At 37.8% G+C, this 144,179-nt stretch overlaps 6 protein-coding genes and 1 pseudogene across 15 annotated transcripts in view; 5 read left to right on the top strand and 2 right to left on the bottom strand.

The window, feature by feature from the left end:
- The window catches only part of LOC143411971 (prostaglandin-E(2) 9-reductase-like), a 15,031-nt gene extending 14,811 nt beyond the window's left edge, over positions 1-220 (top strand). For both annotated transcript variants that reach the window (XM_076872776.1, XM_076872775.1), the window contains one exon: positions 1-220. This exon is cut by the window's left edge and continues 37 nt beyond it. In XM_076872776.1, coding sequence (XP_076728891.1) covers positions 1-6 — 6 coding nt within the window. In that variant the 3' untranslated portion in view covers positions 7-220.
- A 28,253-nt stretch (positions 221-28,473) lies between these two features.
- On the top strand, positions 28,474-40,738 carry LOC143379595 (aldo-keto reductase family 1 member C1-like). The gene is made up of 9 exons (XM_076832196.1): positions 28,474-28,772; positions 33,272-33,439; positions 34,247-34,363; positions 35,203-35,280; positions 35,666-35,788; positions 38,010-38,119; positions 38,581-38,746; positions 39,738-39,820; positions 40,473-40,738. The coding sequence occupies exons 1-9, from the start codon at positions 28,689-28,691 to the stop codon at positions 40,513-40,515; spliced, it is 972 nt and encodes a 323-aa protein (XP_076688311.1). The 5' UTR covers positions 28,474-28,688; the 3' UTR covers positions 40,516-40,738.
- Positions 40,739-48,501: 7,763 nt separating this feature from the next.
- On the top strand, positions 48,502-61,555 carry LOC143412180 (aldo-keto reductase family 1 member C4-like). Of its 3 annotated transcripts, XM_076872977.1 has the most exons (9): positions 48,502-48,585; positions 52,225-52,392; positions 53,233-53,349; positions 54,204-54,281; positions 54,841-54,963; positions 57,021-57,130; positions 57,612-57,777; positions 60,145-60,227; positions 61,513-61,555. In XM_076872977.1, exons 1-9 carry the CDS (start codon positions 48,502-48,504, stop codon positions 61,553-61,555), a joined length of 972 nt encoding a protein of 323 aa, XP_076729092.1. The 3 variants fall into 3 exon arrangements, with proteins under 3 accessions (XP_076729092.1, XP_076729094.1, XP_076729093.1); XM_076872979.1 differs by lacking the exon at positions 52,225-52,392; XM_076872978.1 differs by lacking the exon at positions 54,204-54,281.
- Positions 61,556-68,810: 7,255 nt separating this feature from the next.
- On the top strand, positions 68,811-86,624 carry LOC143412168 (estradiol 17 beta-dehydrogenase 5-like). 3 transcript variants are annotated; one of them, XM_076872959.1, is made up of 9 exons: positions 68,811-68,894; positions 74,685-74,852; positions 75,629-75,745; positions 79,406-79,483; positions 79,902-80,024; positions 82,085-82,194; positions 82,675-82,840; positions 85,214-85,296; positions 86,582-86,624. In XM_076872959.1, exons 1-9 carry the CDS (start codon positions 68,811-68,813, stop codon positions 86,622-86,624), a joined length of 972 nt encoding a protein of 323 aa, XP_076729074.1. The 3 variants fall into 3 exon arrangements, with proteins under 3 accessions (XP_076729074.1, XP_076729076.1, XP_076729075.1); XM_076872961.1 differs by lacking the exon at positions 74,685-74,852; XM_076872960.1 differs by lacking the exon at positions 79,406-79,483.
- LOC143379482 (SIN3-HDAC complex-associated factor pseudogene) lies at positions 78,242-79,347 on the bottom strand (annotated as a pseudogene).
- A 7,543-nt stretch (positions 86,625-94,167) lies between the features above and the next one.
- On the top strand, positions 94,168-110,881 carry LOC143379597 (estradiol 17 beta-dehydrogenase 5-like). 3 transcript variants are annotated; one of them, XM_076832199.1, is made up of 9 exons: positions 94,168-94,251; positions 100,022-100,189; positions 100,966-101,082; positions 102,886-102,963; positions 103,382-103,504; positions 105,607-105,716; positions 106,130-106,295; positions 109,613-109,695; positions 110,839-110,881. In XM_076832199.1, the coding sequence occupies exons 1-9, from the start codon at positions 94,168-94,170 to the stop codon at positions 110,879-110,881; spliced, it is 972 nt and encodes a 323-aa protein (XP_076688314.1). The 3 variants fall into 3 exon arrangements, with proteins under 3 accessions (XP_076688314.1, XP_076688316.1, XP_076688315.1); XM_076832201.1 differs by lacking the exon at positions 100,022-100,189; XM_076832200.1 differs by lacking the exon at positions 102,886-102,963.
- Positions 110,882-113,721: 2,840 nt separating this feature from the next.
- Akr1e2 (aldo-keto reductase family 1 member E2) lies at positions 113,722-143,934 on the bottom strand. 3 transcript variants are annotated; one of them, XR_013088486.1, is made up of 11 exons: positions 143,805-143,934; positions 141,588-141,755; positions 138,908-139,024; positions 138,045-138,122; positions 136,057-136,179; positions 133,853-133,950; positions 131,919-131,991; positions 131,269-131,352; positions 128,897-128,979; positions 128,465-128,628; positions 113,722-115,464 (listed from the first exon to the last, which is right to left on the bottom strand). XR_013088486.1 is itself a non-coding variant. In XM_076832197.1 (10 exons), exons 1-10 carry the CDS (start codon positions 143,868-143,870, stop codon positions 128,586-128,588), a joined length of 933 nt encoding a protein of 310 aa, XP_076688312.1. In that variant the 5' UTR covers positions 143,871-143,934; the 3' UTR covers positions 121,360-128,585. The 3 variants fall into 3 exon arrangements, 1 of the variants encoding a protein (XP_076688312.1); XR_013088487.1 differs by having other exon boundaries at positions 113,722-115,344; XM_076832197.1 differs by lacking the exon at positions 113,722-115,464 and having other exon boundaries at positions 121,360-128,628.
- Positions 143,935-144,179: the final 245 nt, after the last annotated feature.

The following is a 144,179-nucleotide window of genomic DNA, read 5'->3' as shown; positions in this document are numbered from 1 at the left end:
TATTAAAGTGGACACCTTTGTCATGACTTCTACTGGTATCCTGCATGTGGATTGTGATGCAGGAGACAACTCAGGTGCTACTGATTGGACACATCACTTGTGTTGTTAACCCATGTATCTTAGCAACTCACATTCTGCTGGAGCAACCTTCATCAGTCCAGTACGGAAGACACTAAATTTTCATCAATTTTTGTTAAAAATAAAGTTGTTTATCTCAAGATTCTATATTCACTCTATTATGTTTATGATTATTTTCTTTTTGAGTGATTATGAACAAACCCAATTTGGCTACTAGCCTGTAAGCAGGGGTTTTTGATGTTTCTGAGGTAGGAGAATATAGGAGTTCTCAGGATTTAAGGAAGTAGCAATTGATATTTATTTTTCAGTGTTTCTCTAGCCCCGGGCATAATCAGAAAACAGAATACATTTCGATTATGGTTCATGGTCTGCAAGATGAAGCACACAGGGCCAGGATAAGCATCAGGTCAAGGGCTCCTTTCCTGCAGCTTGAGGACCAGAGCTCCTGTATACTAGGGAATAAGATGGTTGTCAGATGGTTGTCAAGGAGGTGAGAGGAAAACCATCCTGTAAAAAGTGTGAGGGGTCAGATGTGCCAAGGCTGAAGTGAGCAGAGTTGAACACTTCTCTGCTTGAGGACTATGATAAGAATTCTTTATTTCTGGCACATTATAATTATTCATAATAGTGAGATTCACGATGCCAATTCACATATACACCTAACATTTGATCAATCTCATACCTCAATAACTTCCCTTCTTGTCCTCCTCCTCCCCATGATCTGCTTGCTCTACTCTCCTGGTCTTCCTACTATTATTGTAATTTACTTAATGTGATGTACATGTACTTGTATATATTAGATGATTTGATTTTATTCATATACTGTGGTATATGCATACCCGGAAATAGCATAATAGGGTAGATTTCATCCCCCAGGTACTTTCCTATGCCTTTTCCCACCTCACTCATTTCTATTGATTTCTTTCCTCTCCTCTGTTGTTTTCCTTCCACCAAATGTTCTTTTGATGATAATACTCTAGAGATAAAAAAACATTTTGTGTATTATCAAATACCATAGCTGGATTTGTGATTAGCATTAGAAGAAGAGCTGAAACAACCTTAATTACAACTTACTTGAAAATACTTATGTCAAATTGGATGCATTCATAGAAAGGAATCTCATAAATCACTTGAAAATCTAGAATATAGAGTGATGTGAGAAAATGTTGGACTAGTAAAGCTCCAGTTTCTCCCCTGGAAACATCAAGAAACCATTAGATTCTGGGGAATGAACAGTATACACGTTTGTAAACAGTCAGTTGTCTAAAGCACCAAAAAAGCAGGCAATAAAGGAAAAGGAGATTCACAATGGCAGACAATTAAGTGTGGTTTTGCCTGCCTGCCTGCCATTACCAAAGCTGTGTCACACAGAATGGTCTTGGTCTTTCGGTAGTGTCAACAGGGCTATCAACTTTTTTCCTCAAAGCAAATTAACTCTACTACAAGTCACTGCATCTTATCTGGTCACAAACTTTGGAAGATACCAGTTTTAATGCCAAGGTCGCGGGTTCGTTCCCTGTATGGGCCACCAAATGCCGCAGTCTGGCTGTGCACAATTCAGGAGCCACTTGTCAAAAGAAACGAACTTTATTTTTAGAACCACACACGCCAAACAAAACAGCTCCTCAGGAAAAACCTTCAGAGCCCAACTGCCACCACCGGCTTCCCACAAGCCTTTCTACCTCCCCCACTCCTCCTGCTCTTGAGGCTGATTGACTGGGTCACATGGGCAGAGCCTAAAAAGTCCCCCAATGAGCAGCTCTGTGGTCTGAAAGGGTAGGGAAACAGCCCAATGAGCATCACCACAGAGGAGCCAATCAGTTGGCAGCTAGAAGTTGCTGGGGCTGCTCTGAGCCAATCATCAGCTGGCAGCTGGAAGTTTGCTGGCAGCTGGAAGTTTGCTGGGGCCCTTTTGGCTGTGGCTCTCAACAGCCATGAAATTATTAGTTATCATTATAGACATGTTTCTCTGAGATAGTTGGTACAAGGACAGATCAATAGGTGAACAGGACAGGCCTCACCCAGCAGTAGGTCTCTTTTAGGAGAAATGTAAGAGTGTGAGAGGAGTTTTCCGAACTTTCATTTACTCTATTATTTTGTTTTCTAAATTTTTAAATTTATTTTAATGAGTTATAAATGATAGTAGAATGCATTTATGCACTTTGATGTATCATACATAGATGGAATATAATTTCTTATTTTTCTGAGTATACATGTTGCAGAATCATATTGGTCATGTAGTCACATATATACATACAGTAATGATGTATATACATACAGTAATGATGTCTGTTACATTCTTCTAACTTTCATTTCCTCACATCCCCTAACCTCCCCTCCCATCACTCCCCCTACCTAATCTAAGATAATGCTATTCTTCCCTAGTGCTCCTGGCTTTATTGTGAATTAGAATCCGCATATTAGATAAAACATTCGGCCTTTTGTTTTGTGGGATTGGCTTATTTCGCTCAGCATGATATTCTCCAGCTCCAATCATTTACTGGAAAATGCCATCATTTCACTCTTCTTTAAAGCAGAGTAATATTCCATTGAGTATATATGCAACATTTTCTTACCGCAATCAATAAATAGGCTAAGGAACTGAACAGACACTTTACAGAAGAAGAAATTTGTGTTTCTAGACCTCATGATATAGATATTGAAGGTCTCTATGAAAAAAACAGAACGATCTTCAATATATGACCTAGTACTACACTTTCCCATAATGCCTATATATTTTATCAATATTCCTAATAGAATCATTAGGAAACCAATTGTTTATTGCCCCCAAATTAGCGATCTGCATCAAATCTGTCAACAAATATATGAAAAAGTGCTCAACATCTTAGCAATTAGAGAAATGCAAATGCAAAACAAAACTACTCTAAGATTTTATTTCATTCCTGTCAGAATAGCAATTATCAAGGATACAGGCAACAATAAATGTTGTCAAAGATGTGGTGAAAAAGGTACACTCATACTTTGCTAGCGGGACAGCAAATTGATGCAATCACTATGGAAAGCAGTATAGAGACTCCTCAGAAAACTGGGAATGGAACCACCATATGACCCAGCTATCTCACTCTTTGGTTTATACCCAAAGGACTTAAAAATCAGCATACTATAGTGACACAGCCACATCAATGTTTATTAGCAGCTCAAATCACAATAGCTAGACCATGGAGCCAACCTAGGTGTCCTTCAATAGATGAATATTTTTTAACACAATGTTAACACTTCAGATTGTATGGGTACTTCTCAGAGGAAAGAAGAGAGACCCAATGACTGTTGTAATTCAGATGGATCACAAATTGATGCACTGAAACATAGTAGAAGCTACAGAGCAAGCAACCTGCTTAACATGGCATGGTTACAGTTAAGATTTTACCTAGGTTACCTCAAGTATACTCTAGGCATGAGTAGAAATTTTTAGGAAAAAGTCAAACAACTGGGGAGCTTCTGGTGTCTGCATGAAGAAGGACAGGTGATGTCACATATCTAGGGCAGAAATTTAAACTAAGAGAATGAAAGGAGTGTACCAAGAAGTGGGTAAAGTAACAGAGTCAAGTTCATGGCAGCCAGAGAGGATTGCAGTTTTACAGACGTGGTTTCCACTTGGAGTCTGACATGGAAGATTTGTGTTTCTAGACCTCATGATATAGATATTGAGGGTCTCTATGAAAAAGCAAAAAGATCTTCAATAAATGACCTAGTCCTACACTTTCCTATAATACCTATATATTATATCAATATTCCTAATAGAATCATTAGGAAACCAATTGTTTATTGCCCCCAAATTAGCGATCTGCATCAATTTCCTCAAACTTTCAAACAAGTTGAGTTAAATTTTCTATTGCTTACAACTGAACTGAAAACATCAGAGCTCAGCAATTTTCAATATTACACTCTTCAACACCTTACACAACAAAAATAAAAGCAGCTTGTGCCTTTTTGATTATTGATCTGTGTAATGTAAACCAAGGTTCTCACTTGGAGTTATTAGCTTTCATAAAGTTAATATTTTCTTTTTGTTGGGTATTTACAGACACAATACTTCCATAGTATGGAGAATAATTTTAAAAAAGCCTGCTACTTCCAGATTTTTCTGTGGCATAGTTACAACATGACACTTCTCCTACCATTTCAGACAAATTGTGATAAGCCTGAGTTAATAATTTGTTTTTGTATATTCCCATTTAGACGTTGAAATCCCAAGGTAGGAGTCATCTGTTTTCCCCTTGGAGCCCTTGTTAAGCATCTGGGCTGATCATCATGGATGTGCACAGCAGACCAACCTCAATGGATCAGAGAATTTGGGAAGAGTGGTATCTGGGACTGGTGACCAGAGAGACCACCCAAGGTGTTAGCTATCAACTGTGAGATTTCTGATTCTTCTTTTCATATCTGCCAAACCTTATCAAAGATACCATGATCTCAATATAATTACTTATAAAAAAAGAAAGAGCTGGGCACACTTCTCACCTGATTTATGGATGCAAATATATGCATATAATATAGAAACGAATTTTTTAGTTTTCAGGTTTAATAACACAGAGGTTTGTTCCAGGATAGAGTAAAATATCTCTCAATGCAGGAATGGCCTGATATTTTAGACATAGAAGAGCTCTTTAGAATTTTTCATTTGAAGATCCAAGAATTGTTTATGACTGTTATAAACTCCTTATATAACAGATATTTACATATGGCGATAACTTTTTATTTCTGTATTCTTGTCATTTCATTTTTTTCTGTGATTTAAATTTGCCTTCAATTTCTCAAAAACAAAAATGAAAAAACCCCCTGGATTCTATAAAGAAACAGAGTTGACCACAGATGTTGATGGGTCATTGACTAGCGAGGTATGGTGGATGTGAGCATAGATATTGTGGTTCTATGTCCAGGACATCCAGATAGAGTCTTGGGCACATGGTACCATGTCCACGTAGATCAGCTATAGACTAGGATCAGTGCCAAAGAACATTCTGATCTCAGAGAGAAGAGTGCTTGTGACAATGTCCAGGGATTGCAAGCCAGGTAAAGTCAGGAGAGACCATATTCCAAATGTGCAAGGCAGAATTTTAATAATAAATGAAATCATAACAGACAAGACTGGGGGCTCTCAGTGAGGTTTGTGGTACTGAGCAGAAGCACTTTGAGTGAGGACTGGTTTTCTGTCAGGAAATTCCTTTCTCTTCAATTTTCAGGGTCAGAGCTTCTTACCTTCTATAAGTAAATACTTTTCTTAGAATACAAAAGTGAAATGTTAATTGTAGTGAACTGAAAAACAAACTGAATATTTAGCAATCACTCAGAACCCTCTTTTCAGAAAGACCTTACGTCTTCTGTTGCATTTTGCAAAATAATGTCCTAGAGCTCTCAGTTAATTTTCCTTCACTAAGCAACATGAATTGGCACCATTTTCGTGCCCACTTTTCAGGATTGCACATTCATCAACAATGGACATTTTTATTAGAAAGCAAAATAAGAAGATTCAGAATATATTTTGCAAATGAGAATGCTATTTTTTTTCAATTTTCACCTTTGATGCTTTCTGTGAGGATCAAAATTTGATAGATGCTCAACTGTCCTTTTAAATTCTGCGTAGAGTTAGTTCATTTTTTCAAATAATGGGTGATTGAGAAAGGGCTTATCTTAATAAAATCAAAACCACAAGAAAATAGGATCTGTGTTACAGGCAGAACTTTTATATATATACAATAAATCACTGTTTCCAAATTATGATCGTGACGAAAAAGTCAGGTGATTAAAATGCATGTAGGAGATCCAGTCTATTCTCACTATTCAAAGAGAATGAGTACTTATAGTTTGTAGTCTTTCCATTTGTATCATGCATAATTTATACACTTATTATGTTGCTGATTATAATATATTCCCTGCTCTTTTAACTTAATTTAAAACCCTTATTCCTATATTTGATAATTTATATTAATAAACATTTATTTTAGATTTTTTAATTTCTTCAAATATTCCACCTTATCAGTGCATCAGTATTTATACAGCTATTCCAAAATTTATATTAATTTATGATTTTTCCATTTTTTTTCTTTTTGGATAATGTTGAACAAGGTCATAAATCATATAAAGTGTCTATGTTTGCATCATGCATATTAATGTTTTTCTCAAATTCACCTAACAGGTTAAAGCTATATAATGAACTTTAGTCTCTGGTTAACTAGTGCATACTGACTTCCTGTGACTGTAATCATTTGTCTTCCACTGAGCAGAATGTCCACAGAGAGTGCAGACGTTACTGCACACTTGTCAGTACTGCATCCTCTTGGGACTTGGTAGAAAAAATATGGGAAACATTTTACCAGTTAGAAAATTAAAGAGGCTACATCTTTTTCCTTTTAACGTTTGGTAAGTTTAATAATTGTTCCATAATCCTTTTCTAAAAATTCTTTGTGTGCATGGTGAATGAGTCATTCATCATTTCTCATAATTATGGTCAAGAAGGGGCTTAATTATGAAAAAAAATTCCCAAAGCAGAACCAATCAAAATAAAAAAGAGGAGGGATGAGAGGCTTCCAGACTAATAAATGGTAAATATGGTTCCATCTCTTATCATAATGCATGATAATATTGTAAGAAGAATTTTATTAAAAACAAACTTGCTTTTATTACTGTGTAGTAGATCATTTAATTTTTTTCCATATGAAATAAGAGAATTAGTTCCAATTCTCTTCTCCCATATGGAATATTCTTTTAATCTCAATCCTCCTATACAATATTGGATACATATTAGACAGCAAATAGAATTGGATAATCATTAGACAGGCATTTGGGGATGTGAATCCCATTATTTATTGCCCTGTGAAGGCAGAAGAAGAAGCAGAACTTAGGCTGAGGAGTCACAGGCAATGAATTCCAAATATCAGTATGTGGAGCCCAGTGATGGTCACTTCATTCCTGGATGGGGCTTTGGCACCTAAAAACCTCAAGAGGTAACAGTAGGTTATTGGTTTGAGGGTTCTAAAGAAAGTAGACACAGGATGAATGGAATCCAATCTGGGTTGTCAAGGTACTTGCTTCCTATGTGACTCGGAGGGGGGGGGGTTATGTGGTTCTCTGTTTCTCAAGGCTAGAGCTATTCCATGTGTGGGGGAGACAATGGTCAGACATTGCTCTACATCACTGTCTGATGGTGTACTCCCCTACTGAGTATTTACCAATCTGCTAGAATGATGGATTTTAGCAATTGGTTTTCACTGGGACTGGTTTCTCTATTTCTATACTTTGCAAATTTATTTTCCTTCCAAGAAAGCAAGATCCACAAAAATCTGTGTAGCAAAAGGTACTTGAGATGAGAAGCACAGAATAAATGATGGGGATAACTTCCTTTCCACTGTGAGGAAGTCTTCAGCATTTCACAGAAAATGCAGCACCTTGTCTGAATAGATTTTTTCATGTGCTCTCAACTGCAGGAAATTTAGCTGAATGTATAATATAACATCCTGAGAAATCAAGTGGCACATAAGAAAGATATTTTCAATTATTGGTCATTGTTTATGTGTGCTGTATTGACAATCTGAAAAGGAGTGAGCTAAGTTCACTAGAGGGGAACTAATTTTGTACTCTGGATACTTAATTATGTGATAAGCGGTTAGTACCCTGAACTTTGGATATAGCATTTTTCTTCTGCATGACACAAGGAAAAATCCAGAGAGCAATTGTAAGAGAAGTTAGAGGACATTTTTACATTGTAGGGCAAAGTGGCATAAAGTGGACCACTAGGGCTTCAGCTGTACTTCACGTGTCCTTACACCTAGGAAATTCAGGACTGGTATCAGCAGAGGGTGGTGGGACCCAGGATCACATTCAATCTGATTTCATGGAAAAAGAAATCTTCTGAAAAATTTAAGAAGAGAAAAGAATGTGTTTAATTTACCTTTTTATTCTTTAACAAATGAACTTTCAAATCATTATCCAACCATTGTAGACCATGAAATAATTATCATTTTCACTCTTATTATATCTTCCACAAAGAATGTGAATTAACTTTTAAGGGCTCACACTAATGTGAATAATCCTTTACCACATGAGTACATTTTCTTATTTGTAAATCTATATCCTCACACTATACATATTTTTGAAACCAGTGTTTAGATTTGTCATATATAGATACGGGTGTGGGCCAGAGGTTACACAGCACATTGCTCTTTGTTCAAGAGTCTGTTATCAATCTGGCCCCTGGATGGCAACTGAGACCTTTGATTTTTCAGTTTTTAATAACACACAAAGATGATGAAGATCCCTAAATGGCATGAACATTGCAGTTTATCTATGCATTCTTTAGTCATGTTCATAGTCCTGTTGTGCCAGGGCAGTAGTATAGGTTACAAAAAGACCAGAGAAAATACCTGGAGACTCCATATAGGCAAAAGTCCTTATTGAGAAATGCTTATGGGGAGGGTCCAGCAGTGACAGGCTGAACAGACTGCACCTGCCTCTCTCACATTGGTCCATGACAATAGAAGCAGAGTGATTACTTCCCGTTATAGGCATGTTTGTCCTAGAGAGTTGGTAAAGGAGTGAAAAGCAATGAATTCCAAACATCAGTATGTGGAGCTCAATGATGGTCACTTCATTCCCATGCTGGGTTTTGGCACCTATAAACCCCAAGAGGTAATAGTAAGGGGTTGGTTGAAGGCTCATAAGAAAGTAGAGACAAGATAAATGGAATCCAATCAAGACTGTCAAGTTACTTGTTCCTTATGTGACTCTGAAGGATTCACATGTACTCACTTTCTTCAGGCAAGAACTATTCCATGCACAGGAGAGACAATGGTCAGACATTGCTCTACATCATTGTCTGATTTCAATCTATTCAACCAATTTAGGAAAAGATGAATGTCAACACTTGTTTTGCACTAGTACAGATTTCTGTTTATTTCCATACTTCAGAAAATTTTTTTCCTTCCAAAAAAGGCAAAATCCAGAGATGTCTGTGTAGCAAAAGGTACAGAAGATGAGAAGCACAGGTAAATGATGAGGATTACTTTCTTTCTGCTCTGAGGTAGCCTTTAGCATCTCACAGAAAATGGTGGACCTGAGCTGAGTAGAATTTTCCATGTGCTCTCAATTGTGGGAAATTTACATGAATGTATAATATAACATCCTGATAAGTCAAACTGGGACCTAACAAGGGTATTTGTGAATTATTGGTCATCATTCATGTGTGTTATATTGACAGATGACCCTCTGAAGTGGAGTGAGCTAAGTTAACTAGACTAGAAAGAATTTTGTATTCAAATATCACCCTGTGACCACTCAATTATTTGACTGGGGTCAAGTTCTCTGAAGTTTGAATTTGAACTTTTTGCTTCTGCAAGAGTTAAGGAAACATCCAGAGAGCAATTGTGAAGACCCATGCCAGGACTTGGTAGATTGTAGGGCAAAGTCTCCTGAAGGGTGCAAGTGTTACTCCAAGTGGCCTTATACCTGAGAAATTCAGGGGTAGAATCAGCAGAGGGCAACAGGAACAGAATCACATTCATTTTGATTTCCTGGAAAAAGAAATTTCTGATAATTTTAAATCAGAAAAGAGCCATTTGATTTGCCTTTTTAATATTCAACAAATAAACTTTCAAATCATCTTCCAAATTTTGTAGACTATGCAGTAATTGCCATTTCCACTCAATATATTTTGCACAAAAGAGACTGATTTAGCTTTAAGGGCTGATGCTTATGTGAAGAATCCCTTACAAGAAGAATATAATTTCTTATATGTAAGTCTATATCCTTTGAATATATATAAACATATGTGTGTGTGTGTGTGTGTGTGTGTGTGTATCCAGCAAGTGTTTAGTTCTGTTGTGTAGACATACAGTCAGAGAGCCAAAGGTCACATAGCACATTGCTCTTTGTTCAAGAGCCTATTGTTAATCCTACCCTTGACTGACATCTGGAAACTTTGATTTTTTACATTATTATAATGCACAAGGATACTAAAAGTCCCTAAAGGGTACAGACAGTGGAGTTTATTTGTGTATTCTGTAGCCATATTCATAGTCCACTTGTGTCAGGGCAGTGGCATAGGTTTCCAAAAGACCAAAAGAATACCTGGAGAGTGCATACGAGAAAAATGTCCTTATTGAGAAATGTCTATGGGGAGGGTCCAGCAGTGACAGGCTGAACCACAGCACCTCCCTCCCTCACACTGCTTTGCCAAGCAGGGCTTCTTCCTTCTCAGGAGATTTTGTCTGTGAACCTTGGTGGGATGAGTGACACTTATTCTTTCCACAGTGCCTTCAGTTCTATACCTGTCACCAAGAAGAGAGAGGTTTTAATCTGATTTTTTAAATTGTTCTTTTTAGTTAGTTATACAGGACAGCAGATTCTATTTTGACATGTTTATACAAACATAGAGTGTATCTTTTCCTAATTAGGATCCCAGACTTGTGGATGTACGTGATGTAGAGGTTCATTTTGATGTATTCACATATGAATATAGTAAAGTTAAGTCAGATTCATTCCACTGATTTTCCCAATCCCTTTCCCCTTCCCTTTTCTTCATTCCCCATTGTCTAATCCTCTGAAGTTTTATTCTTCCTTTCCTTTCCCCCCTGTATGTGTTAGCATCCAAATATCAGAACACTTGACCTTTGGTTTATTGGAACTGCTTATTTTACTTAGCATGATAGTTTCCAGATCCATCCATTTACTGACATATGTCATAAATTCATTCCTTTTTATGTCTGAGTAATATTTCTTTGTGCAGATATACCTCATTTTCTTTATCCATTCATCTGTGAAGGGCACCTAGTTTGGTTCCATAGTTTAGCTATTGTTAATTTAGCTAGTATAAACACTGATGTAGTTGCGACATTGCAGTATGCTAATTTGAGCTCCTTTGTAAGGGTTGTGTGTTTGGGATTGGGGTCTCTGATGACTTCATGGCTGTAGCATGCTTGGTGTCTAGGAAAGTTTCTGTACAAAAGTACAGGATGCCTAGCAGCTGGGAAATTTTCTCTGCAAAGGCACACAATGTCTAGCTGCTAGGAAAATTTCAGTGCAAAGACAGGGATGCCTAGCTTTTGTAGCAATGCCCTTAATGAGGAGTTCTGTTCTAGAGTTTATTCAGCCTAGACCTTGATCTCAGGTACAAAGAAACTCTCTTGTTAGACAACCACAATATTTTACCAAGCTCTGCTGTGCCAGAATCTGTCCACAGAACAGTAACCATGGACTTTCGTGAGAGCTACACAAAGCCCCTAACATTGCACATTAAAACTACAGCATGTAATTGACTAATAAGCTGCATAATGTTGCTAACTCTGTAACCTGCCTAGTGACACATGGACAATAATGTACTATTGTTGCCAGGGACCCAATGTAACCTATTGATATAAATAAAACTGGCAGCTGGGACAAGGAGCCTTTCTGCCTTTCTGCCTCTGCACCTTGCTTCTGTCTTCTTTTGTTTTATTTACACTCATTTGCATATATACCAAGAAGCCAAATATCAGTGTCAAATGATGGTTCCATTCTGATGTTTTTGAGGAACGTCCATACTGCTTTCCAGAATGGATGCATGGGTTTGAAGGTCCACTAGTACTGTGTTTTGCATCATACTGGAAAGGCACCAGACATGTTGCTCAGAGCAGCAGACATGGGGTGATTAGAAAGCAAAAAGGTGAAACTCCCAAAAAAGAGAGCGAATCTTCACAGAGAGGAGAGGCATGGCATGCCCATCTTGCTTTCCAGTCTTGTTGGGTGTACCATGGAAGTTTTAAGAGCTCTGCCCAGGTTCACCTCTTCAGTGTTGAGTGACACTAAGGTTTTTCTTTATATTTTTCGAGTCTACACTCTGCATGTTACTGCCCTGCAGAGGGGAGATTCTCAGGTCAGGTCCCTTTGTCCCACATTGACTGGTTCAAATTGGGACTTGTTAATAGAGATTATGGTGGGGGGAATTATTCTAAGCTCCTTGAGTTCTGGAATCTGTTTTTTTTTTCTTCTTTTTATGAATAAATTTACCCAAATGTCACCTGCAGAATATTGAGCAAATGTCTGTCAAACTTGTTCTGTGAGTCTTTGATCAAATCTTGATTTATGGCACAATGTAATGTCCAAATTGAATTTTTAAAAAATTTAGTTTCTTTTATTTGCAATTTTGTTTTCACATTAACATAGAACCAGATACCTTCTACCTTGTCCACTGCAGGTAGAATGTCATGTTTATCTCAACCAGAGGAAACTTCTGGACTTCTGCAAATCCAAAGACATTGCTCTGGTTGCCTATGGTGCTCTTGGAACTCAAGGATACAAAGAATGGTAATGAGAACCTCAGAGAATTACCTCAAATGCCATTGAGGATGGATTATCTATAGTCCTACAAGACTCAGAGTTCAAAAGGTCACTCTCAACTGACCCTGGAAGAGCCGAGAATTTACCTTTCTGGGAAGATCCCATAAGACACTGATGGTGCTGGTACAGGGACTGCATTTGAGGATCCCTGTTTAGAGTGGTCCAGAGAGACCTGAGTCTGTTTTGTGGGTGGGTGCAGTGGTGCTTGCTGTCATCCCAGTGAATTGGAAGGCTGAGGCAGGAAGACTTCAAAACTTGAGGCTAGTGTCAGAAACTCAGTGACAATCTATCTCAAAATAAAAAGGACTAGGCTGAAGGCTCTGTGGTAGAAAGTCTTTTGATTCAACCCACAGTAAACTACATCCCCCCACAAAGGGAAATTTATGAAAGCCTCCTAACCAACTTGGCCTCAGGGCTTCAGCATCTCTGTGTTTCCTTCCAGGGTTGACCAGAGCACCCCAGTTCTCTTGGATGATCCTGTTCTTGGTGCCTTGGCAAAAAAGCACAAACGATAACCAGCCCTGATTGCCCTCTGCTACCAGCTGTAGCGAGGGGTTGTGGTTCTGGCCCAGAGTTTAAAGGAGAATGAAATAGAAGAGAACATTCAGGTAGAGCGGAGGGCTGTGGGAATGTGGGTTCTTACACAGTGTCCTTCATGTGTGTGCTTCTTTCAAACCTCTAAGAATGTTATTGGGCCAAGTCAATATCCCCAGCATGTCTTTCAGGTGCGTTCAGAAGTGAGTTTCCTTCAAAATGGGACATTTAAAATTAGGATTGTATAAAGCACAGAGATTTTTTTTTTCATCGTATCTAGCTATGTTTTATATAACCTTGTGCATGACAGATTTATAGTTTTTTCTGTTTTTCAGAAATGAGAATTTGGATTGGGTGATTTTTATTCTATGAATTATGATTTCATTTTACACTTCCCCAAATCCTCAATATATATTAATATTTATCCATTTTGAGTTGTTTCACTTGTCCACTCTCAGTTTATGAATTGCCATTTAAATGGTTTGTTGATCTTTTCATTTTCTAGTAGGAGAATTTTATTGAACCATTACTTAGAGCAGTTGTAAAACAAACCTACTCCATATTGAGATTAATGCAAAGAACCTTTGTTTAATCTCTTGATTCTATGTTTTGACTCTTTGCTGTGGCTTGACCTTAACCCATTGAATGTCTTCCAGTTACACTAACTGCTCATGTTTTGTAATCAACTCTTGTGGGCCTCTGCAGGACAGTGTGCTTTCTCTGCATCAGTCCTGCTTGCTCTGTTGTCGGGGGTGTCTGAGCTCCCCTTCCTTTCCCACCAGCTGATGACCCAGGCTTCACCACATAACATAGCACTGTCCCAAGTCAGTGAATGGATTCTTGCAGATCCTCTCATGCATAGGTCAAGAATGGGCACATCACTGCTTCTGCCAACACAATGTTACCATCTCTTAGGAAAGAGCTTGGAGACGGGGAGATAATAATTATTGGGAGGAACATTTTTGCAAACAATTGGCCACATTTATATATTCTGGATTTTGTTTTTCAGATACAGATGTACTTGTAGAAATATGGTCTCCCACATTCTACTTGTGCTTTTATTCTCCTTTTGTGTATTTTCATGAGCAAAGTTCCTTCTCTTCATTCCTTGACTTTATGGTTGATGAGTCTCATATTTTAATTTATATTGGGAACTCTACAGTATTTTATTACATTTCTTTCCAAATGTGTTACAGTACTTAATTCCACATATAATTCAAATGCAGTTTTTGTAATCATCATATGAAACAAAAATGCAAACACACACATAATGTTTAAATGACTAGCTTAACTTCCAGCAACATGAATTCCATTTCTATCTACTTTTCTATTATGAAGACTGTAGAATTACTTTATTGATCTCTATGAAGATTTTCTTTGTTTGCTTAATATTGCATTGGAACTCTTTTTGAATTATTAAATATTCTAATACTTTTTGAATTATTAAATATTCTAATACATGATATGATATGAGTTTCCAATATGTATATAGTTTTTACACATATTGCAGTAAACTCATCTTTGAAGGCATTTGTATGAATTCTGTTATGTTTTTTCATACAGTTGTTACAATTTTGATAATCTTTAAGTATCATATCTATTTTGAGACTTTCCAAATGTACAGAAAATTTCAAAGAAGAATTCAGAGAATGCTATTTTTCTAATTCCTCAATTGTTAAATGATCAACATTTTACTCTCTTGCCATTTCTTAAGGAAATTACAAAGGTTTATATATCCACTTTTTAGTATGTTAGTAATTCATGAAATTTGTTTCAATGCTTAAAATATCTCATAGTTAAAGAAAGTGATCCTTGGAGCTAGCTCTTTTGTTTTTTGAACAGGACATAATTAGTACTTTACCAATTTCTGACTTTAAAATATTGATCAAAATCACTGTTAGAGTTTTAATTAACTGTACATTGTTGGGATTTATAAATCATACTGTATCCTTGAAAATTATTGAATTATCGTACATATTTCATAATGTTACTACTAGATTTCTCGAGGTCTGTTGCATAAACACGACACTGAAATCTTAGAATAACATTATTTTGCTACAGCTCCTTTTTGAGATCACTTTTTGTCTGTAGCTGGTGCAGTTTCCATATATGACATATGAAATGTGATTTCTTTTAAATTTTCACCTGATATTTATTGACCTTGTGAGTGTTGTGTTTGATGTCTTTAATAACTTTTGGAAAAATCTCAGATATTTCAAATATTTCTGCAACACTCTGATTTCATCTGATTTCCAGGATTGGCAATATGCAGTCTACATAGGCTAAAACTTCCTACTTGTGTGATAGGTTTTTGATTTCAAGTTGCCTGAAGATGATATGAATGTACAGAAAATTGGCCTGAACAGATATTTTCGATATATTGTCATGCAGCTGTAAATAACTTTGGTAGACATGTCCCTTTGTTTACTTTCAAGTCTTTCCCTCTTTTAGGTGCAGTTTTGATCAGAACCCAAACACTTCAGTTGTTTGTCAAAAGGCTTCCATTGATGCTGTTGGGAGAACATTTGATTTTGAGTTTTAAAATGTAGACATCTCCATGCAGAGGATAAAGTAGTTTTTGAGTAGAGAGATTCAAACGCATGAGAAGGGTGTAGGGAAAAAGTTGTTGAAGAGAATTGATAGTCATGAAAAAAAAATTTACTTTTTTGAAAAGCTTTATAGTTATGGAGTATGGCATTAGACATATATTATAAGTGAGGATAAACAAGGAATATATGTCCCTTCTCCATATCAGAAATTTACTTTATAATAGAAATGAATGTGGTGATGTTTGAAAGTCGATTAAAACAATCCTTGTTGACCTGAGGTTTTAAATATTGGCAGATATATTGCAATCATTACTAATATTTTTGTTAATATAGATAGAAATGAATAAGTAGGAACATATGTCAAGATGCAGTAACAAGCAATCAGCAATTCTTGTTATATTATATATCAAGAAGTAATGATTTTATGTTATATTATTTCTAAATTATAGAGATCTAAATAATGTATGGTGAGCTCTGGGGATTTGCAAATATATCTTATAAACAACATTCTTTCCTTATCTGAATCTAACATCATATTGTGTGTGATGAGCAGTAGCAAATAATTAATGAATTAGTTAAATGTGAGATTGCTAAAAATAAACTGTACACGAAAATAGCTTTTGTATTGGCCAATATGTGAATTTATCCATATACTAAACATGGCATAAATGGATGTGTTTTCCCCCACAAAGTAAGTGAATAAACGTGTTTCTGCTTTCACTGAGAATTTAAAATAAGAAAAGAGTTTTTTGATTTGGTAGATTGGGAGCTAAGGAGGAGCTGAGTGAATTCTTCTCTCTGTCAGTTCTTTGTGTTCTGTTCTTGGCAGGTGAGTGGAATGTGAATAATTTAGTTATACCTACAAAACCATCTCCTATAAAACTATGTTCATACACATAGAAATGGCAGATTCTACAACCACTCTGTAAATATAATGGAGCTCCTAGGTAACATTTCTTTACCCCTGTAGAAATGGAGTCACTGAGTCTATGTTACATATTTTTCTTTCTAATTTTAGTATTTCTGACCACACAAATTATCCATTTTCTGATGAATATTAAAATGGACACTTTTGAAATGACTTCTACTTGTATCCCCTGTATGGATAGTGATGTAGGAGTCAGCTACTAATTGGATACATCACTTCTGTTGTTATTTCATTCTTCTTAGCAATTGACATTCTGCTACAGCAAAGTTGACCCAGTCCAGTAAACATGGAACTCAATTTTCATCAATTTTTGAAAAAAAAAGTTTATTTTCTCAAGATTCTGCATTCACTCTTTTATGTTTATGATTATTATTTTTTTGACTCATTTTGAACAAAGACTAATTTGGTACCAGCTTGTAAGCTTGGGTTTGGTGATGCTAAAACATTCCTGGGGATGGAAAAGATAAGATTTCTAAGGCTTTAGGGAAATAGCAATTGATATTTATTAGTCAATGCTTCTGTAGCCCATGGAATAATCAGAAAACACATTGCATTTAGATGATGGTTCTTAGTCTGTAAGGTGAAGCACACATGGCAGAGAGGAGCAGCAGGCCAAGGGCTCCTTTCCTGCAGCTCAAGGACCAGAGCTCCTGGAAACTGGGAGATGAGGTTTTCCTTTCACGTGGTTATGAAGAAGGCAGGGGATCCAACCTGGAAGGAGCATGAGGAGTCAGATTGAAGAGGATGAGTTGGGCACTTCTCTGCTTGGGACATACAAAGTTTTTTTTTGTGTGTGTTTATGTGTGTGTGTGTGTGAGTGAATATGATTATACATAATATTGGGATTCATGATGCCAAATTTATATATGCACATAACATTTGATCAATCTCATTCCTAAATACTTTTCTCAACCTTTCTCTTCTCCTTCCCCCATCTGTTTGATCTATTGTCCTGACCTTCTTTCTATTGTTGTTATTTTAATTCAGATAGTCTATTTGTACATGAATATATGAGGATGATTTGATGTGTTGATTTACTGTCATATATGTGTACATGGAAATAGCATAATAGAGTAGATTTTATTTCCTAGTTACTTCCCCATGCCTTCTTTTTCCCCTTCTCTGCTTCCTCTTGATTCCCTTTCTCTACTCTGCTGTTCTTCCTTCCACCAAATGTTCATTTGATAATTATTTGCTGTAGACAAAAAGAAATGTTTGAGTACTTTATTTAATGCCATAGCTAGAGTCATAATTAGCATTTAGAAAAAAAGCTGAAACAACCCTAATTACAATACATTTGTAAATATTTATGTCAATGAAGATGCATCCATAGAAAAGAATCACACAAGTCACTTGGAAATTTAGAATATAGAGTGATGTGAGAAAATGTTGGATTAGAAAATCTCTAGTTTTTCTCATGGAAACATCAAAAAAATCATTGAATTTTGGTGAAATATCACTATACAAGTTCTATAAAAAGTCAATTGCCTAAAGCACCAGTGAAAGCATGCAATGAAGAAAACCAAGATTAAAAATTGTAGACAATTTCAGTGTGTTTTTGCCCGCCATTTCCACATTCCACACAATGTGGTCTTGGACCATGTGTAGTATACAAGAACTATCAATTTCTTTCTCCAAATCAAAGTAACTATACTAAAAGTTACATAAAAAAAAACCCAAATAACTCAATCAGTAAGTGGGCTAAGGAACTGAACAGACACTTCACAGAAGAAGAAATGCAATCGGTCAACAAATATATTAAAAAAAGTCAACATCTCTAGCAATTAAAGAAATTCACATCAATATTACACTAAGATTTCATCTCATTCCATTGAGAATGACAATAATTAAAAATATAAGCAACAATAATTGTTGGCCAGGATGTGGTGAAAAAGGTACTTTTTCCATAGTGGATGCTTGTGGGACTGCATCCACTATGGAAAGTTGTAAGGAGATTCCTCAGAAAACTTGGAATGGAAGACCTAGCTATCCCACTCTTCAGTTTAAACCAAAAGAACCTAAACATCAATGTTTATAGCAGCTAATGTCATAGTAGCTAAATTATGGAATCAACCTAGGTGTCCCTCAATAGATGAATGGATAAAGAAAATGTGGTTTATATATTAAATGAAATATTAGTCAGCTTTAAAGAAGAATGAAATTATGGCATTTGCCATTAAATGAATGGAGCTGGAGAATATCATGCTAAGCAAAATAAGCCAATCCCCAATAATCAAAGGCAGATTGTTTTCTCTAATATGTGGATGCTAATTCAAAATTGGGGGGTGGGGCTCTAGAAAAGAATAAAGATACCTTAGATTAGGTAGAGGGGAGTGAAGAGAGGGGAGGGGATGTGGGGATAGGAAGAATAGTAGAATGAAACAGATATTATTACTATATATATATATATATATATATATATATATATATATATATATCTGTATGACCAATGTGATTTAGCAACATGTACACTCTGAAAAATGAGAAATTATACCCCATCAATATATGATATACCAAAGTGCATAAATAAATTCTACTGTCATATATAACTAACTAAAACAAATAAAAAATTAAAAAAAAAACATCACTGAGTCTTATCTGATCACAACCCTTAGAAGATATCAGGTAACAAGTATGTGATTATCATCTCTAAGACACCTTGTTCATCCTCCCAGCCAGGCAGGCAGCTAAACTTCTTAGATAATTGCTGAAATTAGATGACAGCCCTCAGCATATCAGAGAGGCAGCTTGATACTCAAGTCCAGCAAACCCCAGATTTCATGGCACATGAATAGGCAGAAAATAAATTCTAGGGTACATAAAAATGATGCCATTTTGGTTAGGTGACACTTTTATGTTCCTTAGAAAATGGAATGAAATCTTTCCTTGCAATAGAAAATAGAAGTATATATATTTTTCTTTTCATTTTTTAAGAAAGTAGTTGAACACCAGTAGTCTTTCCTAAATCATGGAAAATTGACCATGGCTCTGGAAGAGTAGAGGAGGAAATTGAGTCTCTTTGTGACATTGCTGCTACTTCTGTGCATACCATGGCCAACCCTTATAAACCAAGGGGGCTTCCTTATGCTGTACAGGGGAAATCAGCCGTTTTCAAAGATTTTGAATGATCTTATATGGGGGCAAAATGTAGTTAGTTCAGAGGTTTCAGGGAGAAACTTGTTATCTTCAGTGGTTGCTGTCATTTGGCTACAATGGGTCATAAAATCTTTAAAAAATATCATATTGTCTGAACCTACACAGACAGGTTTACTCCTCAAACTCAAAGCTCAGAGAAAGAATGAGCTCCTGGTATAGTCCATGTGAGTCTAGAAATTATCCCGTCTGCTCCTGGCTCTTCTCTCCTCTGTGTTTTGACATCATTTGCGGCTCGGAGCAGACAGTCCAGCACAGCAGCACAATATCCAGATTAGGATGAGGAGTCAACTCTGTTAAAATAATCTTTTTAGAAAAGAGGGATACTTACACAGAATCCCCCTGCAGTAACATTCTCTTTGGTATTGGCTAAGACTAGACCACAGCTCCTTTTTCCCAGTGACCACACACTAATTTCAGTGAAATTAACATGAATGATTACTGACTGTGACCAGTGTGGGCAGCTGAACTAAGATCGCTCATGTGAATTTGCAGGGACACAAAATAAAACACAGACACAATTTACCTTTACATAAGTTTCAGGACAGCTTTCCTGGCTATCAGCCTCAGGCTCAAGCTGCCCAAAAGGGAGAGCAAGAGAAAGTCATGAGAGGCTGACAAGAGAGAGGGAACACATTCAGAAGTGAGCTTTTATTGGGGGGACTCTTATTCTTAGAAAGCTCTATCTAAAAAGGTCAGAAGGGGCAGGACTACAAAGGAACAGGTGAGTGTAACTCAATCCTAGGGGCATGCCCCACAAAGAGAACCTTCTTATTATCTGAGCAGCGGAAAAGACAGAGTCATGAGTTATGACACTACTGGGCCAGACTACAGTGACCGTTCAGATCCCTGTGGTGCATCAGGGCTAGTAGGTGTGGTTACTCAATGTGGCTCCCCACATATTCCCCCTTCTTTCTTTGAAAAAGCAGGTGAGGAATCACTATCTTGAGTCACCGAATTCTTGTTCAGAAGGCACGACATCCTACAATCACAACACAAGAGAGAGTTAGTAGCAATGAGAACAATACAAGGATATACCATGCAGAATGTTCAAGAATGTTACAGGGGTTAAAGCCATTTAACTCTTAAAGTATTTGATCAGCAAAAGAAGTAGAATCTGAAAAATCAATCTTACTTTTTTTTGTATATCTTGGAAATGATGATGTAACTCCAAAAGATCCAAGCTGTTATCATTATTCTGACAAATACCTAACAAATGGTTTTTAACCTTCTCTCAATCCCATTGGGAAGCATTGTATTTGGCAGCAGTAACACATACATATTTATAATCAGCATGACACTTAAGTCTTTCTTTGAATTTCAAAGCTGAAAGTTCATCACCAATATTTATGACAGTAGCTTCTAAGGCATTTAGCTTAGCCTCAATCCTTCCATCAATATTTATTTGATTATGAAGAGCGATGGAAGTGTTCTTAGCCAAATTATTAGGAAAATCTGCATGTTGAATATTTTGAGATATGGTCACAGAAGCTGTGACTGTGGAAGCAATAAATGAAACTAAGTTAACTACTCCCAATACTACGAGTCCAAGAGCATGATAGGTCTCACTAACTGGGCATGTATTTGTTATGAGGGTTGAAAACCAGCATCAGCATACCATGGCTCTGAAATACTAGCTGGCAGTAAGAAAAAAGAGGGCTGATGAAGTACTAGTGTTGCTTTCCCTCTATTATATCTGGTGATACAATTAGTAAAATTACATTTATTACATGGTACAAGATATCTGTCATATTTTCTTATAACTTTTACATTACTGGTAATTAAAATGTAAGGAGATTAAACACAGACCTGTAGGCCATAATAGGAAGCCACCTTACAGTTTTTGCCTACAAAGTCTAGTAAAGACTTGTCAATAAAATGTAAGAATTATGAGGCATCAATTAAGCACCAGACATCTTTCTGAATGCCATCTTCACTGAGGGTCAAGAGGTTGCTAACAAATCCTCCAGGGGTCATGGCAGCACCCTTGCATAATTGTTTTTTGTCAGTTCTTGGAGACCAGTCCAAAAAGTACCCACTTTTTCTATATACCTTATGCTGTACTGGAAAAGTATTTATATAATCCATCCACTTAGGAAAGGTGCCAATTTCTATCACAGAATGGTTAGGACAATGAGGTATTAGTGGATGTTCTGCTGAAATGACTGGCTTGTTATGAGAAAGTCTCATTCTAATAATTAATCTGCTATAAGGTTTGGTCTCCAGGAACAGTACTATTAGCTGGTCTAGGTCTCCCAATGGTTGTCTTTTCCTCAAAGGACATTTTTAGACATCCAGCATGTTTATCGTTGGAACCAACACAAAGGTAATTGAGCACTATGGCCAGAATTATTAACTCCAACCACATAATGTGAGTAATATGGATGTCTGTAAATCCTCCCATCATATATGAGTCATTAGTAAATACTGGATAGATTTCCCAGTCCACACTGCTGGGTGTACTAAAAGTGGATCTGGAAAATATGTCCAATAGGTTTCTCCCTGATTCCCCTTTACCTTACAGCTCAATAGAGCTAGTATCACCACAAACATCATTGTTGGAGATTTAATTTTTCCTTGCTGTCAAATCATTTGTTCAGCCTGTAGCATCAGATTCTTCAGCTGCTTCCATGAGAGTAGCTTCACCAGTGGGTCTCTCTGCACCATCTTCTTTCACCTCTTCCTTTGAGAGTTCTTCTTGACAGTGGGAGTCAGATCTGGCATCTCTGGATCAATCCTCAGTCATTTAATCTTGGTTTTAGGTTCCCCATGTCTGGTGGCATGTTCAGGTTACCCAAACAGGATAAAAAGCACCTTCTGGGAAAATACAAGCATGACCTCTGCCCCATATAATCAATGGATCTGGTCCTCTCCATTGGCCAGTCTGAAAATCTTTCCACCAAACTTGACCTAAAGTGCCTGTTGCTGTGGAAGAAATTTGTTGCTCAGCTACAGGGTGACCTTCTGAGTCACAGTTTAGAAAATTTAAAATGAACAGAGAATGATTGAGGTTTTTGGAGGATCCTATATCCCCTTTTGTGTTTTTATAATTGTAGCTTAATAGATAAGTGAGCTCGTTCAACATTAACTTGACCTGAGGGTTGTAAAGAATACCTGTTTTATGGTCAATACAAAACTCTTTGCATAATTGCTGAAAAGAAGAGCTAACATAAGCTAATGCATTATCAGTTTTAATCTGTAAAGGACATCCTAATACCACAAAGGCAGCTAAGTATATGAGAAATAACATGTTGACTGTTTATTTTTTTTGTATGGAATGTAGCAAAGATAAATCTAGAATAAGTATCTACAATTACATGTACATAACATTTTTTTTACCAAATTGAGGAATGTGAGTTGCATCTATTTGCCATAATTGATTTGGTATTAATCCATGGGAATTTACCCCATATGGTAAAAATTGAGTGTGTATAACACACTGGGGGCAGTGACATAAAATTTGACGAGCTTGCTCTCTAGTAATATTAAATTTTTATGCAAACTAGAAGCATTTTGATGATGCGAAGAATGTGAACCATGTGCACAGTCATATAAGACATTTGCTGACAAACAGCAACCAATTTATCAATCTTATCATTACCTGATGTTAAAGGCCCTTGAAGATTAGTGTGGGCCAGTATGTGGCCAATAAATCATGGGTGTTGTTGCATTTGCACCTTTTTTGCAGGATATGAAATAAATTGAATAACTCTTGTGATGATGTATACCCAATAGTTTCAGTATTCTTAGTAACCCCAACTGCATATATGCTGTCGAAATAAATATTAATGTTCTCATTTGCAAAATGACTTAAAGCACTAATGAGAGCTTGAATTTCTGCTCATTAAGCAGAAGTATATGAGGTTTGTAATACCTCTGTATGAGTGTGAGTATAAAAACCTGCTTTACCTGAGCTTGAGCCATCAGTGAATACCATTAGTGCTCTACTTATTGGCTGTGCAAGTACAATTTTGGAAAAATAAAAGCAGTTACCAAGGCAAATTGACTAATTCTATCACGAGGATAATGACTTTCTATCTGACCAGGAAAATTAGCAAAAGCTATTTGCCAAATATTAGAAGTTTGGAAAAGCCAATCATATTATTGAACAGACAATTGGGTTGATTGTAATATGAGGTTCTGATCCAAACAGCTGTAAAACTCGTGTTCTGCCCTTGATAACTAATTGAGCAACAAAATTATGAAAAGGAGTTAATGAATTTTGAGGAGAGTGGGCTAAATGAATCTACTCTATAACTCCAAATTCTTGCCATATTGTAGGAGCATAATCAGTGGGGAATATCAATAAATATATAGATTCTTGTGGATTAATTCTAGTAAGTTGAGCATTTATAATAGCAATTTCATCTTTTCTCAAAGCTATTCTCACTTCTATTGTGAACTGATGAGAAGAAGTTGGATAAGGATCTCCCTGTAGTATTTGAAATAAAAAACTTAAATCTGTGACTCAGTACTTAGCTATAAAGACGGCATCAGACAATTTATATCACTAATAGTTTTTGAAAATCATTAAGGGTGTATAATTCCTTGACTCTTATTTGTAAATTTTGTGGACAGATTGTGCGTCCTTCAATTACATGAACCTAGATATAGAAAAGGAGATGTTCTCTGCACCTTTTCAGGTGCAATGCATAAACCCATTGCTGAGTGAAGTTTGTAATAGGGCAAAGATTTTTAAGAGTATGTCTGGATTAGCATGAACTAAAAGTATATCATCCATCAAATGAATAATATATGCATGAGGGTATTTTGCCCTCACAGGCATGATGGCCTATGCCACAAAATTTTGACATAAGGTAGGACTTTTACCCATTCCCTGAGGCAGCACTTTCCAGGAATATCTTTTACCTGGTTCTTTAAAATTTATTGCCAGGACACTAAAGGCAAACTTTTTGCAGTCGTCTGGCTTCAAAGGTATAGAAAAGAAACAATCTTTTAAAGCTATTACTATTAAATAGTAATCCAAGGGGATAGCTATAGGAGAAAGACACCCTGGTTGTAAGGCTTCCATGGGCTCCATAACACGATTACCTGCCCTGAGATCTTGTAATGATCTCCAGTTGCCAGATTTTTTTTCTTGATTACAAAGATGGGTGTGTTCCAAGGACTGAGCGTCGGTTGTAAATGGCCAGGCTGAAGTTGTTCTTGAACTAGCATGTGGGATATTTTAAGTTTTTTCCCTGTTAAGAGCCTCTGACTAACCCAGATTGGCTCTTCTGTGAGCCAATTAATTTTTTCTTGCTGTTCCATGGGCTGGGATAAAGTCAGGCCCCTTACCAACAATTTTGGCTGGATGTATTAATAAATCTCTGTTGGGAAGATTGGATTATAGGCAAATACCCTTCTAGTAAATTTCCCTCAATTTCTCTAGGAATACATTTTTTATTAAGTCCCTCAGATGACATGATAGAATTTGGAGTTATTAATAAAAAACTTAGGCATTTAGAATATTTCAGCCCCACAAATTTCCTGGCAAAGTGTCTAAGACATAAGTCTTGAAAATCCTAGAGTTACTATCTTTATCTTCCCAGCGAAGATACTGAGCACTTTGTGCAGGCTGAGGGATCTGACCTATCCCCTCCAAGTTGGCAGGTGCAATATAGATAGATAGAACACATATCTATCAGCCCCAGTATCTATGATACCCCGAAAGTTATGATTGATTTTAAGATCCAGTAGAGGGCGCTCCTGCTGAGCTAATTGAGGCCAGGACACTTGGTCTGGAGACCAGGAAGTTGAGCTCTCACCTGGGCATCCTGGAGCCACAAGGCAGGAGTACCAGTTGTGCCTATACATCTCTTGAAAGAGAGCTGAGTGGCGTGGTCAGACTGAACAATAATCTCAATTTCATCTCTAAAATTTGAATCAATCACTCCTAGCAGCATCTGAATTCCCTTTTTAAAATTGTTTTGCCCCCAAGTTAGACCTATGGTATTTGGTGGTAAAGGCCCACAAACCCCAGTAGGGATCTGTCATGGCCACATTAGACATTAGGTTACTCCCAAGGTTGGCTGTAAGTGTACTTACTCAGTTTGTTTATATTGAGATGGTAGATTCTTCACCTAATATTTGTCAAACATTATCCAAGTTGCAATAGTCTCAATATAATTGCTTGTAACAAAATAAAGAGGTGGGATTACATCTTACCTGAATTTATGGATGTAAATTTATATATAGAATATAGGAAAAATTGAACTTCACCATGTTTATTCCAGCATATGGTTAAATTACTCTCAGTGGAGGCCTTGTTGGATATATTTTAGATACAGAAGTTTTCTTTAGAATTCATCATTTGAGAATACATGAGATTTTCATGGATTAATACAATCTCTTTATATGATATGAATATTTATATATGGCCATAAGATTTTTTTCCTGTTGTAAACTAATCATTTCTCTGTTTCTGTGATAATTTTTTTTTATTTCTCAACAAACCCTAGGACTCTATAGATAAGTATAGTATAGCTCACTCTAGAAGATGGGTGAGGTTGTTGACTAGTGAGGTGTGGTGGATGTGGGGCAAAGGTATTCTTCTCCATGTCCATGATATTCAGCTGGAGCCTTGGGCACACGCTGCCATGTCTAAGTAGACCATCTTGAGGCCAGGATCAGTGCAGAGAAATATTCTGTTATTTGTCTGTGAAAGAAGAGAGATGGAGACAATGTTCAGGAATTGAAACTCAGGTAAACTCAGAGATACTATAATCCAAGTTTGTATTTCATGGGTTGGGATTGGCAGAATTTTGACATAAATGGGACAACAACAGTGAAGAATGAGTACCTTCAGTGAGGTTTGTAGCAATGAGGAACACAGTTTGAGAGAGAGTTTACAGGACTTGTTTTCTGTCAGGAAATTCCTTCCTATTTAATTTTCAGGGTTAGACGTTTTCATGTTGTATAAGTAAACACTTTTTTTTTTAGATTATAAAATTGAACCATTAATTGTAGAGTTCTGAACAACATGCAGAAGATTTAGAAATCTCTCAGAATCCCACTTTTCAGAAAGACTTCCATTGTATCTTGTGAAGTAATGTTTCCAGACCTGTCAGTCAATCACCCTTCACTAAGCAGCATGATATAGCATCTTTTATAGTTCACATTTCTGAGGATTGCACACCCTTCAACAATGAACATTTGATTAAAAGTCAAATGCGACACTTATAAAATATATTGCCAATGAGAATGGTATAAAGGCTATTTTTTTATTTTTCTAATTTATTGTAGTGTGACTCTATCATATACAACTAGTGAAAGGAGATTTTCTTTTCAGTTTTAACCTTTGATGTTTATTGTGAGGGTCAAAATTTAAAATATGCTCAACAATCCTCTTAAATACTCTGGTGTGCTTGCTTGTGGGGTAAGATAAATCATTTTATCAAAGACTGTGTGAAAGAAAGGGCTTGATCTCACAAAATCTAAACCACAAGTAAATAGAATTGTGTATAAGGCAGAGCTTTTCAATTTATATAAGAAACACTTTTTCAAATTCTAAAAGTGGCAAAAAAGTGTAGGTGATTAAAAAGCATGTAGGAGATCAATGATAGTCCCACTATGCGGAAAGAATAACTACTTACAGTTTGTAGTTGTCCTTTTTTTAAATCACGCATCCTTTATGAACATATTATGTTGTGATTATAATATATTAGAACTCTTATATCTCTCTGTAATAATTTTTATTGGCATATATTTGACTCTTAATTGCTTCAAATATTCTATTTCATCAGTGTATTAAAGTTTATATAAGGATTCCAAAACTTATAATCATTTAAGATTCTTGTGGTATTTATCCTTTATGGATAATTTTGAAGAAGTAAATAAATAACACAAAGTATCTTAATTTTCATCTTATATATGGATTATTTTCTGATAGTAATCTAACAGGTGAGAGCTATCCTAAACTTCAGCCTCTGGTTGCCAAGGGTAAAAAGACTTCCCAAAGCTGTAGTCATCTGTCTTCCACTGGACAGAATGTCACAGTGAGTGCAGATGTTACTGCACACTTGTTAGGATTGCATTCTCTTGGGACTTGGTAGTCAAATTATAGAAAATATTTTACCAAGGAGAAAATTAAGAAGGCTAACTTTTTTATTTCAAACATTTATTTTTCTGAGACTCAAAAAAATGTTCCATAATCATTTTAAAAAATTCTTTTGTGTTTGTGTATGATCCATCCATCATTCTAATTTTGTATGAAAAAAAGATGTTTTATTATGACAAAAAAAAACAAAACCAACAAAGAACAACACAATACCCCAGTACAAAAACCAAAGAACATGCAAAACAACAATAAATTAATTAAAAAAAAACCCCAGGGATGTTAGGTTTCCAGCTTAACAAATGGACAATAAGAATTCAATCTCTTATAATAACTCATGATAATATTGTAAGGGGAAAATTTATTAAAACGAACCCATTTTTATGACTATGTGGTAATGTCCTTGAAATTTTATTCCCAGATGAAAAATGAGACCTGGTTCCAGTCCTCCTCTCACATGTAGAATGTTACTTTAACCTCACTCTGCCTGAATAATATTGGCTAAATATGAGACAGCAAGTACATTTGTGTGGGAGTAATTCTGGGTTTGGAGCCAGCAGCCACAAGCCTTCAGAGAAACCACATTCTCAGTGGCTGAGGTCAGCATTGCCAGGGAACCAAGAGACAAGGGCCTCAGGGCATGATTCCCCCAATTCATAAGGCTCCTTTTCATCAGAACAATGATCCTTCAAGTCTGCCTTCCGCTGGGTAACAATATTTAGAACTTCCTCATAGTGTGGTTACATTAAGATGATTGGCTTCTAGATGTTATATAACATGTTTGCTTATTAATGATTGGAGAACTGTGCCCTCCATCAACTGTAACCACTTCCGCATTAATGAGCTTGCTGAGGTCTGCCAGCTGCCTGCTCTCACCAGCTCCTGGTGTCTGTGTTTTGACTCCACGTGACCCACACCCGCTGGGCCTGAGATAGCTGAGTGACCCACAGCAACAGGTTTGGTTAATCATTAGACAAGCAGTTGGGACTGTGAATTCCATCTACTAACTTCTAAAGGCAGAAGGAGAAGCAGAACCTGCTTAGGCTGAGGAGTGACAGCAATGAATTCCAAACATCAGTTTGTGCAGCTCAGTGATGGTCACTTCATTCCTGGACTGGGCTTTGGCACCTATAAACCTCAAGAGGTAACAGTAGGAGGTTGGGTTGAGGGTTCAAACAAACTAGACATATGATGAATGGAATCCAATCTGAGTGGTTAAGTTACTTGCTTCCTGTGTGACTGTGGGGGGCTCATGTGCTACTGTTTCTCCAGGCTAGAGCTACACCATGGACAGGAGAGAAAATGGTCAGACATTGCTCTGCATCATTGTCTGATGGTGTGGTCACCTATTGAGTATTCTGGGTACTGCTCCACCACATTTTAGTCTATTTACCAACTTGGTAAAATGAGAATGTCAGCAATTGGCTTGCACTGGGATTATTTTCTCTCTTCATTTGTATACTTTGGGAACTTTTTGTGTTGCTAAAAGTACTTGAGAAGCATAAGAATTAATAATGGGAAACACTTCCTTTTCACTATGAGGAAGGTTTCAGTATCTCACAGAAAATTTTGGCTCTTGGCTAAGTAGAGTTTTCATGTGCTCTCAACTGCAGGAAATTTAGCTGAATGTATAATATAACATCTTGAGAAATCGAACTGGAACATAGGAAGTGTATTTGTCATTTTGGGGTCATTGTTCATGTGTGTTGTATTGACAAATTACAATCTAAGGTGGAGCAAGCCAAGTTCACTAGATTGGAACTAATTTTGTACTCTGGACACTTAATTGTGTGATATGAGATTAGTTTCTGAACTTTGAATATAGCATTTTTTCTTCTGCACGACTTAAGGAAAAATCTAGAGAGCAATTGTAATAGACGTGAAAGGACCTGGTTACATTGTAAGGTAAAGTGGCAGGAAGGAGACCACTAGGACTTGTGCCCTTACACCTGAGAAATAATGGCTAGTATTAGCAGCAAGTAGTAGGACTGAGTATTGCATTCAGTTTGATTTCATGGAAAAACAAAGCTTCTGAAAATTGTCAAATAGGAAACAGCATGTTTGATTTGCCTTTTACTCTTGAACAAATCAACTTTCAAAACATCATCCAAATTTTGTAGATGATGCAAAAATTTTCCATTTCACTCTTATTTTATCTTCCACAGAGAGTGAGCTTCAAGGGCTAATGCTTATGTGAATAACTCCTTACAAGATGAGTATAATTTCTTCTCTGTGAGTCTATATCCTTAGAACATATATTTTTTTTCTGGCCAGTGTTTAGTTCTGTCATACAGAGATACAGATGTGGACCAGAGGTGACACAGCACATTGCTGTTTGTTCAAGAGCCTATTATCAATCTGGTCCCTGGTTACCTCTGGAAACTTTGATTCTTCACTTTTTTTATAACACACAAGGATTCCTGCTGTCCCTAAGTAATCTAAACAGTGGTGCTTATTTATATATTCTGCAGTCATGTTTATAGTCCTGATGTTCCAGGGCAGTGGCATAGGTTGCCAAAAGACCAGAGAAAATACCTGGAGACTGCGTACAAGGCACTAGTGCTTATTGAGGAGTTTTTATGGGGAGGGTCCAGTAGTGACCGGCTGAACCACAGCACCTGTCTTCATACTGCTTTGCTAAGCAGGGCTTCCTCCTCCTCATGACATTTTGTTCTGTGAACCCTGTTTGGATGAGTGACACTTATCTTCTCCACAGTACCCTCAGTTCTATCCTAGTTACCACAAACAGAGGGCTTTTAACCCAAATTTTTTATTTGTTCTTCTTAATTATACATGACACTAGAGTGGATTTTGAGATATTAATAAAAACATGGAGTATGTCTTATTCTAATTAGAATCCCAGTCTTTTAAATGTACATGATGTGGACATTCTCTACGGTATATTCATATATGAACATATGAAAGTTTTTGTGTGTGTGTAAGTGTGGTGCTGGTGATAGAACCCAGGGCCTTGTGCATGTGAAGCAAGCACTCTACCAACTGAGCTATATCCCCAGCCTGAACATGTGAGAGTTATGTCAGATTTATTCCACTGTATTTCCTATTCCCATTCCTACCTCCTTCTGTCATTCTTCTTTTTCTATAACTCCAAACTTCTGTTCTTCCCTTCCCTCCCCACTTGCTGTGTGTTAGCATGCACTTATCAGAGAGAGATGATTCAAACTTTGGTTTTTGTGGGACTGCCTTATTTCACTTATCATGATAGTTTCCAGATCCATTCATTGAACTAGTAGATGTCATAAAGTCATTTTGCTTAATGACTGAGTTATATTCCATTGTGTATGTCTTTCACATTTTCGTTAACCATTTATTTGTTGAAGTGTACCTAGCTTAGCTATTGTGAATTCCACTGCTCTAAACATTGATGTGGATGCTTCACTGTAGTACACTGATTTTAACTCCTTCAGATACATACAGAGAAATAGGATAACCCAGTCGAATTGTGGTTCCATTCCTATCATTTTGGAAAATTTCCATACTGTGCTCCAGAATGGTTACATCAATTTGCAATCACCAGCATTGTACAGTGTACCATCTTCTTTACATTCCCCTCACCAACATTTATTGTCATTCTTTTTCTTTTTCTTTTTTGGTACCAGGAATTGAACTCATGAGTACTCAACCAATTGAGCCCAATTCCCACCCCTATTTTTTTGTATGTTATTTACAGACAGGGTCTCCCTGAATTGCTTAGTGCCTTTCCATCACTGAGGCTGGCTTTGAACTTGCCATCCTCCTGTCTCAACCTCCTGAAGCTAGGATAATAGTTGCAAGTCACTGCCCCAGCTGTTACTGTATTCTTTTTTAAAAATATTTTTAGTTGTAGATGGACACAATATCTTTATTTATTTATTTTTATGTGGTGCTGAGGATCCAACCCAGTGCCTCACATGTGGGAGGGAAGCGCTCTACCACTGAGCTACAGCCCCCACACTGTTACTGTATTCTTTTTTTAAAAGCTTTTAAATCAGCTTTATTGAGATATAATTCACAGTTTTCCCATTTGAAGTATATTCTTGATAGTTGCCTTTCTGAATGGAGTCAGTTGAAATCTCAGTGTAGTTTTAATTTGAATTTCTTTAATTTCTAGAGATGTTGAATGTTTTTTCATATACTTGTTGACTGTTCCTCCTGTTTGAGAGGTGTCTGTTTAATTCCTTTGCTCATTAATTTGTTGGGTTTTACTTACTTTCTTTTCTTGGTGTAAGGTTTTTGATTTCTTTATATATTCTGGAAATTAACGCCTTTTCTACACTGTGGATGGCAAAGGTGATCCCTAGTTCTGTAGAATCAAGAGAGGGGTTTTATATGTTAGGCTGCAGAGGCAGTGACATCATCAACATTCACTTCCTTAATTTGCTTCTTTCACCAACATGCCAAGGAGCAACTGTCCTGGCATACAAGAAAAAAAGCATGTTTCCACAGGTAGCCTTACCTTGCCCTCATTTCCAATGTGCAGAAGAAAAAGTCAAAGTTCTTAGAGATAATAAATATCTGGGAGAAGAAGTCCAGTCTTGCTCTCATTATTTCATAATTTGGCTAGGATTTTGGGAACAGAAACAGATATTCAGGGAAATAGTGTTTTACCCTTTTCTTTAGGACCATATATATGTATATGGATGAACCATATATATGTATACACACACACACACACACCACACACACACACACACACACACACACACACATCTATCTTTCTTTGAGAGAGTGGAATTGTGTTGTGTCCTAGCATAGAGCGTCAATTTAACCAGAAAAATACATCTCTTGATTCTACAGAATTGGAGATAATCTTTACCACCCACAGTGTAGATAAGACATTAATTTCAAGAATATAAAAAAAAATAAAAAAACTTAATGCCAAGAAAAGAAAGTAAGTAAAACCCAATAAATTAGTGGGAAAAGGAATTAAGCAGACACTTCTCAAACAGGAGGAACAAACAGTCAACAAGTATATGAAAATCTTAGAAAATTAACTCAACATATTTTCTTGTAGGAAATATTTTCCAAGTGGTTCAAAATTCACATTATTAGGAATTTAATATAATTTGTGTATATTTATTTGGAGATGATTCATAGAACCTTGCATCATATTTTTTCTATAATCAATCTCATGTATCCTTTTCCTGTGTTAATTTTACTTAGTGATTTATCAAATAAATGATAACATGTCTATACCTGTATGCTGGGTTCTGTGAATTCTCCCAGAAACTTAAGGAACTTGAGTCCCTCCTAGGGTCCTCTTATGTGAGTGTACTAGGATTTCTGTGTCTGAAGGGGCGTATGGGATGCCAGATTCTTGTATTAACTAGAAAATACCCAAAGTGATTCAGGGACATTACCCCAAATACAGAACTAACACAAGACATGGGCAAAAGTTGAGTTTCAGCAGGTCACTGTTTTGGCCCAAGATATTCAATTTTGTACTTTGGCTATTTCCTTAAGTATTATATAAGGAAAAATGGGCATTCAAATTTCAAGGTACTAGCACCTTATCACATAATTAGGTAGTCTGAAGAAAACATTGGGATATAAAATTCCTTCCAGTCTAGCAACCTGTCCTCTTTGCTCACTATGAGTTAACCTGTCATAATATAACTCAAATACTTTTGGTTGTTACTCTAGGTTCCTAATAGTAAGACATTAGAGGCCACCAAAATAGCTATAGAAGCTGGTTTCCGCCATATTGATTGTGCTTATGCATACGAAGTAGAAGAGGAGGTAGGACTGGCCATTAGAAGCAAGATTGAAGATGGCACTGTGAAGAGAGAAGACATATTTTGTACTTCAAAGGTATTGTGTATACAGTGTAAGAGGCTTATAGGATGCCATATTCTTGTATTGACTAGTGTAAAAATTATTTTAATGTGATATAAAGATATGAAAATTATGTAGGGTTACCAGTTGTATAAAGTGATTATTTGTACAATGTGTATTTGCATAAAAAATACAGTATCAAAACCAGAAAGATTATGAATTACTATTCACAGTCTATAAATTTATGACTTTAAAGTTCTTAACTTTTCTGATTCTCCAATCAATGGTATGATTTTGTATTTGTAGTGTAATCAGATAGAATTAGGACCAGATTATGGATTCATTATCTTCTGATTGACTTTTTAAATTTTCCTGTTATGCTGAATATCAACTTTACATTCATTATTATCAAAGAACAATTTGTAGTAAATTGTTAGCTAAATTGTCTTGGTTATTAAAATGTTAAAATGTGTTTGCCTTCAGATCTTTAAATAAAAAAATGCTAATTCTTATGTGTTGAATAGATGAGATAGTCTAGTTATGACTTTGTAATCTCTATGAGCCCAATTTTTATCAAATGATGTTATTGTTTGATAAAAATTATATGTCTTCTGTAGTTCCTTCCATAGTTCAATTGATTGACTAATAATAACCAAAAATATAATCCAGTTTACATGAATAGGTCATATCAGTAGAAATCCAAGACCTGAAGAGAATATCTTCCCTGTGATCAACAGTTTCCAATGAATAGACAAATAAATGTCTCAATATGAAGTTAAACAAATGTTTCAAATACTCATGATATTTTAATCCAGTATAATTTCCTTTCTTTAACATCTGTAGCTTTGGTCCACTTTTGTTCGACCAGAACTTGTCCAATCTTGTTTGGAAAGATCACTGAAAAAACTTCATCTTGATTATGTTGACCTCTACCTTATTCATTTCCCAGTAGCACTGAAGGTAGGCAATTTGCATCATCAAACCTATTTAATTTCAGCCATGACCATCATTATCATTGATGTTTGAATTGAACTTCTGTGATAAATTAATATAAACAATTTATAAACAATTTATACAAATTATAGAAGTTCTGACTATGGCTAGGTTTATGATTAGAAGGGAATCCTCAGAAACGTCTGTGTTTGATAATTCATTATGTCTGCATTGCTAGAGGTTTGCTTCGTTTTTGTCCTAGCCTTTCCCCTGGTGGTACATATAACTTTGAGGTGGTTCAAGTTTCATGGTCATTAGTATATGATAGGGATTCTTCATCTTCTTGCATCAATTCAAACTTGAATTGAAACTTCGATAACCATCTTTGCTACATATACACAACCTTATATCCACATGTGTCCAGGTATAAAGAGACCACTCTTTAGCCTGTATCATCACTGAAATCCATCATTGCTGGAGATCAAGCCCATGCAACCAGTGACTTACACAGTGAACGAGAGACATTTCCCTAGGGGAATATATAGGGACAGGAAAAATAACATAAGCCAACTAGAAGACCCAATCCGGAGACCTGAGATTACCTTATTTAATTATATATGTGTATATATGTATGTGTGTATAAATATGTATGTAAATGTAGAGATAATTTGGTATAAGAGAATACACAAAAATAAGCACCTAAATGTACTTCTTACTCGGTCACATGTAAACACGTTTTAAATAGATGAATATAGAACAATACTCCCTTTATTTCATGAAGGTTTAGTGTCTCATCTCTTAGATATACATTTTAATCCATAAGCATGAATTCTGCAAGATTGTTGTGATGATCACTTCTATTGCAGCCAGGGGAAGAGCTTTATCCACTAGATGAAAATGGAAAAATTATATGTGATTCAGTGGATCTCTGTGCCACATGGGAGGTAAGTGCCTGAAGGAGTGACCTCACAGGAGGCCCACAGGGTGATCATCACGTCATGCTTTCTCCTGAAATTGTGGGTCTAGAAATCATTTTAAACGAGGTTTAATGTTAGGGTGGTGGGGAGGAATGCATTCCATCAGAGAAGGACTGAGGACACCAGCTCCTGCCTCCACGTGCAGGGGTGTCTGATTTCCCAAGGACACAGGAATTCTTTCTCTGGCTCTCAATACCTTGCCCTATTATCTTTACCATTTTTCTATTGTTAATAGCCAATTTGTAAGCTTTGTTGTCATTTCTTGACAGTGCTCCTCTTAACAGTTCTATCTTGCCTTTATATTGACATAGTCCATTGTACAAATGCCTCTTCCCAACCCCTTCCTCCCAAGGTCATGGAGAAGTGCAAGGACGCAGGGTTGGCCAAGTCCATCGGGGTGTCCAACTTTAACCGCAGGCAGCTGGAGATGATCCTGAATAAACCAGGCCTCAAGTATAAGCCTGTCTGCAACCAGGTGAGAGCCCTGAGCCTCTTCACCATCTCTTATTCACTTCCTTGTTTCTGAACTGGTGCCAGGGGTTCATTGGTTCTGTCCCCCAGTTCATTTGCCTTTGTGGAACAGAAGAGTGTAAAATCAATGCCACTGTCTTGGAAGCTGTGGAGGATTCTCAATTGTATCTCTGCTGGGTGAAAATGAGGGAAAGATCTTAGTGTTCAGTTTATGGAGACATCAGGTGATGTACAGGTGACCAAGGAGGAGGGTGGTTGTTTATCTGACTTCAGGGGCAAGGTGAACTTCTTGAGCAATGAAGGATGACCAGAGCCTGGATGGGTGAATGTGCTGTGGTGGGAATTGTGTGTAGGAAAGAAGGCCAGTACATAGAAATGGGCAGTGAGCAAGAAAAGACTGAAAATCAGAGAAGATCAGTGGTCAGGTTTTGTGTGGAGATTGGGTGCCCTTGTTATCTCCCATTTCAGCTTTCTGGACCCACAGGAACACTTAACAGGAAGAGTAAAGTAGAGCTTGTGAAAGTTAATGGACTAGAGGAAGGTACCTGTATATGGTGATACTGATGGTAGATGAAATCCACATTCAGGAACTATTAGCTTCTTATACAGTTGGCCTTGTGCCTGAGCCCCTCTAAATTTCTTTCTTCCATGCTTTCAGATATCAAATCAACTGAGTAATCACAGGTACCCTGTGCGTGGTTCTGTGCTCTAATTTAATTTTGAAGACTTTCAGTCATAAAGTAATGGGTCTCTGATTGGAACACAGCTCATAAAATTTATAAATACACACACACACACACATATATATATATATATATATATATATATATATATATATATATGTATGTATTATATATATGTAGAATACTCTCTATGTATATGAATGTACACAAATGTATATGAATGTATATTTAGAGAAAGAGCAGTATAAATTTCTAATATAAATCATGAAAATTGAATGTATTTTAGAATTATTGTTACCCAAGTTTTTTAATCAGGAAAATTTTCAAACATACAAAAAAATTGAGAGCATAATACCAGACATCCATATTTTTCACCCTGTATCTAAGATTGTTCACTTTGGGATCACTGTGAAATGTTGATTTATGTGGGTATATCTGCATACTTCTCTTTAATATTTTGCTGAATCTCTTCAAAGTGCATTGTAGACTGGATATTCACTTTTAGAGAGCTCAGAGAACATCTCCTAGGAACCAAGATGATCTCTCATATACCTTATTTCGAATACTATATCCAATACTAAGTTTCTCACATGATCTAAACCCAGTCTATGTTCAAGTTTCTCATTGCTTTTCTGAAATAGCTTTTATAGCTTTTCCCATTTTCCCAGATGTGACTTGGATTCACATGTTACTTTCTGTCATATTTGTTAAACTCTTTTAACACAGAATATTTGCCCAGTGCTTTTCCACATGACAATTTCCAGGGCTTTATTTTTTTTTCCCAAACTGTCTTATTATGTCAGCTAACTTGCTATACATTCCCATTTTCAGTCAGTTAGGATGTAGAGTTGAGTTCTTTATTATAGATCAAGGGCCTGCTGAGGAGCCAAGGCAGCCAGAGTGGTCCTCAGTTACTGGGTTTTGCATCACACTAGAACAGCACCCGACATGTTACTCAGACCAGCAGGCATGGGATGATTAGGAAGCAAAAAGGTGAGACTCCCAAGATGTGCATGCCATCCCTCTCCTCTCTGTGAAGAGCAAATCTTCACAGAGAGGAGGGGCATGGCATGCCCATCTTGCTTTCCAGTTTTGTTGGGTGTACCATGGAAGTTTTTAGAGTTATGCCCAGGTTCACCTCTGACAGTAGGGTTTCATCAGATTTACAAGTCTCCATTGTCACTGCCCTGTATAGGGGAGATGTTCAAGTCAGAGTCACCTTGTCCCACATTGACTGGTTCAAATTGGAACTTGTTATTACAGATTATGTTAGGGGGAATTATTCTAAGCTCCCTGAGTTCTAGAATCTTGTTTTATTGCTTTTGATGAACAAATTCACCAAAATACCACTTATAAAATACCCACAAATGTCTTTCAAAACTGTCCTCATCTGTCTTTGTACAAATTCTTGATTGATGACACAATTTGAAATCCAAGTTTCATTTTTTTTAAAAAATTCAGCTTCTTTTTTATTGACATTTTGTTTTCATAGTAGCATTAGCATTGAGTAGAATGAAATGCCTTCTATCTTGTCCACTGCAGGTAGAATGTCATGTTTATCACAACCAGAGGAAAATGCTGGACTTCTGCAAATCCAAAGACATTGTTCTGATTGCTTATAGTGCTCTGGGAACTCAACGAGAAAAAAGATGGTAATGAGAACATCAGGGAGTTTACCTCAAATGCCATTGTTGATGAACTATTTATAGTCATAAGTCTCAGATTTCAAAAGGTCACTCTCACTGACATTGGGAGAGGGGAGAATTTACATTTCTGGGAAGATCCCATAAGACACTGATGGTGCTGGTACAGGGATTGCTTTTGAGGATCCCTGTTTAGAGTGGTCCAGAGACCTGAGTGTGTTTTGCAAGTAGGTGCAGTGGTGCTTGGTGTAATCCCAGTGACTTGGAATACTGAGGCAGGAAGACTGCAACCTTGAAGTTAGCCTCAGAAACTCAGTGAGACGCTACTTCAAAATAAAAATAAAAAAGGAATAGGCTTATGGCTCTGTGGTAGAAAGCCTTTGGGTTGCATCCCCAGTAAACACATCATCCCCTAAAGAGAAATACATGACTTGGCCTCAGGGCTTCAGCATCTCTGTGTTTCCTTCCAGGGTTGACCAGAGCTCCCCAGTTCTCTTGGATGATCCCGTTCTTGGTGCCTTGGCAAAAAAGCACAAGCGATCCCCAGCCCTGATTGCCCTCCGCTACCAGCTGCAGCGTGGGGTTGTGGTTCTGGCCCAGAGTTTGAAGGAAAATGAAATAAAAGAGAACATTCAGGTAGAGAGGAGGGCTGGGAGAATGTGGTTTCTTACACAGTATCCTTCACATGTGTGCTTCTTTGAAATTTGTAAGGATGTTATTGGGACCAGTCAATAAATATTAATAAATATTAAAGATTATACTCCATGATTGTGATATGAGTTTCCCAGTATTTAGCTAGTCTTTAAATATATTGCAGTAAACTGATCCATGAAGATATTTATATAAATTCTGATAGGTTTATTCATACAGGAATGACAATTTTGATGATATTTAAATAACATCCATTTTCATTTTGAGACTTTCCAAATGTACAGAAAAGTTCAAAGAAGGATGCAGAGAATGCTATTTATCTAATTCCTCAATTGTTAAACAATCAACATTTTACTCTCTTACCATTTCTTAAGGCAATTACCAAGATTTAAGTACCCATATGTTTAAGTTTGTTAGCAATTCATGAAAACTGTTTCTATATTTTAAATGCCTCAAATTTAGACAAGGTGATCATTGGAACTAGATTCTTTGCATTTTGAAGAGGATATAATTAATACTTTAACAATTCCTGACTTAAAAATGTTGAAGAAAATCATTATCAGAGTTTTCAATCTCCACTTATAGGACATAGAAATCAGACTGTATCCTTGAAAATTATCAAATTATCTTATATATTTCAAATTGTTGCCTCTAGATTTCTCTGGGTCTTTTCAGTGCATGACACTGTAATCTTGGAGTAACATTAGTTTATTTTTCTATACCTTCTTTTTGAGGTTTGTATTTGTCTGTAGTTGTATTTGTCTGTAGTTCCCACACAATATATGTCAGAAGTGATTTTTTTTTAAATTTCACCAGATGTTTATTCATCATAACTATGTTTTTCTTGATGTATTTAATAACTTTTGGAAACTTCTCACATATTTTAAATATTTCAGCAACAATCTGATTTCATTGAATTTCCAGGATTGGAAATATGCAGTCTACATAGGCTAAAAATTCTCTACTTGTGTGATAGGTTTTTGATTTTGCGTTGACTGAAGAAGACATGAAAGTCCTAGATGGCCTGAACAGAAATTTTCGATATGTTACCTTTCATCTGTAAGTAACTTTGATAGACATGTGGCCTTGGTTTGTTTATTTTCAAGTCTTTCCCTCCTTTTCAGTGCAGTTTCGATCAACCCAGACAGTGCAGTTGTTTGTCCAAAGGCTTCCTTTGAGCCTGCTGGGAGGACATTTGGTTTTGAATTAAAAACTGTAGATGTCTCAATGCAGAGGATAAAGTAGTTTTTGAGAAGAGAGAATCAAAAGAAGGGAAGAGTGTGCAGAAAAATACCCTGTTGAAGAGAATTGATAATCACCAGAAATCTTTACTCTTTATGGATGCTTTATGGGATTAGAATCTGGCATTGGACATACATTAAAATTGAGGATAAACAAGTAATATATGTCCCTTCTGTCAGAATTTTACTTCATAATAGTAATAAATGAGATGATGTTTGAAAGGGGATTAGACAATCCATGATTACATGTGCTTAAACACTGGCAGGTATAATATTATCATTACTAATATTTTTGGTAATATTGATATAACTAAAATACCATTTCCTATATGGCAATGTTTACCACGGTAGAAAGGGCAAATTCTACAATCACTCAGGAAATATAATGGAGCTCAGTAGGTATCACTTCTTTACTCCTGTAGAAATGGAGTCACTGAGTTTATGTTATATATTTTTCTTTCTCATTTTAGTATGGTGGACGATCCGAATTATCCATTTGCTGATGAATATTAACATGGACACTTTTGTCATAACTTCGACTAGTAACCTCACTTTGATTGTGAGGCAGGAGTTAGCTCAGATGGTCCTGATTGACACATCACTTCCGTTGTTAATCCATAATTCTTAGCAACTCATATTCTGCCAAAGCAAAGTTCACCAGTCCAATAAAGAAAGCACTAATTTTCCAGCAATTTTTGAAATAAAAAAAATAAAGTTGTTTACCTTAAGACTCTTATTACCTTCCACTGTCTCTATTACATTTATGTTTTGTTTCAATTTGACTCATGAACAAAAACTAACGTGGCTACCAGACTGTAAGCACAGGTTGGTTGTGCTAATATATTTCTGGGTGAGAATAGGGGTTCTCAGGCTCTAGGGAAGTAGCAATTAATGTTTATTAGTCAATGATTCTCTAGCCCATGGAGTAACAAGAAAATATTTTGCATATAGATTATGGTTTTTAGTTAACAAGATGAAGCACACATGGCAAGGACGAGCAGCAGGCCAAGGGCTCCCTTCCTGCAGCTCAAGGACCAGAGCTCCTGGAATCTGAGGAATGAGGTTTTCCTTCCAGGTGGTTGTCAAAGAGATGAGAGGAGATCTGGCCTTTACTGAGCACAAGGGGTCAGATGTGTGAGGTTTGAAAAGGGGAGAGTTGAGTACTTCTCTGCTTGGGAAATATGTTTGGAAGAAAAAAATTCTTTTTGGTGCATTATAATGAGACATGACAGCAGGATTCATAATGCCAAATTTATGCATGCTCATAACATGGATCAAGCTCATTCCTGAATAGCTTCCTTGTCCTCCTCCTACTCATCTACTTGCTCTACATTCCTGATCTTTCTTCTATTATTGTCATTTTAATGAATGTGATATATGTACATGTAATCTATGAGAATGATTTGATTTATTGATTTACTGTGGTATGTTTGTACATGAAAATAGCATAATAAGTAGATTTTATTCCACAGTTACCTCCCCATGTCTTTCTTTTTCTTTCCCTTCTTCCTCTTTATTCCCTTCCTCTACTCTGCCAGGCTTCCTTCTACCAAATATTCTTTTCGTAATTTTATTCTGCAGACAAAAAGGAACTTTTGGCATGTTTTTATCCAATGCTATAGCTGGAGTCATGATTAGTATTAAAAAGAAAAAAACTGAAACAACCTTAATTACAGTATGTTTGAAAATATTCATGTCAATTAGGATGCATTTATAGAAAGGAAATCTGTAAATTACTTGGAAATTTAGAATATAGAGTGATGTCAGAAAATGTTGGACTAGAAAAGCTCCAGTTTCTCCCATAGAAACTTCAAGAAACTATTGGAGTGTGGTGAATTAACACAATATAAGATTTGTAAACAATCAGTTGTCTAAAGCACCAATTAAAGCATGCAGTGAAGAAAAATGGGATTCCACGTAGACAATTTCAGGGTGTTTTTACCCACCATTGCCAAAGCTGCCTTGCACAGTGTGGTCTTGTGCTGTGGGTGGTGTCAGCAGAGCTATCAATTTCCTTCCTCAAAGCAAGGTAAGTGCACTGTGTGCATCTTATCTGGTCACAACATTTGGAAGATACCTGGTAACAAGGCTGTGTTTATCATCTCTAGAACACCTTGCTTCATCCTCCTGGCCAGGCAGGCAGTTTGCCCTCTTAGATAGTTGCTGAAATTAGATGACAGGCCTCAGCAGGTCAGTGAGGCAGCTTGATACTCTTAGTCCAGCAAACACCAGAATTCCTAGCACGTAACAAGCAAAAAATAAATTCTAAGGTACATAAAAATGGCATCACTTTTGTTAGGTGTCATTTTTATGTACCTTAGAAAATGTTTGCCAGATAATTTTAGTGTATCATAGAAAGTAGAAGAAATTTTATTTCTTTTTTATTCACTTTTAATTGAAAATAATTAAAATAACCACCAGCAGTGTTTTCCAGTGCATGGAGAACCAACCATGACTCAGGAAGAGTGGAGGAGAAAACTGACGCCCTTTGTGACATTGCAGCACATTCTGCACATATCATGCTTAGCCCTTAGAAACCACAGGGACTTGTGCTCTCCAGGGTGATTGCATGTAGGCAAAATGCATTGAGGGCAGGGTTTACAGGGAAAAACTTTTATCTTCAGTGGTTGCTTTTGTTTGGCTACAATAAGGCCAAAAAAAAAAAAACCTCATAAAAATATCAAATTGACTTAATCCCATAGAGATGTTTATTTCCATAACAGAAACAGAGAATGAATGAACTCTGGATATTGTCCACATGAATCTAGAAATTCTCCATCTACTCCTGGCTCTTGCCTCTTCTTGTGTTGACATTACCTAAATAGCACAATATCCTGTTTAGGATGAGCAGTCAACTCACAAAACAAAGGGATACTTGTAGAGCAGCTCCCAGCAGGATTCTTCTCATGTGGCATTTATTAGGACTGGGTACAGTCTTTTTTCATGACCTCACGCCAATGAGTGACCCAAGGAAATAATCTGGAAGAAAAGGGATATTGGGAGACAACCATCTCAGTCATTGAAATCATAATGAATATTCAATGATTTCTTTACATTCAGTACATTCAGTGATTCCTGTTTTGCCTAGACTTTGACCTGCTGGGCAAACTTAAAACCCTATAATATTGAAAGTATCATTTTACACCAAATGAGTATGAGTCTTTGGTGTCAAGACTCAGTTTTAAGAAATGGGTCATTGTAAATAGAAGAAGAGCAATAAGTTCTCAGTATAGACATGTTTCTCCTAGATAGTGGGTACAAGGACAGACAAAGAGGTGAAAATGACAGGCCTCACCCAGCATCTCACCCAGGTCTGTTAGAGGAGAAATGGGGAGACAATAAGAGGAGTGTGGCCAACTCTCACTTCCTCTTTCATTTAATGCAATGTGAATACATCAGCTTGTATGCAAACTTAACTGAGAAAAGAAGAGAGATCCAGTGACTGCAGCTCTGGTGGATCAGGAATTTGATGCATAGAGATGTAGTAGAAGCCACAGAGCAAGAGGCCTGCTTATGGAATAGTTAAAGTTAAGATTTCATCTTAGGTACCTCAAGTATAGTCTAGATATCTGTAGAAATTCTGTTGAGCTGAAAATGCCAAAAAACCTGAGAGCTTCTGTTATTACTTCTGCATGAAGAATAACAGGTGATGATGGCAACATCACTTTGGCAAAAATTAAACTAAGGCAATGAAAAGAGTGTACCAAGAAATGGTACCAAGGTCTTTGCTCTAATCTTTATAATTGCTTATAAGAAAATAAAGGAGTGGTTAAGATAACAGAGTCAATATTATAGCAGCCTTAAAGGACCAACTTTGAGATGTGATATTGCCCCTTGGTATCTGAGATGGAAGTTTGGAGTTTCTGGGCTTTGTGATATAGTTATTCAAGGTCTCAAAAAGCAGAAACGTCTCAAATAAATGACGTAGTACTACATTTTTCTAAAATACATATATATCATAACAATATTCCTAATAGAATGTTTGGGAAAGTAAGTATTAGATTCCTCAAAGTAGTGACGAGCACCAATTTCCTCAAATTTTAACACAAGTTGAGTTGAATTTTCTTTTTTCTTACAACTGAAAGGATCCTAACCTGGCATTTTTCAGTACTACAGTGTTCAGAACTCTATGTAACAGTAAAAGCAGCTTGTGCCTTTTTTGTTATTGATCTGTGTAACATTGGCACATGGTTCTCACCTAGATTAATAAGCCTTCATAAATTCAATATTTTTATTGTTGGATTTATATGTTTATGATAGAAAATTTCCAGAGTTAGGAGAATAAGGGCCTGCTGATCATCAGACTTTTCTGCAGCATAATTAAAACATGACAGTTGTAATTATGTTCTTACCATTGTAAACATGTCCTTACCATTTCAGGCATATTGTAATAAACCTCTTCTGATATTTTTTTCTATATTCCCAATAAGACATTGAAATCCCAAGGTAGGAGCCATGCGTTTCCCACTTGGTACCTTTGTTAAACAACTGGGCTGATCTTCATGGATATGCACAGAAGGCCAATCTCAATGTATCAGACAATTTGGGAAGATTATGTCTCAGTGAAATGGACTGGTGACCAGAGAGACCACCCAAGATGTTAGCTCTAATCTTTGAGATGGTAGATTCTTCTCCTAATATTTGCTAAACATTATCAAAGTTGCAATAGTCTCAATAAAATTGCTTATAACAAAATAAAGAGCTGGGCTTCCATCTTACCTAAATTTATGGTTGCTAATATATGAATATAATATGGAAATAACTCTTTTAGCTCTCAGATTTAATATCACATGGTTCTTTCCAGAATATCCTTAAATTTCTCTCAGTGGAGAATTGGTTGGATATATTTTAGACACAGAAGTTCTCTTTAAGTTTTTTCATTTCAGGAGCTGGGGCCGGGGCTCAGTGGTAGAGGGCTTGCCTAGCATGTTTGAGTCACTGGGTCCAATTCCCAGCACCACTTCTAAATAAATGAATAAAACAAAGGTCTATCAACATCTAAAAATTTTTTTAAAAAATTGTCATTTGAGAATCTGATATTTTATCGATACAAACTGCTTATATGATATGAAAGTTTATATATGGTCAGAAAATTTTATTCCCATTGTAATCTGATCATTTCACTTTTTTCTGTGATTTATATTGGATTTTTATTTCTAAATAAACCCCAAGATTCATAGAGAAGCAGAGTTCACCATGGAAGGTGGGTGAGGTTGTTGTCTACTGAGATGTGGTGGATGTGGGGCAAAGATATTCTGGCTCTGTGTCCAGGACACTTATTCAGGTAGAGTCTTGTGTACATTGTACTGTGTCCAAACAGACCACTTGGAGACCAGGATCAGTGCAGACAAATATTCTGATCTCAGAGAGAAGAGAGATGGAGACAGTGTCCAGGAATTGCAGCTCAGGTAAACTCAGGAGATACCATAATCCAAGTTTGTATTTCACAGGAGGAGTAGGCAGAATTTTAATAGTAATGGAGAAACAGCAGAGAAAACTGAGGGCTCTCAGTGACCTTTGTGGCACTGAGCAAAAGTAGTTTGAAAGGGAGTTTACAGGGTTACTGCCAGGAAATTCCTTCTATTTAATTTTTAAGGTCAGTGCTTTTCACCTTTTACAAGTGAACACATTTCTTAGAAAAGTAAAACTTCAATTGTCGGGGAATGAACAATGGAAGATTTAGCAACCACTTAGAATCCCACTTTTCAGAAAAACCCTAAGTGTTTAGTTTTATCTTTAGAAATACAGTCCTTAGCTCTCATTTAGCCTTTACTAGAGGAGCATGACATAGCACTTGTGTTAGTTCACAATTTTCAAGATTGTACACTCATGAGCAATGAACATTTTTATTACAAAGCAAAATAAGAACATTCAGAAAATATATTGCCAATGAGAAAGTCATCAAGGATATATTTTTTTTTCAATTTTAATCTTTGATGTGTTTCTTGAGTATAAAAATTTGAAAGGAACTCAACAGTCCTCTTAAATTCTCTGTGTGTGTTTGTGTGTGGGGGGGGCCTAAGAGAGTTCATTGTTTCAAATAATGTGTGATTGGGGAAGGGCTTGATCTCATAAAATCTAAACCACAAGTAAATAGGATCTGTGTAAAAGACAGAGATTTTCACTTTATACAAGTAAACACTTTTTTTAAAAAAATAACAATTAGATTTGAGCTTAATACCAATGAGATTTTTAAAAAGAACAGCAAAGACAGAACAGTCTCTACAAAGGAAAGAATTTTTGTCTGGCCTACAGCTATGTCTAAAATGCTGGGGGCCAAAGATGAGGGCTCTGTAGGATGAGTAAATATCCCACTGACATCGGAGGTATTCAAATAAGTTACAAGCATTATGAAAGCAAATGTTTTGGACACAAGCTTGAAACATTCCTATTTGAGGGTGCTCAAGATGGCATGCAGGCGGGCTTTCCACTATCTAATGCCACCTCCTTTGTGACCCTCGACCTGCATTTCAAAGGTCATGAAAAGACCATTTAAAAATTAAGCATGTGTACAGCCAATAGATTGTGGACTGTATTTCCTATACAGCTTGTGTTAGTGACAGCCTCTACACAATCTCAGAACACTAGTCCTTTTCTCAACTTCTGAATAACTTTGGAATTTACAACTACCTCACCTCACCTAGTTACACACCACATTATGTGACTGAGTTAAACCCAGACCAACCCTTACAACAAACAGTAAAGACATTACTGTATTCTCCGTGAATATGCTAAGCTTTGAAGTACAAATTTTACTTCTACACCAGCCCCTATAAAGACATTAGGTGTTTGAAAAAAAGTTTAAAGGTGAAACACTGCATTTAGTTTTAGGAACTTGGCTATGAATGAGATCACTATTCATTTAGTAGTTCCCCAAAGGAGTTAGAAGAATATGTAAAAAGAAAGGAAGGTCCCTTGGAGACTTGAAATTCTGCAGTAGCACAATCCCATCTTCTTTGTTCAAGAAGACTGTAGTTCATTTTCAGAATTCACTCCGGAATCCAGTGATCTTGGGATGTCAGCAAACCCATCAGGGCAAAAGGTACACGAAGAGGAACAGCACCAAGTCCAGGAGCACGAAGAGCCAGAGGTCCAGGCAGTACAAGTGCTTCAGTGCTTCCGCAGCCCGTTGTTCCTGGCCTGCGGGGCCCCTTGTTGGCGCCATCCCGGGCCATTCTCTGTGCGCCTCCATCCTGCCAGGAGCTCCAGGACCACTCCATCCTGCCTCTCGCGACCACTCAGGAAGCCCGACAGGGGCGGAACGCAGCACCACGCCTCAGCTCAGGGCTGCGAACCAGTACACTTTTTCAAATTATAAAAGAGACCAAAAATCTAGGTGATTAAAAAAACATGTAGGAGACCAATGCTAGTTCACTATGCAGAAAGAATGACTACTTACAGTTTGTAGTCTTTCCTTTTTGATCATGAATCACTTATGAACATAGGACATTGTTGATTAATATAGTTCTCTTTCAATTCAACTAAAACCTCTTATTCCTTTATGTAATAATTTTTTTATTAATAAGTATCCATGTTTGACTCTTAATGGCTTCAAATATTCCATTAGTGTATCAAAAGTTTATACAACTATTCCAAAATACAAAAAGATTTTTCCAGTATTTCTTTTATGGATAATTTTGGACATTCTAATAAATAATGTAAAATGTCTTAATTTTGCATCTTACATATTGATTATTTTCTGGTAGTTACCTAATAGGTAAAAGCTATAATAAACTTTAGCCTCTGGTAGCCTGTTGTAAAAGGATTTTGCACAGTTGTAATCATTTGTCTTCCACTGAGCAGAATGTCACAGTGAGTGCAGATTTTACTACATACTTGTCAAGACTGCATCCTCTTGGGACTGCGTAGTCAAATGATGGAAGTTTGACATTTTACCAATGAGTAAACTAAAAAGGCTAACTTTTGTTCATTTTAACATTTGATTATTTTTCCAAGACTCCAAAATATAGTCCATAATCCTTTTTTAAAAATTCTTTGTGTTTTTGTGCATGGTGTGTAATAGTTCATCATTTCTAATAATGTATGATCAAGAAGAGGCTTCATCATGACCAACAAACAGAACAAACAAACAAACAACAACAACAAAAACCCAGTACAAAAATAAAAGAAAATCCATAAAAACAGGGATGTGAGGTTTCCACTTTAACAAATGGCCAATAACAGTTCAATCTCTCATAATAACTCATGACAATAATCTAAGGGGAAATTTATTAAAAACTAACACATTTTTTATGACTATGTAGTAATTTACTTGAAATGTTTTTCCATATGAAAAAAGTGATCTGGTTCCAATTCTCTTCTCACATGTGGAATATTGCTTTAACCTCACTCCATCTGTATAATTTTAGCTAATTATGAGACAGCACGTAGAATTGCTTAGTCATTAGATAAGCAGTTGGGACTGTGAATTCCAGTTATTTATTAACTTCTAAAGGCATAAAGAGAAGCAAAACCTGCTTAGGCTGAAGAGTAACAGCAATGAATTCCGAACATCAGTATGGGCAGCTCAGTGATGGCCACTTCATTCCTAGGCTGGGCTTTGGAACCTATAAACTGGAAGAGGTAACAGCAGGGTGATGGGTAGAGGCTTCAAAAGAAAGTAGACACAGGATGACTGGAATCCAATATGGGTTGTCAAATACTTGCTTGTATATGACTGTGGGTGGCTCACATGTTTCTGTTTGTCCAGGCTAGACCTATTCCATGGACAGGAGAGACAATGGTCAGAATTTGCTCTATATTATTGTCTAATAGCATGGTCACCTATTGACTAATCTCAGCACCCTTCCCAACCCCACATTTTTGTCTATTTACCAACTTGGTAGAACGATAAATGTCATTAATTGGTTTGCACTGGGACTTGTTTCTCTCTTTATTTCTATACTTCAGGAATTTTTTTTCCTTCTAAGAAGGCAAGATCCAGAGACATCTGTGTTGCTAAAGGTACTTGAGAAGTACCTTTAGCAAGAAGTCATGGCTAGCATTAGCAGAAACGGGTAGGATCCAGGATTGCATTCAGCCTGATTTCATGGGAGAAGAAAGCTTCTGAAAACTATAAAATAGAAAAAAGCATGTTTGATTTGCCTTTTTGCTCTTTATCAAATGAATTTTCAAAACATCGTCCAAATTTGTAAACCATGAAATAATGTTCAATTTGTCTCATTTTATATCTTCCACAAAAGAGAGTGAGTTAGCTTTAAGGGCTGACACTTATGCTAATAATCCCTTACAAGATGAGCACATTTTCTTATTTGTAAGTCTATATCTTTAGTACAGAAATTTTTTAACAAGCCAGTGTTCAAGTCTGTCATAGAGATTCAGCTGTGGGCCAGAGGAGACATAGCCTATTGCTCTTCACTCAGGAGGCTATTATCACTCTGGCCCCTGATTGGCATCAGGAAACTTTGATTTTTCACTTTTTTATAATTCACAAAGAGGGTGATGTTCCCTAACTGGTAAAATAGTGGAGTTTATTTATGTATTCTCCAGTGATGTTCATAGTCCACTTGTTCCAGGGCAGTGGGATAGTTTGCCAAAAGACCAGTGAAAATACCTGGAGACTGCATACAAGACGGAAGTCCTTATTGAGAAATGTCTATGGGGAGGGTCCAGCAGTGACAGGCTGAACCACAGCACCTGCCTCCCTCACACTGCTTTGCCAAGCAGGGCTCCCTCCTCCTCAGGACATTTTGTCCTGTGAATCGTGGCCGAATGAATGACACTTATCCTTTCCACGGTGCCCTCAGTTCTATCCAAGTCATCACGAAAAAAGGGGTTTTAACCTGAAAATTTTATTTGTTCTTTGTAGTTATATATGACAGTAGAGTCTATTTTGACGTATCAATATAAACACAGAGTATATCTTATTCTAATTAGAAAGCCAATTTGTGGGTGTACATGATGTGGAGATACACTATGGTATATTTATATATGTTAGACTTATCCCACTGTCTTTCTATTCCTATTTCCCCTCCCTTTTTCTAATCCTCTGACTGTTCTTCTATTCTTCCCTTCCCTTCCACCTTGTTCTGTGTTAGCATCCATATATCAGAGAGAACATTCGACCTTTGGTTTCTTGGGATGGGCTTATTTCACTTATGATAGTTTCCAGATCCAGCCATTTTTTTGGCAAATATCATAAAGTCATTTTGCTTTATGGCTGAGTTATATTCCATTGTGTATGTATTTCACATTTTTGTTAACCATTTATCCTTTGTTGTGCACCTATGTTGGTTCTCTAGCTTAGCTATTATGAATTCTGCTCCTATAAACATTGATGTGGATAATTCTCTGTAGTAGGTTAATTTTAACTCCTTTGGATATATACTGAGAACTGGTATAACCCAGTCCAATAGTGATTCCATTCCTATTTTTTTTTTGAAAAATCGTCATACTGCTTTTCAGAATGTTCTATCAATTTGCAGTTCCCCCAGCAATATATTGTATATCTTTTACTTTACATCCTTGCCAACATTTATTGCTATATTATTATTATTAATACTAGTAGTAGTAGTACTGGGGATTAAACTCAGGAGCACTCAAACTCCAAGCCACATTTTCAGTCCTATTTTTTTGTTCTCACTGAGTTGCTTAGAGTGCCTCTCTGTTGCTGAGACTGGCTTTCTCCCCATTCTCCTGTCTCAGGCTGCACTGTAGACCACTGGAATTAAAGTTGGGTGCCACCATGCCCAGCTATTACTATATTCTTTTTTGTTAAGAATTTTTTAATATTTATTTCTTAGTTTTCAGCGGACACAACATCTTTGTTTGTATGTGGTGCTGAGGATCTAACCCGGGCCGTACGTATGCCAGGCGAGAACGCTACCGCTTGAGCCACATCCCCAGCCCCTATTACTATATTCTTGATATTTGCCTTTCTGAATGGAGTCAGTTGAAATCTTGGTGTAGTTTAAATTTGCATTTCTTGAATTTCTAGAGATGTTGAACATTTTTTATATACTCATTGAATGTTTGTATGTTCTGTTTTGAGAAGTGTCTCTTTACTTCCTTTGCCCATTAATTGATTGTATTTTTCCTCCTTTTATATTTTTGTGTTAAGTTTTTGGGTTCTTTGTATATTCTGGAAATTAATGTCTTATCTTCCAGGTGGATGTTAAATATTTCTAATATTCTGTAGGCTCAAGAGAGCAGTTTTAGATGTTAGGCTTCAGAAGCAGTGACATCATCAATATTCACTTTCTTAATTTGCTTATATCATGAACATGCCAATGAATGACTATTCTGGCATATAACAAAAAGCATCATTTTACAGGTGACATTAGCTTGGCCTTGTTTCCAAAGTGCAAGAGAGAAAGACAGGGGCCTTCAAGATAATGTATATCTGAATGAACAGGGCTAGGCTTGCTCTCATTATTCCATAATTTGGCAAGGTTTTAGTGAACATAAACGGACATTCAGGGCTATGCTGCTTTACTATGCCCTTATATTTAGAATGATATACCTAACTTTTTTTTTTTTGGAGACTGGAATTGTGTTGTATCCTAGCATAGGGTATCAATTAACCAGCCCCACTGAAAACCATAGGAAATTATCTCAACAACTTTTGTTGTAGAAAATATTTTCCATGTGGTTTCAAAATTACTTTGTTGGGAATTAATGTATTCTGTGTGTCTTCACTTGGAGAAGATTCATATGAGCTTGCATTGTATTTCTTCTGTAATAAATCACATGCCCTCTTCCCCTGTGTTAATTTTATTTAGTGATATTATCACATAAATTATAATATGACTATAACTGTATGCTGAGTCCTGTGAGTCCTTCAAGAAATTCACTAAACTTGAATTGCTCCTAGGGCCCTCTAATGACAGTGTACTAGGATTTCTGTGAATGGAGAGGCTTCTTGGATGCCAGATACTTCTCACTAACAAGGAATTACCCAAAGTGATTTTAAGGACATTACACCAAATACAGAACTAACACAAGATATGGGCAAGAGATCAGTTTTGTGAGCTTCTGTGCATGACATTCAAAATAATTCTTTGGCAATTTCTTTAATTCTTACAGAAGAGAAAAATGGGCATTCAAAGTTCAGGGTACTAGCACCTTATCACATAATTCAGTAGTCTTAAGAAAACATTGGGGTATAAAATTCTTCCAGTCTATTGACCTGTCCTCTTTGCTCACTATAAGTTATCTCTAATATTATGGTTCTCCAAGTACTTCTTTTGGTTGTTCCTCTAGGTTCCTAATAGTAAGACAATAGAGGCCACCAAAATAGCTATAGAAGCTGGGTTCCGCCATATTGATTGTGCTTATGTATATCAAGTAGAAGAGGAGGTAGGACTGGCGGTTAGAAGCAAGATTGAAGATGGCACTGTGAAGAGAGAAGACATATTCTATACTTCAAAGGTATTGTGTACACAATGTAAAAATTATTGCAATGTGATATAAAGAAGTGAAAATTACGTTGGGTGAAAAGTTGTTGGTGATCAGCTGTTGTGGAAAGTGATTATTTGTATAATGTTTATTCACATAAAAGATGCAGTATCAAAAAACAGGGAAAGATTATGAATTCCTACTCACTGTCTACAATTTTATGACTTTAAACTTCTTTATTTTTTCTAATTCTCCAAACAGATTTTATATTAGTTATGAAATCCAATAGAATAACATGACTATAACTGTATGCTGAGTCCTGTGAGGCCTTCCAGAAATTCACTGAATTCACCAGATTATGGATTCATTATCTCCTGGTTGACTTTTTAAATTTTTCTATCATTCTGAATATCCATGTTACATTTGTCATTATCCAAGAACAATGTAGGACTTTTCTCTTTGTAGTAAACAAGATATAGCTAAAATGTCTTGATTATTAAGATGTTCAAAATGTGGTTTTTTTAAATCAAAATATACTAATTTTGAACTGAATGCATGAGATAGACTAACAATAGCTTTGTAATATCTATGAACATTAATCATAGATTAAATAGTGTTATTATTTGATAAAAATTATGTCTTGTGTAATTCTTTCTATAGTTCAACTACTTGACTAATAATAGACAAAGATATAATCCAGCTTACATGAATAGGTCAGATCAATGAAAACCCAAGACCTGAAGTGAACGTCTTCCCTATGATCAACAGTTTTCAAGGAATAGACAAGTAAATGTCTCAACATGAAGTTAGTCAAATCTTCCAAATATGGGTAATGTATTAATCTAGTTCTATTTCCTTTTTTATCCTCTGTAGCTATGGTCCACTTTTCATCATCCCAACCTGGTCCAATCTTGTTTGGAAAGATCACTGAAAAAACTTCGTTTTGACTATGTTGACCTCTACCTTATCCATTTCCCAATAGCAATGAAGGTAGGCAATTTGTAGCATCAAACCTACTTAATTTCAGTCATCAGCATGACTATCATTATCATTGATGGTTTAGATTCTATTACAAATTTATATAAATTTAATTTATATGAATTATAGAAATTCCAAACTATGGTTAGATTTATGATAATAAGTTATCCTCAGAATCTTTTCTATTTATTTATCCATTGTGTCTGCATTACTAGAGATTTGCTTGCTTTTTGCCTTAGCCTTTTCCACTGATGGTAAATATGACTTTGGGGCTGTTCAAGTTTCAGGACATTAATATTTGATAAGGACTCTTCATCTTCCAGCATCAAATCAAATTTGAATTGAAACTTGAATGGCCATCTTTGGTACACGGACATATTCTTAGATCCACATGTATCCGGGTAGATAAAGACCACTCTTTAGCCTGTGTCATCATTGAAACCCATTTTTCTGGAGATCAAACCCATGCAACCAGTGACTTACCCAGTGAAAGAGAGACATTTCCCTGGGGCAATATATAGGGATAGGAAAAATAACATAAGCTACTAGAAGACTCCATTAGGAGACCTGAGAATATCTTAATTGATTATACTTGTGTGTGTGTGTGTGTGTGTGTGTGTGTGTGTGTGTGTGTGTGTGAATAGTTAAACATGTAGATAATTTGATGTAAGGAAATACAGGAAGCTAAGCACCTGAAGGTATTTCTTACACCTCTGCATGTAAAGAATTTGGAAATAGATGAATATAGACTGATGTTCCATGTGTTTCATGAAGCTTTAGTCTCCCATCCCGTAGATATACCTAGCAGCCTTGTTGTGCATGGACATATGAATTTGGCATGATTTCTCTTATAACTTTTTTTGCAGCCAGGGGAAGAGCTTTATCCAAAAGATGAAAATGGACAAATAATTTATGACTCACTGGATCTCTGTGCCACGTGGGAGGTGAGTACCTGAAGGAGTGACCACACTGGAAGCCCGGAGGACTAAAGTAAAGTTATGATTTCTCCTGAAATTGTGGGTCTAGAAATCATTAAATTTAAAATAGATTTTTTTTGTTGGGGTTGTGGGGAGTTATACATTTTTTTTTAGTTGTTAAAGGACCTTTATTTTATTCATTTATTCATGTGTGGTACTGAGATTCCAACCCAGTGCCTCACACATATGAGGTAAGTGCTCTACCTCTGAGCACAACCCCAGTCCAAGGAGGTATACATTAATGGAGTGTAACAGAGGGACAGAGAGGAGAAGAACTTATGACAATGAGGAAACGCAACTGCTGCCTCCACACGCAGTCATGTCTGATGTCCTAAAGAGGACACAGGAGTTCTTTTTCTGGCTCTCAATACCTTGCCCTATTATCTTTACCATTTTTCCCTCTTTACAATCAATTCATCAGCTTTGTCTTCATTCCTGGACAGTGCTCCTCTTAACAGTTCTGTCTTGCCTTTATAGTGACATAGTTGACTGTACATATGCCTCTTCCCAACCCCTTCCTCCCAAGGCCATGGAGAAGTGCAAGGACGCAGGATTGGCCAAGTCCATCGGGGTGTCCAACTTTAACCGCAGGCAGCTGGAGATGATCCTGAATAAACCAGGCCTCAAGTATAAGCCTGTCTGCAACCAGGTGAGAGCCCTGAGCCTCACTACCATCTCTTATTCATTTCCTTGTATCTGCACCACTTCCCGGTGTCTGTCCTGTACTGTCCCCCAGTTCATTCACCATGGTGGAACAGAGGAATCTAAGATTATCCACTGTCTTGGAGTGTGTGGAGGATTCTCAATTGTATCTGTGATGAATCATTAGTGAAAATGAGGGGAAGATCTTAGTTCCTAGTATGTGGCAGAATCTGGTGATGTAAAGGTGATCAAGTAGGAGGATGGTTATTTATTTGACTTCAGCGCAAGGTGAGCTTGTCCTTGAGCAATGAAGGAAGACCAGACACTGGAAGGGTGAATGTGCTGTGGGGGGAACTGTGTGTGGAAAAGAAGGTGAGTACACAGGAATGGGCAGTGAGCAAAAAAGAATGAAAATAGATCAGTGGTCAGGGTTTGAGTGGAGGTTGGGTGCCTGAGTCCCTGCTATCTCTTATTTCAGCTTCTGGATCCAGAGGAACAGTTAACAAAGAGAATAAAGCAGATCTTGTGAAATTTAAATGACTGAGAGGAAGTTACTTATTTATGGTGATACTGATGGTGGATGAAATCCACATTCAGGAACTTTTAGCTAATTATACAGTTGGCCTTGTGCCTGAGCCCCTCTTACTTGCTTTTCTTGATGCTTTCAGATATCAAATCAACTGTGCAATCCCATGTATTGTGTGCATGGTTCTGTGCTCTAACTTACTTTTGGCAAGTTTCAGACATGGTGTAATAGTCGGTATTTGGAACAAAGCTTACAAAAACAATGAGTTCACATATAGAGACTGAGCACTATATATTTCTAATAAGAATGTTAAAAATGAAATATTTTTAATATTAGTTTTACACCATTTTTTATCACGAAAATTTTCAAACATAAAAAAACTTCAGAGCATGATACTGGACATCCATATTTTCCACCCTGTATCTAAAATTGTTGACTTTGTGGAACACTGTGAGATATTTATTTATGTGGGAATCTTTATAAATATGTGTGATATTTTGCTAAATCTCTTCAAAGTAAATTGTGGATTCACTTTTAGAGAGCTCAGGGAACATATCCTAGGAATGAAGATGATCTCCCATGTAGCACATTTACAATGCTACATCTAAAGGTAGCAGTAAGTCTCTCACATCATCTAAATCCCAACTGTGTTCAAGTGTCTGAAATATCTTTTGTAGTTCTTTCCAACCTCAGGATGGGACTCAGGTTCACATATTCCTTCTCTCATGTTTCTTGACCTCTTTTCACACAGAAAGTTCAGGTTTTCCACATGATATTGAACCAGGGTTTTTTTTTTTTTAACTGTCTTATATATCATTTAATTTGTTTTACATTCCCATTTTCAGTCAGTTAGGAGGTAGAGTTGAGTTCCTTCTTATAAATCAAGGGCCTGCTGAGGAGCCAAGGCATCTAGAGTGGTCCTCAGTTACTGGGTTTTGCATCACACTAGAACAGCACCCGACATGTTGCTCAGAGCAGCAGGCATGGGGTGATTAGAAAGCAAAAAGGTGAAACTCCCCAAAGAGAGACTGAATCTTCACAGAGAGGAGGGGCATGGCATGCCCATCTTGCTTTCCAGTCTTGTTGGGTGTATCATGGAAGTTTTTAGATTTCTGCCCAGGTTGACCTCTTGAGTGTTGACTGACACTAAGGTTTTTCTTCAGATTTTTCGAGTCTCCACTATGCATATTACTGCCCTGCAGAGGGGAGATTTTCAGGTCAGGTCCCTTTGTCCCACATTGACTGGTTCAAATTGGGATTTGTTAATAGAGATTATGGTGGGGGGATTTATTCTAAGCTCCTTGAGTTCTAGAATCTGTTTTTCTTTTTCTTTTGATGAATAAATTTACCCAAATGTCAACCGCAGAATACTTACCAAATGTCTGTCAAACTTGTTCTGTGAGTCTTTGACCAAATTCTTGATTTATGGCACAACGTTAATGTCCCAATTGAATTTTTAAAAATTCAGCTTCTTTTATTTGCATTTTTGTTTTCATATTAACATTAGAACCAGATACCTTCTACCTTGTCCACTGCAGGTAGAATGTCATGTTTATCACAACCAGAGGAAACTGCTGGACTTCTGCAAATCCAGAGACATTGTTCTGGTTGCCTATGGTGCTCTTGGAACTCAACGATACAAACAATGGTAAGGAGAACCTCAGGGAGTAGACCTCAAATGCCAATGAAGATGAAGTATCTGTAGTCCTACAAGACTTAAAGTTCTAAAGGTCATTCTCAACTGACCCTGGAAGAGCCGAGAATTTACATTTCTGGGAAGATCCCATAGGACACTGATGCTGCTGGCACAGGGACTGCATTTGAGGATCCCTGTTTAGAGTGGTCCAAAGAGACCTGAGTCTCTTTTGTGGGTGGATCAGTGGTGCTTGCTGTAATCCTACTGACTCAGAATGCTGAGGCAGGAAGACTTCAAAACTTGAGGCTAGTGTCAGAAATTCAATGAGGTCCTGTCTCAGAAATAAAAGTAAAAAGGACTAGGCTTAAGACTCTCTGGTAGAAAGCCTTTGGATTCAACCCACAGTAAACCACATCCCCCCAAAAAGGGGAAATATATGAAATCCTCCTAACTAACTTGGCCTCAGGGCTTCAGCATCTCTGTTTCCTTCCAGGGTTGACCAGAACTCCCCAGTTCTCTTGGATGATCCACTTCTTGGTGCCTTGGCCAAAAAGCACAAGCGATCCCCAGCCCTGATTGCCCTCCGCTACCAGCTGCAGCGTGGGGTTGTGGTTTTGGCCCAGAGTTTGAAGGAGAGTGAAATAAAAGAGAACATTCAGGTAGAGAGGAGGGCTGTGGGAATGTGTGTTCTTACACAGTATCCTTCACATGTGTGCTTCTTTGAAACTTGTAAGGATGTTATTGACACCAGTCAATATCTGCAGCATGTCCTCTGCATGTAAGATTTCATGTTTTCAGAAGTGTGTTCTTTTACTCCACAATGGGACATGCAGTATAGCCATTTAGAAATAAGATTGGATAAATCGCAGAGGTTTGGTTTTCAGCATGTCTGGCCATGTATTATATAACTCTGTGCAAGACAACTTTGTATGTTCTTTTTACTTATTTTCTGAAATGAGAATTTGGATTGGGTGATTTTCATTCTATGAATTATGATTTTATTTTACATCTCCCCAATTCCTCAATGTATAGTAATATTCCTATATTTATTCATTTTTAGCTTTTACACTTGTCTATTGTCAGTTTATGGACTGCCATTTAATTGGTTTGCTTTTCTTTCATTTTCAATAGGAGAACAATTTTTGAATCATCACTAGAGCAGTTACAAGAAAACCTACCCAATATTGAGATTAATACAAAGAACAATTGTTTCTAAGTTTTCTCTCTTTGCCTTGGCTCAGCCTGAACTCAGTGATTGTCTTCCAGCTACCCAGGCTACTCATGTTTTTGCAATCAACTCTGATATGCATGTGCAGGACAGTGTGGTCCCTCTGGTGTAGTCCTGCTTGCTCTGTTTTCTGGGAGTGTCTCAGCTCCTCTCCATGGTACTTTACATCCGTTAGTGGACAACCCAGGCTTCACCTCATCACACAGCACTCTCCCTAGGCAATGAATGGAATCTCCCAGAGCCTTCTCATGCCTCAGCTCAGAGTAGCTTCTACCATGTTCTAATGGCCAATGAAAGAGACAAGGCATGACTCAAGAGGTGCAGAAATAGACACCATCTCTTAGTGAAAGAAGCTTCAAATTCACATAGGAAAGAGATTGAAGACTGGGATGTATGAATTATTGGGGAGAGCATTTTTGTAAACAATTGACCACATTGGTATATTCTGCATATTTTTTTTTCAGATGCAATTGTGTTTGTTGAAATATATTCTCCCACATTCTACTTGTGCTTCTATTCTCCTTTGGGTGTATTTTCATGAACAAAGTTCCTTCTCTAATTGGTGTCTTCATGCCTGGACTTTGTGGATAATGAGTGTCATATTTTTACTTATATTGGCAAATCTAGTATTTTATTACATTTCTTTACAAAATTCTTACAGTCCTTAATTCCACATATAATTCAATATCATTTTTTTAAACATTGTATGAAATGAAAAACCAAATAGACACATAATTTTTAAATGACTAACTAAAAGTTCGCAGCAACAGGATTACATTTCGGACTACTTTTCTATTATAAAGAACATAGAATCGCTTTATCAATCTCTATGCAGATTGTCTCTACTTGTTTGATACTGCATTGGATTCCTTAATAAATTCAGAGAGAAACTACTTTTTGAATTATTAAAGATTCTACTCCATGATTGTGATATGAGTTTCCAATATTTAACTAGTCTTTAAACATACTGCAGTAAACTTATCCATGAAGGCATTTGTATTAATTCTGTTATATTTATTCCTACAGTAGTGACAATTTTGATAACCTTTAAATAACATACCCATTTTCATTTTCACTTGCAACTTTCCAAATGTACAGAAAAACTCAAAGAGGAATGAAGAGAATGCTATTTATCTAATTCCTCAATTTTTAAATAATCAATATTTTCCTCTCTTACAATTTCTTAAGAAAATTACCAAGATTTATGTATCCATTCTTTTTCAGTATGACAGAAATTCCTGAAAACCTTTTCACCAATAAAATGTCTCAAATTTAGACATGGTGACATGGTGATTCTTGAAGCTAGCTCCCCCGGCCTTGCCTTTTTTTTTTTTTTTTTGAAGAGGATATAATTAGTACAATTGCTGACTTAAAAAATCTGATCAAAAATCATTGGTTGAGTTTTAACTGTTCATTGATGGGATATAGAAATCAAACTGTATCATTGAAGTAATTAAATCATCTTACATGTTTCATGATGTTGCCACTGGATTTCTCTGGGTCTCTTAACTATATGACACTGTAGTCTTGGAACAACATTGTTTTACTACAACTTCTTTTTGAAATCTCTTTTTGTCTGTAGTGGTGCAGTTTCTGTATAATACATGTCAAAAGTGATTTCTATTCAATTTTCACCTGATATTTATTGACCATTTGAGTATTTTGTTTGATGTCTTTAATAACTATTGGAAACTTTTGAGATATTTTAAATGTTTCTGCAACATCATTATTTCATTGGATTTTCATGATTGGCAATATGCAGTCTAAATATGCTAAAAACTTTCTACTTGTGTGACAGGTTTTTGATTTTGAGTTGACTGAAGAAGACATGAAAGTCCTAGATGGCCTGAACAGAAATTTTCGCTATGTTGCCATGCCATCGTGAGTAACTTTGATAGACATGTGGCCTTTGTTTATTTATTTTCCAGTCTTTCTCCCTTTTCAGTGCAGCTTTGATTACAGCCCAGACACTGCAGTTGGTGTCAAAAGGCTTCCATTTGGGCTGTTGGGAGGACATTTGGTTTCAAATTAAAAACTGTAGACATCTTAATGCAGAGGATAGAGTTGTTTTTGAGAAGAGAGATTCAAAAGCAAGAGAAGAGTGTGCAGAAAAAACAACCTTGTTGAAGAGAATTAATAATCATGAGAAAAAAATCTTTACTCTTTTTGGATGCTTTGTGATTATAGAATCTGGCATTGGACATCATATATTATAAGTGAGAATAAATAAGGAATTTATGTCCCTTATGCCTGTTGGAATTTTAATTTATAATAGAAATAAATGTGATGATGTTTTAAAGGGGATTAGACAATCCATGATTACACAGGCTTAAATATTTGCAGACATATTCTTATCATTACTAACATTTTTGTTAATATAGATATAAATGAAGAAGTAGGAATATAATGCCAAGAGGCAGTAGCAAGCAATCGGCAATTCTTGTTACCTATTATGTTTCAAGAAGTAATGATTTTCTGTTGTATTATTTCTAAATTATAGAAATCTAAATAATAAATGCAGAGCTCCTGAGATTTGCATGTGTATCTTCTAAACAACATTCTTTCCATATCCAAAAAGCACCATGTTGTCTGTGATGGGCAGTGAGTAAATAATCATTAATGAATTAGTTAAATGGAATTGAGATGGCTAGCAATGTACTGCACATCTAAAATACTTTTTGTATTGGTCAATATATGAACTTATCCTTATACAAAACATATGAAAGCAGAAACAGAAATATCTCAGTGAAAGCAGAAACAGATTGCACCACATTTATTTACTTACTTTGTGGAAAAGGACACATTCTTCTTCCCCTTCACAAAGTAAGTAAATAAATGTGGTGCAATCTGTTTCTGCTTTCACTGAGATAAGAAATAAGAAAGAATTTCTTTGATTTGGTAGATTGACAAATAGAGCTAAGGAAGATGAATATGAGTGAATTCTTGTCTCTGAATCATTGTCTTCTGTTCTTGGTAAGGGAACAGAATTTGTATAATTTAGTTAGAATTAAAACACCATCTCCTATATGGCTATGTTCATGAGTGTAGAAATGGCAGATTGTACAATCATTGGGGAAATATAATGAAGCTCAGTAGGTATCACTTATTTATCCTGTAGAATTGCAGCCACTGAGTCTATGTTACATATTTTTCTTTTTCATTTTAGTATGTCCGACCACCCAAATTATCCATTTGCTGATGAATATTAACCTGGACACCTTTGTCATGACTACAATTAGTATCCCCCACTTTGATTGGGATGCAGGAGGTGGCTCAGATGCTCCTGATTGGATACATCACTTCTGTTAATCCATACTTTCTTAGCAACTCACATTCTGACAAAGCAAAGTTCACCAGTCTAGTAAAGAAGACACTAAATTCTCAACAATTTTTGAAAAAAGAAAATAAAGTTGTTTTTCGCAAGATTCTGCATTCACTCTATTTCATTTATGATTAGTTTCTTTTTGACTCATTATAAACAAAAACTAATGTGGCTTTAAGCCTGTCAGCAAGAGCTTGGTCATGCTAACCCATTCCTGGGATTGAAAAAGATAGGACTTCTAAGGCTCTGAAGAAGTAGCAATTGGTATTTGTATCAGTCAATGCTTCTCTATCCCATGGAATACCAAGAAAATACTTTGCATGAAGATCATGGTTCACAGTCTGCAAGATGAAGCACATATGGCAAGGAGGAACAGCAGGCCAAGGGCTCTCTTCCTGCAGCTCAAGGACCAGAGCTCCTAGGAACTGGGGGATGAGGTTTTGCTTTCAGATGATTGTCAAAGGGGTGAGAGGGCATCTGGCCTGGAGTGAGCACGAGGGTTCAGATGTGCAAAGGGAGAAGGGTAGAAGAGTTGAGCACTCCTCTGCTTGGGACATATGACGAAGATTTTTGTTTGTGTGTGTGTGTGTGTGTGTGTCTGTGTGTGTGTGTGTGTCTCTGTGTGTGTATTATACATAATGTGGGATTCATGATGCCAAATTCATGCTTGCATATAACATTTGATCAATCTTATTCCTCATTACTTTTCCCTTTCTTGCCGTTCTCCCTCCCCCTTGTCTGCTTGCTCTACTCTCCTGACATTCCTTCTATTATTGTTATTCTAATTCAGGTGATCTCTATGTACCTGTGTATATGAGGATGATTTGATTCATTGAGTTACTGTGGTGTATTTGAACATACTATAGCATAATATGGTAGGTTCCTTTCACCAGGTACTTCCCCATGCTTTCCTTTTCTCCCCTCTTTTCTTCCTCTTTCTTCCCTTCCTCTACTCTGCAGTTCTTCCACCAAATGTTCTTTTGATAATTAGAGGCTGCAGACAAAAAGGAACGTTTGCAGATTTTATCCAATGCCATAGCTGGATGATTAGCCACACACGGAGAGAAGCTGAAACAACATTATTTGCAGTATGTTTGGAAATATTTATGTCAATTAAGATGCATTCGTAGAAAGAAATCCCATAAATCACTTGGAAATTTAGAATAGTGATGTGAGAAAATGTTGGACTAGAAAAGCTCCAGATTCTCCCATCAAAACATCATGAAAGCATTTGTCTCAGGTGAATCAACACTACACAAGTTCTATAAGCAGTCAGTGCTCTAAAGCAAAAATGAAAGCACACAGTGAATAAAGGGGGGACATTCAATTGTAGGTAATTTCAGGGTGTTTTTGTTCACCATTGCTAAAGGTGTCTTGCAGCATATTGTCGTGGTCTGTGGGTGGTGTCGACAGAGCTGTCAATTTCTTTCCCCAAAGGAAAGTTAGTGTACTGAAAGTCACTGCAGCTTATCTGGTCACAACCTTTGGAAGACACCTAGTAGCAAGACTGTGCTTGTCATCTCAAAAACACCTTGCTTCATCCTCCTGGCCAGACAGGCAGCTTAACCTCTAAGATAGTTGCTGAAATGAGATGGCATGCCTCAGCAGATCAGAGAGGCAGGTTATTACTCATAGTCCAGCAAATACCAGATTTCATGGCACAGGAATATACAGAAAATAAATTCTAAGGCACATAAAAATGATACCACTTTTGTTAGGTACCGTTTTTATGTATCTTAGAAAATGTCTGCCACAAAAACCTTAGTGTATCAGAAAACAGAAGAACTTTCATTTTTATTAATTTTAAAATGAAAGTAATTAAAATAACCACCAGTGGTCTTTCTCAGTGCATGGGAAACCAACATGATTCTAGAAGAGTGGGGGAGAAAATGAGGCCCTTTGTGACTTTGCAACAGCTTCTGCACATTTCATGGTCAGCCCTGAGAAATCCATGGGGCTTATGCTCCCCAGAGGCTTTGAGAAGTTGTCAGAGATTCTGAATGCCCTTGCACGTGGGCAAAATGCAGTGAAGACGGGAATTTCAAGGAGAAACTTGTTATCTCTGGTGGTTGCTTTTGTTTGGCTACATCAAGGCAAAGAAAACTCATAAATTATTTCGTTTTGGCTTAAATGTCATAGACAAAAAGCCCAGAGAAAATAAGTTGTGGATTCTGCTGCACAACCAGCACGCTAGCTTCATACTAGAGGTCCTACGCATAGAAGTTAACTAGTGAGATCAAAAAATAAAGACACATAACTCAATTTACCTTTTTCTTGCCCAGTTCAGAGACGGCCCTTCCTGGCTCCTGCCTCAAGCCACCTGGTGGGGTAGCGAGGTTTACACAAGAGACTAGCAGGAGAGAGGGGAGAGCACGCCTGAGAGTGGCCTTTTATTGGGGAACAAGAAATTCAGGGAAAAATTCCATCCAATGAAGGTCAAGGGGGACAGCATTCCAAGGTCAGGGTCAGTGATTGGTCTCAGAGTCAATGGTCAGTCACATCCCCACACGGATGGACTCTCACACCTAAAGAGGGTGGAGATAAGTTCTGACACAGCTGGCCGGAACGCCTCACACCCAATCAGGGAGGTACCCAATCACGTGTGAGAATGGCTTCCCACAGTGGATCTTTTCCCTGTGAGTCTAGAGACACTACCATCTGCACCCTTCTGGGTGCTCAGATTGACAGCAGACCACCCAGCAGAGCAGCTCAATATCCAGTGTAGGAGGAGGAGCCACTTCTTTGTAATAATAAACCACTTAGAACAGAGAGATAATTACTGAGAAGCTCCAGAAGGATTTTTCATGTGGCATTAACTAGGACTGGGTCACAGGCCCTTTTCCATAGTGACCACATGCTAATGCCAAATGAATAAGCATAAGTGACTCAACGAAATAATTTGCAGGGAAAAGGATATTGGGGAGACAACCATCTTGGTTACTGAAGTCATAATGAAAAAGCAATGATTTTTTTTTAGATTGCCTAGATGTTGACCTGCTTGGCACATTCTTAAAACCTTGCAATATATTAAATCCTATTACAGACCAAATGAATTTAAGTAGTACAACACAAATGAGTCTTTTGGTTGGATATTCAGTTCTAAAAGAATGGGTTCATGTAAGCACAAGTAGAATGGTTAGTTCTCATTATAGACAGGTTTCTCCATGATAGTTGGTACAGGGATAGACCAATAGGGGAAAATCACAGGACTCACCCAGTAGCAAGTCAGGTATTACAGGAGAAATGCAGAGTGAGAGGAGTCTGACCAGCTTTCATTTACTCTGTTATTCAATGCAATGTGAATACATCAACTTCTATGGGAACTTCACAGAGGAAAGAAGAGACACTGCAGCTCTGTCGGATTAGAAATTTGATGCTTGGAGATGTGGTAGAAGCCACAGAGCAAGAGGCCTTCTTAGCATGGAGAGGTTAAAGTTAAGATTTCATCTGAGTTAACTCAAGTTCAGTCTAGTTGTATGTGGAAACGCTTAGGAGTTGAAAATGCTAAAAAACTGGAAACTCCAGTTGTGTCTATGATGAATGAGAGTGGCATCAACATATCTTGGATCGATTTAAATTAAGAGAATGAAGGAGTATACCAAGAAGTGGATTAAGTTACTATAGTCACAATGACAGCAGCTTTAAAGGATCATATTTTTGGGGATGTGGTTTACACTTGGTATCTGAGAAGGATGTTTGGATTTTCTAGGCTTTATGATATAGATATTTGTGATAGAGATCACAAAGCAGAAATATCTCAAATAAATAACCTAGTTCTGTATTTTCTTAAAATACATGTGTATGATATCAATATTCCTAAGAGAATGATTAGGAAACTAAGTGTTACTTGCCCCAAATTAGTAACCGGCATCAATTTCCTCCAATTTTAGACCAAGTTGAGTTGAATTTTCTGTTTTATACAACTGAATGCATCTGAAACTAGCATTTTTCAATATCAAATACTCAGTACTTTATGAAACATTAAAGGCACCTTTTACCTTTTTTGTTATTGATCTATATAATGTCACAGCATGGTTCTCACTTAGGGTAATAAGCCTTCAAAATTTAATATTTTTTATTATTGGATATTTAAGTTTCTGACAGAAAATTTCCATGGGTTGTAGAATAAGAGTCTCCTTATTATCCGGTATTTCTTCAAAAGAGTTAGAACATGACCCTGTTCTTACTATTTCAAGCAAATTGTGATAAACCTTTTTTGATATTTTGTTTTTCTATATTCCAAATTAGACATTGAAATCTCAAGGTAGGAGCCATCTGTTTTCCAATTGGAGCCCTTGTTAAGTAGCTGGGCTGATCTTCATGGATGTGCACAGCAGGCCAACTGCAAGGGATCAGAAAATTTGGGAAGACTGTGTCTCAGTAGAAACGGACTAGTGACCAGAGGAGCTACCCAAGGTCTTAACTCTAATATTTGGGATGGCCGATTTTTCTAATATTTGCCAAACAGTATCAAAATTGCAATAGTATCAATATAACACCCTATAACAAAAAAAAAAGAGCTGGTCCTACATCTTACCTGAATTTATGGATACAAATTTATGTAGATAATATAGGAATATCTCAGATTTAATAACACAATGGTTTGTCCCAGGATAGAGTTAAACTTCTCCCAGTGGAGGATTGTTTGGATATATTTAGACACATAAGTTCTCTTTAGAGTTTATCATTTGAGAATCTGTAAGATTTTTATGGATTAATACAAACTCCTTATTTGATATGAATGCTTACAGATGGCCTTGATTTTTTGTTCTTTGTATAATCCCATGATTTCATCATTTCTGTGATTTAAATTGGACTTCAAATTATCAATAGAATCCAAGACCCTATAATGAAGAGCTTTAACCATGGAAGTTTGGTGAGGTTTTAACTAGTGAGGTGTGGTTGATGCAGAGCAAAGGTTTTATGCCCTGTGTCCGGGACATCCAGATATAGTCTTGGGCACTTGCTATCATGTCCAAGTTCACTAGCTGGAGTCCAGGATCAGTACAAACAAACATTCCAAACTTAGAACAGAGATGGAGACAAGGTCCAGGAAATGGAACTCAGGTAAAATCAGGATACACAAGAATCCATGTTTCTAGACCATGGGAGGGACTAGGCAGAATTTTAGTAGTAAATGTAAAAACAGTAGTGAAGCCTGGGGGTTCTCAGTGAGGTTTGTGTCACTGACAAAAGCAGCCTGAGAGAGAGTTTATAGGGCTGGTTGTCTGCCACGAAATTCCTTTCTATTTAATTTTCAGGGTCAGAACTTTTCCTTTGGTTAGTAAACACATTTCTCAGATTACAAAAAAAAAAAAAAGTAAAACATTAATTGAAGGGACTGCAGAAGATTTTCCAATCACTCAAAGTCCTACTTTTCAGAAAGACCTTGGCCTGTGTTGTGTCTTGTGAAATCTGTTCCTACAGGGGAGTCACTTTTGCTTCACTGGCAACGGGCATATCACCATTTTGAGTGCACACTTCTCAGAACTGCACATCCATCAGCAGTGAACATTTTCATTAAAATGCAACGAAAGAACATCCAGAAAATATATTGGCAATGACAAAGTTAAAAGGATAACTTTTTCAAGTTTAAATTTGATGCTATTATTGACAGTCAGATTTTGAAAAGTGCTCAACAGTCATTTTAATTTGCTCTGTGTGTGTTTGGGGAGGGGGGTGAGATAGTTCATTTTATTCAATAATGTGTGACTGACAAAGGGCTCATCTTAAAAAAATCAAAACCACAATTAAAGAGGATTTGTATAAGGGGTGGGGCTTTTTATTTCATATTAGCAAATGCTTTTTCCAATTTTAAGAATGACAAAAAGGTTTAAGTGATTAAAAACCAGGAAGGAGATCAATCCTAGTCTCACTATGCAGAAGAAGTGACTACTTACAGTTTGTATTCTTTCCTTTTCTATTATGCATACTTTATGGATTTATTATATCGTTATTATAATAAGCCCCCTTTAAACTGAGCTCTTATTCCTCTATGTAATAGAGGAATTTTTTTATTGATAAATGTTCATGTCTGACTCTTTTTTTGCTTCAAATATTCCATTTCATCAGTGCATCCATGTTTTCACAACTATTCCAAAATCCATAATAATTTAAGATTTTTCCATTTTTTACCTTTTATGAACCATGTTAAGCAAGGTCATAAATTTTACAAAATGCCTTCATTTAGCATCCTACTTATTGATATTTTTCTCCAGGAATTATCTAACAGATGAAAACTGTAATAACCTTTAGCCTCTTGTTGCCTATTGCAAACTGACTTTCTGTGGCTGTAATTTTTTTGGCTTCCCCTGAGCAGAATGTCAAATGAGTGCAGTTTGTCCTGCACACTTGTCAGGAGTGCATCTCTTGGGACTTGGTAGTCAAACTGTGGAAAGCATTTTACCCATGGGAAAATAAAAAAGGCTAACTAACTTCTGTTGATTTTTGTATATGATTATATTTCTGAGATTTCAAAACATGGTCCATAATCCTGATTTAAAAATTCCTTATGTTTGTGGGCATAGTGTATGATACTTCTAATACTGTATGGTCAAGAAGAGGTGAGAGGCTGAGGGAGAAGGATCGTGAGTTCAAAATCAGCCTCAGCAAAAGCAAGTTGCTAAGCAACTCAGTGAGACCCTGTTTCTAGATAAAATACAAAATAGGGCTGGGGATGTGGCTCAGTGGTCAAGTGCCCCTGAGTTTAATCCCAGGTACCTTCCCTCCAAAATTAGAAAAATAAGGAAAAAAATAAACAAAAACAAAATCAAGAAAAAAATGCAAAACACAGGAATCTGAGGTTTCTAGCTTAACAAATGGTCAATGATTATCTAATCTTATATATTAACTCTTGATAAAATATGGAGAAAATTCAGTAAAAACTAACATTTTTTTCCACTGTGTAGTAATTTACATATTTTTTTCCATATGGAATAAGTGAACTGCTTTGAATTCTTTTCTCACATAGGGAATATTGCTTTAAACTCGCTCTTCCTATAAAATATTGTCTAAACATTAGACAGTAAGTAGAATTGGATAACCATTAGACAAGCAGTTGGAGCTGTGAATTCCAGTTATTTATTGCCCTGTGAAGGCAGAAGAAAGAAGCAGAATCTACCCAGGCTGAGGAGTCACAGGCAATGAATTCCAAACATCAGTATGTGCAGCTCAATGATGGTCACTTCATTCCTGGACTGGGCTTTGGCACCTATAAACCTCAAGAGGTAACAGTAGGAGGTTGGGTTGAGGGTTCAAAAGAGTAGACATAGGATGAATGGAATACAATCTGGGTTGTCAAGGTACTTGCTTCCTATGTGACTCTGGGGGGCTCAGGTGGTCCTGTTTCTCCAGGTGAGAGCTATTCCATAAACAGGGAGGACAGTTTTCAGACATTGCTCTACATCATTGCATGATGGTGTGGTTACCTACTGAGTGTTCTGACCACTCTAAGCCTCCACCCCCCATTTCAGTCTATTGACCAACTTGGTAGAAAAGATGAATGTCAGCACTCTGTTTGCACTGTGAATGGTTTCTCTCTTTATTTCTATACCTCAGGAAATATATTTTCCTCCCAAGAAGGGCAAGAGCCACAGACATCTGTGTAGCAAAATGTACTTGAGATGAAAAACATAGAATAAATGATGGGGATAACTTCCTCTCCACTCTGAGGAAGGCTTCAGCATCTCTCAGAAAGTGCTGCACATTGGCAGAGGAGAATTTTTTGTGTTCTCAACTGTGGGAAATTTACCCGAATGTATACTATAACAACCTGATAAGTCAAATGGTGACCTAAGAAGGGTATTTGTCAATAAATCATCATTGGTTTTGTGTATTATATTGACAGATGACCCTGTGAGCTATGTTCACTATCCTGGAAAGAATCTTGTATTCCATTATCATACTCTGACAACTTAATTATGTGGCAAGAAACTAGTTTTCCTAAAGTTTGAATTTAAAAATTTTTCTTCTGCAAGACTTAAGGAAGTATCCAGTGAGCAAGTATGAAGTCTTATGACAGGATTTGTGAAAATCTGTAGGGAAAAGTGTCATGAAGGGGACACTAGGGCTTCAGTCCTACTCCAAGTGTCCTTATCCCAAAGAAACTCTGGGCTAGAATCAGCAGAGGCCAGTAAAACCTAGGTTGGCATTATCTTGATCTCCTGGAAAAAGAAAGCTTCCAAAAATTTTAAAACATAAAACATTGTGTTTGTTCTGCCTTTATAATCTTTAAAAAATGAACTTTTAAGCCAAGCAAATTTTGTAGACCATACAATAATTGTCGACGTCACTCTTATTACATCTTCCACAATAGAGAGTGAGTCAGCTTTAAGGGCTGATGTTTATGTGACTAATCCCTTATAAAATGAGTAGAATTCCTTATTTGTAACTCTGTATCATAAGAGTATACATTTTTTTCCAGCCAGTGTTTAGTTCTGTCATACAGAGATTCCGTTGTATGCCAGAGTTAACACAGCATATTTCTCTTTGTTCCTGAGCCTGTCATCAACTTTCCCTTGGCTGGCATCTGTTTTTTCATATTTTTTTTAATAACACACAAGGAAACTGGCTATCCCTAAAGGGTATGAAGATTGAATTTATTTATGTATTCTGCAGTCATGTTGGTAGTCCAGTTGTGACAGAGAAGTGGAAATGGTTGCCAAAGACCAGAGAAAATATGTGGAGAGTGCTTTCAGGCATCAGTCCTTATTGAGAAATGCCTCTGGGGAGGGTCCAGTAGTGACTGGCTGAACCACAGCACCTGCCTCCCTCACACTGCTTTGCCAAGAAGGGCTCCCTCCTCCTCATGATGTTTTGTCCTGTGATCACTGGCTGGGTGAGTGACACCCATCCTATCCACACACCATCAGTTCTATCCCAGTTACCACAAACAGAGGGGTTTTATCTTAAATTTTTTTTATATTTTGATTTTATTTTTACATGGCAATATAGTGTTTTTTGACATATGGATGCAAACATGGAGTAGACCTTATATTAATTTGAAAACCAATCGTTTGGATGCACATGATTTGGGGATTCACAGTGGTCTATTTATAAATGAAGGTGTAAAAGTTAAGTCAGATCCATTCCACTGCCTTTCCCATCCATATCACTTCTTGTTTCTCTTCATTCCTCTTCTCTAGTCCTCTGAACTTTGATTCTTTCCCTTCCCTTTCCCAGTTTTTGTATTTGCATACATACAAACACAAATGTTCTGGATATAAACAGAACATTTGATATTTGGTTTTCTAGGACTGGCATATTTCACTTAGCATGATAGTTTTCAGATGCATCCAGTTACTGAAAAATGTCATCAATTCATTTTTTATGGCTGAGTAATATTCTACTGTATATGTAGACCACATTTTCTTTCTCCATTCATCTGATGAAGGGCACCTAGGTTGTTTGCATAGTTCAGCTATTGTGAATTAAGCTGCTATAAACATTGATGTGAATTAGCATATGCACATTAGAGAAAACATTAGGCCTTTGGTTTTGTGGGATTGGTTTATTTCGCTTAGTATGATATTCTCCAACTCCAACCATTCACTGGCAAATGCCATAATGTTGCTCTTTTTGAAAGCTGAGTAATATTTCATTCAATATATATACCACATTTTCTTTATCCATTCATCTATTGAGGGACACCTAGGTTGGTTCCATAGTCTAGCTATTGTGAATTGGCTTCTATAAACATTGTTGTGGCTGCATTACTATAGCATGCTGATTTTAAGTCCTTTAGATATAAACCAAGGAGTGGGATAGCTGGGTCAAATGGTGGTTCCATTCCTGACTTTCTGAGGAATCTCCATACTGCTTTCCATAGTGGTTGCATCAATTTGCAGTCCCACCAGCAATGTATGAGTGTGCCTATTCCACCACTTCCTTGCCAACATTTATTGTTGCCTGTATTCTTAATGATTGGCATTCTGATAGGAGTGAGATGAAATCTTAGAGTAGTTTTGATTTGTATTTCTCTAATTGCTAGAGATGTTGAATACCTTTTTATACATTTGTTGATCAATTGTATTTCTTCTTCGGTGAAGCATCTGTTCAGTTCCTTAGCCCACTTATTGATTGGGTTATTTGTTTATTTGGTGTTTTTTTTTTGAGTTCTGTATATATTCTAGAGATCAATGCTTTATTGGAGGTGCATGTGGTAAAGATTTTCTCCCAATCTGTAGGCTCTCTCCGCACATTATTAAATGTTTCCTTTGCTGAGAAGAAGCCTTTTAATTTGAATACGTCCCATTTATTAATTCTTGATTTTACTTCTTGTGCTTTAGGAGTCTTGTTAAGGAAGTCAGATCCTAGGCAATTTGGTGAAGATTTGGGCCCATTTTTTCTTCTATTAGGCTCAAGGTCTCTGTTCCAGTGCCTAAGTCAAGTCTTTGATCCATTTTGAGTTGATTTTTGTGCAGGGTGAGAAATAGAAGTTTCATTTCATTTTGCTACATATGGATTTCCAGTTTTGCCAGTGCCATTTGTTGAAGAGGCCATCTTTTCTCCAGTGAATGTTTTTGGCACTCTTGTCTAGTATGAGATAACTGTATTTATGTGGGTTTGTCTCTGTGTCCTCTATTCTTTACTACAAGTCTATTTTGGTGCCCCAAACCATGCCATTTTTGTTACTATAGCTCTGTAGTATAGTTTAAGGTCTGGTAGTTTGATGCCTCCTGCTTCACTTTTCTTGCTAAGAATTCCTTTAGCTATTCTGGGTCCCTTATCTTCTAAATAAATTTCATGATTGCTTTTTTTATTTCTATGAAGAATGTCATTGGGATTTTAATTGAAATTGCATTAAATCTGTATAATGCTTTTTGTAATATGGCCATTTTGGCAATATTAATTCTGCCTATCCAGGAGCATGAGAGATCTTTCCATCTTCTGCACAATAAGGTGGGGGGGGCACTAGGGAAGAATAGCATTACTTTAGATTAGCTGGAGGGAAGTGATGGGAGGGAAGAAGAGGGAATGTGGGGATAGGAAAAATAGTAGGATGAAACAGACATTATTACTGTCTCTCTCTCTCTCTCTCTCTCTCTCTCTCTATATATATATATATATATATATATATATATATATATAACTACATGACCAATATGATTCTGCAACATTTACATTCAGAAAAATGAGAAATTATATCCCATCTATGTATATCAAAGTGCATAAATGCATTTACTGACATGTATAACTAATTAAAACAAGTTAAATTTTTTTTTAAAAATTGACGTGACTGCATCACTGTAGTATGGTGATTTTTAACTCCTCTAAATATATTACTGGAAGTGGTATAATTGGGTCAAATGGTTGTTCCATTCTAGTTTTTTGAGGGAGGAATCTCCATACTGTTTTCCAGAGGGGTTGCACCAATTTGCAGTCTCACTGGCAATGTGTGTGTGTGCCATTCCTCCACATCATCACCAACATTTAGTGTGACTTGTATTCTTGATAATTGCCATTCTGACAATAGTGAAGTGAGATCTCACTGTTGTAATAATTTGCATTTCTCTAATTTCTAGAGATGTTGAACATTTTTCATGTACTTGTTGACTTTTTGCGTCTTTTCCTTTGAGAAGTGTCTATTGTGTTCCTTTACCACTTTGTTGATTGGGCTGTTTGGTTTTTTGGTGTGGAAATTTTTGATCTTTATATACTCTTGAAATTAATGACTAACCTCCAATGTGGGTTGCAAGGATTTTCTCCCTTTCAAGAGGTTCAACAGAGCAGTATTGTATGTTAGGCTGCAGAAGCAGTAACATCCTCAGCACTATCTTACTTTATTTGCTTATGGGAACGACATGCCAAGGAACCACTCTCCAGGAATACATGGAAAAAGAATCTTTTCACAGGTAACATAATCTTGCCCTCATTTCCAATGTACATAAGAGAAAGTCAGGGTCCTTTAAGATAATATTTATTGGGCTGAGCACAGTGGCACATGCCTGTAATCCCAGTGTGGCAGAAGGCTGAGACAGGAAGACTGTGAGTTGAAAGCCAGGCTTAACAACTCAGCAAGCCACTAAGCAATGCAGTAATATCCTGTCTTTAAATAAAATACAAAATGGGGCTGGGGATGTGGGTCAGTGGTCAAATGTCCCTGAGTTCAATCCCTGGTACTGAAAAAAAAGATAATACACATCTGGATGTACAGGGCCAGGCTTGCTCTCATTATTTCATAATTGGCCAGGATTTGGGGAACAAAAATGGACATTCAGGGAATTGGCATTTTACTATCCCCCTCTTTTTAGAATGATATATCTATCTTTCTCTAGGAGACTGGAATTGTGTTGTGTCCTAGCATAGGGTGTCAATTTAATCAGTCCCACTGAAAAATCTTAGAAAATTATCTCAATAGCTTTTCTTGCACAAATATTTCCCATGTGGTTTCAAAATTCACCATAGGGGGAATTTAGTATATTCTGTGTTTCATCTTTGGGAGAGGATTTATAGAATCCTGCACAGTATTTCTTCTATAGTCATTCCATGAACTATTCACCTGCATTAACTGTACTTAGTGACTTCATCACATAAATTATAACATGATTATTCCTGTATGCTGTGTCTTCTGAGTCCTTCCAGAAACTCAGTGAACTTGAGTTGCTCCTGGGGTCCTGTGATGCCACTGGATTAGGATTTCTGTGTCTGAAGACGCTTCCTGGATGCCAGACTCCTGTAATTAACTAGGAAAAACAGACAAAATTGGTTTGGGGTCATTACTCCAAATACTGAACTAACCCAAGGCATGCATGGGCAAAGTTGGCTTTTGTGAGAACACTGCTTCTGCTCATGACATTCAGAATTGCTCTTTTGGCTACTTAGTCATGTTTTATATAGGAGAAAAGTGGGCCCTCAAAGTTCAGGGTACCATCGCCTTATCACATTATTAAGAAGTCTGAAGACAATATTGGAATTTAAAATTTCTTCCAATCTAATGAACTGTTCACTTTTCTCATGGTGAGTTATTTCTTATAGTATGATTCTCAAAAAAAAAAACCTTCTGGTTATTGCTCTAGGTTTCTAAGAGTAAGACCACAGAGGCCACCAAAATAGCAATAGAAGCTGGGTTCCGCCATATTGATTGTGCTTATGCATACCAAGTAGAAGAGGAGGTAGGACTGGCCATTAGAAGCAAGATTGCAGATGACACTGTGAAGAGAGAAGACATATTCTATACTTCCAAGGTATTGTGTATACAGTGTAAAAATTACTGCAATATGATGTAAAGAAGTGAAGTTATGTTAGGTGATCAGTTGTGGGAATGTGATTATTTTTACAATGTTTATTCACATATAAGATCCAGTATCCAGAGATGTATTATAAATTCCTGTTCACAGTCTACAAATGTATAACTTTAAAGTTTTTTACTTTTCTGATTCTCCCTTCAGCTCTATGACTTTGTATTGTTTGTAGAATGAGATAGAGTTATGACCAGATTCTGGATTCATTATCTCCTTGGTGATTTTGTAAAATTTCTTATCATTCTGAATATCTACTTTTACATCTGTCATTATCAAAGAACAATGTAGGACAGTTCCATGGGTACAAAAGAAGATCCAGCTAAAGTATCTTGATTTGTGTCTCACACATATTAAATATTCAAAATGTGTTTCTTTCACTTCTGTAAACAAAAAATATTTATTCTTATCTAATGAAATGAATGGATGAGATACACTAACAACAGCTTTGCAATCTCTATGAATCACTATTCAGATATTAAATATGTTATTGTTTGCTAAAAATTATATCTCTTGATTAATTCCTTCCATAGTTCAAATGTTTTACAAATAATAACTGAAAATATAATCCAGTTCACATGAACTGGTCAGATTAGTGGAACCAAAAACTTAAAGAGATATCATTCTTGTGATCTCAAGCTTCCAAGCAATTGACAAATCAATATTTTAATATGGAGTTAAACAAATATCCAAACTATGCTTCCTTTCTTTAATCTCTGTAGCTATGGTCCACTTTTCATAGGCCAGAGCTGGTCCAATCTTGTTTGAAAAGATCACTGAAGAAACTTCATTTTGACTATGTTGATCTCTACCTTATTCATATCCCGACTGCAATGAAGGTAGGTAATTTACATCATCAAACCTATTTAATTTCAGCTGTCAGCATGACCATCATTACCATGGATGGTTGAATTTAGCTTCAATTATAAAATTATGTAAATAATTTATATGAATTATAGAAAGTCCGAATTATGTCTAAATTCATGATTAGATGTAATCTTCAGAGACTTCTCAATTAATTCATTCATTATGTCTAGATATGGAGGTTTGCTTGGTTTTGGTCTCAGCCTTTTTTACTGGTGGTTCATATGACTTTGGGGCAGTTAAAATACCATGGCCATTAATATTAGAGAGGGTCTCTCCATCTTCCAACATCAAATCTTGAATTGAAACTTGATTGATGATCTTTGGTACACTTACTTACACCCACATGCGTTCAGGTAGATAAAGAAACTGTTTATCTTGTGCTATCACTGAAATCCATTATTGCTGAAGATCAAGCCCATGCATCCTCTGAATTTCCCAGTGAAAGACTTTTCCCCAGGACAAAATATAGGGTCAGGAAATGTAACATGAGCCAACTACGAGTCCTCATTAGGTGATTAAGAAAATCATATAGAATTATAAATATATGTATATATATGTAATTATCATTTTTTATTGGTTGCTCAAAACATTACAAAGCTCTTGACATATCATATTTCATACATTTGATTCAAGTGGGTTATGATGTAATATAGATATACATAGATGTATGTAAAATTGAACATATAGATAATTAGATGTAAGAGAAGAATATAGGAAGCTAAGCACTGAAAGGTATTCCTTACACATTCACATGTAAACATTTTATAAATAGATGAATATAGAGTGATGCTTTGCTCCACCCCTCCCCTGACTCAGGCAATGGCAAGGCCCTACTGAGGTGAATAGCACAAGGCATCCATACTCTGGAGAGAGCACAGTATGTTTCTGGGAATGGGCTGGTTTGTTTTGTATTCCTTTAATAAGTATAGTTGTGACTTCTCATATGACCATTAAGTATGAAGGAAAAAACATGACTTTCCCAATTAATGCAACTACTTCTAAAGAATGGACCCCTGCTGCTCTAAATGCAATGATTCAGCTGTGGAACATAAATTATTAATGTCTAATGAAAAACTCCCTGTATTCCTGTCAAGCAAGTTTTTGAGAAATTAAATTAATATCTAGAGAAGAAGAATTAATTTTAAGAAAACAGATTAATGCTTGGTACTGGGCAACTTGTTCTTGTTCCTGTGCAAAATGGTTTGTACTCTTACTCTTTTTTTTGGGGGGGGGGTTCAATAAGAGGCTTTTAATAAGGATTTTAGAATTAAAAGCTCCAGTTTCAGCATTGTCTCAATGTTCAGAAAGCCTGTTTATAAAAGAAGTCAAACCAACACTAACCCCCTTAGCATGAACCCACCTTTCTTCTTAGTAAATTTTACTTTTGAATAGTGAAAAAACCCCCAAAACCCCAACAGGTTAAAACAAGTCAAACACCTACTCTATGCAGATAGAACCTTCACAAAGGTCAACTGAAGTAATCCAGAGCTAAAACTGAATCGTGAAGATTTCAATGAAGTCACCAGTCATGTAACACAAATAAAGTCAATTATTTACACACTCGGTCAAGCCCAACAAGCAACGTGCCCAAGAAGCATTAACCTTTGTTTTGTGCCATCCTGAAGACTTGCACATAGTTTAACATTTTTAAGAGTGTGTTTTCCACGGTGTGGTAATGCTTTGGTACTATTCATATAAGATCTCATCTATCCCACCTACTCACCTCTTCTCCAAGAGGAGATTTCATTCTGCTTGAAAAGTTTTGCATAAATTAAAATCTTTAACAAATATTAATATGAAGGAAGGTGACACAGGATGCAACACATACAGTCAAGCTTCTCTCTATATAATTAGAAATTACTTCCTCCATCAAGGTATTTGCACCAAAAAGCTCAGTCTGTCCTGCTTAACCATCAGTAGTACAGGTTTGATTCATCAGAAAGTTGGAGAGACTCAATTATATCAAAATTATTAACAACTACCTCTAGGGGGCAAGACATGTTATTGAGTTATGACAAATCTACTAACATGAGGGAAAACAAGTGTAGCCAGCCATCTTTAAAAAATGCCCCAACCACTGCTTCTCAATATAGAAAGACTAAAAACTACATATGGTTTATCATACAACAAATCCCATCTGTGTTCCCTGAAATTCCCCTAATTTAATTCATTAGAAGGGGATTATTAAAAAAAAGACTTAAAGAGCACTTTATAGCAGCATTCAGCTTTCCTATGAAATACTCAGCATCTTAAATATTATGTACACTTCTTTTTTCTTTTAGTAAGCTAGACACTGGCTTCAACGTTTATGGGACTGGAGGAAAAAATAACCCATTCAAAACTATTCTAGGAAATTGTCTTTTGGCAGAATAGCAGGTATCCAAGTTAAAAATAGTAAGGTCAGTTTGTTGCTTTATGGTCTTTTCAAAATTTAAATCATTTTTGTTCCCCTTCTACATAAACCTCAGTCACCACTCCTGAGTGGAGATGGGCAGAGGTTCGGGCCCCTGCTCCTCTGGCTTCTCTGCAGTTGTCTTCTTATTGCTGCAGCAAGGCTTGAACAGATGTGTGTCAATGAGGACTTCTCCAAAACGGCCTTTATAGATAATCCCACAACAAATTTTCTGTCTTTTCCAGTAAGTAAGATCTAAAAAGGAAAAAAACTGGTGTTCTATTAGAGCCAGAAGCCATTTCTGTATCTGAGCCATCATCTGACTGGTTACTGTAACAAGGAGATTGAGCTGGGGAGGCACTTGAGGTGGTACTGTGAGCATCAGAATTGTGACGTTTAAATTCCTTCTGCAGTTTACTGATCTGGTTGCTTTTTATCCTGTTTCCAGATAGAGTTTTTACATTCTTTGGTTTCAAAGTAGGCTTTAGGCTAGGTCCTGCCCTTGCGTCTACCACATGATTCCAGTTTTTTTTTTTTTTTTCTTTTGAACCTGCTGGTAACTTCTTCCATCTTTTCACAAGCAGAACACAGGCATTACAGATGTCTCCTGAACGAGTCTCATGCAGCCCAAAACAGCTCTGGAAGTCCTTTTCATAACGTTTACTATCAGTGAATCGTTGTTTGATTAAAATTAAAAACAATTTAACCACTTGCCGTAACCATGGCACTGGTTCCAGTCAGTAAGTCAAGAAAGAATAGTCAAGGTATAGGCCAATAGTTGGGACATTTCTAGCTATTATTAAAATTTAACTAAAGAGAAACAGTTCAAAGCAAAATGCGAACTGAAAGGAAAAATGCTTGCTTATGCATAAGCCAAGATACATTCTTCTATTTTAATTGTAGCTACGTAATATTTTGTTTCTCTGAATAATGATTCCTGTTTTGTAACCACAAAGTACTATGAGCCTGCCAAAATGAAAAGTATATATGATCAACTTCACAAGTAAAGATTGGGATTCAACACCTTCCCTTGGTGTCTGTGTTGTTTCTCCACCCCCACTTTCGCCAACTCCTCACCATCAGTTCGCCTCTTGAGACCTGCTGTTGGAGCTGGACCCCGACAATGCTTTACTTATTTCAAGAAGGGTTAGTGTCCCTCCCCCTGGATATACCTAGCAGCATTACTGTATGTGGACATATGGATTCAGCAAAGTCACTGTTATGATCACTTCTATTTCAGCCAGGGGAAGAGCTTTACCCAAAAGATGAAAATGGAAAAGCAATATATGACTCAGTGGATCTCTGTGCCACATGGGAGGTGAGTGCCTGAAGGAGTGATCTCACAGGAAGGCAAGAAGGTGACAGTTCATGCCAGCTTCTGTAATTATGGATCCAGAAATCATTATGTTTAAAAGGGAATTTTTGCTAGGGTGGTGGGGAGGAACACATTCCTGGAATGTAACAGAGAGAAATAGAGGAGGAGGACTGATGACAATGAGAACATGACCCTCCTGCGTCCATATGCAGTCATGTCTGATGCCCTGAAGAGGACACAGGAATTCCTTACTGGCTCTCAACACCTTCCCATATCATCTTTACCATTTTTCTCCTCTTCACAATCAATTCATCAGCTTTATTGTCACTCCTGGACAGTGCTCCTATTAACAGTTATGTCTTGCCTTCATAGTGACATAGTCCATTGTACATATGCCTCTTCCTAACTCCTTCCTCCCAAGGCCATGGAGAAGTGCAAGGACGCAGGATTGGCCAGGTCCATTGGGGTGTCCAACTTTAACCGCAGGCAGCTGGAGATGATCCTGAATAAACCAGGCCTCAAGTTTAAGCCTGTCTGCAACCAGGTGAGAGCCCTGAGCCTCACTGCCATCTCTTATTCATTTCCTTGTATCTGCACCACTTCCCGGTGTCTGGCCTGTACTGTCCCCCAGTTCATTCACCATGGTGGAACAAAAGAATCTAAGATTATCCACTGTCTTGGAGTGTGTGGAGGATTCTCAATTGTATCTCTGCTGAATCATTAGTGAAATGAGGGGAAGATCTTAGTTCCTAGTATGTGGCAGAATCTGGTGATGTAAAGGTGATCAAGTAGGAGGATGGTTATTTATTTGACTTCAGTGCAAGGTGAGCTTGTCCTTGAGCAATGAAGGAAGACCAGACACTGGAAGGGTGAATGTGCTGTGGGGGGAACTGTGTGTGGAAAAGAAGGTGAGTACACAGGAATGGGCAGTGAGCAAAAAAGAATGAAAATAGATCAGTGGTCAGGGTTTGAGTGGAGGTTGGGTGCCTGAGTCCCTGCTATCTCTTATTTCAGCTTCTGGATCCAGAGGAACAGTTAACAAAGAGAATAAAGCAGATCTTGTGAAATTTAAATGACTGAGAGGAAGTTACTTATTTATGGTGATACTGATGGTGGATGAAATCCACATTCAGGAACTTTTAGCTAATTATACAGTTGGCCTTGTGCCTGAGCCCCTCTTACTTGCTTTTCTTGATGCTTTCAGATATCAAATCAACTGTGCAATCCCATGTATTGTGTGCATGGTTCTGTGCTCTAACTTACTTTTGGCAAGTTTCAGACATGGTGTAATAGTCGGTATTTGGAACAAAGCTTACAAAAACAATGAGTTCACATATAGAGACTGAGCACTATATATTTCTAATAAGAATGTTAAAAATGAAATATTTTTAATATTAGTTTTACACCATTTTTTATCACGAAAATTTTCAAACATAAAAAAACTTCAGAGCATGATACTGGACATCCATATTTTCCACCCTGTATCTAAAATTGTTGACTTTGTGGAACACTGTGAGATATTTATTTATGTGGGAATCTTTATAAATATGTGTGATATTTTGCTAAATCTCTTCAAAGTAAATTGTGGATTCAGTTTTAGAGAGCTCAGGGAACATATCCTAGGAATGAAGATGATCTCCCATGGAGCACATTTACAATGCTACATCTAAAGGTAGCAGTAAATCTCTCACATCATCTAAATCCCAACTGTGTTCAAGTGTCTGAAATACCTTTTGTAGTTCTTTCCAACCTCAGGATGGGACTCAGGTTCACATATTCCTTCTCTCATGTTTCTTGACCTCTTTTCACACAGAAAGTTCAGGTTTTCCACATGATATTGAACCAGGGTTTTTGTTTTTTTTTTTAACTGTCTTATATATCATTTAATTTGTTTTACATTCCCATTTTCAGTCAGTTAGGAGGTAGAGTTGAGTTCCTTCTTATAGATCAAGGGTCTGCCGAGGAGCCAAGGCATCCAGAGTGGTCCTCAGTTACTGGGTTTTGCATCAGACTAGAACAGCACCCGACATGTTGCTCAGAGCAGCAGGCATGGGGTGATTAGAAAGCAAAAAGGTGAAACTCCCCAAAGAGAGACTGAATCTTCACAGAGAGGAGGGGCATGGCATGCCCATCTTGCTTTCCAGTCTTGTTGGGTGTATCATGGAAGTTTTTAGATTTCTGCCCAGGTTGACCTCTTGAGTGTTGACTGACACTAAGGTTTTTCTTCAGATTTTTCGAGTCTCCACTATGCATATTACTGCCCTGCAGAGGGGAGATTTTCAGGTCAGGTCCCTTTGTCCCACATTGACTGGTTCAAATTGTGATTTGTTAATAGAGATTATGGTGGGGGGATTTATTCTAAGCTCCTTGAGTTCTAGAATCTGTTTTTCTTTTTCTTTTGATGAATAAATTTACCCAAATGTCAACCGCAGAATACTTACCAAATGTCTGTCAAACTTGTTCTGTGAGTCTTTGACCAAATTCTTGATTTATGGCACAACGTTAATGTCCCAATTGAATTTTTAAAAATTCAGCTTCTTTTATTTGCATTTTTGTTTTCATATTAACATTAGAACCAGATACCTTCTACCTTGTCCACTGCAGGTAGAATGTCATGTTTATCACAACCAGAGGAAACTGCTGGACTTCTGCAAATCCAAAGACATTGTTCTGGTTGCCTATGGTGCTCTTGGAACTCAACGATACAAACAATGGTAATGAGAACCTCAGGGAGTTGACCTCAAATGCCATTAATGATGAGCTATCTATAGTCCTACAAGACTTAGAGTTCTAAAGGTCATTCTCAACTGACCCTGGAAGAGCCGAGAATTTACATTTCTGGGAAGATCCCATAGGACACTGATGCTGCTGGCACAGGGACTGCATTTGAGGATCCCTGTTTAGAGTGGTCCAAAGAGACCTGAGTCTCTTTTGTGGGTGGATCAGTGGTGCTTGCTGTAATCCTACTGACTCAGAATGCTGAGGCAGGAAGACTTCAAAACTTGAGGCTAGTGTCAGAAATTCAATGAGGTCCTGTCTCAGAAATAAAAGTAAAAAGGACTAGGCTGAAGGCTCTGTGGTAGAAAGCCTTTGGATTCAACCCACAGTAAACCACATCCCCCCCAAAAGGGAAATATATGAAATCCTCCTAACTAACTTGGCCTCAGGGCTTCAGCATCTCTGTTTCCTTCCAGGGTTGACCAGAACTCCCCAGTTCTCTTGGATGATCCAGTTCTTGGTGCCTTGGCAAAAAAGCACAAACGATCCCCAGCCCTGATTGCCCTCCGCTACCAGCTGCAGCGTGGGGTTGTGGTTTTGGCCCAGAGTTTGAAGAAGAGTGAAATAAAAGAGAACATTCAGGTAGAGAGGAGGGCTGTGGGAATGTGTGTTCTTACACAGTGTCCTTCACATGTGTGCTTCTTTGAAACTTGTAAGGATGATATTGAGACCAGTCAATATCCACAGCATGTCCTCTGCATGTAAGATTTCATGTTTTCAGAAGTGTGTTCTTTTACTCCACAATGGGACATGCAGTATAGCCATTTAGAAATAAGATTGGATAAATCGCAGAGGTTTGGTTTTCAGCATGTCTGGCCATGTATTATATAACTCTGTGCAAGACAACTTTGTATGTTCTTTTTACTTATTTTCTGAAATGAGAATTTGGATTGGGTGATTTTCATTCTATGAATTATGATTTTATTTTACATCTCCCCAATTCCTCAATGTATAGTAATATTCCTATATTTATTCATTTTTAGCTTTTACACTTGTCTATTGTCAGTTTATGGACTGCCATTTAATTGGTTTGCTTTTCTTTCATTTTCAATAGGAGAACAATTTTTGAATCATCACTAGAGCAGTTACAAGAAAACCTACCCAATATTGAGATTAATACAAAGAACAATTGTTTCTAAGTTTTCTCTCTTTGCCTTGGCTCAGCCTGAACTCAGTGATTGTCTTCCAGCTACCCAGGCTACTCATGTTTTTGCAATCAACTCTGATATGCATGTGCAGGACAGTGTGGTCCCTCTGGTGTAGTCCTGCTTGCTCTGTTTTCTGGGAGTGTCTCAGCTCCTCTCCATGGTACTTTACATCCGTTAGTGGACAACCCAGGCTTCACCTCATCACACAGCACTCTCCCTAGGCAATGAATGGAATCTCCCAGAGCCTTCTCATGCCTCAGCTCAGAGTAGCTTCTACCATGTTCTAATGGCCAATGAAAGAGACAAGGCATGACTCAAGAGGTGCAGAAATAGACACCATCTCTTAGTGAAAGAAGCTTCAAATTCACATAGGAAAGAGATTGAAGACTGGGATGTATGAATTATTGGGGAGAGCATTTTTGTAAACAATTGACCACATTGGTATATTCTGCATATTTTTTTTTCAGATGCAATTGTGTTTGTTGAAATATATTCTCCCACATTCTACTTGTGCTTCTATTCTCCTTTGGGTGTATTTTCATGAACAAAGTTCCTTCTCTAATTGGTGTCTTCATGCCTGGACTTTGTGGATAATGAGTGTCATATTTTTACTTATATTGGCAAATCTAGTATTTTATTACATTTCTTTACAAAATTCTTACAGTCCTTAATTCCACATATAATTCAATATCATTTTTTTAAACATTGTATGAAATGAAAAACCAAATAGACACATAATTTTTAAATGACTAACTAAAAGTTCGCAGCAACAGGATTACATTTCGGACTACTTTTCTATTATAAAGAACATAGAATCGCTTTATCAATCTCTATGCAGATTGTCTCTACTTGTTTGATACTGCATTGGATTCCTTAATAAATTCAGAGAGAAACTACTTTTTGAATTATTAAAGATTCTACTCCATGATTGTGATATGAGTTTCCAATATTTAACTAGTCTTTAAACATACTGCAGTAAACTTATCCATGAAGGCATTTGTATTAATTCTGTTATATTTATTCCTACAGTAGTGACAATTTTGATAATCTTTAAATAACATACCCATTTTCATTTTCACTTGCAACTTTCCAAATGTACAGAAAAACTCAAAGAGGAATGAAGAGAATGCTATTTATCTAATTCCTCAATTTTTAAATAATCAATATTTTCCTCTCTTACAATTTCTTAAGAAAATTACCAAGATTTATGTATCCATTCTTTTTCAGTATGACAGAAATTCCTGAAAACCTTTTCACCAATAAAATGTCTTAAATTTAGACATGGTGACATGGTGATTCTTGAAGCTAGCTCCCCCGGCCTTGCCTTTTTTTTTTTTTTTTTTTTTTTGAAGAGGATATAATTAGTACAATTGCTGACTTAAAAAATCTGATCAAAAATCATTGGTTGAGTTTTAACTGTTCATTGATGGGATATAGAAATCAAACTGTATCATTGAAGTAATTAAATCATCTTACATGTTTCATGATGTTGCCACTGGATTTCTCTGGGTCTCTTAACTATATGACACTGTAGTCTTGGAACAACATTGTTTTACTACAACTTCTTTTTGAAATCTCTTTTTGTCTGTAGTGGTGCAGTTTCTGTATAATACATGTCAAAAGTGATTTCTTTTCAATTTTCACCTGATATTTATTGACCATTTGAGTATTTTGTTTGATGTCTTTAATAACTATTGGAAACTTTTGAGATATTTTAAATGTTTCTGCAACATCATTATTTCATTGGATTTTCATGATTGGCAATATGCAGTCTAAATATGCTAAAAACTTTCTACTTGTGTGACAGGTTTTTGATTTTGAGTTGACTGAAGAAGACATGAAAGTCCTAGATGGCCTGAACAGAAATTTTCGCTATGTTGCCATGCCATCGTGAGTAACTTTGATAGACATGTGGCCTTTGTTTATTTATTTTCCAGTCTTTCTCCCTTTTCAGTGCAGCTTTGATTACAGCCCAGACACTGCAGTTGGTGTCAAAAGGCTTCCATTTGGGCTGTTGGGAGGACATTTGGTTTCAAATTAAAAACTGTAGACATCTTAATGCAGAGGATAGAGTTGTTTTTGAGAAGAAAGATTCAAAAGCAAGAGAAGAGTGTGCAGAAAAAACAACCTTGTTGAAGAGAATTAATAATCATGAGAAAAAAATCTTTACTCTTTTTGGATGCTTTGTGATTATAGAATCTGGCATTGGACATCATATATTATAAGTGAGAATAAATAAGGAATTTATGTCCCTTATGCCTGTTGGAATTTTAATTTATAATAGAAATAAATGTGATGATGTTTTAAAGGGGATTAGACAATCCATGATTACACAGGCTTAAATATTTGCAGACATATTCTTATCATTACTAACATTTTTGTTAATATAGATATAAATGAAGAAGTAGGAATATAATGCCAAGAGGCAGTAGCAAGCAATCGGCAATTCTTGTTACCTATTATGTTTCAAGAAGTAATGATTTTCTGTTGTATTATTTCTAAATTATAGAAATCTAAATAATAAATGCAGAGCTCCTGAGATTTGCATGTGTATCTTCTAAACAACATTCTTTCCATATCCAAAAAGCACCATGTTGTCTGTGATGGGCAGTGAGTAAATAATCATTAATGAATTAGTTAAATGGAATTGAGATGGCTAGCAATGTACTGCACATCTAAAATACTTTTTGTATTGGTCAATATATGAACTTATCCTTATACAAAACATATGAAAGCAGAAACAGAAATATCTCAGTGAAAGCAGAAACAGATTGCACCACATTTATTTACTTACTTTGTGGAAAAGGACACATTCTTCTTCCCCTTCACAAAGTAAGTAAATAAATGTGGTGCAATCTGTTTCTGCTTTCACTGAGATAAGAAATAAGAAAGAATTTCTTTGATTTGGTAGATTGACAAATAGAGCTAAGGAAGATGAATATGAGTGAATTCTTGTCTCTGAATCATTGTCTTCTGTTCTTGGTAAGGGAACAGAATTTGTATAATTTAGTTAGAATTAAAACACCATCTCCTATATGGCTATGTTCATGAGTGTAGAAATGGCAGATTGTACAATCATTGGGGAAATATAATGAAGCTCAGTAGGTATCACTTATTTATCCTGTAGAATTGCAGCCACTGAGTCTATGTTACATATTTTTCTTTTTCATTTTAGTATGTCCGACCACCCAAATTATCCATTTGCTGATGAATACTAACCTGGACACCTTTGTCATGACTACAATTAGTATCCCCCACTTTGATTGGGATGCAGGAGGTGGCTCAGATGCTCCTGATTGGATACATCACTTCTGTTAATCCATACTTTCTTAGCAACTCACATTCTGACAAAGCAAAGTTCACCAGTCTAGTAAAGAAGACACTAAATTCTCAACAATTTTTGAAAAAAGAAAATAAAGTTGTTTTTCGCAAGATTCTGCATTCACTCTATTTCATTTATGATTAGTTTCTTTTTGACTCATTATAAACAAAAACTAATGTGGCTTTAAGCCTGTCAGCAAGAGCTTGGTCATGCTAACCCATTCCTGGGATTGAAAAAGATAGGACTTCTAAGGCTCTGAAGAAGTAGCAATTGGTATTTATCAGTCAATGCTTCTCTATCCCATGGAATACCAAGAAAATACATTGCATGAAGATCATGGTTCACAGTCTGCAAGACGAAGCACATATGGCAAGGAGGAACAGCAGGCCAAGGGCTCTCTCTTTTTTTTTTTTTTTAATTAATTTTTATTGTAGGTTGTTCAAAACATTACATAGTTCTTGATATATCATATTTCACACTTTGATTCAAGTGGGATTTTTACCCCATATACAGATTGCAGAATCACTTCAGTTGCACAACCATTGATTTACATATTGCCATTCTGGAGTCTGTTGTATTCTGCTGCCTTTCCTATCCTCTACTATCCCCCCTCCCCCGTCCCCTCCCCTCTTCTCTCTCTACCCCCTCTACTGTAATTCATTTCTCCCCCTTATATTTTCCCTCCTTTCCCCTCTCTTCCTGCAGCTCAAGGACCAGAGCTCCTAGGAACTGGGGGATGAGGTTTTGCTTTCAGATGATTGTCAAACGGGTGAGAGGGCATCTGGCCTGGAGTGAGCACGAGGGTTCAGATGTGCAAAGGGAGAAGGGTAGAAGAGTTGAGCACTCCTCTGCTTGGGACATATGACGAAGATTTTTGTTTGTGTGTGTGTGTGTGTGTGTGTGTGTGTGTGTGTCTGTGTGTGTATTATACATAATGTGGGATTCATGATGCCAAATTCATGCTTGCATATAACATTTGATCAATCTTATTCCTCATTACTTTTCCCTTTCTTGCTGTTCTCCCTCCCCCTTGTCTGCTTGCTCTACTCTCCTGACATTCCTTCTATTATTGTTATTCTAATTCAGGTGATCTCTATGTACCTGTGTATATGAGGATGATTTGATTCATTGAGTTACTGTGGTGTATTTGAACATACTATAGCATAATATGGTAGGTTCCTTTCACCAGGTACTTCCCCATGCTTTCCTTTTCTCCCCTCTTTTCTTCCTCTTTCTTCCCTTCCTCTACTCTGCAGTTCTTCCACCAAATGTTCTTTTGATAATTAGAGGCTGCAGACAAAAAGGAACGTTTGCAGATTTTATCCAATGCCATAGCTGGATGATTAGCCACACACGGAGAGAAGCTGAAACAACATTATTTGCAGTATGTTTGGAAATATTTATGTCAATTAAGATGCATTCGTAGAAAGAAATCCCATAAATCACTTGGAAATTTAGAATAGTGATGTGAGAAAATGTTGGACTAGAAAAGCTCCAGATTCTCCCATCAAAACATCATGAAAGCATTTGTCTCAGGTGAATCAACACTACACAAGTTCTATAAGCAGTCAGTGCTCTAAAGCAAAAATGAAAGCACACAGTGAATAAAGGGGGGACATTCAATTGTAGGTAATTTCAGGGTGTTTTTGTTCACCATTGCTAAAGGTGTCTTGCAGCATATTGTCGTGGTCTGTGGGTGGTGTCGACAGAGCTGTCAATTTCTTTCCCCAAAGGAAAGTTAGTGTACTGAAAGTCACTGCAGCTTATCTGGTCACAACCTTTGGAAGACACCTAGTAGCAAGACTGTGCTTGTCATCTCAAAAACACCTTGCTTCATCCTCCTGGCCAGACAGGCAGCTTAACCTCTAAGATAGTTGCTAAAATGAGATGGCATGCCTCAGCAGATCAGAGAGGCAGGTTATTACTCATAGTCCAGCAAATACCAGATTTCATGGCACAGGAATATACAGAAAATAAATTCTAAGGCACATAAAAATGATACCACTTTTTTTAGGTACCGTTTTTATGTATCTTAGAAAATGTCTGCCACAAAAACCTTAGTGTATCAGAAAACAGAAGAACTTTCATTTTTATTAATTTTAAAATGAAAGTAATTAAAATAACCACCAGTGGTCTTTCTCAGTGCATGGGAAACCAACATGATTCTAGAAGAGTGGGGGAGAAAATGAGGCCCTTTGTGACTTTGCAACAGCTTCTGCACATTTCATGGTCAGCCCTGAGAAATCCATGGGGCTTATGCTCCCCAGAGGCTTTGAGAAGTTGTCAGAGATTCTGAATGCCCTTGCACGTGGGCAAAATGCAGTGAAGACGGGAATTTCAAGGAGAAACTTGTTATCTCTGGTGGTTGCTTTTGTTTGGCTACATCAAGGCAAAGAAAACTCATAAATTATTTCGTTTTGGCTTAAATGTCATAGACAAAAAGCCCAGAGAAAATAAGTTGTGGATTCTGCTGCACAACCAGCACGCTAGCTTCATACTAGAGGTCCTACGCATAGAAGTTAACTAGTGAGATCAAAAAATAAAGACACATAACTCAATTTACCTTTTTCTTGCCCAGTTCAGAGACGGCCCTTCCTGGCTCCTGCCTCAAGCCACCTGGTGGGGTAGCGAGGTTTACACAAGAGACTAGCAGGAGAGAGGGGAGAGCACGCCTGAGAGTGGCCTTTTATTGGGGAACAAGAAATTCAGGGAAAAATTCCATCCAATGAAGGTCAAGGGGGACAGCATTCCAAGGTCAGGGTCAGTGATTGGTCTCAGAGTCAATGGTCAGTCACATCCCCACACGGATGGACTCTCACACCTAAAGAGGGTGGAGATAAGTTCTGACACAGCTGGCCGGAACGCCTCACACCCAATCAGGGAGGTACCCAATCACGTGTGAGAATGGCTTCCCACAGTGGATCTTTTCCCTGTGAGTCTAGAGACACTACCATCTGCACCCTTCTGGGTGCTCAGATTGACAGCAGACCACCCAGCAGAGCAGCTCAATATCCAGTGTAGGAGGAGGAGCCACTTCTTTGTAATAATAAACCACTTAGAACAGAGAGATAATTACTGAGAAGCTCCAGAAGGATTTTTCATGTGGCATTAACTAGGACTGGGTCACAGGCCCTTTTCCATAGTGACCACATGCTAATGCCAAATGAATAAGCATAAGTGACTCAACGAAATAATTTGCAGGGAAAAGGATATTGGGGAGACAACCATCTTGGTTACTGAAGTCATAATGAAAAAGCAATGATTTTTTTTTAGATTGCCTAGATGTTGACCTGCTTGGCACATTCTTAAAACCTTGCAATATATTAAATCCTATTACAGACCAAATGAATTTAAGTAGTACAACACAAATGAGTCTTTTGGTTGGATATTCAGTTCTAAAAGAATGGGTTCATGTAAGCACAAGTAGAATGGTTAGTTCTCATTATAGACAGGTTTCTCCATGATAGTTGGTACAGGGATAGACCAATAGGGGAAAATCACAGGACTCACCCAGTAGCAAGTCAGGTATTACAGGAGAAATGCAGAGTGAGAGGAGTCTGACCAGCTTTCATTTACTCTGTTATTCAATGCAATGTGAATACATCAACTTCTATGGGAACTTCACAGAGGAAAGAAGAGACACTGCAGCTCTGTCGGATTAGAAATTTGATGCTTGGAGATGTGGTAGAAGCCACAGAGCAAGAGGCCTTCTTAGCATGGAGAGGTTAAAGTTAAGATTTCATCTGAGTTAACTCAAGTTCAGTCTAGTTGTATGTGGAAACGCTTAGGAGTTGAAAATGCTAAAAAACTGGAAACTCCAGTTGTGTCTATGATGAATGAGAGTGGCATCAACATATCTTGGATCGATTTAAATTAAGAGAATGAAGGAGTATACCAAGAAGTGGATTAAGTTACTATAGTCACAATGACAGCAGCTTTAAAGGATCATATTTTTGGGGATGTGGTTTACACTTGGTATCTGAGAAGGATGTTTGGATTTTCTAGGCTTTATGATATAGATATTTGTGATAGAGATCACAAAGCAGAAATATCTCAAATAAATAACCTAGTTCTGTATTTTCTTAAAATACATGTGTATGATATCAATATTCCTAAGAGAATGATTAGGAAACTAAGTGTTACTTGCCCCAAATTAGTAACCGGCATCAATTTCCTCCAATTTTAGACCAAGTTGAGTTGAATTTTCTGTTTTATACAACTGAATGCATCTGAAACTAGCATTTTTCAATATCAAATACTCAGTACTTTATGAAACATTAAAGGCACCTTTTACCTTTTTTGTTATTGATCTATATAATGTCACAGCATGGTTCTCACTTAGGGTAATAAGCCTTCAAAATTTAATATTTTTTATTATTGGATATTTAAGTTTCTGACAGAAAATTTCCATGGGTTGTAGAATAAGAGTCTCCTTATTATCCGGTATTTCTTCAAAAGAGTTAGAACATGACCCTGTTCTTACTATTTCAAGCAAATTGTGATAAACCTTTTTTGATATTTTGTTTTTCTATATTCCAAATTAGACATTGAAATCTCAAGGTAGGAGCCATCTGTTTTCCAATTGGAGCCCTTGTTAAGTAGCTGGGCTGATCTTCATGGATGTGCACAGCAGGCCAACTGCAAGGGATCAGAAAATTTGGGAAGACTGTGTCTCAGTAGAAACGGACTAGTGACCAGAGGAGCTACCCAAGGTCTTAACTCTAATATTTGGGATGGCCGATTTTTCTAATATTTGCCAAACAGTATCAAAATTGCAATAGTATCAATATAACACCCTATAACAAAAAAAAAAGAGCTGGTCCTACATCTTACCTGAATTTATGGATACAAATTTATGTAGATAATATAGGAATATCTCAGATTTAATAACACAATGGTTTGTCCCAGGATAGAGTTAAACTTCTCCCAGTGGAGGATTGTTTGGATATATTTAGACACATAAGTTCTCTTTAGAGTTTATCATTTGAGAATCTGTAAGATTTTTATGGATTAATACAAACTCCTTATTTGATATGAATGCTTACAGATGGCCTTGATTTTTTGTTCTTTGTATAATCCCATGATTTCATCATTTCTGTGATTTAAATTGGACTTCAAATTATCAATAGAATCCAAGACCCTATAATGAAGAGCTTTAACCATGGAAGTTTGGTGAGGTTTTAACTAGTGAGGTGTGGTTGATGCAGAGCAAAGGTTTTATGCCCTGTGTCCGGGACATCCAGATATAGTCTTGGGCACTTGCTATCATGTCCAAGTTCACTAGCTGGAGTCCAGGATCAGTACAAACAAACATTCCAAACTTAGAACAGAGATGGAGACAAGGTCCAGGAAATGGAACTCAGGTAAAATCAGGATACACAAGAATCCATGTTTCTAGACCATGGGAGGGACTAGGCAGAATTTTAGTAGTAAATGTAAAAACAGTAGTGAAGCCTGGGGGTTCTCAGTGAGGTTTGTGTCACTGACAAAAGCAGCCTGAGAGAGAGTTTATAGGGCTGGTTGTCTGCCACGAAATTCCTTTCTATTTAATTTTCAGGGTCAGAACTTTTCCTTTGGTTAGTAAACACATTTCTCAGATTACAAAAAAAAAAAAAAAGTAAAACATTAATTGAAGGGACTGCAGAAGATTTTCCAATCACTCAAAGTCCTACTTTTCAGAAAGACCTTGGCCTGTGTTGTGTCTTGTGAAATCTGTTCCTACAGGGGAGTCACTTTTGCTTCACTGGCAACGGGCATATCACCATTTTGAGTGCACACTTCTCAGAACTGCACATCCATCAGCAGTGAACATTTTCATTAAAATGCAACGAAAGAACATCCAGAAAATATATTGGCAATGACAAAGTTAAAAGGATAACTTTTTCAAGTTTAAATTTGATGCTATTATTGACAGTCAGATTTTGAAAAGTGCTCAACAGTCATTTTAATTTGCTCTGTGTGTGTTTGGGGAGGGGGGTGAGATAGTTCATTTTATTCAATAATGTGTGACTGACAAAGGGCTCATCTTAAAAAAATCAAAACCACAATTAAAGAGGATTTGTATAAGGGGTGGGGCTTTTTATTTCATATTAGCAAATGCTTTTTCCAATTTTAAGAATGACAAAAAGGTTTAAGTGATTAAAAACCAGGAAGGAGATCAATCCTAGTCTCACTATGCAGAAGAAGTGACTACTTACAGTTTGTATTCTTTCCTTTTCTATTATGCATACTTTATGGATTTATTATATCGTTATTATAATAAGCCCCCTTTAAACTGAGCTCTTATTCCTCTATGTAATAGAGGAATTTTTTTATTGATAAATGTTCATGTCTGACTCTTTTTTTGCTTCAAATATTCCATTTCATCAGTGCATCCATGTTTTCACAACTATTCCAAAATCCATAATAATTTAAGATTTTTCCATTTTTTACCTTTTATGAACCATGTTAAGCAAGGTCATAAATTTTACAAAATGCCTTCATTTAGCATCCTACTTATTGATATTTTTCTCCAGGAATTATCTAACAGATGAAAACTGTAATAACCTTTAGCCTCTTGTTGCCTATTGCAAACTGACTTTCTGTGGCTGTAATTTTTTTGGCTTCCCCTGAGCAGAATGTCAAATGAGTGCAGTTTGTCCTGCACACTTGTCAGGAGTGCATCTCTTGGGACTTGGTAGTCAAACTGTGGAAAGCATTTTACCCATGGGAAAATAAAAAAGGCTAACTAACTTCTGTTGATTTTTGTATATGATTATATTTCTGAGATTTCAAAACATGGTCCATAATCCTGATTTAAAAATTCCTTATGTTTGTGGGCATAGTGTATGATACTTCTAATACTGTATGGTCAAGAAGAGGTGAGAGGCTGAGGGAGAAGGATCGTGAGTTCAAAATCAGCCTCAGCAAAAGCAAGTTGCTAAGCAACTCAGTGAGACCCTGTTTCTAGATAAAATACAAAATAGGGCTGGGGATGTGGCTCAGTGGTCAAGTGCCCCTGAGTTTAATCCCAGGTACCTTCCCTCCAAAATTAGAAAAATAAGGAAAAAAATAAACAAAAACAAAATCAAGAAAAAAATGCAAAACACAGGAATCTGAGGTTTCTAGCTTAACAAATGGTCAATGATTATCTAATCTTATATATTAACTCTTGATAAAATATGGAGAAAATTCAGTAAAAACTAACATTTTTTTCCACTGTGTAGTAATTTACATATTTTTTTCCATATGGAATAAGTGAACTGCTTTGAATTCTTTTCTCACATAGGGAATATTGCTTTAAACTCGCTCTTCCTATAAAATATTGTCTAAACATTAGACAGTAAGTAGAATTGGATAACCATTAGACAAGCAGTTGGAGCTGTGAATTCCAGTTATTTATTGCCCTGTGAAGGCAGAAGAAAGAAGCAGAATCTACCCAGGCTGAGGAGTCACAGGCAATGAATTCCAAACATCAGTATGTGCAGCTCAATGATGGTCACTTCATTCCTGGACTGGGCTTTGGCACCTATAAACCTCAAGAGGTAACAGTAGGAGGTTGGGTTGAGGGTTCAAAAGAGTAGACATAGGATGAATGGAATACAATCTGGGTTGTCAAGGTACTTGCTTCCTATGTGACTCTGGGGGGCTCAGGTGGTCCTGTTTCTCCAGGTGAGAGCTATTCCATAAACAGGGAGGACAGTTTTCAGACATTGCTCTACATCATTGCATGATGGTGTGGTTACCTACTGAGTGTTCTGACCACTCTAAGCCTCCACCCCCCATTTCAGTCTATTGACCAACTTGGTAGAAAAGATGAATGTCAGCACTCTGTTTGCACTGTGAATGGTTTCTCTCTTTATTTCTATACCTCAGGAAATATATTTTCCTCCCAAGAAGGGCAAGAGCCACAGACATCTGTGTAGCAAAATGTACTTGAGATGAAAAACATAGAATAAATGATGGGGATAACTTCCTCTCCACTCTGAGGAAGGCTTCAGCATCTCTCAGAAAGTGCTGCACATTGGCAGAGGAGAATTTTTTGTGTTCTCAACTGTGGGAAATTTACCCGAATGTATACTATAACAACCTGATAAGTCAAATGGTGACCTAAGAAGGGTATTTGTCAATAAATCATCATTGGTTTTGTGTATTATATTGACAGATGACCCTGTGAGCTATGTTCACTATCCTGGAAAGAATCTTGTATTCCATTATCATACTCTGACAACTTAATTATGTGGCAAGAAACTAGTTTTCCTAAAGTTTGAATTTAAAAATTTTTCTTCTGCAAGACTTAAGGAAGTATCCAGTGAGCAAGTATGAAGTCTTATGACAGGATTTGTGAAAATCTGTAGGGAAAAGTGTCATGAAGGGGACACTAGGGCTTCAGTCCTACTCCAAGTGTCCTTATCCCAAAGAAACTCTGGGCTAGAATCAGCAGAGGCCAGTAAAACCTAGGTTGGCATTATCTTGATCTCCTGGAAAAAGAAAGCTTCCAAAAATTTTAAAACATAAAACATTGTGTTTGTTCTGCCTTTATAATCTTTAAAAAATGAACTTTTAAGCCAAGCAAATTTTGTAGACCATACAATAATTGTCGACGTCACTCTTATTACATCTTCCACAATAGAGAGTGAGTCAGCTTTAAGGGCTGATGTTTATGTGACTAATCCCTTATAAAATGAGTAGAATTCCTTATTTGTAACTCTGTATCATAAGAGTATACATTTTTTTCCAGCCAGTGTTTAGTTCTGTCATACAGAGATTCCGTTGTATGCCAGAGTTAACACAGCATATTTCTCTTTGTTCCTGAGCCTGTCATCAACTTTCCCTTGGCTGGCATCTGTTTTTTCATATTTTTTTTAATAACACACAAGGAAACTGGCTATCCCTAAAGGGTATGAAGATTGAATTTATTTATGTATTCTGCAGTCATGTTGGTAGTCCAGTTGTGACAGAGAAGTGGAAATGGTTGCCAAAGACCAGAGAAAATATGTGGAGAGTGCTTTCAGGCATCAGTCCTTATTGAGAAATGCCTCTGGGGAGGGTCCAGTAGTGACCGGCTGAACCACAGCACCTGCCTCCCTCACACTGCTTTGCCAAGAAGGGCTCCCTCCTCCTCATGATGTTTTGTCCTGTGATCACTGGCTGGGTGAGTGACACCCATCCTTTCCACACACCATCAGTTCTATCCCAGTTACCACAAACAGAGGGGTTTCATCCTAATTTTTTTTATATTTTGATTTTATTTTTACATGACAATATAGTGTTTTTTGACATATGGATGCAAACATGGAGTAGACCTTATATTAATTTGAAAACCAATCGTTTGGATGCACATGATTTGGGGATTCACAGTGGTCTATTTATAAATGAAGGTGTAAAAGTTAAGTCAGATCCATTCCACTGCCTTTCCCATCCATATCACTCCTTGTTTCCCTTCATTCCTCTTCTCTAGTTTTCTGAACTTTGATTCTTTCCCTTCCCTTTCCCAGTTTTTGTATTTGCATACAGACAAACACAAATGTTCTGGATATAAACAGAACATTTGATATTTGGTTTTCTAGGACTGGCATATTTCACTTAGCATGATAGTTTTCAGATGCATCCAGTTACTGAAAAATGTCATCAATTCATTTTTTATGGCTGAGTAATATTCTACTGTGTATGTAGACCACATTTTCTTTCTCCATTCATCTGATGAAGGGCACCTAGGTTGTTTGCATAGTTCAGCTATTGTGAATTAAGCTGCTATAAACATTGATGTGAATTAGCATATGCACATTAGAGAAAACATTAGGCCTTTGGTTTTGTGGGATTGGTTTATTTCGCTTAGTATGATATTCTCCAACTCCAACCATTTACTGGCAAATGCCATAATTTTGCTATTTTTGAAAGCTGAGCAATATTTCATTCAATATATATACCACATTTTCTTTATCCATTTATCTATTGAGGGACACCTAGGTTGGTTCCATAGTCTAGCTATTGTGAATTGAGCTTCTATAAACATTGTTGTGGCTGCATTACTATAGCATGCTGATTTTAAGTCCTTTAGATATAAACCAAGGAGTGGGATAGCTGGGTTAATGGTGGTTCCATTCCTGACTTTCTGAGGAATCTCCATACTGCTTTCCATAGTGGTTGCATCAATTTGCAGTCCACCAGCAATGTATGAGTGTGCCTATTCCACCACATCCTTGCCAACATTTATTGTTGCCTGTATTCTTAATGATTGCCATTCTGATAGGAGTGAGCTGAAATCTCAGAGTAGTTTTGATTTGTATTTCTCTAATTGCTAGAGATGTTGAACACTTTTTTATACATTTGTTGATCAATTGTATTTCTTCTTCGGTGAAGCGTCTGTTCAGTTCCTTAGCCCACTTATTGATTGGGTTATTTTTTTATTTGGTGTTATGTTTTTTTTTTAGTTCTGTATATATTCTAGAGATCAATGCTTTATTGGAGGTGCATGTGGTAAAGATTTTCTCCCAATCTGTAGGCTCTCTCCTCACATTATTAAATGTTTCCTTTGCTGAGAAGAAGCCTTTTAATTTGAATACATCCCATTTATTAATTCTTGATTTTACTTCTTGTGGTTTAGAAGTCTTGTTAAGGAAGTCAAATCCTAGGCAATTTGGTGAAGATTTGGGCCCATTTTTTCTTCTATTAGGCTCAAGGTCTCTGTTTCAGTGCTTAAGTCAAGTCTTTGATCCATTTTGAGTTGATTTTTGTGCAGGGTGAGAAATAGAAGTTTCATTTCATTTTGCTACATATGGATTTCCAGTTTTGCCAGTGCCATTTGTTGAAGAGGCTATCTTTTCTCCAGTGAATGTTTTTGGCACTCTTGTCTAGTATGAGATAACTGTATTTATGTGGGTTTGTCTCTGTGTCCTCTATTCTTTACTACAAATCTATTTTGGTGCCCAAAACCATGCCATCTTTGTTACTATAGCTCTGTAGTATAGTTTAAGGTCTGGTAGTTTGATGCCTCCTGCTTCACTTTTCTTGCTAAGAATTCCTTTAGCTATTCTGGGTCCCTTATCTTCTAAATAAATTTCATGATTGTTTTTTTAAATTCTATGAAGAATGTCATTGGGATTTTAATTGAAATTGCATTAAATCTGTATAATGCTTTTTGTAATATGGCCATTTTGACAATATTAATTCTGCCTATCCAGGAGCATGAGAGATCTTTCCATCTTCTGCACAATAAGTTGGGGGTGGGACTAGGGAAGAATAGCATTACTTTAGATTAGCTGGAGGGAAGTGATGGGAGTGAAGAAGAGGGAATGTGGGGATAGGAAAGATAGTAGGATGAAACAGACATTATTTCTCTCTCTCTCTCTCTCTCTCTCTCTCTCTCTCTCTCTCATATATATATATATATATGACCAATATGATTCTGCAACATTTACATTCAGAAAAATGAGAAATTATATCCCATCTATGTATATCAAAGTGCATAAATGCATTTACTGACATGTATAACTAATTAAAACAAGTTAAATTTTTTTTTAAAAATTGACGTGACTGCATCACTGTAGTATGCTGATTTTTAACTCCTCTAAATATATTACTAAAAGTGGTATAATTGGGTCAAATGGTTGTTCCATTCTAGTTTTTTGAGGGAGGAATCTCCATACTGTTTTCCAGAGGGGTTGCACCAATTTGCAGTCTCACTGGCAATGTGTGTGTGTGCCATTCCTCCACATCATCACCAACATTTAGTGTGACTTGTATTCTTGATAATTGCCATTCTGACAATAGTGAAGTGAGATCTAACTGTTGTAATAATTTGCATTTCTCTAATTTCTAGAGATGTTGAACATTTTTCATGTACTTGTTGACTTTTTGCGTCTTTTCCTTTGAGAAGTGTCTATTGTGTTCCTTTACCACTTTGTTGATTGGGCTGTTTGGTTTTTTGGTGTGTAAATTTTTGATCTTTATATACTCTTGAAATTAATGACTTACCTCCAATGTGGGTTGCAAGGATTTTCTCCCTTTCAAGAGGTTCAACAGAGCAGTATTGTATGTTAGGCTGCAGAAGCAGTAACATCCTCAGCACTATCTTACTTTATTTGCTTATGGGAACAACATGCCAAGGAACCACTCTCCAGGAATACATGGAAAAAGAATCTTTTCACAGGTAACATAATCTTGCCCTCATTTCCAATGTACATAAGAGAAAGTCAGGGTCCTTTAAGATAATATTTATTGGGCTGAGCACAGTGGCACATGCCTGTAATCCCAGTGTGGCAGAAGGCTGAGACAGGAAGATTGTGAGTTGAAAGCCAGGCTTAACAACTCAGCAAGCCACTAAGCAATGCAGTAATATCCTGTCTTTAAATAAAATACAAAAAGGGGCGGGGATGTGGGTCAGTGGTCAAATGTCCCTGAGTTCAATCCCTGGTACTGAAAAAAAAGATAATACACATCTGGATGTACAGGGCCAGGCTTGCTCTCATTATTTCATAATTGGCCAGGATTTGGGGAACAAAAATGGACACTCAGGGAATTGGCATTTTACTATTCCCCCCTTTTTAGAATGATATATCTATCTTTCTCTAGGAGACTGGAATTGTGTTGTGTCCTAGCATAGGGTGTCAATTTAATCAGTCCCACTGAAAAACCTTAGAAAATTATCTCAATAGCTTTTCTTGCACAAATATTTCCCATGTGGTTTCAAAATTCACCATAGGGGGAATTTAGTATATTCTGTGTTTCATCTTTGGGAGAAGATTTATAGAATCCTGCACAGTATTTCTTCTATAGTCATTCCATGAACTATTCACCTGCATTAACTGTACTTAGTGACTTCATCACATAAATTATAACATGATTATTCCTGTATGCTGTGTCTTCTGAGTCCTTCCAGAAACTCAGTGAACTTGAGTTGCTCCTGGGGTCCTGTGATGCCACTGGATTAGGATTTCTGTGTCTGAAGACGCTTCCTGGATGCCAGACTCCTGTAATTAACTAGGAAAAACAGACAAAATTGGTTTGGGGTCATTACTCCAAATACTGAACTAACCCAAGGCATGCATGGGCAAAGTTGGCTTTTGTGAGAACACTGCTTCTGCTCATGACATTCAGAATTGCTCTTTTGGCTACTTAGTCATGTTTTAAATAGGAGAAAAGTGGGCCCTCAAAGTTCAGGGTACCATCGCCTTATCACATTATTAAGTAGTCTGAAGACAACAGTGGAATTTAAAATTTCTTCCAATCTAATGAACTGTTCACTTTTCTCATGGTGAGTTATTTCTTATAGTATGATTCTCAAAAAAAAAAACCTTCTGGTTATTGCTCTAGGTTTCTAAGAGTAAGACCACAGAGGCCACCAAAATAGCAATAGAAGCTGGGTTCCGCCATATTGATTGTGCTTATGCATACCAAGTAGAAGAGGAGGTAGGACTGGCCATTAGAAGCAAGATTGCAGATGGCACTGTGAAGAGAGAAGACATATTCTATACTTCCAAGGTATTGTGTATACAGTGTAAAAATTACTGCAATATGATGTAAAGAAGTGAAATTATGTTAGGTGATCAGTTGTGGGAATGTGATTATTTTTACAATGTTTATTCACATATAAGATCCAGTATCCAGAGATGTATTATAAATTCCTGTTCACAGTCTACAAATGTATAACTTTAAAGTTTTTTACTTTTCTGATTCTCCCTTCAGCTCTATGACTTTGTATTGTTTGTAGAATGAGATAGAGTTATGACCAGATTCTGGATTCATTATCTCCTTGGTGATTTTGTAAAATTTCTTATCATTCTGAATATCTACTTTTACATCTGTCATTATCAAAGAACAATGTAGGACAGTTCCATGGGTACAAAAGAAGATCCAGCTAAAGTATCTTGATTTGTGTCTTGCACATATTAAATATTCAAAATGTGTTTCTTTCACTTCTGTAAACAAAAAATATTTATTCTTATCTAATGAAATAAATGGATGAGATACACTAACAACAGCTTTGCAATCTCTATGAATCACTATTCAGATATTAAATATGTTATTGTTTGCTAAAAATTATATCTCTTGATTAATTCCTTCCATAGTTCAAACATTTTACAAATAAAAACCGAAAATATAATCCAGTTCACATGAACTGGTCAGATTAATGGAACCAAAAACTTAAAGAGATATCATTCTTGTGATCTCAAGCTTCCAAGCAATTGACAAATCAATATCTTAATATGGAGTTAAACAAATATCCAAACTATGTTTCCTTTCTTTAATCTCTGTAGCTATGGTCCACTTTTCATAGGCCAGAGCTGGTCCAATCTTGTTTGAAAAGATCATTGAAGAAACTTCATTTTGACTATGTTGATCTCTACCTTATTCATATCCCGACTGCAATGAAGGTAGGCAATTTACATCATCAAACCTATTTAATTTCAGCCATCAGCATGACTATTATTACCATGGATGGTTGAATTTAGCTTCAATTATAAAATTATGTAAATAATTTATATGAATTATAGAAAGTCTGAATTATGTCTAAATTCATGATTAGATGTAATCTTCAGAGACTTCTCAATTAATTCATTCATTATGTCTAGATATGGAGGTTTGCTTAGTTTTGGTCTCAGCCTTTTGTACTGGTGGTTCATATGACTTTGGGGCAGTTCAAATACCATGGTCATTAATATTAGAGAGGGTCTCTCTATCTTCCAACATCAAATCTTGAATTGAAACTTGATTGACGATCTTTGGTACACTTACTTACACCCACATGTGTTCAGGTAGATAAAGAAACTGTTTATCTTGTGCCATCACTGAAATCCATTATTGCTGAAGATCAAGCCCATGCATCCTCTGAATTTCCCAGTGAAAGACTTTTCCCCAGGACAAAATATAGGGTCAGGAAATGTAACTTGAGCCAACTACGAGTCCTCATTAGGTGATTAAGAAAATCATATAGAATTATAAATATAAGTATATATATGTAATTATCATTTTTTATTGGTTGTTCAAAACATTACAAAGCTCTTGACATATCATATTTCATACATTTGATTCAAGTGGGTTATGATGTAATATAGATATACATAGATGTATGTTAAATTGAGCATATAGATAATTTGATGTAAGAGAAGAATATAGGAAGCTAAGCACTGAAAGGTATTCCTTACACATTCGCATGTAAACACTTTATAAATAGATGAATATAGAGTGATGCTTTGCTGCACCCCTCCCCTGACTCAGGCAATGGCAAAGCCCTACTGAGGTGAATAGCACAAGACATCCATCCTCTGGAGGAGCACAGTGTGTTTCTGGGAATGGGCTGGTTTGTTTTGTATTCCTTTAATAAGTATAGTTGTGACTTCTCATATGACCATTAAGTATGAAGGAAAAAACATGACTTTCCCAATTAATGCAACTACTTCTAAAGAATGGACTCCTGCTGCTCTAAATGCAATGATTCAGCTGTGGAACGTAAATTATTAATGTCTAATGAAAACTCCCTGTATTCCTGTCAAGCAAGTTTTTGAGAAATTAAATTAATATCTAGAGAAGAAGAATTAATTTTAAGAAAACAGATTAATGCTTGGTACTGGGCAACTTGTTCTTGTTCCTGTGCACAATGGTTTGTGCTTTCACTCTTGTTTGATTAAAATTAAAAACAAGCTAACCACTTGTAACCATGGCACCAGTTCCAGTCAGTAAGTCAAGAAAGAATAGTCAAGGTATAGGCCAATAGTCGGGACATTTCTAACTATTATTAAAAGTTAACTAAAGAGAAACAGCTCAAAGCAAAACGCGTACTGAAAGGAAAAATGCTTGCTTATGTATAAGCCAAGATACATTCTTCTATTCTAATTGTAGCTATGTAATATTTTGTTTCTTTGAATAATGATTCCTGTTTTGTAACCACAAAGTACTATGAGCCTGCCAAAATGAAAAGTATATATGATCAACTTCACAAGTAAAGATTGGGATTCAGCACCTTCACTTTGGTGTCTGTGTTGTTTCTCCACCCCCACTTTCGCGGACTCCTCACCATCAGTTCGTCTCCTGAGACCCCCTGTTGGTGCTGGACTCTGACAATGCTTTACTTATTTCAAGAAGGGTTAGTGTCCCTCCCCCTGGATATACCTAGCAGCATTACTGTATGTGGACATATGGATTCAGCAAAGTCACTGTTATGATCACTTCTATTTCAGCCAGGGGAAGAGCTTTACCCAAAAGATGAAAATGGAAAAACAATATATGACTCAGTGGATCTCTGTGCCACATGGGAGGTGAGTGCCTGAAGGAGTGATCTCACAGGAAGGCAAGAAGGTGACAGTTCATGCCAGCTTCTGTAATTATGGATCTAGAAATCATTATGTTTAAAAGGGAATTTTTGGTAGGGTGGTGGGGAGGAACACATTCCTGGAATGTAACAGAAAGAAATAGAGGAGGAGGACTGATGACAATGAGAACATGACCCTCCTGCGTCCATATGCAGTCATGTCTGATGCCCTGAAGAGGACACAGGAATTCCTTACTGGCTCTCAACACCTTCCCATACAATCTTTACCATTTTTCTCCTCTTCACAATCAATTCATCAGCTTTATTGTCATTCCTGGACAGTGCTCCTCTTAACAGTTCTGTATTGCCTTCATAGTGATATAGTCCATTGTACATATGCCTCTTCCCAATTCCTTCCTCCCAAGGCCATGGAGAAGTGCAAGGATGCAGGATTGGCCAGATCCATCGGGGTGTCCAACTTTAACCGCAGGCAGCTGGAGATGATCCTGAATAAACCAGGCCTCAAGTATAAGCCTGTTTGCAACCAGGTGAGAGCCTTGAGCCTCACTGCCATCTCTTATAACACTTCCTTGTTTCTGTATCACTGTCCATTGGTCCTGTCCTTCTGTTCATTCACGTTTGTTGAACAGAAGAGTCTAGATTTAGTGCCACTATCTTGGAAGGTGTGGGGGATTCTCAATTGTACCTGTGCTGGGTGAATCCTTAGTGAAAATGAGGGGAAGAGCTTAGTGTCCAGGTTATGGAAGAATCAGGTGATCAAGGAGGGTGGTTGTTTATCTGACTTCAGGGGCAAGGTGAGCTTGTCTTTGAGCAATGAAGCATGACCAGATCCTGGATGGGTGATGTGCTGTGGGGAGCACTGTGTGTAGGAAAGAAGGTTAGTACATAGGAATGGGCATTGAGGAAGAAAAGAGGGAACCTAGGAGATCAGTGAACAGGCTGTGTGTGGATGTTGGGTGCCTGAGTCCTTGTTATTTCTTATTTAGGTTCATGAATCCGGAGGCATATATACAGCAAAAGTAAATCAGAGCTTGTGAAAGTTAAAGGCCTGGGAGGAATTAACTTATTAATGATGGTACTGAAGTGGATGAAATCTATTTTCATATTAACATTAGCATTTAGAATATATAGTTGACATCATGCCTGAGCCATTCTTACCTGTTTTCTTCCATGTTTTCTGATATCAAATCAACTGTGCCATCACATATATTCTGTACATGTTTCTGTCCTCTCACTTATTATTTTACAACTTTCAGTCATGGATTATTGATCTCTGGTTGGAAAACAGACCATATAAAATTCACAAATTTCATGTAAGTTGATTGATCAGTATAAATTTCTAATATCAATGTTAAAAAATAGAAAATAATTTTAGTATTAATTTTACCCCAATTTTTTAATCATGAAATTTTTTAAACAACCATAAAAAGTGAAAACATGACACTTTTTATTTTTTAAATTTTATTTTTATTTTTAAAATAAATTTTAAATTTATTTTTTAAATTTTTATCTAATATTTTTGACTATGAGTTCAGTGTAAAATGTTGATTTCTGTGGGTTTATCAGCATACTTATGTGTAATATCTAAATCTCTTCAAGGTCAATTATACACTAGGCTATTCATTTTTAGAAACTTCAGAGAATATCTCCTAGGAATGAAGTGGATCTCTCACCTAGCACATTTTCATTATGATATCTAAAGTTAATAGTAAGTCTCTCACATCATCTAAATGCAAATTTCTGCATTCAAATTTCCCGTTGATTTTCTGAAATATCTTTTATAGTTCTTCCCTTTTCCAGAATGCAACTTTGGTTTACATGGTTTTTTTTGTTGTTGTTTTCTGTCATGTTTCTTAAGTTCTTTTCACATAGAATTCAACTAGGATTTTGTTTTAAAACTTATCGTATTAGTTAACTTGTTTTTAGATTTCCATTTTCTGTCAGTTAGGAGTTGGATTTGAATTCCTTATGACAACTCAAGACCTTGGCAGTGGAGTCCTCATTATTGGGTTTGCATTACAGTAGAAAAATTTTAAACATATGGCTCAGTGTTGCAAGAATGGATTTATTAGAGTAAGAAAAGGTAAAAGACGAAACTCTCAAAGATGAGAGCGAGTCTTCACAGAGAGGAGAGGGATGTAATGCCCATCCTCCTTGCCAGTTTTATTGGGAGTCACATGGAAGATTTCAGAGTCCCACCTAGTTTCACCCCTTGCCTGTTAACTGATAGTGGGGTTACCTCAGATTTCCAAATCTCCATTGTGCATGTTCTTGCCCCTTAGAAGGGGATTTTCCAGTCAGTGTCACTTTGTCCTACACTGACTGGTTCTAACTGGATCTTGGTCTTAGAGATGATGGTTAGGGGGAATTATTCTAAGCTACCTGAGTTCTGGAATCTGGTTTTATTGGTTTTGATGAACAAATTTATCCAATGTCACATGCAGAATATCTGTCAAATGTCTTTCAAACATGTCCTCATGAGTCTTTGACCAAATCTTTGATTTCTGGCACAATTAGAAGTCCAGGTTTCCATTTTTTTTAAGTTAGCTTTTTTTTTTTTTGAAATTTTCCTTTCATATTAACATTAGCATTTACTAGACTCAGAAACCTTCTATCTTGTCCACTGCAGGTAGAATGTCATGTTTATCACAATCAGAAGAAACTGCTGGACTTCTGCAAATCAAAAGACATTGTTCTGGTGGCTTTTAGTGCTCTGGGAACTCAACGAGAAAAACGATGGTAATGAGAACTTGAGGGAGTTTACCTAAAATGCTACTGTTTATGAACTACACTCAGTCCTACAAGACTCAGTTTTTACAATATAACTCTCAACTCATTCTGGCAGAGGGGCATTTCTGAGAAAATCCCATAAGACACTAATGCTGCTGCTCCAGGGACTGAATTTGAGGATCCCTATTTGGAGTGGTCCCAACAGAGCTGTTTTGTGAGTAGGTCTAGTGGTGCTTTCCTGTAAACCCAATGATTTGGGAGGTGAAATAGGATTAGGCATATGGATCAATGGTAGAATACCTTTGATTCAACCCACAGTAAGCTCCCTGAGTTCTTTTTTGCACCCTCCAAAAAAGAGAAACAAATGAAACCTCCTAACTAACTTGGCCTCAGCACTTAAGCATCTCTGTCTTTTCTTCTAGGATTGACCAGAACTCCCCAGTTCTCTTGGATGACCCAGTTCTTGGTGCCTTGGCAAAAAAGCACAAGCGATCCCCAGCCCTGATTGCCCTTCGCTACCAGCTGCAACGTGGGGTTGTGGTTCTAGCCAAGAGTTTCAATGAGAACAGGATCAAAGAGAACATTCAGGTATAGAGGAGGGCTGTGGGCATTTAGGTTGTTATGCAGTATTCTTCACAATTATGCTTCTTTGGAAACATATAAGGATGTTTTTGGGCAAAGTCAATATCACCAGCTCGTCTTCTGCATGTAAGATTTCAGGTGATTTCACAGTGTGTTCTCTTACTCTACAATGAGACAGGCAATATAGTTGGATAGAATAGGATAAAACACAGAGATTTGTTTTTCAGACTTGCTAGCCATGTGTTGTTGTTATGGTTTGAATGTGAGGCGTCCCCCAAAAGCTCACAAGCGAGACAACGCAAGAAGGTTCAGAAGAGAAATGACTGGGTTGTGAGAGTCTTAACCCAATCGGTGAATTAATCCCTTTGTAGGGATTAACTGAATGGTAACTATAGTTTTAGGTGTTTCTGGAGGAGGTGGGTATTGGGGTGTGGCTACAGTGTACATATTTGTATCTGGCAAGTGGAGACATCTATGTCCTTCTGATCACCATGTGAGCTGCTTCCCCCTGCCACACTCTTGAGTCATGGTGTTCTCCTTCGCCCCTGAGGAAGGAAGCTGGTCTCCCATGGACTAAGAGCTCTGAAACCCTGAGCCCTCAAATAAACTTTTCTTCCTCCACAATTGTTCTGGTTGGGTCCTTGAGTCAAAGCAGAGAGAAAAGCTGTCTAAAACAATTGTGTAACCCTTGCAAGTGGCATCTTTGTATTTGTTTTTATTTTCTGAAATGGGAATTCAGATCAGGTGATTTTTATTTCATATGTGATGATTTTATTTTACACTTCCCCCAATCCTCAATATATTTTAATAGTCATATATTTATTCACTTTGAGTTTTTTCACTTTTTGACTATCAGTATATGCATTGTCCATTTAACTGGGTTGTTTATGTTTTCATTTTCAAGTAGGAGTACTTTTTTTGAACTATTACTTAGAGCAATTTCAAAACAAACCACCCTTAATATTGAGGTTAGTTCAAAGAGCATTTGTTTATCTCATGATTCTTTGGTTTGACTCTTTGCTTTGGCTAAGCCTGAACTCACGAATGTCTTCCAGCTACACTGGCTGCTCCTGTTCTATAATGAACTCTCCTATGCATCTGCAGAACAGTGTGCTCCCTCTGCTTCAGTCCTGCTTGCTCTGTTCTCTGGGGTGTCTGAGCTCCCCTCCATAGAACTTCACATCTCCCTGTTGACAACCCTGACTTCACCTCATCACATAACACTGTTCCTAGGCAGTGAATGGATCCTTGCAGAGCCTCCTCATGCCTATGCTCAGAGTGGGCACATCATTGCTTCTGCCAAGTCCTAATGGCCACTGTAAGACAATGCAAGACCTGAGAGATGGGGAAATAGACACTGCCTCTTAGTGAAAGAAGCTGCAAATTCACATAGGAAATATTTTTGGAAACTGGGAGTTGTTAATTATTGGGCAAATAATTTTGCAAACAATTGACCATTTTTATATATTTTGGATATTGTTTTTCAGAATCAGATGAATTTGTTGAAATATATTGTCCCACATTCTGCTTGTGCCTTCATTTTCCCTTTGATATATTTTCATGAACAAACTTCCTTCTCTTATTGTTGTATTCATGCCTTGACTTTGTGGTTGATGAGTGTCATGTTTTATCTTATAATGGAATTCAACATTATTCCTTTTCTTTCCTTTTTTTTTGGTACCAGGGATTGAACCCAGGGCCTTAATAATTTAAACATATTCCCAGCTCTTTTTGATATTTTTAATAGATTATTTAGGGATAGGGTCTTGCTGAAACACTTAGAATCTCACTAAGCTGCTGAGGCTGGCTTTGAACTCATGATCCTCCTGCCTGAGCCTCCCAAGCTGCTGAGATTACAGGCATGTGCCACAGTGCCCAGCAGGAACTCAATGTTATTCTATTATATTACTTTACAAATGGTTACAATCTTTAATTCTAAATTTAATTCAATTGCAGTATTTTTAAAAAACATTATATGAAATAAGGATCCAGATACACATATAATGTTTAAATAACTAGCTGAACTTCCCAGCAATAGGCATTACATTTCTGACTACATTTCTTTCATCACTTGTCTTATTTGCTCCTTCCCATTGTCTTAATCATCTTGGAAAATAAGTCTGTCTCTCAAACACTGCAAAGCATTCCCTTAGCTCTCATTTCTTTAATATCTTGGCTATTCTAGTTTGATCTATTATAATGAACATTTAATCTATTATAAAGAATTTAGAATCACATTATCTGTCTCTATAAAGATTGTCTTTGTTTGCTTGATGTTGCATTGACCTCTCAGTAAATTTGGAGATAAATTACTTTTGAAATATTAAGGATTCTAATCCATGATTTTGACACGAGTCCAGAAATTTAGCTAGTCTTTTAAAATATTGCATTTAGCTGATCTATGAAGGCATTTGTATAAGTTCTGTTAGATTTATTCATACAGAAGTGATAATTATGATAATCTTTAGATAACATATTCCTTTTTGAGAATTTCCAAATGTACAGAAAACTTTAAAGAATAAAGCAGTGAATCCTATTTATCTAATTCATCTATTGTGAAATTATCAACATTTTATTCTTTCACCATTTTTTTTAGTTGTAGATGAACACAATCTCTTTATTTATTTATTTTTATGTGGTGCTGATGATCGATCCCAGTGCCTCAGACACGTGAAGCAGGGGCTCTACCACTGAGCCACAGCCCCAGTCGCTCTCTTGCTATTTTTTAGGAAATTACTAAAGATTTAAGTATCCATTTGTTTCAGAATGTGAGCAATTTGTGAAAATTGTTTCCATGTTTAAAATGTCTCAAATTGACTCCAGGTGATTCTCTTTGAGCTAGGTCCTTTGCCATTTGTACAGGATATAATTAGTACTTTAACAATTCCTGACTTGAAAATGTTGAATAAAAATCATTTGTTGGAGTTTTGACTGTTCATTGATGGAATACAGAAATCAATTGTATCCTTAAAAATTATTGAATTATTTTACACAGTTCAAAATGTTTCCTCTAGATTTTTTTGGGTCCTTTACATACCTGACACTTGTCTTGGAATAACATTACTTTTATTTTGCTACTGCTTCTTTTTAACATTCTCTTTGACTCTATTGGTTCAGTTTCTATATATTACATATCAAAAAGGAAATTTTTTATATTTTCAACTTACATTTATTGACCATGAGTGCTTTGTTTGATGTCTTTAATAATTACTGGAACCTTTTTAAATATTTTAAATGTTTCTGCAACAGTTTGATTTCATTGGATTTCCAGGATTGGCAACGTGCAGTCCACATAGGCTAAAAACTTTCTATTTGTGCGATAGGTTTTTGATTTCACATTGACTGCAGAAGACATGAAAGACCTAGATGGCCTGAACAGAAATTTTCGATATATTGCCTGGCCATCGTAAGTAACTTTGGCAGAGGTGTGGCCTTTGTTTATTTTCAAGTTTTTCCCTCTTTGTCAGTGCAGTTTCTATCAGAACCCAGACATGGCATTTCACTATCAAAAATTTTCCTTTGAGGCTGTTGGAGAACATTTGGTTTTGAGTTTGAAAATGTAGACATTTCAATGCAGAGGGAAAAAATAGTTTTGTGAAGAGATAAAAACCAAGGGAAGAATGTGCAGATAAAACATTCTTATTGAAGAGAATTTATTGTCATCTAAAAATTTGTACTCTTTATTGATGCATTATAGTTATAGAGTCTGAAACTGGACAAATAATATAAATGAGGGTAAACAAGGAATATATGTTCTTCTGCCTGTGGGAATGGTGATTCATAATACAAGTAAATATGATGATGTTTGAAAGGGGATTAGATAATCCATAATTGCATATTCTTAAAGAGTTACAGGTATATTGTTATCATTACTAATTTTTTGTTAGTATATATGAAAGACGAAGTAGGAACATAATGTGAAGAACAGTAGCAAGCAACTGGCAATTCTTGCTAGCTATAAAAAATTTCAAGATGCAACAGTTGTATTGTTTCTAAAGGAAAATTGTAAAATTTGAATGGTGAGCTCCTGGGATTTGCAGGTCTCTCTTAAAAACAATATTCTTTCCATATCTGAATCTAGTAGCATGACATGTGTGATGGGCCATGAGCAAATAATGAATAAATTAGTGAAATTACTAGCAATATACCGTACATCTAAAATACTTTTTATATTGGTCAATATCTGAGCTTGTGCTTACATTAAACATGGCATAAATGGAAGTGTCTTCTCCACAAAGTAAGTAAATAAACATGATGCAAATCTGTTTCTGCTTCACTGACAATAAGGAAGAAGAAAGGATTTCTTTGCTTTGGTAGATTGACTGATAGTGCTAAGTAAAAGAGAGAAATATAAGTGAATTCTGGTGTCTGTGAGTTCTGTTCTTGGCAGGGGAATAGACATTGCCAATAAACTAGGTTCATGAAAGGAGGAACAGCAGAGTCTACAGCCACTCTGGAAATATAATGGAACTCCATAGGTATGACTTCTTCACCCCTGTAGAAATGGAGTCTCTAAGTCTATGTTGCACATTTTTCTTTCTTATTTTAGGATGAACGACCACCCGGAGTATCCATTTGATGATGAATACTAACATGGACACCATTTCATGATTTCTACTAGTATCCCCCACATTGATAATCATGCGGGAGACAGCTCAATTGATGCTGATTGGAGAAATCATTTCTGTTAATACATATTTCTTAGCATCTCACTTTCTGCTATAGCAAAATTCACCAGTTTGGTAAAGGAGGCACTAAATATCTATCAATTTTTTGAAAATAAAGTTTTTTTCCCTCAAGTTTCTTACCTTTAGTATCTCTGTTATATATATGATTAGTTTATTATTGATTCATTTTGAGCAAAAATTAACATGGCATGTAACCAGGGGCTTGGAGATTCTATTACCTTTCTGGAGTGGGAGTAGATAGGAGTTCTCAGGCTCTAGGGAAGTAGCGATTGAAACTTACCAGTCAGTGCTTCTCTAGCCCATGGAGTAACAAGAAAACACGGCATTTAGATCATGACTTTTGGTCCATAAGATGAAGTACCCATGTCAAGGATGAGCCCTGGAACCTGGGGAATGAGGTTTTCCTTTCAAATGGTTGTCAAGGATGTGAGAGGGGAACAGGCCAGGAAGGAGAATGAGGAGAATATCTTTCAAAGTTTTTTTGTGGGGGTGGGGGTCCATTATAGTGATATATAAGAGTGGGATTCATGATGCCAAATTAATATATGCATATAACATTTGATCAATTTCAAACTTCAATATCTCCCCCTTCCTTGTTTTCCTCTCTCCCCTTGATCTGCTTGCTCTACTCTTCTGACCTTCCTTCTATTATTGTTATTTTAATTACTGTGATATATGTACATGAATATATGTAGATGATTGATTTATTGTTTTGATGTGTAATATGCATACACAGAAATAGCATAATAAGTAGATTTCATTCCTTAGTTACTTCCCAATGCCTTCCCTTTTTCCCTCCCTCTTGATTCCCTTTCTGTATTCTGGTAGTCTTCCTCCCACCAAATGCTCTTTTGATAATTATATTCTGCAGACAGAAAAGAACATTTTGTATACTTTATCCAATGCCATTACTGGAGTCATGATTAGCATCAAGAAGAAAAGCTGAACCAACCTTATTTACAATATGTTTGGAAATATTTCTGTTAATTAAGATACATTCATAGAAAGGAATCTCATAAATCACTTGGAAATTTAGAATACAGAGTAATGTGAGAAAATGTTGGACTAGCAAAGCTCTAGTTTAAACCTCATAGACAGGAAAGGAAGGTATTGAAGTTTGAAATTGATCAAACGTTATGTGCATGTATGAATTTGGCATCATGAATTCCACTCAGATATCACCATAATGAACCCCCCCCCCAAAAAAAAAAAACCTTTGAAACATATTTCTCCCATGGAAACATCAAGAAAGCACTGGAGTTGGTGAATGAGCACTATACAAAATCTATAAACAGTCAATTGTGTAAATGAACTAAAAGCACGCAATGAAGATAAACGGGATTCCAAATGGTAGGCAATTTCAGGGTGTTTTTGTCCACCATTGCCAAAGCTGCCTTGCACAGTGTGGTCTTGGTCTGTGGGTAGTGTCAACAGAGCTATCAATTTCTTTCACCCAAAACAAAGTTATGTACTGAAAGTCACTGTGTCATATTTTGTCATAGACTTTGGGAGATACGAGGTAACATGGCTGTGCTTATCATCTCTAGAACACCTTGCTTCATCCTCCCAGCCAGGGAGCAGCTTAATCTCTTAGATAGTTGTGGAGATTAAATGGCATGCCTCAGCAGATCAGAGAGGCAGCTTGATACTCATAGTCCAGAAAACACCAGATTTCATGGCATGAGATGCAAAAAATAAATTCTAAGGTACATAAATGGCACCACTTTTGTTAAGTGCCATTTTCATGTACCTTAGAAAGTGTTTGCAACAAAATCTTAGTGTACCCTAGAAAATAGAAGAAATTTCATTCTTTTTCTTTTCATTTTTAAAAGAAAATAATTAAAATAACCACCAGTAGTCTCTTCCACCGACCATGATTCTGGAAGAGTGGAGAAGAAAATGAGGCCCTTTGGGACTTTGCTACAGCTTCTGCACATTCCATGGTCAACTCTTAGAAGGGGTGGGAGGGGCAGGGAGGGGATAGGGGGATTAGCAAGGATGGTGTGATATGGTGGACATCATGTGCCCACAGTCAGGCTGGGCACAAATCACGAGCCACTCACAGTTTTGTAGATTCAAACAGCAATTCTTTATGCCTGATCTCACACCGGCCGTCTACAAACACGTTCTGGGGAAATCCACGTTCTCTGCCCAAATCCACACCTCCACTGGGCTTCTGTCTCCCAAAAATACTGTCTGAATCCCTAAGAACTCAAGAGGAACTCCGGCAGCAGGATACGCCCTATTCCCGGCAGGAATAATCTTCCTAAACCGGGAACACCCTAAACACGGATCCTCCCTGGTCCTTGAGCAAGGTCACCTTCCACTAAGCAACAGGGGGGTACGCTGGCAAGGAAATTGTCATACCTACTTGGCTAATGGCTCCCAGCACCAAAGTACATGTATGAAGACACGAATTGGTGTCAACATACTTTATACACAACCAGAGATATGAAAAATTGTGCTAATAAGAATTGTAATGCATTCTGCTATTATTTTTTCTTAAAAAAATCAATTAAAAATTACAAAAAAGGATGGAAACAAACAAAACAAAACAAAAAAGAAAGAAAGAAACCTATGGGGCTTATGTCTCCAGAGGCTTTGAGAAGTTCTCAGTGATTCTGAATGCTCTTGCATGTAGGCAAAATGCAATGAAGACTAGGGGTTTCAAGGAGAAACTTGTTATCTCTAGTGGTTGCTTTTGTTTGGCTACATCAAGGCAAAAAAAGCTTACAAAAATATCATTTTGGCTTAAACCTCATAGACAGATTTATTTCTATAACAAAAAACCCAAAGAAAGAATAAGTTTTGGATCTTGTTCACCGTGAGTCCAGAAATTCTCCCGTCTGCTCCTGGCTCTTCCATTTTGGTGGGTTGACATCATTCTCAGACCGACAGCAGACCACCCAGCACAGCAGCTCAATAACCAGTGTAGGAGGAGGAGCCACGTCTTTGTATAATAAACTTCTTAGATATTTACAGGAAAGGCAGCCCCCAGCAGGATTCTTCTCATGTGGATTACCTAGTACTGGGTCTTTTCCATGGTTACCATATGGTAAGGCCAAATGAATTAAGGTAAGTGACTCAAAGAAATAATCTAGAGGGAAAGGGGTGTTGGGGAGACAACCATCTTGGTCACTGAAGTCATAATGAAAAAACAATGATTTTTTATATTTGAGGTTTCTAGTTGCCTGGATTTTGACCTGCTTAGCACGTTCTTAAAACCTTGTAATACCTTAAGCTTTATTACAGACCAAATGAGTCTTTTGGTTGGATACTCAGTTCTAAAAGAATGGGTTCATGTAAGCACAAGTAGAACGATTATTTCTCATTATAGACATGTTTCTCCTAGGTAATGGGTACAAGGACAGACCAATAGGGGAAAATGACAGGCCTCACCCAGCAGCAAGTCAGTTACAGGAGAAATGAAGAGTGAGACGAGTCTGACCAGCTTTCACTTACTCTGTAATTCAATGCAATGTGAATACATCAGCTTGTATGGGAACTTCAAAGAGGAAAGAAGAGAGACCCAATGCCTGCAGCTTTGGTGGATCAGGAATTTGATGCATGGAGATGTGGTAGAAGCCACAGAGCAAGAGGCCTTCTTAGAATGGAAAGGTTAAAGTTAAGATTTCATCTTATTTACTTCAAGCATATTTTAGGTATGAGTAGAAATTCCTAGGGTTGAAAACATCAAATTCTAGAAGTTGAAAATGCCCCAAATCTGGAAACTCAGTTGTGTCTAGGATGAATGAGGGTGACATCAACATATCTTGGGCAGAAATTTAAACTAAGAGAAAGAAAGCAGTGTATCAAGAAGTGGGTAAAGTTAATAGTCACAATAACAGCAGCCTTAAAGGACCACATTTTTAAAGACAGTTTCCTCTTGTGATCTGAGAGGGATGTTTGGAGTCTATAGGCCTCTGCCACCACTGATCCACATTCCAGGTGCCCATTGCCTACCTTTACCCTGCACATCACCAGCCACCTGACATCTACCTGCAGAGCATCTGACTTTTGCCTGCAGACTACTCCAGACTGACCACGGAGTCCCCCCTGCTGCTTAGAAATCCATTGTCAAGGTACCTGCAGGTTTGGCTGCACATGGCACCTGCCATCTTGGGACACCAGCCAGGGCCTGGGGGTCCAGAGCCAAGGGGCCTGCAGGTTTGCTGCAGCTACCTCCACCATCTCAGGGTGAGGCTGCCTCAGTCTGGGGACACTGTCCAGGTTTGTATAATATATTGTTGGAGTACCTGAAGGTCTGGTTGCAGCTGAGGTCTTCCTGCTGGGCGTGCTAGTGGCTGCCATCTGATGGCCTCTTTGTAGGATTGCTCCTTTGTGTGAGTGTATCCCTGGTGGTCTCTCTGCAAGTTGGAAGAGCACAGAGATTGTAGGACTGCAGCAAGGTTGAGCCTGGGGAAGCTGAAGCCCAGGTCCATCAGATTGCAGTGGGGTCTGTGTGTGCAAGTCTGGGCCTGAGAAGCCTGTGGAAAGACAGAGACTGAAGGAAATTCTCTGGGTGGGGCATAGGTTGGAGAAACTCTAGAAAACTAGGCTCTCATCTGCTTAGTAAGTCCTGAAGTGAGCCGTAACTGCAGGCCCTGGATACAATGGGTGGGAAGGCTGGAAGACAGTGTGAGAGAATCTTGCTCTCTGCTGGCACTGCCAACTGGTCTGACATCCACCAGACTAGAGCTACTATCAAACTTCAGACAGCCCCCATCTACTAGCAGAGAAGAAAAGCTGAGAAAATTTTTGAAAGCCAATGAAAGCAATTGGCAATTTCCCATAGAGACTTTTCTTTCCTTTCTTTTTTTTCTTTCCCCTCTCTCTCACATCTCTACCATCTTAGAATTAAAACATTTTTACACATCAATTTATTGAAGAGTGGAAAGCTAGAACAGTATATTACAGTTTAGTTGTATATTCTTATATTTTTGACTTTAAAAAATCTGTAAATATTTTTCTCTCTCTAATCTGTCTCCTTGTATTTTCTTTCTCATTTCTCTCATGATAATAGCTAACCTCTACTAATTCCTCCTTAGTCCTTACTATAAATTTTTACCTCTATCCTCTCTCCTCCCTCATAACATCACGTCCTACACTACTTCTGTTCCATCTTTGTCCATCATTTGAAATAGTAAATGCTTTTAGCAAACTTACTGTTTATATTGTAGACAATGATTGAACACATAATTTCTGTCTATTGCAATAGAACTGTAGATGCCTTAATAGGAGCTATTAAGTTTAAGTTTGTATATTATTTGCATTGGTGCTGTTAATATTGGTCTCCCTCTTAATGGTGAGGTACTGATAGCCTTCATGATACAAGATTACAGGGTAGAAACAGTACTGCCTCAGATCCATACCACTAGATGGGAAGACACACATGGAAAAAAAAAGAGAAAAAAGCACCTCAAACAAACCAAGATGTTCCAACAATAGAATCCATAGACAGCATAGTAGAAGAAATATCAGAGAAAGATTTTATAATGTACATAGTTAAGCTGATCTGTGAAGTACAGGATAGTGTAAGGAGTGAAATCAAAGAGAATTCAGGAAGTGAAATATCACTTCAATAAAGAGAGATTGTGGAAGAAAAATGAAACAAGCAGAAATCCTCAAAATGAAGAAATCAATAAAACAAATTATAAATTCAATAGAAAACATCACCAATAGAACTTGGAAGACCACTCGGAAGACAGAACCTCAGACAATGAAGACAAAACATATACTCTTGAAAATAAAGTTGACTGCACAGAGAAGATGGTAAGAAATCATGAACAGAACTTCCAAGAAATATGGGATAACATGAAAAGACCAAATTTAAATTTATCAGAATAGACAAAGACATGGAGATACAAACCAAAGAAATGCACAATTTTCAATGACATAATATTGAAAAATTTCCCAAATCTAAAGAACAAAATGGAAAATCAACTACAAGAGGCTTACAGGACCCCAAATGTACAAAATTACAATAGACCCACACCAAGGTACATTTTAATGAGAGTGACTAACATTCAGAATAAGGGTAGAATTTTAAAGGCTACAAGAGAAAAATATCAGATTACCTTTGGGGGGGAATGAATTTAGGTTTCAGCTGATTTATCAATCCAGACCCTCAATGCTGCTTTCGTTCTTCACACAAGTGTGACCTCATGAATCTTATGGGAAATTCTTGCTTTTTGTCAAAATTCGATTGAGGCTCAAAAATTCCCTTTTCTGTCTCATCTGGAATTTTCTATGTCTCCTTTAGGGACAAAAGTATTACTAAATGCTTGGTTTAAAGTGTCTTGCTCTTAGTCATCTTTTTTTAACAGGTTATCAAAGTTGCCATTTAAAACAAGATCATTAATGTTGACGTTTTAAATTCATATTTAATATGACATACTTGTATCTTAAGTTTTTTTATAGTTTTCTTTTTCCAAAAGTGTTAATTATTATTTTTTTAAATTAAAGATTTATAGTTATATATTGTAGTTAAGTTCATCCCAGCAAAATCATATATGCATGGAAACTGATTTTGGTCATGATACCCCTTTTCCCTCCCATCCTCCCTCCCCTCTCCCATTCTCTCCTTTTTCTCCTCTACTTGACTTGCTTTCACTCATGGAGTAATTTGTATTTGATTGGTTCTTTTTGTTATATATCTTTATGTTATCCTATCTCTCCCTTTTTCCTTCCTTTATTTAACACCAGCTTCCACATATGAGAGAAATTTGACCACTGAGTTTCTGAGTTTGGCTAATTTCATTTAGCATGATATTCTCCATTTCTAACCATCTACCAGCTAATGCCATAATTTCATTCTTTTTATGGCTCAGTAGAACTCCATTGTGTGTGTGTGTGTGTGTGTGTGTGTATAATATATATATATATATATATATATATATATATATATATATATATATATCACAATTTTCTTAATCCGTTCAACTATTGATGGTTATATACATTGAGTCCACAATTTAGCTATTCTGAATTGTGCTGCTATAAACATTGAGGTGACTATCACAGTAGTATGCCAATTTTAAATCTTTTGAGAAAATATCAAGGAGAGGGATAACTGGACCATGTGGTGGTTTCATCTCTAATTTTTTCAGGAAACTTCATTCTGCTGTCCAGAGTGGTTGTGCTAGTCTGTAGTCCCACCAACAATGTACAAGTGCACCTATCCCCCCATAACCTTGCCAGCATTTACTGTTGCTTGTATTCTTGATCATTACCATTCTGACTGGAGTGAAATTAAATCTTAGTGAAGTTTTTATTTGAATTTCTCTGACTCCCAGAGATATTGAATATTTTTTCATGTATTTGTTGGGACCATTTGTGTTTCTTTTTTTGAAAAGTTTCTGTTTAGTTCTTTTTCCCATTTATTGATTGGGTTATTTGTTTTTTTGGTGTTATTTCAGTCCTTTTATGTTATGGATATTAATTCCTTATCAGAGGGGTAACTAGCCAAGATTGTCTCCCATTTTGTAGGTTACCTCTTCATACTCTTAACCATTCCTTTTCTACACCTAAGCATTTTAGTTTTTTTTTTCCTAGGTTTTATTTCTCGCACTTTGGGGATCTTGTTAAGAAAGTTGGTGCCAGTGTATTTATGATGGAGTATTGACCCTGTTTTCTTCTGGGTATTGACCCATTTCAATTTGAGTTTTGTGCAGGGAGAGACATAGGGGTCTATTTCATTATTCTACATATGGCTATCCAGTTTTCTCAGCACCATTTGTTAAAAAGGCTGTCTTTTCTCCAAGATATATTTTTGACACCTGTGTCAAATGTCAGTTATGTGCATTTGACTGTGTCCTCTATTCTATTCCATTGGTCTTTATGTTTACTTTGATGGTAATACAATGCTATTTTTGTTACTATAGCTCTATAGTATAATTTCAGATGAGGCATTGTGATGCCTCCTTCTTTTCTTTACTTACTAAATATTGTTTTGGGTATTCTGCATCTCTTACTCTAAATGAATTTAAGAATTGTGTTTTTTTCTAATTATTGTTTGGGGTTCTATATGGGATTTAATGCCATGGAGTATTTTCTCCATGTAATTGGGTATATTGACTTTTGGGGAATAAATATTATCATGATATCTTCTTGTTGGATTGTTCCCTTTACTAAGATGTAGTGGATTTCTTTGTCACTTCTGATTGATTTTTGCTTGAAATCTGTTTTGTCAGATATGAGAATAGCTACTTCTGCTTGTTTACTTGGACAATTTGTTTGGAATATATTTTGCCATACTTTCACCTTCAGCCTGGGAATATCTTTGCCTATGAGTCTCTTGTAAACAGCATATAGTTTAATCTTGCTTTTTGATCCATTCTGCCAATCCTTTTCTTTTAAATGAGGAGTTGAGACCATTAACATTCAGTGTTAGTATGGATATGTGTTTGTGGTTTCCTGCTATTTTTTTTTTTTTTTGCTATATTCTATCCCGTTTTGACTGTCTTTTGTTGGATTATTCTATCAAACTTTTATTTGTGACCTTTGAGAATCATTTTGTAGTTCCTCTGTGGAAAGTTTATCTTTGATTATTCATTGTAGCACTGGATTGGTGCTCATTAATTATTTTAGCTTATTCTTGTCGTAGGAAATTCTTATTTCCCCCTCAAATTTGAAAGTAAGCTTTGCTGGGTGTACATAGTAACATTGGCTGGAAGTTTATTTTTTATTTTATTTTATTTTTGTTTATGGCTTTGGATATCTCATTTCAGGCCTTCCTTGATTTTAGGGTCTGGGCTGAGAAATGAGTCTAAGCCTTATTGGTTTGCCTCTAAATGAGACCTGTTATTTCTCTCTTGTACTTTTAATATTCTTTCCTTATTTTCTGTTAGGTATCTTGATTATGATCTGTCTCTGTGAGCTTCTTATTTGACTAAGTCTATATGGGGTCCTATAAGTCTCTTGTAAGAGGGTATCTATTTTATTTCTGATATGGAAAAAGTTTTCTGTTACTATATCACTGAAAATGTTCTTGATGCCTTCAGATTGTATCTCCATGTTCTCTTTAATCCCAATGATTCTCAGGTTTTGTCTTTTAAAGTTTTGCCAGAATTATTGTATATTTTGGTTACAATATATAATTTTTTTCTGTTATTTACTTCTGTGTACTCAAGATCATATGGCCTGTCTTCAATCCCTGAAGTTCTGTCTTTAAGGGCCAAGGTTCTATTTTCTATGCAGTTTCTCATCTGTTAGTAATGATTTCAAGTGAGTTTCTGATTAATTATGTCTCTCTTTTTAGGAGTTCTGCTTTTGTCTTTTTACTATTTCTATTTCTTTATTAAAGTGGTCTTTCATGTTATGTAATTGTTCTTTTAATTTCTTTTTATATATCCTTTTAGTTCATTAAATATTTATATTTATCAGTTTTTTTAATAGTCTTTCTCTGGGTTTTCATGCACCTCACTTTCAGTGGGATCTTTTGTTGGAGATGTGGATTTTGGGGGGATATTTTTTTGCCTGTTTTCTCATGTTTTCTGAGATCTTGGATTTGCACATTAATTAAGGTGCATTACTCTACCTCTTTTTTGCATGTGTCCTCAGTGTGTAATTATCTTATTTATTCTCTGACTTCTCTCTACTTTTGATGTATGAATAGATAGCAAGTGTTAAGAAGGGGGACCTAGTTTCCTCTGGGGCTTAGGTCTCCTCACTTCTTTGAGTTGAACAAATGTTAGGGAATGTTTAGTTCAGCACCAGTATCTCCAAACTGTGAACTTTTAGTGTCTCTGTAGGTTTCCAGCACTTCACAGAATGAAGCAAAATAAACAATTGTAACAACCATTGCAAACAACAAACAGTAAACAGTGTTCAGTGCCCCATTCCTATTATGGCACCTTTAACATTAATTGCCACTCATTAAGAGGAATGGTGGGTTCAGCCATTGTCAAGATTAAAACCATAACCAGGAAGTAGATCTGGCTTTAAAGCAGACAACAGGCATCAACTATATCATCCTCAGCACTAAGGATTGTATTAGCACTAATGGTGGAGGCAGGAGTTATAGAAACCAATTAATTCTTAAAGATGGTAAAAATACAGCTAGTTAAGGGAAAAGAAAATGTGCTAAGAAGTTAGAAAAGACTTTGCAATTTCAAAAAGTGAACAGAAAAAATGCAGATATAGTAGGTGACATTTATTCAGAAGGAGGGAAAAAATAGAAGCAGCAAGGCATTAGGGCAAAGGAAGAGAAAAAAACAGAATTTTGTCATTAGCCTGAAAAAATAAGAAGAGAAACTGTTAGACCAGGACGCAAAGAAAAGACCATCAACTCCAATTAAAATCAAATTAAAGCAAGCTTATTATTTCCACCAGCTGGGCTGCCTCTCCCAACAAAAACCTCGGGAATAAGACAGCCCAGAAGCTTTCTAGAAGCGCAGCTTTATAGCCCAGAAAGTTATACAAAGAGGGTTATAGATAACAAAACTCCATGACCATAACACAAAGGATAGTTTATATTTTTGCTGGCCCTGACATCAGAATTTATGAAGGTCATTAGAGCCTCAGAGAGGGTTGTTATCTGGCCAGGGAAAGCCAGGCATGGGTGAGTTCAAGGCATGGACAGGCATGCCAAGTAAGTTTAGAATTCACAGTAATTTATAGTAAAGCCGAAATTAGCTTTTTATGCCTTTGTGGCAAGATGGCTCCCAATTTTATGAGGGAATCAGGATGGGTTTATCAAAACAAGAGAAGTAAACAAATAAAAGTAATAGAAAACCATACCAAATACACAATCCCCCAAACCCAAACCCTCAGAAGAAGACATAATTACATGAAAAATTGTTTAACAAGGAAAAAAAATAATTACATTGATAAATACTAAAAATGAGAGGAAAAAGAGACAAGTGGACAAGTGTTTTTATATATGTCCCTGAGCCAATCAGCACAGCGAGATTCACATGCATGCATACACATACTCTCCCCATACCCCCACACACAGAAGAATAAATTAACGATTTTTAAAAAAAAAAAATTAAAATTCAAAATCTGAAGGAAACTTCTCCACTGAAGTGGTGAAAATATTGAAGCCAGAATTAAAGAGAGGCAGTGTAGACAGATGATCAGGTGGGATTGAGAAAACACAGGCCAGTTTGAGTCCCAGTTTGAGTCCTGGCACCCCTGAGGAATTGAAATGTTGATGCCTTCAGAGCATTTTCTCCACCCTTATCCAGATAACCTGCCCCTGCTCCAATCTGTTGCTAAGGTTACCTGACCTAGGGATTGTCCCTCCCTACAGGGAGTTGTAAAAGTTGTTAATTAAGGCACCCTGGGCCCCCTTTCTACCAGGATCACACCACCTTGGCCCCTCCAGTCCATCTGCTTCTCAGATTTTCCCATTGACCATTTCCTGGGCCTAGTCATGTAAGCAGGAACAAAAGAGATAAGGGGGAAGAGAGCAGGAGAATAAAGGAAGCTTACGACATTTGAAAAGGCAGAACACCTCACTTCTTGGGATACCAGGATACTAGGATACCAGCTATGGGCCCCCCTCTCCCTCCCAGGAGAAATCTGTATTACCCCTTTTAAATAAACCCTGCTTTATATGCTTGCCTTGGCGTGCTTTAATGTTATACTTCAATACATGAGGAAGCAGGACTCCTCACTGGTAACTGGCACTATCAATATTTGGCCAGTTTGGGTGGTCACTATCTATGTCCAATAGTCTTTCTTTCCAAGTTCTCTTGAGTTACATACTGATAGAGAAAGGGGTGGGGGTAGTTAACCCTTTCCTGTTTTTATGTTGCTTTCTGAGTTACCAGTTGAAGAACTTCAAGATTGAAGCTGTTTGATATAAGATTCTGCTTCCCCTCTTACCAGGGCTGGGTTAGGGCACACTATCAGTGTTTAGAATTAAGATGTGGCTTAATTCTAATCAGGGGCTTTGTTGGGTGGGACCTTCTTTGGAGAGACTAGATTGACCTGCCCCTAGGGAAAGACAATAGCCAGTCTCTTCTGCTGGTCTGGTCCTCATGAGCCTCCCAAGAAATCCAATCCTGGAACAGAGGGGGCCTATCCTCCCCCATTGCTGCCAAGGAACAACCTTCCCAGGCTTAGTCTGAGTGTATTCACCTCTGCCTTCTTAGACTCTTCCCTTGATTTAGCTGGTCATAAGAGCCACCAAAAACACAAAGGAGAAGTGAGTTTGGCTTTCCTTAGCCCTTCTGACCCTTCTTTTACCTTTTTTCATCACCTAAATTATCTATTTTTCATTGTTTTGATATTATTAACCAAATCGGAGCTTGTATCAAAGTTATTTAGGTTGATGAATAGAGAATATCTTAAGAATGAGGAGGTGTCTAGTTTATTTGATATTGCTAAGCCTGCTCAGAGAAACTACTTTTGATTTATTATGAAGAACTAGCTTATGTGTGTTGAGGGCCATTTGTGGGCTGTGTGTGGACTTTGTTGGCATTGCAGCCTAATGAATAGGGACCTCTGGTGTCTGAGAACTTGCAGTGGACATTTCCTCTGTGTAAGACTGCCTAGAGACATTGTGAATTCCTATTCTGCTCTGCCATATCCCACACAGCACCCGAGATGGGGTGACCTGCTGTAGCTGCACAGCCTGAGATGGGTGTGACCAGCCAAGATGCCAATCAACCTACTGACTACAAGACATCAGGAAGCAAGACTCCGTCCTTGAAACCTTACCCCTGCCTTTGCTGTACCCTCTCAAATAAACCACTGGAGCCATTTTCCTTGTCTAGCTTCAGCTCCCACGTAGACCAAACCTATCAGGACTCTGCTTTTGAAAATGTCTTTCTCTTTGTCTTTTGTTCTTCACTAATTATTCTAGACTGTAATTTCTCAGGTAGCTTACACAGTCCTCAGCAGGAAGAAGAACCCCTAACAAGGCACTAGCTGTCTCCTCATATAAGTGGTATTATAGAGGCCAAGAAATACCACAATCTATTTGTAAAAGCTTTAATTTCTTTTGTGAGCATTTTGTAACATTTTTTTTTATTTTGAAAAAGTCCAATTTATGGATGATGATTTTGGTTTCAAATCTAAAACCACTCTCCCTATTCCTATACCCTCCCAATTTTTCTCCTTGGTTCTTTAAAGTTTGACTTAGTCTTCGTTAAAGGCATGACACGTTAGCCAAGGTTCATTTTCCCCTCTGTGAATGGTCAACTTTTCCAGCATAATTTGTTGAAAAGGCTCTTTCCTTCTTGAGTTGTTCCTGTACCTCTGTGAAAACTGGTTGGGGTTACTATATAGGTCTGTTGCTGGGTGTTCTGTTTGTTCCTTTAATCTATGAGTTTACTCCTCCATCCATACTACAGCGTTCTGACTCCTGTAGCTACAGGATGCTCTTGACATTGGGAAGACTAATTTCCATAACCTTATCCTTATTTGAAGACAAATCATTCACATGCAGAAAAATATTAAATAAACAAATGATACATATCACAAAAAAATTGAGAAAGGTCTTGGTTAGCATGTATTTTAAGACTTCATAATTATTATTTAAATTTTTCACTCAAGAGCACTACCTGCTTCTACAGAAGCAGGACCAATTTTTATTCTGGAGATACACACCTGTAGATTTTGAAGAACCTACTGATAGAAGAGCAGTCCTGCGTGGAAACAAGACTAAATGTTTCCCACAATTTGGGTCAGGAGGAGGGATCTATCTATTGGTTAAGACAAAAGGGACTTTAAGCTAAAATGTAGCCTGCTGAACTTAAACCGATACCAAAGAGAAGGAGGCATTGCTGGAGCCCGAGTCCTGTGCCCAGCTCTGCACAGCTCTGCCAGTCTGTCTGTCTAGAGTTTGCTGGGCACACTGCATTCCCATGAGAGCACTCACTCTGCCATTTCACAATGTGTATTGCTACTCTTTAGAGACTCTCTGTCATTTAGGCTGGCATATCTGGTGTCTGGAGTGAAATCTTTGGCGAGGTTCTCTGAGGGCACCTGGTCTCTGAGGGTCCTGGAGCTGAGTGTGGCTCTGACATTCGCCTCAGCCTTCTCCATTGCTGCACCTTGGTCTTTTGGGCTTGGTCAGTCTTATTTCAGGTCATGCTCTGCCCTCCTTCTGGTAAACCTGGTAGATGCTCCCTGTTGACTCCTTGGCTTTAAATAAGGTAACCTTAAGAAAAAGACTTTCTCTCTCTTTGGGGGACAAAAGGTATCTTCTGTCTTTTATGACAAGCTCTCTCAGGTGCAAGGGCACCGTCTGGTTGAGTACTCAGATTTCACAGAACTCATATTCTGAGTACGTCCTTTCTTCTGGTGAGTTCTCTTTTGGTTCTGTGTGCCTAGTTCAATATATATATTTTATTTGAATGCCTAATTGAAAAGTTTTCTTGTTTTTGTGAACACTTAATTTTGGTTTCATTTTTGGTTAGTAATGTGCATCAACAATTGATTTAGCTTACTATTTTTCTCCCTACTTGTTTCTGAAAATCTTCTGAGAGCAAAAATAAGTATTCGAAATGGTGAACATGGGACACTCAAATTAAGAGCCACTAAGGTCACCATCACCATCTATTAAAGACTGTACACTCTGAAGATAGTCTCCTGGTCACAGACAAGCATGGTTGCCACTAGGGTACCTGCCAGGGACAAGACAATTTCCATGCAAGTAAAGAAAAGTTTCATCACAGGTTGGACAAACTAAGGCAAAGGCTATCTGCCAAGTTAAAAAAAAACAAAGATCCTGTGCCCAATATACCTGTCAAAGCAAAACATTGACGATTCTGTGACAGGACTTGAAGTACTTTTCTTTACTCTCCAGAGATTGATAAGAAACAAAATGGGATCTCAAAATTTTAAAGCATGTAAGGAAGATGTGAATGCCTAATTGAAAGTGCCCCAACTGGCTGTTCTTTGCATTCTTATGTAGGTATTGTTTTCAGTTTTAATTAATGGGAAAGGATAATTTTTACACTGCAAATATCGGGTAGACATGTAAAGGATGTTTAGCTCCTTGGACCGCTGCTCTGTGTTGGTCAGCATTTTGTCACTGTGATCAAAATACCTAACATGAGCAACTTAGAGAAGGGAAGATTTATTTTGGCTTCAGTTTCAGAGATTTCAGTCCATGGTGTGCTGGCTGCAAGGCAGATATGAGGCAGAGGGTGTGGTGGGGAAATCTGCTCAGCTCAAGGCAGCTGGGATGAGTGGAGAGACAGGAAGGACCCAGGGGAAGATATCCCCAAGGCCACACTGCCCCAGCCAGTAGTATTCACCACCTCCCAGTAAGTGGAGTCAAATTATAATCCACTGGAGAGATCCAGTCATTTGCCCTCTGAACATGCTACAATGCCTAACACATGAGCTTTGGGGGACACTCCAGATCTAAACCACAACATTCTCTCTTTATCTGACATCCTAAATTCTAAAGAAAAGCTGCACCTAAATGATCTAGATGTTACCGGCTAAATAATCTTTCTTCAGATTTAAAGACCCCAGAACATGGGGTGCACTTTTGGATAATATCAGAATGTAGAACACCCTTTCTTATGCTGCAATCCTGAGCATCAACTAACACACAATCCATAAACTGTTGAGATGTTTAACTTGCAGGAAAGTAACATATTTGTCTAAAAAACTGAACAAACTAGCCTAAAGTGGTCAAGGTCAATTGTGGTGTTCTAGCCAGAAAGAATAAAAGAAAAAAAAAAAGAGAGAAGGAAAGACACACCACAGTGATGAAGACCCCATCTAACAGCCTTCCTGCCTGTTGTCCCTCTGCTGCACCTCCTTTCCTACCCTATAAAAGCCCTGGGACATACCTGGGTTCTCTAAAATGGTCTTTTGGGGGCAGGTGCTGCCCTTGATGAAACCTGATTTCCTCTGTACCAATTCTCCTCTCCTAAGTATTGGCTTTCAAGCAGTGAGCAGGTAAGAATTGGCTCCAATAATACCTCTCTATTTTTTCTCTATTTTATATTTTCTTTCCTTTTTTCTTCTATTAAAATAAATACAAATTGAAACACAAATCCACTTAAAAGTTTTTCTCTTGGCATTTCAGCTAAGATCGGAAAAGGAAAAAGAAAAAAAAAAAAAAAAAAACTTCCAATGAATGGGTTTTGCCCAGTTGCATGGCATCCTAAACACCTAACATTTATATTTTAAGTTTGCCTGGCTGATTATTGCTTAGGGTAATAAAATGGTTCTATATGTCTTCATAACTACTCTTATGCCTTGGTCAAAATTTCATGGACCTGGAAAAATTTTTAAAATGCATGGATGTGGAGCAGAGAAGGAGTAGTTAGACACTGCCTGAGAATATGCAGGTGGTAGGAGACTCCCAAATACCCCTCCACTCCCCAGGGTCTTTAAAGACAGCCTTTTTATTAAACCTTTCCTTGGAGATTTGGTCAATCCATACAGAACTGACCCCAATTCTACCTCTGCCGTGATGATTCTCACATGAGGCTGTTGTATTTGTAATAGATGTCTTTTTGTAGCAAAACTCTCTCTTGGGGCCCAGAGCCAGGATATTCCTACCTCTAGGAGACAATCTGTATGAGGAACTGAGCAATAGCCTGCTCTTATTGAACAGATGCAGAAACTGAGGCTCTGGAAAGCAAACTCATTTGCTCAGTATCACAGATTTTGAAAGTCACCACTTCTGACTACAGAACCTACTCTCTTAACTCAGTTGGCCCAATGGGGATAAGATGGGAATGGAAGCAGACATGGAGGGAAGCCATCCCCATCCAGCTCCTATAGCTGCTGGGACATCACACCCTGCCTACCTTGAGTCTTGCACCAGAAATGCTGACAGGCTCATACTAAGATGGAAGTGGAGACATGTGAAGAGGGGAGAGGCTATAAGGAGCACTGTGGAGCAGACAATGGACATTCTTTCTTCTTAACTTCCCTGGGTAGGAGCCTGAGGTCAGTGACAGAAGCTCTATCCCCTAGGGTCTCCAGAGAGTTGGTATGGAACTGAGTGTAGGACGAGGCCAGATACTCTGAGGGGTGGGCAAGGCAGCTCTCAGTGCCTCAGACCACCTCACACTCGGCTCACCTGGGAGGCCGCTTCCTGCTGGAGGATAGGCTACACCAGGGGGTATGGGGGGCAGGAGCTATATTTCCTCTCTGATTTGAGGTTTCCACAGGAATAATTTGACTTACCAGAAGACCTTATTTAAAAATAGTATTAAAAATTAAAATTTAGATTTTAAAATAAGAAAAAAAAATATCTGTTTTGACAAAGATGGAGCTCTAGATTTACCAGTTTCCTTTCCATACAGGTAAGGATTTTGCTTTAAGATCACGTAGAGGGTGTGCTGCTACCTCTCCATCTAGGAAGCGAGATGTCTTTTTTTAGAGCTTAGAAGCCACATGGACTAACTTGCATTACATGATCCTTCAGAACTGTGAGGATTCCCTGGACAGTTCCCAAGCCCTCAGGGAACTACACTCTTTCCATTACTTAGATGACACTTAGTTCTTTGAATTTCTCGGAGAAGCAGGCTCTGCTCCAGGCAAGCATCCCCTGACACTCACTCTGTTGTCCCATCTCTGGCTAACGCTGGTCTATGGCAACCGCAGAGCCTTGCAGAGGTGGCTCAATGGTGCCAACCTTCCAATTTGTGTGAGCAGAGCAGCAGCCAGAAGAGACGCTCTCTCAGAAATCTATGTGGAAAGGATAGTCTTTGTGGCTTTCAGTTCTGAAAAACAGAAAAGTGAATAAAAAATAGAAACAAAGAATTAGTATTTTTAAGAGAAACATTTGAAATGACATAATTATGTATTTTTAATGTCCTAGAATATAAATTAGTCTTTGACTTCATGTGGTGGCCCATTTTCAAACAAGGAAGAATTATGGTAAGAAAGGTTAATTAACCTAGAATTTATGTTGTAACTAACTATGAGTCAACCATCCAATTGGAATATTTCTCTGTTTATTTTACAAAGGAGTAAAAGAGGCATATTTACGTGGGGAATGTGGCCAATCGAAGGTTCCTGTTAAGACTCATGATTTCATCCATGTGATTCTCTGTTAATTCAAAATCGAACACCTGGAAATAAAAATTTTAAAGGAAATTCAGCTCATTTATATTTAATTTGCATACTACCTACAAAGCACTGAAATACACCTGCAAGGGACAAGAGGATGGGAAAGAAAAACTTCATCAGGCCTCTGGAACTTGCCCTGCATCACAGCTGACCTGGCCGAAATACACTTTGATTTGAATCCCTTGGTTGGAGTTGGCTTACCTTTGGCTACTTTAGGAAACCTTGAAAAGATAGGACACATGCTGCTTTTATCTTTTGGAAGTAAAGAATATATGGAAACAGTCAAAAGGTGCAGCAAAAAGTTTTTTCCACTGACCCACCTTCTCCCCTGCAAAAGACGAAGCCATTTGTTCCATATATCCCACCAACTAGGGAGCCACCTGCCCCTGAAACTGTTCACTATCAGCATCTGTGTCACAGAACCATTCTTCTGAGTAATCACGTTTTGTTTCTTCTGGAATAGTATTCTTGCCCCCTCCCATCCTCATTCACACTTGAGGATGATGACAGTGACCCACTCCCACAACAACAGTGCTTCATGAGTGTCACCCACTACTGTGGAGGGGCTGATCAGAGAAGGGCACGAAGGCACAGCAAGTGATTCCAATATACCCTGGTGGGTGAGAGGCCTATGGGAGGCCAGCCTCTACCCCAGGAGATGACCATCCTGAAGCCATGAGAAATTGGTTATACACAGTGTGGGAATTCTGATCAGAGGAGCAGATATGCTGGTGGAGTAGTTTGGGTTAAGGAGAGAAGAAGACAGCTTTAGAGAGTCCCTAAGGTCAGGTGGTTGTCTCCTGCTGGCCCAGGGACAGCATCTTCCCCAGTGGGTGGCTGACCTAATGCAAAGGAACAGGGCACCCTGACTGTGCCCCAAAGTCCTAGAGTCAAATCCATTGCCACAAGGGGCCATGCCAATCCAAGGCACTGAGAGCTACTACAGGTGAACTAAAGGGCAGGGTGGCTCTTCTAGCGTCTGCCAAACCTTCGTGCAGCTATGAACCATCATGGGTTGGAGGTCCTCAGATTCAGAGAGTCGGATGATCTTCTTGAGTATCTGACCTTTCAGCAGCAATCCTGGCTGCCCTGTGGGGGCTGAGAGCACCATAGCTGGGCCCAGGTAGGAGTCAGTGTCAGCTACTGTGTGCCAAATTTTAACCTCTGGCCCAAGATTGGCCTAGTTCCCAAAAGCTTGTCAGAAGCCATGTAAGAGAGAACTTTTACTTGCTACAACTCTCACACTCCTCAGGTATGAGAGTTCGCTGGTCACCTTTAGCAGATTTGAACTGTTTAAAACCAGGATGCCCCAGGAAGGATGAAGGGTAGTGCACAGGTGGCAGGTGGGAAAGGGAACCTGTGCCCCACAAGCAAGGGCCCAGTCGGGAGAGGACTGAGTACCGCAAGGTTCTCTGCCCCATTCTCAAGGTCTCCTCTTGAGAATGTATCCTCATGGATACCCTGCCTCCACTACTGGGAATGCAGCTCTTGCCAACAAAGAGGTTGTTCCCAAACCAATCAGCCTGACACACACAGCAAGCTGCTAAGTGGTGAGTAGGCCTGTCAGATCCTAAGTCTGAGATCTTAACTACTGTGCTATGGAGTGTGCTCTGAGTTGAAGGCACATCTAGTTCAAAAATAAACTTCACATACTTCCGTGATTCTTGGTTGAGGTTCAAAATGCTGTCCTTACAAGAACCACCTTCTTTCATGTTTTATACATATTCTGGTAAATAAAGATACCTACCCATTGGTTTTTCACTCCTACCTCTCTAGTCTCTAGATGAGAGTCAGGGCTAAATCCTTCAACCAACATCACTCAAGGTCCATGCCCTCCTGCGACCAGTGAGCATGCCTCCATGTGGCAGATGGACGAGGTGCTACCAACCTTCTTCCTCTTCCTCATGACTATGTGGCTGGACAACATCCAGCCTCCCTCGAGGGTCAGTGTGGCCCCATCATCATGTCAGCCCACTGAATGTGAAAGGAAGTGAGGTGCACTCCAAAGTCTTGGCCTCTCCCAACTTCTCCCATCATATCCTTTTCCCTCCTTCCCATGGTGGGCTGCATGGCAAAGAAACCAAGCTCTGGTGGACAGGGGAGCTCTGAGATGGAAGGAGCCCAGGGCCTTGGGTCACTGAGAGAAAGACTGATTGCCAAGACAGTGCAGAGGAATAGACAGCAGATGTGTCAAGGCCACAGGATGCTGGGCCTGTTTGTTATGGTAGCTAGCCCACCCTAACTAATATAAATTCCCAAACCCTCTAACATCAAAGAAAGAAAACACCTACCTGAATGTTTTCTTGAATCCGCTTTGGGTTGGTAGACTTGGGAATCACTATCAAATTCCTCTGGATCTGAAACCGGATCAGAATCTGCAGAGGAGAATTGACATCACACAGTGGTATTCTCATGAAGTCAAACCTAAGTCATTTCCCTAACAGCTTGAGCCTTACTATAGAGCAAGAGTCCACAAGTTTCCTTCCTGCTAAGTCCTTGAGAAATCTCACTGGCATTTTCCAAACAGTTCTCTCGGTACGTCTGTAGTAACTGCCATTGGCCCAAGGAAAGGTCAAGGACCTGCTCACACCTTAATGGGATTTCCTTAACATGTGTCCAGTCTCCAGAGTAATCAGGGCAAGAACAAGCCATTGTAATAAAGGACTCTTCTGTTTCCTTTTTCACTAGCTTCCCGTGCAGATGGGGCAGAGGGGACTGCCTGCGAACTCCTCCTGAGTCCTGGCACAGGAGGGGGCAGGAGCGCAGGCTTGAATCAATGGGACTATGAGGCAACAACTCACTTTCCACACCGGGAAGTTCTGATGAGTCCTGGACTCATCCAGGTGAGCTAACCCTTTCCTAGAAACGGACAAGCCTTAGGAATTCAGGAGAGAGAGGATGTGGGAAAGTAATTCCCAGGTGTGACAGCCCTCCCCAGTACCTGAGCACATGACTTGTTATAGTGATTTGCAATTCTCCGAATCGTGGGGTTATTCAGCAAGTCCGTTCCCTCCCTAGAGAGACACAGCACAGGGGGTAAGTTAGCACAGATGTTTCTTTCTTTAAAATAAAACCTTTCCCCCAAATGAAAGGTTCACTATTTTCTTATCATAATACACACTGTTGGAAATTTGAAGGATGCAGAAAAGCACATCACCCCAAATACTTGTCTGGAGAAAATCACGGATAAAATTTTGGTGATATCTACATATCATCCCTTTTTCATGGCATTTTGAACTTCTTATCAAGAACCAGGTGGCAACAAAAACCACCATGTAGTGGGCTCTCCATGCTGCGGCAGGCCCAATGACACTTAGACCCTCTAGTGCCTCGGCTGTCTCCTGTCAGACCTGGCAGAGGTCTCCAGCACTGCCAGGCAATCTTGTGATGATGGTGAGAATCTCAGAAAAGTACATCTCCAATACCATGAAAAGGTGGACACTGAATACATGAAAGCTTCACTACAAGAACTTTTGAAAGACTATGACACATCTGCGGGGAACCATTTTTTTCAAGAGCCATTTATTATGATTTATTAAGTAGTTACTGTGTTTCAAGCACTGGGCTAGTTAGAGTCCTCAAAGGGTCCCTAAGGTACCAAACATGGCCCAATTTTCTTTACAAAGACCCATGTTGTATCCCCTCCTTTGCTGGCTCTCTCACTCATCCATCAGAGGCACTTCTATCCCAAAGTTCAGCTTTGATATATGACCAGCCTTCCAGGTATTCCTTGGCTGCTACCAAGTTCTAATACATATGCCCCATTTCATACGGAAAACATGCAAGTGATAAAATTTAAATAATTTCAGCCTGTCCAGGATCCTAATATGATCTAGGCACTGAGCTAAGTTCTGAGAGCAGAAGAATGAATAAGATACAGTCCCTGCATTCAGGGGACTTTACCCAGTGGGACAAAGTAAGAATAAAATAGTGACAAGATGGGGTGGCATGGATTGTGTGAAGGAGGGCTTCCTGGAGGAGGTATAATGCTGGATTGAACATTTAGAAACAGGAGGGCACAAATTGAGAAAACATAGATCTGTGGGTAAAAAGATCAGTATAAGCAAAGGCACAGAGAGTAGAAACACCCTTTTCTATCCAAGGAACTACTGGTAGTTCCGTGTGGTTGATGCAGTAAAGTTCAGCAGCAAGGGGAGGGAGGAGGCCAGAGGCAGCCAGAGACCAGGCCAGCTGCAGCTCAGGGGCCAGCCAAGACCTGAAGAATTTTTGAGCAGGAAGGTGACATGATTATATGAAAACAGCTACTTCAGTACTCCTGAGCAGTACAATGGATGGGATGGCTCTGGGAAGGAGCTAAGGTGCTTCTCTAAGAACCTGAGGGAATCCTTGCTTCACCCAAGTAGAGATGGTAACAAGAGAGATCAAAAGACATCTGAGTTCTCTTGGCACCATAATCAATAAGTGGTGGTGGGGATTAGACCATGGGAATGGGAAAGATGATTTCCATAGTTCTGGCTTAGGTGGCTAAGTGGGTGGTGGTAGCTGATAAAGGGAGCACAGTACAAATTCAAGGCTAGGGGGAAGATAACACATGGAATTAACATTATCTAATGAGTAAGAGGTCTGTGAAAAGTCCTGGTAAAGAAGTCAGTAGCTGACTGATTTACTACTGGGGAGCTCAGCAAAAGGGGTCACTTGAGGCTGGTTATGTAAATTAAGAAGGGAAAAAGTGACTCTAGCTTCCAGTAACAGTTCCCTATCTCCAGCACAGGGGCTTGGGAGGTGTGACTGCCCTTTGCGACCCCCCACATCCTGCCCATCCTTCTTGATGGAGTCCTTCCATCAGATGAAAGGGGAGGGTGGTATCTATTGCTGCCAGGACTCCAAATAACACAGTCACTGACTCATCCTTACCTGGAGCCACCAAGAGGACGGTAAGCAGTCACAGACACATCTTTGGCTTTGCAAAAGCGAATCAAATTCTTCTGAGTAAGATATGGGTGGCACTCAATCTATAAACAGAATCAAGGCATACCACACAATTCAGATAACAGCATGCTAAGAAAGTTCTAAAAGACAGACCAACACTGGTATCTTGGTTACCGTTGATTAGCTGCAGGCCCCAGGCTGAGGCCTAAATATCCTCATCTGCATGTGAGCAGGCGGGCCATGCCAGGGCCATGATGCCAGGTCCTGTAAAGGCCTATAAGTCTGCAGCCTCATAAACACCCACTTGCTGTAGTATCACCTGCTTGGTGTGGCCTTCCTCAGTCACTCAGAGAAAAGCTGCTTCATTCTGCGGCTCCTACCTCTCTCCTGTCCTTTATTTTCATTTACAGTATCTATAATTATCTGACACACCCCATATATTTCATTATTTTTGACTGTTGTCATCAGGATTTAAGTTACATGAAAATAAGGATTTTTGTCTCAACTGGTTTCGTTCATGGGTGTACCCCAACATTGAGAGCAACGGAGACATAGAGAAGGTGCTCAGCAAATATCTGTTGAATAAATAAATGAAATAAGGGCATTACATATGACAAATACACACTAGAGGTGATGTTGGTGAACATTTTGAGAAACTTGAGAGCAGGGTTGTGGTCCCTTCCATATGCTCTGAATTCTCCTGGCCATTCCAGATTATAAGTGGACTTAAAATAAGTGTTTGTTCAGATGGAATTAGAAAGAACTATGCCTGTCCTCTCAGGATCGTGTGTGTCCAGCAAGGTAAGCTTTTGGGAAAACTTAGAAAAGGTGGCCTCCTAGAACTTTCTGGTATTGTGCTCCTGACAAGGCAACAACCATTCTTAGGTATTTAAAATGCTGCTCAAGAAAAAAATCCTGACTCAAAACAGAAGCTGACATGCATATAAGTAGATTGTGTGCACGTGAGGTCTTAGAAAAGGCTGCACTGTCTTAGAAATCAGGTTGGTGGCTGCTCTTTGTGGTGGGAACTAGCACAGGACATAAAGTTTACAGAAGGCTGAAGATCATGTTTCTTGTTCTGGGTGCTGAATACTGGAATAGATCCACTAGTGAACACTCCTAGAGCTACACTCTTTATGACTCACACACTTTCTGTATGTATGTTATATATCACAGTTTTGAAGAAAAAAGCTTATTTATTGAGAAAAAGGAAAGAAAAAGAAGAAAGTGATGCTCTATTCTTAATTTTTGCAAACTGGAAGCTACTAAGTGCCCACCCAGGGGCCAACACCAGTAAAATGGGCAAGTTCACTATCTGCACAGTGGAATTCCACACAGAAATGAGAAGGAAGACTGTACTCCCATGTGCATGTGGAGGGACCTGACAAACAACGCTGTGGGCAAGAACCCTGACACGAGAACTGATGGCACGTTGCTATCTCAACTATAAATCTCAATGTCACTGGACATCAGAACAGTGACTACCCCTGCAGGACAGGGATACAGAGTGGAAAAGAGAAGCAGTATAGAGTGCTGGGATACTGGATGCAGGTTGGGGAGCTATGCTCAGTTTAAAAAATGTACCAAGCTCCACTCACAGGTGTGCGCGTTTCTGTCTATGTAAATGAAAAGTTTAAGAAAATAAAGTGCTGCAAAAACGCTCTTTGGACATTCAAAGCCAGTCAGTCAGAGTAGCAAACTATAATAGTCCTTTGCTCTCAAGTCTTTTCTCTGCATTAAGAAAAAAATATGTACCTTTACCTCTGCAGCCTGAGGGGCTGGGCTGAAGATATTGGGTCATCTGTCCCTTTCTTGCTGCCAGTCTGCAAGGGCCAGGAGAGGCAGTGGGAAGGGCTGCTTTCCTCTGATGAGGAGGGGCCTGCCAGGACCTCCCCTTCTGAATATACCCGAGGATATGCCTATAGGTGTGCATAGAGAATCAAGCTCCAGATCACACCCTACAGGTCAATGGCGCTGTCCAATCATACAAGGCTTTAAGATAGCCGCTTGACTGCTCACCCTGTGACATTGCCTAACTGCTAACTTAAGTTATAATTTTGACAAACATGGGAGAAAAACACCTCCTTTGTGATTCATGCATTCTGCCATTTCCAGCATGGCCAAACAGAGGTAACAGCTGGGCAGTCAACTACCCTACTTAAGCCCTCCCCATCCTCCTACCAGCTCACCTGGTTAGTTATTGGCTTGAACTTCAAATCAGGCTTATTCAAAAGACTCTCAAGCTGTTCATGGTTGAAGTTTGACACACCAATGTCCTTCACGAGCCCTTGAATCACCAAGTCCTCCATGGCCTAAAAGAACAAAGGACTTTGCTGTGTGTACAAGCTCTGTCTATTTTTCTGATAAACGCCCTCTCTCACCAACTCTGCATGGACTTCTAAAACTGGATCCACCCCAAACTGTAAAATAATTTACTTGAAACTTCAAAACCACTGTTGAATGTAAGGTCTAGTCCCAGTTCCATCTTTTAATACTTTTATTTTATATATATATATATATATTTATTTATTTATTTATTTATTTGGTGCTAAGGATCAAACCCCGTGCCTCACATGTGTGAGGCAGGTGCTCTACCATTGAGCTACAGCCCCAATCTGCAGTTCCATCTCTTAATAGTGGGAGACACTGGGAAAATTACATGACCTTGACAAGCCTCAACTTCCTCAGTCACAAAATGAGGACAATATTGTCTACACATATCAGAGGGTTGTTTCAAGGCTACATGAAATGATGTACAAAAAAGCATTTAGATAATGCTGGCATTGAACAAACCCAGCACATTTTAAGTACTAATATTTCTATTACCCTCAATAATTGTTGATCTGGTGTTTGGCAATGTGGGCCCTGTTGGTTTCATTTTTCCACTTTCCTTTTCACCTATGTGACCATCTTCTTAAAGCACAGTGGTGCACCGTCACTCTCCTATTTCACCTTAGCCATTTAGCATTTTAAAGAACTCACGAGCAGAGCAACCTGAAGCCAAGAGCTGCCACTGACCACAAGCCAGCCTGCCTCTTTCTTCAAAAGTGCACGGCCTTCCTGTCAGTGTGGATGGTCAGGAGTAAGTCCTACTGGGTCACGAGGATAGTGACTGATGAGCTTAGGGGCACCATTGCTGCTGTGCTACTGCAAACACCAGAACCTTGCTTGTGCTACATGAAAAACCTAGAGTTTACCCCAGATCTTTAAAGAGAGGCACCCCAGTGTGACAGGAAGGGCAGGAACCCCTGGGCACTGCTCCTGACACCTGAGACACATGGTAGCACGTCTCCACATTCCACTTATTCATAAGAGGAGAGGATAGTGGTGCTCAGCGCAGTGATGTCCTCTCATTTCCCTCATGTCTCTAACTGGGTGACCCCAGGCTCCCCCCTGGCTTCACCTTGCAGCCTCATACTAGTGGCTCCAGATGTCATCTCCTGAATTTAAGCTCTGCCCTGAATTCAGCAAGTGCATTTTCTTCCCGGGCTTCAAACATGACCAGGCTCTGTCCTGCACTGGGCCAGCTCTGCTAGAGCCCTCAGGGAATCTTACCAGGCTCTCCCTGCACCAGCCTGCCAGTTGGCATCCAAACACTCAAATCCACCACTTCTCTGGTTCCCCTCACCACTGTCTTGGGCCCTCACGACCTGTCTGTCATCTGGACCCTGAAAACAGGCTTGGTACTTATTGACTCTCTCTCCATTCGATTCTCCCACCTCCCCATTGTGAGCTGTACTATGCTGTCAACATTAGAGTCCTAAAATGCTTAAAAGAGAACTAAAAGGAACTGCCACGTACTACTAGTGGCTATCATGGTGTAACAGGAACATGGAGTTTTGAATTTTCTTTTTTATACTCTTCTGTATTTTCTGAAACAAACGTGTGATAATTCTAATTAAAAATAAGTAAACTTTGGGTGGGAACAAAGGAGGTCTGAATTAATTATTCCTAAAATAATATTTCAGAGAGACATACCACCATAAGCAAAAGGTAATAAGAAAGTCATGTGAGGTCTCCAAGTTCTTCAGGTCTTCTTTTCTAATTCACACTGCAAACACTGTGTTTCAAGTAGACAACTCAGGGTCTGAACATAAGGTGTTCAAGTCTCATACCCATTCTTATCTGGAGGTGTATCACCAGGGATGATGTCGCCAGAGGGGGTGTCTCAGCTTACCTCCCATGTTTCCAGGAAGCTTGTTTTACTAGGTATAACTATACCACTGAGATCCAAAGGGACATCTTCTTCTCCAGGCTGTGAGAACCAGAAGAAAGAAGATTACTGGGCTGGTGATCATCCCTCATTAGAAACTAGGGGGAGAGGGAATCCAGATATTGGGAAGAGCTCTGTTGTGAGACATCCATCTAAGCCTTGGCTTTGTCACTAAGCAGTACTAGTCTGGCTTGACCACTTCTGTTCTGTAGGCCTCAGCCTCCACTTTGATGAAATCAAGGGTTGTGAAGACTGAGTGGTCAGCAAAGTCTATGCCAGCCCTGAAGTTCACTGTTCACTTCTCACAAGGTAAGAAATAAAGATCTTGATTCCCTGCTTATTGTTAAAAGTTTAATAACTTCAGGCTAGGAATGGGGTATTAATGGGGATCTCCTTCAAGTCTTAAGAGCAAGTCTTAAGTTTTCTTGTGACTCCATTAGTAGGATCTTTCCTTTTTTTAGAACCACCATCACGATGATAGATAACAAAGTGAGAATCCAAAGGTTACAGGAAGTGAAGGGTAGAGAAAGATACCCTAAAGTCTCAAAATCTAGAGTTACCCTTAGAGCAGCTGTAGATATTGCTTTGTAATATGCCCCTTGTTCATTTACAATCCTACCTCACTAACATTGTCACAGGGCAAGTGGCAGAAAATACATATCAATTTATTAAACCTTAAGCATTAAAAATTTTGAAAGTTCTGGCCTGATCCATATTTTAGAGGCATTTTCTGTGTTAATGAGAAGTAATTGTTTACTTCGCAGCTATCTCTCATCTTGATATTTTTTTAAACATCCACATAAGTCTAACCACTTACTGAGCAGTACCTGGAAGCCCATTGGCCAGTGCATCAGGTACAGATCCAAGTAATCCAGCTTCAAGGCCTTCAGACTCTTTTTGCATGCCATTTTCACCAAGGACGGCTCATGATAGGTGCACCACAGCTACAGGGAGAAGGGAGACCAAAGTCACACAGCTGGCATCCAGAACCAACGCAGCATCCGCTCCATATTCCTACAGAGCTACTCTCTGGGAGACCAAAACATTCAAGTTGAGATGACAACAAATACAACAGGGGAGGTTCTCAGGAGAGGACAGTGGCAGCACCCTTAGCAAAGTTCACCAGGAGTCTACACACAGGGCTTTGCTGCTCCCTCCTACTCAGGGGACATTCAGGACACCAGAAGACATTTGGTGGGAGGGCTGATGTTTATTTGGATCTACTGAAACCAATACAAGAAAAAGAAAACCATGCTGTTCGGCAGAAAAGATAGGAGTAACAATCAAACGTTATGTTTCCAACACAAATAGGCCTTATGATCAAGGTTCTCCGTTACTAAGGTAGATAATAATATGGGTTAAACCAGATGAGTTAACATATGTTGCCTTATATTAATGTAGATATTTCCATCTCACTTCTAGGAAGTAGGAAAATTTATGATTGCTTTTCTCCACATTACTTTTCCTCCTATATTTTTATTAATTGTGACAGAAGCTGACCTGAAGGCTCTGTCACAGCAAGTGAAAAAAAAATTCATAAGATAAAGTAAAAGAAAGGAGATTAAATGAAATCAAATGACAAGTATAGTGTATTAACAGAAATGGGGGGACAAACAAAAACAAAATGCAAATACACCACACTGTTAACAATAGTTGCTTCTAGACAGTAAGTATATTGACTGAATCACATTTTTTATGACTTTTTGAAATCCCCAAGTTTCTGCTGCTGGCTGTGATCCACTCAGATTTAACCCATCCTTAGACTGCAGGGCAAGACTCAGAAATCCCATTACCCATCTCACTACCTTGATATTCAGAAGTCTCCTTCCTTGGCCAAGCATACACCAAGGCTTCTCCTTTAGCCTCTGCCCAGCTAAGACAGCAACAATGAATGATAAAACTTATTTACTGTATTTCAGTAAAACAGAAAGGCAAACTCCCTATAGAGAGTTCACTAAATCTCAGAATTATGGGAGTTTAGATTTGGAATTCATTCAGAAGAATGAACAACTAATATTCACACTTCCTGAATGACAGCTAGAACTTGGACCCATGACTTCTGGTCTTCTGGTCTCCTGGTCTCCTTCAAGGTCAAAAGCAAAGGAATTAATTCTGTACTACTTAGTCTACCTCCTATACTGTTTAGAAGGCTTACCTTTTAAAATATCCTTCACACTCATTCCCCTCCTCTGCATCCTTGTCTCGCTGCAGTTTAGGCCTTCATCACTTCCCACCTACACAGCTCTTTATGGTCTCCTGCCTGTCTCAAATGAGTGCTCCTTTCAGCTGCTACAATATCCAATATACAACACAAATATCGCTTACCTATAACACATACAGCCTGACTTAAAGACCTCTTGGTTTTACTTTGTCTCCAAGAAAAAGTACAGGCTCCTTGAATAGCATACCAAAATCTTCACAGCCTGGCCCAGCCTCATTTCTCATCACCCTGCCACCTCTCACTGTGTAATCCAGGAACACCAAGCTTCTTACAGATCCCTGCATCTGCATCCCCTGTGTCTATGTGCAATCTGCTCCCTCAGTTTGCAACTCCATCCTAAATCTTCTTTACTTGCCCCACTCCCAGAGCTCCTTATTCAGCAGACCTGCTGGGGAACTTGGAATCTGCATTTTTCCAAACACTCCAGGTAATTCTGAGCTTGGGAATTTCTGTGTAGACAGAGTTCATGAAGGTTGGAACTTTGTCCTACTCACCACTGGAGACAAAGTACCTATTAATCAATCAATTTTAAGAATGCACCTAAATGAAATAATAATAATGGAAGGGAGATCAGTAGAGATCAGCAAGTGGATTATAAGGAGGGGAGGAAAAAGGAAGGTATTGGGAAATGACAATGTTCAAATTATGTAATATGCATGTATTAATATGGCATAGTGAATTATACTAATATGTATAATTATAAAATGCACAATAAAAATAAAAATATATGTTAGCAAAAAAGATGGAGCAAGAGAACTTAATAATAATAATAAGTGAAAAAAAGCAGGCTGTAGAATAATGTGTTTGGTGTAGTTCTGCTCCTGAAAAAGCAAACAAACCAATACCCTCCATATGAGCACATGTACTGCATGAGCCAGAGAAAGTGCAGAAGACTGTTCACATGAATCAGTCAGAAAGATGAAGACACAGAATTTGGAATGTGGCCAGGGAAGAGGAAAATTATTAACTCTGTTTTTAGACATCTTGGTATTGTGATAAATTATTATAGAAGAAAAAAAAAAGAATGTTTTACCAATTGGGGGATCTCTGCACTCCTACCTGAGTGATCAAATGAATAATATGAAGCAAATAAAGCTACATACAATATAACCTAGCATGTTTATTAAGCTGTGATACTTCTTGTTAGTTTTGGTTCAAGCAGAAAACAAAGCCATCTCTTCCCATCAGGAGACTGGTAAGTGCTCCACGCAAGGCAAGTTCAGCTCTTCCATTGCCTAAGAGTACAGTGACTGGGATTCCACTGTCTCTGCAGCTAAAAAGCCTACCTTACTGACAACAAAAAGGTCCTCTCGTCTCACAACACCCTCCTTGATCTTGTGTCGAATTCCTGCTCCTATCTCATTCTCGTTGTGGTATAAATAAGCACAGTCAAAGTGCCGGTACCCCGCATCAATGGCCACTTTCACTGCCTCAGCAGCTTCTCCTGGAGATGCCTGCAAAATCAGCAGAAAAGAAGTGTTCCATCAAAGTCAGAGAAATGCAACCCCCAGTTCTCTCTGTCCACTTGAGAATAGAGAAGCAAATGATACATACTTACATAAAGGTAATCTACCACATAAATGAGCATAGGCCCAAATCCACATAAGTAGTCTGGATCCCACAGCAATAGAGAAATTCAGAAAAGAAAGCAGTTACTGCAAATTGAGCCTACCTTATCAAGGCAAGGGACTAGAACTATGGGAAGATTGTGGGAGAAAGTTTACAGTCTCAGCAAACGGGGGATTCTTATATCCTCAGTTGAAGGGTAATTGACAAACATCCTCTGCACTTCAACTATAAAATACAGCAGTATAATTGTCTTCATTTAACAAGCAATAGAGTCAGAGTGGCTGAAAGCTAGTAAATCAAACATCCATTTTAAGTTGAAAAGAGAAAATAAAAATAAAAATGTTGCTAATGAACTTGGAAACAAAGATGTAATAGAGAAGACCAGAAAAGCTAGAAATCAGTTATTTGAAAAACCTTAACATGATAGACAAAACTTCTGGCAAGATTAGTCAAAATAACATCAGTTTTAAAAAATAAAATGACATGAATGAAAAGCAGGATATGAATATAAAATAGATTTAATTAAAAGAACATATGCCAACAATTTGGAAAAATGACCGCAAATAGAAGAAACTCCAGAAAAATTTAACTCAAAAAGAAATAAAATTTGAATAGTTTTGTAATTATTAAAGAAATGAAGCCACTAGAAATAAAAGAAAACCACCACTTACAGAGTTCTAGAAAATTTCCAAGAAGAATAATCCTAATTTATCATGAAATCTTTCACATAACAGAAAAAGAAGAAATACTCTCAACTTGTTCTACTAAAAATAACAGTTTAATCCATTAAGGATGGCTACCAAATATCACACTCCTGGCTAGATCTGAGAACCAATATGAACAAAGCATATCCTTGACCTTCAAAAGTTGATTGGCAAATGGGAGAAATAATTTAAACATTGGACTAGCAGGGGCTGAGTATTCTAAACCTGACTCAATCAATAACTCCCATGTGACTTCTCATATGAACATCTTTTAATCAAGGACTAAATTTATTTTTTAAGAGCACATTAGTAGTTAGTGCTGTCTTTCAAATCACAGACAGGGATTACAAAGTTCAGGCAGGGAAAAGTCCAAACTGCTAGTACTATCAGCATCTAAGGGGGTTGTTTCTAGATAGGGAAACTGAAGTTCCAAAGTTTATTTTTAAAACCAAGTTGGCAATTCTAAACTTTCCTAATCTGTTCAATAGAGATAACCTTCCCGATCTTCTAGTCTTCTGCCTAATAGCCTCTCCTCTTGGCTTCCCCAAACTTAACATCTTAAGGATTATTGACTTGGCCTGGATCTCACCTACCATTCTGAAATACCTAGCTGCACTCGCCATTTTCAGACAAGTGTTTGCCTAAATATTCCATCATTTACACAAAGGGGTAATTCTACATTACAAAAAAAACCCAGACTCAGAAAGACAATTATTGAATATTTTCTCTCAAAGGAGGACGGAATGGGGGGAGGGGAGGGGAGGGGAGAGGAGGGAGGGGAGGGGAGAAGAGAAGGAACATAAAGCAGGTTACTATTAAGGAAAGGGAAGGAGAACAGAAGGAGGGGCAAAGAGGAAAGAAAGGGCAGTAGGGAGGGTGGATATGATCAACGCACTTTTTGTGAATATATGAAACTGTCATAACGAACTCCTTATTTTGAACAATTATCAGAACAATTATAATTTTAAAAGAAAAAAAAAAAGATTTTGTTTTGGAAAGTTTGGGCCTGCCCGATTTCGCAGCACGCGGGCACCTAGGCCCCTGCATCAGGTTTTGGAAGGCGGGAGGGGAGGCAGGCCGCCCTTCCTTCCCCTTCCTGTGGAGCACGAATGACAGAGGGATGCCGCGGGACCGCCAGACCCCAGCGGAGAGGACAGCGGGCCCGGAGGGGCCTGGAGGAGTCTGGGGCCTCGTCTCGGGCCGCCCCTCCGGCCCGCCAGGTCGCCTCACCTTCCAGGTGCCCAGGCCCACTGCGGGGATCTTCGCTATGGCTCCCACTGCGGGGACCTTCTCCATGGCTCCCGCCGGGGTTCCAGACCTTCGCCTTGGACCGGCCCCGGCGAGTCTCAGCGGCAGTGACCAGAGGCGACCAGAGTGCGGCGCGGAGAACTCCCTGATTGGCTGGAGCTGCGACGAGCTGAAATCGGCGCCCCGATTGGTTGGCGGCGCTGAGGCAGCAGGGCCAATGGGCCAAAGGGTTCTCTGATTGGCTGGTGGTGCCGCCCGCCTCCTGTGGGCCTAACCACCCAAGCTCAGGCGCGCTTCTCTGCTCCCACAGTCATGTGGCGTCTCCTCTGGTTTCCTAGCAACGTGGCTGAAGCTTAC

Source organism: Callospermophilus lateralis, chromosome 13, assembly GCF_048772815.1.
Source record: "Callospermophilus lateralis isolate mCalLat2 chromosome 13, mCalLat2.hap1, whole genome shotgun sequence".
In the NCBI taxonomy this organism is placed as follows: Eukaryota; Metazoa; Chordata; class Mammalia; order Rodentia; family Sciuridae; genus Callospermophilus; species Callospermophilus lateralis.
Note: the sequence above shows the minus strand (reverse complement) of the source record. Positions and strands in the feature narration are given on the sequence as shown.

What these genes read in the sequence shown, in the direction of transcription:
- LOC143379595 (XM_076832196.1), top strand. Translation starts at nt 28,689, where the DNA reads ATGAATTCCAAACATCAGTTTGTGCAGCTCAGTGATGGTCACTTCATT. An exon ending in GCACCTATAAACCTCAAGAG is followed by an intron (nt 28,773 to 33,271) that starts GTAACAGTAGGA and finishes TTGTTACTCTAG; the next exon opens with GTTCCTAATAGTAAGACATT. An exon ending in ACATATTTTGTACTTCAAAG is followed by an intron (nt 33,440 to 34,246) that starts GTATTGTGTATA and finishes TAACATCTGTAG; the next exon opens with CTTTGGTCCACTTTTGTTCG.
- LOC143412180 (XM_076872977.1), top strand. Translation starts at nt 48,502, where the DNA reads ATGAATTCCGAACATCAGTATGGGCAGCTCAGTGATGGCCACTTCATT. An exon ending in GAACCTATAAACTGGAAGAG is followed by an intron (nt 48,586 to 52,224) that starts GTAACAGCAGGG and finishes TTGTTCCTCTAG; the next exon opens with GTTCCTAATAGTAAGACAAT. An exon ending in ATAAGCCTGTCTGCAACCAG is followed by an intron (nt 54,964 to 57,020) that starts GTGAGAGCCCTG and finishes TGTCCACTGCAG; the next exon opens with GTAGAATGTCATGTTTATCA.
- LOC143412168 (XM_076872959.1), top strand. Translation starts at nt 68,811, where the DNA reads ATGAATTCCAAACATCAGTATGTGCAGCTCAATGATGGTCACTTCATT. An exon ending in GCACCTATAAACCTCAAGAG is followed by an intron (nt 68,895 to 74,684) that starts GTAACAGTAGGA and finishes TTATTGCTCTAG; the next exon opens with GTTTCTAAGAGTAAGACCAC. An exon ending in ACATATTCTATACTTCCAAG is followed by an intron (nt 74,853 to 75,628) that starts GTATTGTGTATA and finishes TAATCTCTGTAG; the next exon opens with CTATGGTCCACTTTTCATAG.
- LOC143379597 (XM_076832199.1), top strand. Translation starts at nt 94,168, where the DNA reads ATGAATTCCAAACATCAGTATGTGCAGCTCAATGATGGTCACTTCATT. An exon ending in ACTCAACGAGAAAAACGATG is followed by an intron (nt 105,717 to 106,129) that starts GTAATGAGAACT and finishes CTTTTCTTCTAG; the next exon opens with GATTGACCAGAACTCCCCAG. An exon ending in CGATATATTGCCTGGCCATC is followed by an intron (nt 109,696 to 110,838) that starts GTAAGTAACTTT and finishes TTCTTATTTTAG; the next exon opens with GATGAACGACCACCCGGAGT.
- Akr1e2 (XM_076832197.1), bottom strand. Translation starts at nt 143,870, where the DNA reads ATGGAGAAGGTCCCCGCAGTGGGAGCCATAGCGAAGATCCCCGCAGTG. An exon ending in TGGGCCTGGGCACCTGGAAG is followed by an intron (nt 141,756 to 143,804) that starts GTGAGGCGACCT and finishes CTGATTTTGCAG; the next exon opens with GCATCTCCAGGAGAAGCTGC. An exon ending in GGATTCAAGAAAACATTCAG is followed by an intron (nt 128,980 to 131,268) that starts GTAGGTGTTTTC and finishes TTTTATTTCCAG; the next exon opens with GTGTTCGATTTTGAATTAAC.